General features: G+C 46.1%; 1 protein-coding gene across 1 annotated transcript; it reads left to right on the top strand.

Moving 5' to 3' along the window:
• Positions 1–29,521: 29,521 nt before the first annotated feature.
• Positions 29,522–101,370, top strand: LOC144484372 (NACHT, LRR and PYD domains-containing protein 12-like). The gene is made up of 8 exons (XM_078202894.1): positions 29,522–29,601; positions 31,402–31,496; positions 36,460–36,610; positions 51,116–51,202; positions 57,255–57,425; positions 61,064–61,234; positions 66,491–66,658; positions 101,082–101,370. The coding sequence occupies exons 1-8, from the start codon at positions 29,522–29,524 to the stop codon at positions 101,368–101,370; spliced, it is 1,212 nt and encodes a 403-aa protein (XP_078059020.1).
• Positions 101,371–120,894: the final 19,524 nt, after the last annotated feature.

Here is a 120,894-nt window from a genome sequence, read left to right as displayed (position 1 = left end):
GTTTTGTCAATTTACAAAATATGAATAACTTTGCAATTTGATGTTTCCAGCGATGCTGCTGACAATGCTGGATCATTGTTTGTGTCATTGGCCAGGATGTTTCGCATTCTGTCACATTAAATGGTTCAAAAAAATATGACAAAACTGCAGATATCTTTCTGTGGCTGGGTGGGGAGGGAGGGGGGGGTGACAGCATGCATCTGTATCAATATATTTAAATCTCAAATATGTGTAGGCCATTTAACCCATCGAGCCTGCTCCACCACTCACACACACACAGACATAAACACACAGAGACAGACACTCACACACACACACACACACTCAGACACACATTCACAGACACACACACTCAGACGCAAACACACGGAGACACACACACAACAGAGAGACACACACACATTCACATACACACAGACACACACTCACAGACACACATTCACAGACACACACACACACTCACAGACACACATTCACAGATGCACACTCACGGACACACACACACTCATTCACAGAGACACCCACAGTAATAAACACACACACACACACTCACAGTGATATACACTCACTCACAGTGACACACATTCACACACACGTGCACACAGAAATACACACACAGATACAGACACACACAGAAACACATTGAAATACACACACACGCTCACACACACACAAACACATGCACACAGTTGGAAACTCTCTCACACAGACACACAGAAATACAGAAACATAAGCGCACCGACACTCACACACATTCATTGCGTTTTTTTGACTCCTCAATGCTCCAACTAAAAAGTACTGGGATCTGAACTCGAGACGGGGGTGGCACGGTCGCACAGTGGTTATCGCTGCTGCCTCACAGCACCAGGAACATGGGTTTGATGGAGAGATCCAAACTCACACCACACCCTGATGTGGCAAAGGGGACACCAGGCCGAGCTACAGAGTTGGATGCAAAGAACAGCGGCGTGTGTTTGATTCTGGTGATGCTCACACTCCGAGCCGGTGTTGAATAATTCTGAGGCAGAGAGACATCAGATTGAGACCATATGACACATTGGGCCTTTACATCTCCCATAACAATCCCCCCGCTCTCTCTAATACGATCTCCCTGTGTGTGAGAATAGAGGGATCTTAGAGTGAGTGTCCAGTGATTCCTGAGGGTAACAGGACAGCTCGATAAGGTGGTTTCGACCGGCAGACGGAATACTTTCCTTTACTGGCTGATGTATAGACTACCAGAGCAGGGCAGGTTCTGCTTGAGCTATATCAAACACTATTTAGACCTGGACTGAGTGTCCAGAGAGAATTATCCCCGTGTCTGTGTGGGTTTCCTCCGGGTGCTCCAGTTTCCTCCCACAGTCCAAAGATGTGCAGTTTAGGTTGACTCGCCATGGTAAATTGCCCCTTAGTGTCAGGGGGATTAGCAGGGTAAATATGTGGGGTTACAGCAATAGGGCCTGGGTGGGATTGTTGTCGGTGCAGGCACAATGGGCCGAATGGCCTCCTTCAGCACTGTCGGGTTTCTAAATTTACAGAGGAAGTTATCAATTGTGGCACAGATTCCAAAAGCAGGGAAGTCATTTCAGGGAAGTTATTTCCATTTCTTCAGTTTTATCAACATTAACTTTGTAACCTGAGTAATCGCCAAACTTTATAATATTCTCTTTTCAGAAAGAATATGGATGTTGTAGGATCTGATAAATATAGCAGGATGTCATCAGAATATGTCAATTTGTGCTCTTCTTCTCCAGCTAGAACACCTTTTATGTCCTGACTGTCTCTCACCATTTGTGCTCAGGATTCTATGCAGATAGTGAACAGAAGGGGGGACAGAGGACAATCCTGTCTTGTCCTCCTCTTGAGTCCAAAGACTTCAGAAATTTGACCATTCGCTCTGACAGAGGCCTGTGGAATTGAATAAAGGATCTGGACCCATCTTACAAAGTTGGGCCCAAACCCCAGGCCGTCTGAAGTCTGAAATAGGAACACCCATGATTCCTGGTCAAAGGCCTTTCCAGCATCGAAAGATAAGACCATGGCCTCAACTCCACGACCTTGGGCATGAGTCATGATGTAAAGGAGCCTGTGGAGATTGTCCCCAGAGTAATGCCCTGTTCTACTAGTTTGGTCTGGGTTTATGATCTCAGTTTTTATCCTATGGATAATATAGATATGATTATCTATATCGATAACATAGTACAGATATTAGATATTGAAAATTGAGTACAGCGACACAAAAAGCAGCACTCAGCAGCTTTTGATGGACTCCCTCACTATAGAACATAGAACATAGAACATTACAGCGCAGAACAGGCCCTTCGGCCCACGATGTTGCACCGACCAGTTAAAAAAAAAAAAAAAACTGTGACCCTCCAACCTAAACCAATTTCTTTTCGTCCATGAACCTATCTACGGATCTCTTAAACGCCCCCAAACTAGGCGCATTTACTACTGATGCTGGCAGGGCATTCCAATCCCTCACCACCCTCTGGGTAAAGAACCTACCCCTGACATCGGTTCTATAACTACCCCCCCTCAATTTAAAGCCATGCCCCCTCGTGCTGGATTTCTCCATCAGAGGAAAAAGGCTATCACTATCCACCCTATCTAAACCTCTAATCATCTTATATGTTTCAATAAGATCCCCTCTTAGCCGCCGCCTTTCCAGCGAAAACAATCCCAAATCCCTCAGCCTCTCCTCATAGGATCTCCCCTCCATACCAGGCAACATCCTGGTAAACCTCCTCTGCACCCTCTCCAAAGCCTCCACATCCTTCCTGTAATGTGGGGACCAGAACTGCACACAGTACTCCAAGTGCGGCCGCACCAGAGTTGTGTACAGTTGCAACATAACGCTACGACTCCTAAATTCAATCCCCCTACCAATAAACGCCAAGACACCATATGCCTTCTTAACAACCTTATCTACTTGATTCCCAACTTTCAGGGATCTATGCACACATACACCTAGATCCCTCTGCTCCTCCACACTATTCAAAGTCCTCCCGTTAGCCCTATACTCAACACATCTGTTATTCCTACCAAAGTGAATTACCTCACACTTCTCCGCATTAAACTCCATCCGCCACCTCTCGGCCCAACTTTGCAACCTGTCTAAGTCTTCCTGCAAACTACGACACCCTTCCTCACTGTCTACCACACCACCGACTTTGGTGTCATCAGCAAATTTGCTAATCCACCCAACTATACCCTCATCCAGATCATTAATAAATATTACAAACAGCAGTGGCCCCAAAACAGATCCCTGAGGTACACCACTTGTAACCGCACTCCATGATGAATATTTACTATCAACCACCACCCTCTGTTTCCTATCCGCTAGCCAATTCCTGATCCAATTTCCTAGATCACCCCCAATCCCATACATCTGCATTTTCTGCAGAAGCCTACCATGGTGAACCTTATCAAACGCCTTACTAAAATCCATATATACCACGTCCACTGCCTTGCCCCCATCCACCTCCTTGGTCACTTTCTCAAAAAACTCAATAAGGTTAGTAAGGCACGACCTACCTGCCACAAAACCATGCTGACTATCACCTATCAATTCATTACTCTCCAAATAACTATAAATCCTATCCCTTATAATTTTTTCCAACATCTTGCCGACAACAGAAGTGAGACTCACCGGTCTATAATTCCCGGGGAAGTCTCTGTTCCCCTTCTTAAACAATGGGACAACATTCGCTAACCTCCAATCTTCTGGTACTATACCAGAGGCCAACGACGACCTGAAGATCAGAGCCAGAGGCTCTGCAATCACTTCTCTTGCCTCCCAGAGAATCCTTGGATAAATCCCATCCGGACCAGGGGATTTATCTATTTTCAGACCCTATGGCCTTTGAGTTGTTCTGAAAGCAAGCTATCAAGAGCTCTACGCGCCGTTGTGAGGGAGGCCATCAAAAGCTGACGAGTGCTGCTTTTTGTGTGGCTGTACTCAATTTTCAATTTAATTCAATCCATTTTAAGTTATTTTTCTTCCTTTTGGAACAGCGAATGAGATGATGCAACCTCTGAAACACACCATCACTCAGCCCCAGTAATGTCAGGGGTGAGGGACCTCTTGCTGCATTGAGTTGTTGATGGTGTTGAGATTGTTGAAGGGTCCAGTGCCTGGAGCTGGGAGCGGTCACAAACTCCCCGTCCATTCAAACTGGCCACTGCAGCCGCTTGGGGACATCATTGCAGGCCGCCGTGTGATTGGCTGCTGGCTGTTTTGTGATGTCACCTGGAGACAGGTCATCACCCCTGGTTACGGCCAATCAGTTTGGGGGTCACTCTGGGAGGTTGGGTTTCAGAGCTGGTCTGATGCCAGCTACAGAGGATGCTGCCATGTAAGGCATGGCACACATCAGTTAGAATATGGATCTTATTCAGTGTGGACATTGCACAGAGAGACTTTAAGGTGAGAGGGGAGAGATACAAAAGTATCCAGAGGGGCAATTTTTTCAGTGTCTGGAACAAGCTGCCAGAGGTAGTAGTAGAGGCGGGTACAATTTTATCTTTTAAAAAGTATTTAGATAGTTACATGGGTATCGAGGGAGATGGGCCAAATGCGGGCAATTGGGATTAGCTTAGGGGTTTTAAAAACAAAAGGGTGGCCTGGACAAGTTGGGCCAAAGGGCCTGTTTCCATGCTGTAAACCTCTGTCCTTCTGATATCCGTGTTAAACCTCCCCCCCTTCACCTTGAACCTATGACCCCTCGTGAACGTCACCACCGACCCGGGGAAAAGCTTCCCACCGTTCACCCTATCTATGCCTTTCATAATTTTATACACCTCTATTAAGTCTCCCCTCATCCTCCGTCTTTCCAAGGAGAACAACCCCAGTTTCCCCAATCTCTCCTCATAACCAAGCCCCTCCATACCAGGCAACATCCTGGTAAACCTCCTCTGTACTCTCTCCAAAGCCTCCACGTCCTTCTGGTAGTGTGGCGACCAGAACTGGACGCAGTATTCCAAATGCGGCCGAACCAACGTTCTATACAACCGCAACATCAGACCCGAACTTTTATACTCTATGCCCCGTCCTATAAAGGCAAGCATGCCATATGCCTTATTCACTACCTTCTCCACCTGTGACGTCACCTTCAAAGATCTGTGGACTTGCACACCCAGGTCCCTCTGCGTCTCTACACCCTTTATGGTTCTTCCATTTATCATGTAGCTCCTCCTTACATTATTCCCACCAAAATGCATCACTTCGCATTTATCAGGATTGAACTCCATCTGCCATTTCCTTGCCCAAATTTCCAGCCTATCTATATCCTTCTGTAGCCTCTGACAATGTTCCTCACTATCTGCAAGTCCTGCCAGTTTTGTGTCGTCCGCAAACTTACTGATCACCCCAGTTACACTTTCTTCCAGATCGTTTATATAAATCACAAACAGCAGAGGTCCCAATACAGAGCCCTGCGGTAAAGAAGGGATTGTGACTGTCGGTGACAGCAGCCCGAGCGAAGCAGCAGATTCTGGAGAAATCTGAGCACAACCACTGCTGGTTTGAGGTTAGTTATTGGTTTGAGTAATAACAATTAAACTCATTCTGACTACAGCCAGGGAAGAGATCCAGACACGACACATCAGGAAAAACATTAAACTGCTTTTCTGGCCACAGTCTCTGAAGCCTCAGGACACCACAAGAAGAATCCGTCCATTCTGGTGACAAACCAAGGAGCAGACGAATCTCTCCCTGAACCTCAACCCACACAGGAACTGACTGTTCATCAATTGGAGAAACGACCAGAAACCAACTTCATCCTTTCAAGAGGATCCCAACAAACATCTTCTACCCCGGCTGTCAAAACCCCTTCACTGATCCTTCACTAAAGGAGATCTCTCATCAGGACTGCAACTTCGATCATCAGATTACAGCAGAGAAGTGGTGTGGGAACATTTCCTTTTTTACTCCTGTAACCTTTCTAGAGTGAGTTAGTGAGTGAATGTGAGACTGTGAAGTAGCATCAGTTTCTTGGTTCTTTCGCTTCTTGTTTTATTTTTAAATTGTTTTTAATACAAAAATGGAAATAAATGAATATAATCTGAGCCATTTTATGCTGCAGGATGACATAGATTGGGACCGGAATATTGAAGGGTACAAAATGTTTGGGAAGGACAGGAAGTGAGGAAAAGGTGGAGGAGGACTAGCTCTATTAATTAATGATGGTGTTAACACAATAGAGAGAGATGGACTGAGCTCAGGAAACCTGGATGGAGAAATGGTTCAGGAAGAAATTTATGAGAAACGATAAAGGGAAGAAGTCTCTTGTGGGATTGACAGGCCCTGAAACAGTAACCACACAGGAGGAACAAGGTATAAAGGACTTTGTCAGAAAGAGATGGCGATTATCATTCCGGATTTTAATCTAGATAAAAACAAAAATCAGACGGACAAAGGTAGCCTCGGTGAGGAATTGATAAATATTTTCAGGATAGTCTATTAGAACAACATGTTTTGCCACCTACGAGAGAGCAGCCTATACTAGACCTGGGAAAGTACACAAATAAGGATTAATTAATGACCTGATAGTGGAGGCACCCTGAGATAACAGCCATCAGAATGTGATAGAATTTAGCATTCATTTTGAGGGAGGATCTGAGTCTAATATTCTCAACTGAAATAAGTTTAATATTTCACAGTCCACAGACTCGATATATTCAAACAAGAATGAAAAATTCCCGCCACCCGAGGGCCCACCCTCTGTGGTTAGTTAGAACAGATAAAGACAGTATCAAAGTTAAAGATAAAACATATTTGAGTGACAGATCAGAAGATTTGGCAGATTATCAAAAATAGTAAAGAATGACTGAAAGATGAACAAGGAGGGGAAGTTTAGAGTTCAGTAGAAAGCTCGTCACAAATCTGAAGACAGATGTTGAGAGTTTCCACAGATATTTTAAAAAGAAATGACTGAAAGTGAGTGTTTGTCCACAGAAAGTGAGCCTGTAGAATTAATAATGGGAAATAAGGATATGACGTGCGAATTGAACAGATACTTTGAATTGGTCTTTACAATCGAAGAAACAAGTAACACCCACCCTGCCCTATGATGCTGAGAGACCTTGTTTCAGTTATGTCAAAGTCCTCCAATGATTGGATCTGACGCTTAAGGTGGAGGGTGGTTGTTTTCCATGTGTTTCCATGTTTTCCTGTAAGCAGTTCTTACCATGTTTATATGTTTGCTCCAATGCCTGCATAATGTTTAAAATTGTGTACATATGTTGTTACTGAGAGTTTTTGAAATTAAAGGGGAGGAGTGTTATTTATGTAGTTTGGGGTGTTATGCCCCTTTAAGAGACCGGGATCGGTGACCCAGGGAACAAGCTGGGGAAGCAGTATTAGAATGACTATGCAACTATGAAGACGTTAAATAAACTGTTCCTTGTTTTAATTATACTGACCTAAATGGTTGTCTTTTTATTGTTTATAATTAGATGCAAACATAATAGTTGGGCCTGGGACACTACCCTGAGGAACTCCTGCAGTGATGTCTTGGAGCTGAGATGACTGAGCCCCACAACCACAACCATCTTCCCATGTGTCAGGTATGACTCCAACTAGTACAGAGTCCCTTTAAGAAGCACTGTCTGTGATCTTTCCCCATCATTCTGTAACTCTCATCAGAAATTAGTTTACAACAAGATTCTGAACTTTTACTTCAATCCTAAACCCCAAATCTATCCAATACAGCACGGTGATAGTGCCACACAGCACTCACTGTGAAGGTGGGACTTTATCTACACAAGGAGTGTGCAATGGTCACTCCGACCACTGCTGTCATGGAGAGATGTATTTGTGGCAGGCAGGTTGGTGAGGAAGGGGTCTTGTATGTTTTCCCTCTTGTTGTTCCCTTCACTTGCCACAGACACTCTGTGTCCTTTAGCGCTCGGCCAGCTCAATCTGTGCATGTGTGTGTGAGAGAGAAAGAGGAGGCTGTGTGTGTGTGAGAGAGAGAAAGAGGATGCTGTGTGTGTGTGTGTGAGAGAGAGAGGAGGCTGTGTGTGTGTGTGTGAGAAAGAGGAGGCTGTGTGTGTGTGTGAGAGAGAGAAAGAGGAGGCTGTGTGTGTGTGAGAGAGAAAGAGGAGGCTGTGTGTGTGTGAGAGAGAGAGAAAGAGGAGGCTGTGTGTGTGTGAGAGAGAAAGAGGAGGCTGTGTGTGTGTGAGAGAGAAAGAGGAGGCTGTGTGTGTGTGAGAGAGAGAAAGAGGAGGCTGTGTGTGTGTGTGTGAGAGAGAAAGAGGAGGCTGTGTGTGTGTGAGAGAGAGAAAGAGGAGGCTGTGTGTGTGTGTGAGAGAGAAAGAGGAGGCTGTGTGTGTGTGAGAGAGAAAGAGGAGGCTGTGTGTGTGTGAGAGAGAAAGAGGAGGCTGTGTGTGTGTGAGAGAGAAAGAGGAGGCTGTGTGTGTGTGAGACAGAAAGAGGAGGCTGTGTGTGTGTGAGAGAGAGAAAGAGGAGGCTGTGTGTGTGTGAGAGAGAGAAAGAGGAGGCTGTGTGTGTGTGAGAGAGAAAGAGGAGGCTGTGTGTGTGTGAGAGAGAGAAAGAGGAGGCTGTGTGTGTGTGAGAGAGAGAAAGAGGAGGCTGTGTGTGTGTGAGAGAGAGAAAGAGGAGGCTGTGTGTGTGAGAGAGAGAAAGAGGAGGCTGTGTGTGTGTGAGAGAGAGAAAGAGGAGGCTGTGTGTGTGTGTGTGTGAGAGAGAAAGAGGAGGCTGTGTGTGTGTGTGTGAGAGAAAGAGGAGGCTGTGTGTGTGTGAGAGAGAGAAAGAGGAGGCTGTGTGTGTGAGAGAGAGAAAGAGGAGGCTGTGTGTGTGTGTGTGAGAGAAAGAGGAGGCTGTGTGTGTGTGTGTGAGAGAGAAAGAGGAGGCTGTGTGTGTGTGAGAGAGAAAGAGGAGGCTGTGTGTGTGTGAGAGAGAGAAAGAGGAGGCTGTGTGTGTGTGTGTGTGTGAGAGAAAGAGGAGGCTGGGTGTGTGTGTGAGAGAGAAAGAGGAGGCTGTGTGTGTGTGTGAGAGAGAAAGAGGAGGCTGTGTGTGTGTGAGAGAGAGAAAGAGGAGGCTGTGTGTGTGTGAGAGAGAGAAAGAGGAGGCTGTGTGTGTGTGTGTGAGAGAGAAAGAGGAGGCTGTGTGTGTGTGAGAGAGAAAGAGGAGGCTGTGTGTGTGAGAGAGAGAAAGAGGAGGCTGTGTGTGTGTGTGTGTGAGAGAGAAAGAGGAGGCTGTGTGTGTGTGTGTGAGAGAGAGAAAGAGGAGGCTGTGTGTGTGTGTGAGAGAGAAAGAGGAGGCTGTGTGTGTGTGTGAGAGAGAAAGAGGAGGCTGTGTGTGTGTGTGAGAGAGAAAGAGGAGGCTGTGTGTGTGTGTGAGAGAGAAAGAGGAGGCTGTGTGTGTGTGAGAGAGAAAGAGGAGGCTGTGTGTGTGTGAGAGAGAGAAAGAGGAGGCTGTGTGTGTGTGTGAGAGAGAAAGAGGAGGCTGTGTGTGTGTGTGAGAGAGAGAAAGAGGAGGCTGTGTGTGTGTGTGAGAGAGAAAGAGGAGGCTGTGTGTGTGTGTGTGTGTGAGAGAGAAAGAGGAGGCTGTGTGTGTGTGAGAGAGAAAGAGGAGGCTGTGTGTGTGTGAGAGAGAGAAAGAGGAGGCTGTGTGTGTGTGAGAGAGAGAAAGAGGAGGCTGTGTGTGTGTGAGAGAGAGAAAGAGGAGGCTGTGTGTGTGTGTGTGTGCGAGAGAAAGAGGAGGCTGTGTGTGTGTGAGAGAGAGAAAGAGGAGGCTGTGTGTGTGTGTGTGTGAGAGAGAAAGAGGAGGCTGTGTGTGTGTGTGTGAGAGAAAGAGGAGGCTGTGTGTGTGTGTGTGTGAGAGAGAAAGAGGAGGCTGTGTGTGTGTGTGAGAGAGAAAGAGGAGGCTGTGTGTGTGTGAGAGAGAAAGAGGAGGCTGTGTGTGTGTGAGAGAGAGAAAGAGGAGGCTGTGTGTGTGTGAGAGAGAAAGAGGAGGCTGTGTGTGTGTGAGAGAGAGAAAGAGGAGGCTGTGTGTGTGTGAGAGAGAGAAAGAGGAGGCTGTGTGTGTGTGAGAGAGAAAGAGGAGGCTGTGTGTGTGTGTGAGAGAGAAAGAGGAGGCTGTGTGTGTGTGAGAGAGAGAAAGAGGAGGCTGTGTGTGTGAGAGAGAGAAAGAGGAGGCTGTGTGTGTGAGAGAGAGAAAGAGGAGGCTGTGTGTGTGAGAGAGAGAGAAAGAGGAGGCTGTGTGTGTGTGTGAGAGAGAAAGAGGAGGCTGTGTGTGTGTGTGAGAGAGAAAGAGGAGGCTGTGTGTGTGAGAGAGAGAGAAAGAGGAGGCTGTGTGTGTGTGAGAGAGAAAGAGGAGGCTGTGTGTGTGAGAGAGAGAAAGAGGAGGCTGTGTGTGTGTGAGAGAGAGAAAGAGGAGGCTGTGTGTGTGTGTGAGAGAGAGAAAGAGGAGGCTGTGTGTGTGTGAGAGAGAAAGAGGAGGCTGTGTGTGTGTGTGAGAGAAAGAGGAGGCTGTGTGTGTGTGAGAGAGAGAAAGAGGAGGCTGTGTGTGTGTGAGAGAGAAAGAGGAGGCTGTGTGTGTGTGTGAGAGAGAAAGAGGAGGCTGTGTGTGTGTGTGAGAGAGAGAAAGTGGAGGCTGTGTGTGTGTGAGAGAGAGAGAAAGAGGAGGCTGTGTGTGTGAGAGAGATAGAGGAGGCTGTGTGTGTGTGAGAGAGAAAGAGGAGGCTGTGTGTGTGAGAGAGAGAAAGAGGAGGCTGTGTGTGTGTGTGAGAGAAAGAGGAGGCTGTGTGTGTGAGAGAGAGAAAGAGGAGGCTGTGTGTGTGTGAGAGAGAGAAAGAGGAGGCTGTGTGTGTGAGAGAGAGAAAGAGGAGGCTGTGTGTGTGTGTGTGTGAGAGAGAAAGAGGAGGCTGTGTGTGTGTGAGAGAGAGAAAGAGGAGGCTGTGTGTGTGTGAGAGAGAGAGAGAAAGAGGAGGCTGTGTGTGTGTGTGAGAGAGAAAGAGGAGGCTGTGTGTGTGTGAGAGAGAAAGAGGAGGCTGTGTGTGTGTGTGTGAGAGAGAAAGAGGAGGCTGTGTGTGTGTGTGAGAGAGAGAAAGAGGAGGCTGTGTGTGTGTGAGAGAGAAAGAGGAGGCTGTGTGTGTGTGTGAGAGAGAAAGAGGAGGCTGTGTGTGTGTGAGAGAGAAAGAGGAGGCTGTGTGTGTGTGAGAGAGAAAGAGGAGGCTGTGTGTGTGTGAGAGAGAGAGAAAGAGGAGGCTGTGTGTGTGTGAGAGAGAAAGAGGAGGCTGTGTGTGTGTGAGAGAGAGAAAGAGGAGGCTGTGTGTGTGAGAGAGAGAAAGAGGAGGCTGTGTGTGTGTGAGAGAGAAAGAGGAGGCTGTGTGTGAGAGAGAGAGAAAGAGGAGGCTGTGTGTGTGTGAGAGAGAGAAAGAGGAGGCTGTGTGTGTGTGAGAGAGAGAAAGAGGAGGCTGTGTGTGTGAGAGAGAGAAAGAGGAGGCTGTGTGTGTGTGTGAGACAGAAAGAGGAGGCTGTGTGTGTGTGAGAGAGAGAGGAGGCTGTGTGTGTGTGTGAGAGAGAAAGAGGAGGCTGTGTGTGTGTGTGAGAGAGAAAGAGGAGGCTGTGTGTGTGTGAGAGAGAGAGGAGGCTGTGTGTGTGTGTGTGAGAGAGAAAGAGGAGGCTGTGTGTGTGTGAGAGAGAGAAAGAGGAGGCTGTGTGTGTGTGTGTGAGAGAGCTGGTATGTTTGCGTGTGTAAGAGAGGGAGGTGAGGGACTGGAGTCTGTGTGTGTGAAATAGAGAAATTGTCAGAGTGTGTGTGTCTGTGAGATAGAGTGGAGTCAGTGTGAATGTCTGTGTGTGAGAGAGAGACAAGAGTTGTAATGTGTGTGTGAGTGAGAGTGTGAATGTGTGTGAGATAGAGGAGAGCTGGTATCTTTATGTGTGTGTGTGTGTGTGTGTGTGTGTGAGAGAGGAGTGAGATTGGGATCAGTTTGTGAGCAGACATGTGTGAGAGAAACACTGTGTGTGTGTGTGATAGAGAGGTGAGCGCATGTATGTGTCAGAATGAGGGATGTGAGTGAGAGGGATTCAGTGTGTATGGCTGTGTGTGTGTGTGTGGAATAAAGAAAGAGGTGTGTCTGTGTGAGAGAGAGATGACAGAGTGAGTGTGGGGGGGCCAGTCCGTGCTGCGCGCCGGGTTGGGTAGGGACACTGGGGATCAGCTTGTTAGTGTGTGTCTGTTTGTGTGTGAGCAAGGAGGAGAGTCTTTCTTTATATCACACACACACCCCTATACACAGAATCTCTCCCCCTCTCTCACTCACACCCATCATTCTGACTCACACATGGAAGCACTCAACTCTCTATCGCACACCCACACACTTTGTTTCTCTCACACATGTACGCTCACACACTGATTCCAATCTCTCTCTCCTCTCTCACACACAGAGATATCAGCTCTACTCTGTCTCTCACACACACACTCTCCTTTCACACTCTCGATCACACACATTGCAACTCTTGTCTCTCTCACACACACATTCACAGTTTGTGTGTGTAAGAGGAGAGTGTGGTGTGTGAGAGACAGTATGGAGCGCTGTGTTTGTGTGTGTGAGAGAGGAGTCTGTGTGTGAGCCTGTATGTGTGAGCGAAACAAGATGTGTGTGTGAAAGAATGAAAGAGGAGTGTATGTGTGTGAGTGTGTGTGTGAGAGAGAGAGAGATAGTGTGGAGTGTGTGTATGTGAGAGAGAGAAAGAGGAGGCTGTGTGTGTGTGAGAGAGAAAGAGGAGGCTGTGTGTGTGTGAGAGAGAAAGAGGAGGCTGTGTGTGTGTGAGAGAGAGAAAGAGGAGGCTGTGTGTGTGTGAGAGAGAAAGAGGAGGCTGTGTGTGTGTGAGAGAGAGAAAGAGGAGGCTGTGTGTGTGTGAGAGAGAGAAAGAGGAGGCTGTGTGTGTGTGAGAGAGAAAGAGGAGGCTGTGTGTGTGTGAGAGAGAGAAAGAGGAGGCTGTGTGTGTGTGAGAGAGAGAAAGAGGAGGCTGTGTGTGTGAGAGAGAGAAAGAGGAGGCTGTGTGTGTGAGAGAGAGAAAGAGGAGGCTGTGTGTGTGAGAGAGAGAGAAAGAGGAGGCTGTGTGTGTGTGTGAGAGAGAAAGAGGAGGCTGTGTGTGTGTGTGAGAGAGAAAGAGGAGGCTGTGTGTGTGAGAGAGAGAGAAAGAGGAGGCTGTGTGTGTGTGAGAGAGAGAGAAAGAGGAGGCTGTGTGTGTGTGTGAGAGAAAGAGGAGGCTGTGTGTGTGAGAGAGAGAAAGAGGAGGCTGTGTGTGTGTGAGAGAGAGAAAGAGGAGGCTGTGTGTGTGTGAGAGAGAAAGAGGAGGCTGTGTGTGTGTGTGAGAGAGAAAGAGGAGGCTGTGTGTGTGTGTGAGAGAGAGAAAGAGGAGGCTGTGTGTGTGTGAGAGAGAGAGAAAGAGGAGGCTGTGTGTGTGTGTGTGAGAGAGAAAGAGGAGGCTGTGTGTGTGTGAGAGAGAAAGAGGAGGCTGTGTGTGTGAGAGAGAGAAAGAGGAGGCTGTGTGTGTGTGTGAGAGAAAGAGGAGGCTGTGTGTGTGAGAGAGAGAAAGAGGAGGCTGTGTGTGTGTGAGAGAGAAAGAGGAGGCTGTGTGTGTGTGAGAGAGAGAAAGAGGAGGCTGTGTGTGTGAGAGAGAGAAAGAGGAGGCTGTGTGTGTGTGTGTGTGAGAGAGAAAGAGGAGGCTGTGTGTGTGTGAGAGAGAGAAAGAGGAGGCTGTGTGTGTGTGAGAGAGAGAGAGAAAGAGGAGGCTGTGTGTGTGTGTGAGAGAGAAAGAGGAGGCTGTGTGTGTGTGAGAGAGAAAGAGCAGGCTGTGTGTGTGTGTGTGAGAGAGAAAGAGGAGGCTGTGTGTGTGTGTGTGAGAGAGAGAAAGAGGAGGCTGTGTGTGTGTGAGAGAGAAAGAGGAGGCTGTGTGTGTGTGTGAGAGAGAAAGAGGAGGCTGTGTGTGTGTGAGAGAGAAAGAGGAGGCTGTGTGTGTGTGAGAGAGAAAGAGGAGGCTGTGTGTGTGTGAGAGAGAGAGAAAGAGGAGGCTGTGTGTGTGTGAGAGAGAAAGAGGAGGCTGTGTGTGTGTGAGAGAGAGAAAGAGGAGGCTGTGTGTGTGAGAGAGAGAAAGAGGAGGCTGTGTGTGTGTGAGAGAGAAAGAGGAGGCTGTGTGTGAGAGAGAGAGAAAGAGGAGGCTGTGTGTGTGTGAGAGAGAGAAAGAGGAGGCTGTGTGTGTGTGAGAGAGAGAAAGAGGAGGCTGTGTGTGTGAGAGAGAGAAAGAGGAGGCTGTGTGTGTGTGTGAGACAGAAAGAGGAGGCTGTGTGTGTGTGAGAGAGAGAGGAGGCTGTGTGTGTGTGTGAGAGAGAAAGAGGAGGCTGTGTGTGTGTGAGAGAGAGAAAGAGGAGGCTGTGTGTGTGTGAGAGAGAGAGGAGGCTGTGTGTGTGTGTGTGAGAGAGAAAGAGGAGGCTGTGTGTGTGTGAGAGAGAGAAAGAGGAGGCTGTGTGTGTGTGTGTGAGAGAGCTGGTATGTTTGCGTGTGTAAGAGAGGGAGGTGAGGGACTGGAGTCTGTGTGTGTGAAATAGAGAAATTGTCAGAGTGTGTGTGTCTGTGAGATAGAGTGGAGTCAGTGTGAATGTCTGTGTGTGAGAGAGAGACAAGAGTTGTAATGTGTGTGTGAGTGAGAGTGTGAATGTGTGTGAGATAGAGGAGAGCTGGTATCTTTATGTGTGTGTGTGTGTGTGTGTGTGTGTGTGTGTGAGAGAGGAGTGAGATTGGGATCAGTTTGTGAGCAGACATGTGTGAGAGAAACACTGTGTGTGTGTGTGATAGAGAGGTGAGCGCATGTATGTGTCAGAATGAGGGATGTGAGTGAGAGGGATTCAGTGTGTATGGCTGTGTGTGTGTGTGTGGAATAAAGAAAGAGGTGTGTCTGTGTGAGAGAGAGATGACAGAGTGAGTGTGGGGGGGGCCAGTCCGTGCTGCGCGCCGGGTTGGGTAGGGACACTGGGGATCAGCTTGTTAGTGTGTGTCTGTTTGTGTGTGAGCAAGGAGGAGAGTCTTTCTTTATATCACACACACACCCCTATACACAGAATCTCTCCCCCCTCTCTCACTCACACCCATCATTCTGACTCACACATGGAAGCACTCAACTCTCTATCGCACACCCACACACTTTGTTTCTCTCACACATGTACGCTCACACACTGATTCCAATCTCTCTCTCCTCTCTCACACACAGAGATATCAGCTCTACTCTGTCTCTCACACACACACTCTCCTTTCACACTCTCGATCACACACATTGCAACTCTTGTCTCTCTCACACACACATTCACAGTTTGTGTGTGTAAGAGGAGAGTGTGGTGTGTGAGAGACAGTATGGAGCGCTGTGTTTGTGTGTGTGAGAGAGGAGTCTGTGTGTGAGCCTGTATGTGTGAGCGAAACAAGATGTGTGTGTGAAAGAATGAAAGAGGAGTGTATGTGTGTGAGTGTGTGTGTGAGAGAGAGAGAGATAGTGTGGAGTGTGTGTATGTGAGAGAGAGTACTGTGTCAATGTTTGGCATGTGTGTGTAAATGTAAGATAGGGAGGGAAGTGTGTGTGTCTGTGTCTGCGCATGCGTGCATATTTGTGTGAGAGAGAAAGAGGAGGGTGTGTGTGTGAGAGAGCTGGTATGTTTGCGTCTGGGAGAGAGAGTGTTGAGGGACTGGAGTCAGTGTGAGAGAGTGTGTGTGTGTGAGAGAGAGTGTGTCTGAGAAAGAGTGTGCGTGTGAGGTAGAGCGTGTGAGAGAGAGAGTATGTGTGTGTGCGTGTGACAGAGAGTGTGTGCATGTGAGCGAGAGAGTGTGCGCGAGAGAGAGTGTGCGTGAGAGAGAGTGCGCGTGAGAGTGTGTGTGTGTGTGCGTGTGAGTTTGTCTGAAAGAGTGTGTGGGAGAGAGTGTGTGTGTGTGACAGTGTGGGCGTAAGAGAGTGTGTGCCTGAGAGTGTGCTTGATTGTGTGTGTGTGAGTGTGCATGTGTGAGAGGGAGTGCGTGTGAGAGGGAGTGCGTGTGAGAGGGAGTGCGTGTGAGAGGGAGTGCGTGTGAGAGGGAGTGTGTGTGAGAGGGAGTGCGTGTGAGTGTGAGAGTGATGTGTGTGCATGTGACAGAGTGTCCACGTGTGAGTGTGTGTGTGTGCGAGAGAGTGTGTGAGAGTGTGAGAGAGAGTGTGTGAGTGTGAGAGTGTGAGAGAAAGTGTGTGCGACAGAGGGTGTGTGCAAGACTGTGCGAGAGAGAGTGTGTGCCAGAGAGCGTGTGTGTGAGAGAGTATGTGAGTGTGAGAGTGTGTGTGCATGAGAGAGCGTGTGTGTGTGCGAGAGAGTGTGTGTGTGTGCGAGAGAGTGTGTGAGAGTGCGAATGGTCATCATTATTTATTACTCATGTTTTAACATTATCAATTTATTGCTTCAAAATTGTGTTCATTGCTCAGCAAGATGTTTCTGTTTATATCTGAGCTTTATTTTTGAACTCATGTTTAATGTTGTGCCAATCTTTTTCTTTCCAATATCTGTTCATCGGCCCGTTGAGTGAGAAAATAACTGAACCTGGCTCTACACAAGAAGGTTGGAGCAGCCGGTAACCACTGGACCAGAGGAGGAGATTGCAGGTTTCTCACCTTCCTTTCTCAGACGGGCTGGAACAGAGATAATGAAGACACAGAAACATACGCTGACCATCCACCAGAGGAGCTTCTAGATCTTGGCTGGCTCTTTGCTGACAAAGTTTATGAGAAGGAAGTTGTTGCAGAAACAAGTGATCCGCTGGAAGAGGAGCTCCTGGTTCTTTGTCTCCACTGTCAACGCAGACGCAATCTCTCTGGTCTTGAGGAGTTTGCTCCAATTGCTGAAGGAGTCATGGGAAAGATCAGCGGCCGGATGGCAGCAGTGGCCAGAAGCTGCTGTCCCGCTCCACCAAGGTGTTTGTGCCCCAGGAAAAGGACAAGTGAAGGCAAATGTCCACAACTGGCGGCAAGAGAGCAAGAGCACTGTTGGAGATTGAAGACTCGGGGGACAGTGACCCCCGGGGGGTGGTGGAGGGGGTGGAGGGGAGAGGAGCTGGACACAAACTACAAAATACAGGAGGGAGGGGAGTTACATTCGTATTATCTGTGATTTTCATTTACAATTAGCTTGATTCTGTTGTCTGATCTGCGCTAGTTTTAAGTTAAATCTGTTCCACGTGACGTGTTTTATATGCGATTGAGTCTTGTAAATAAAAGGTTAATCCTGCTGCTCAGTAATTGGTGCGAATGTTCCTCATTTTACAATCTGTATAACTGTATTTATTCACAATTAAGTGCTGTTAAAGCCAGTTAATAATCGGATTCATGTGTGTTTTCTCGTGAAGTTTTATTAAATCAGTCTATATTTCAACAATTGCCGACCTAAATTCTCAATGGAATTTCACAATTCAATCCCTTTCATTTGAGTTGTTATATTCACTCAACCTGTGATGTGAGACATGCAACTCCGCCTGGGAGTTCACTCCCTCCCGCTGCAGCTTGACAGACATGTTCATCGATATGGTGGGGAATGCGGAATAGTCTGTATTTTGCCGAGTGTTAGCCGAGGTTCATGACACCAGACGACAATTTCATGGTCACCTTACACAACGTAGGTTCCGGAATAATGACCATGAAATCGCCGTCTCGTGATAAAAGCAAACTATTTGGTCCAATACAAACCTCACCCCCCAGCCTCTCTATCCCCCCTCCCCAGCAACTACCTGAAGCTAAATTAATGTCACAACATTACTGCCATCTTTTACCCAAAACTTAGCTTCAGACCGTGTCCCTCTATATTTAACCAGCCCGTCTCTGACATCTCCTCCAGTCACACAACCCTGTGAGATGTCTGCACCGCTCTAATTGTGGCATCATGAGCGTTCCACATGCAACATGACTTGCATCGATAAACTCTCATCTCCAACATTTCAATTGAAATTTCAAAGCTCAATGGCTTTGAAGCCGAATGGTCCAGATTGCCATGGCCTTCAATGTGAACAGGTTGTTTGTGATGTGACTACAGAGGTTGCCTAGGAAACAATGACTGAACACAGGGGGTGAATGTGAGAAGCTGAAGTTTCCACTTGAAGACATTCCCAGTGTCTCTGAGCAGCTGAACTGGGGAAGCCTTTGGGCAGAGACTGTGCTGCTGCTATTGCCCTTCCCGGCCACCAGGCGTCGCTGTAACGCTCCCGGGGGCTGCCTGTGCGCATGTGCGGGGCGGGAATGCTCCCAGAGGTCAGCGCGCGGTTGCCGCCGCATTGATGCCGTCTCCCCTGGCAACCGCAAGATGGTCGCCGCCGCCTCCCTTGGCAAGGGAATATGGCCGCTGGCCATCTCCCTTGGCAACGCAAAATGGCCGCCGGCGGTGGGGGGTGTCATTGCGGCGCGTGCGCAGTGAGGTCTGTCTGCAGCCATTGTCCAGGTTGCCCCCAGTGGATGGGGTTGGGATTGTGCAGCAGATGGAGCAACAATCCCAGTTTCAATAGGGGGACAGAAGCTGCAATGCTGCCCCCTGTTGGTCACTTCTCCCAGTCTCAGCATTGCAGAGTGTTTAAACAAGAGTGCATTGTCACAGCAGCACCTTGACCTTCAGTTTCAGTTTATTTATTAGTGTCAGAAGTAGGCTTACATTAACACTGCAATGAAGTTACTGTGAGAATCCCCTAGTCGCCCACACTCCGGCGCCTGTTCGGGTTACACTGAGGGAGAATTTAGCACGGCCAATGCACCCTAACCAGCACGTCTTTCAGACTGTGGGAGGAAACCGGAGCACCCGGAGGAAACCCACGCAGACACGGGGAGGGGACAGCCCGGGGGAAAGCTCCATTCCAACTGTCCCTGGAGTGTCAGATTAACCTGGGTCACTCACGTACCCCCGGCTAAGACTCACCTCCCTCAGACAGTGAGACCCTCCTGTATCACTCACCTTACTGTAGTCAGATACCCTCAGACTCAGCACTGGGCCCTGGGCGTGTTCTTTAAATGCTACGATCTATCATGGAGGAAAGAGTTGGGAGGATTTTGATTTGATTTGATTTATTATTGTCGCGTGTATTGGGATACAGTGAAAAGTATTGTTTCTTGTATGCTGTACAGACAAAACATACCGTTCATAGAGTACATCGGGGAGAAGTAAAAGAGAGGGTGCAGAATGTAGTGTTGCAGTCATAGGTAGGGTGTAGAGAAAGATAAATCTAATGTGTAGCAGGTCCATTCAAAAGCCTGAGGGCAGCAGGGAAGTTCTTGAGTCGGTCGGTACGTGATCTCAGACTTTGTATCTTTTTCCTGACGGAAGAAGGTGGAAGAGAGAATGTGTGCATGAGGTCCTTAATTATGCTGGCTGCTTTTCTAAGGCCGCGGGAAGTGTAGACAGAGTCAATGAATGGGAGGCTCGTCTGCGTGATGGACGGGGCTACATTCACGACCTTTTGTAATTTCTTGCAGTCTTGGACAGAGCAGAAACCAGACAAAGCCGTGACACAGAAAGAATGCTTTCTATGGTGCATCTGTAGAAGTTGGTGAGAGTCGTAGCTGACATGCCCAATTTCCTTAGCCTCCTGAAGAAGTAGACGTGTTGGTGGGCTTTCTCAATTATAGTGTCGGCATGGGGGGACCAGGACAGGTTGTTGGTGATCTGGACACCTAGAAACTTGAAGTTGAGACCCAAATGACAAGTTGTCATAGTGTCATAGATGTTTACAGCATGGAAACAGGCCCTTTGGCCCAATTTGTCATGCTGCCCTTTTTCTTTTAACCCCTAAGCTAGTCCCAATTCCCCACATTTGGCCCATATCCCTCTACATCTATCTTACCCATGTAACTGTCTAAATGCTTTTTTAAAGATAAAATTGTGTCCGTCTCTACTACTACCTCTGGCAGCTTGTTCCAGACGCTCATCACTCTCTGTGTGAAAAGATTGCCCCTCTGGACACTTTTGTATGTCCCCCCTCTCACCTTAAACCCATGCCCTCTAGTTTTAGATTCCCCTTTGGGAAAAGATATTGACTATCTATTGTGTGTCAACCATAGAATAGCCACAGAATGAAGGAGGCCATTCAGCCCATTCAGCTGGTGTCGACTCTCTGCTAGAGCAATCGAGCCAGTCCCACTGCTCCACCTTGTCCTTGGAGCCCTGCAAATCTTTTCCCATCAGCTTCCCATCCCATTTCCTCCGGAAAAACAGCGAGGAGCAGAGAGGAAAGAATGGAAGGTTTCATCTGATGTTCTTGTTGGCAGATGCTCTGTGGCGGATAAAGCTGGCAGCCTCCTCCAGAAAGCAGCACAGAGTGAATGGAAGGGGCAGAATGTGAGTGAGATGTGACACGAGTGAGAGAGAGAGAGAGAGAGGGGTGAAAGCTTTCTGTTTGTCAGCGAAAAGCACAATGGTGGCCCTGTGTCCTTCAGGGAGCGGCCCAGGCCTCGCTCAAAGCCTGCCCTGTCCTCACACTCACTGGGAGACGGCCATTTCTAACATGTTGTCCATGTTTCTGAGCTGACACTGAGACAAACACAACAACAGCAGCCACTATCCGGACAAGTCCTCATGGAGAATGAAATGTCCAAAGCCACTTCAAAGGAAGATTGCGCGGCAGGATTTGTCCCCAAGCTGCAGAGGGAGAGATTTGGATGGATGACCAGAAGCTGGGTCAGTGAGGTTGTGTTTTAGCAATGGAGGTCCAGAGAACAGAAAAGGCCCTTCGGCCCATTGCATCTGTGCTGGTCAAAGACAATGACAGGGAAGGTTGAAAATAAGTGTCGGCCTTACGATTGAAGCTCACACACAATTACAACAATTGGTCCAAAACTCAGGGAATGTTCTACTGGCGTCATGATGCAGGGTGAGTAATCCAAAGTGACCCGACCTCATCATCTCCATACTGACAGATACAAGAAGGTCACTCGCTGCTTCAGTGAGGTGAATATCAGTGTTTTACACTTAAAGTGCAAGCGGATGCTTTAAAAAATGCATTTTGGTGGGAATAATGTAGGGAGGAGCTACACGATAAATGGAAGAACCATAAAGGGTGTAGAGACGCAGAGGGACCTGGGTGTGCAAGTCCACAGATCTTTGAAGGTGACGTCACAGGTGGAGAAGGTGGTGAAGAAGGCATATGGCATGCTTGCCTTTATAGGACGGGGCATAGAGTATAAAAGTTGGGGTCTGATGTTGCAGATGTATAGAACGTTGGTTCGGCCGCATTTGGAATACTGCGTCCAGTTCTGGTCGCCACACTACCAGAAGGACGTGGAGGCTTTGGAGAGAGTACAGAGGAGGTTTACCAGGATGTTGCCTGGTATGGAGGGGCTTGGTTATGAGGAGAGATTGGGGAAACTGGGGTTGTTCTCCTTGGAAAGACGGAGGATGAGGGGAGACTTAATAGAGGTGTATAAAATTATGAAAGGCATAGATAGGGTGAATGGTGGGAAGCTTTTCCCCGGGTCGGTGGTGACGTTCACGAGGGGTCATAGGTTCAAGGTGAAGGGGGGGAGGTTTAACACAGATATCAGAAGGACATATTTCACACAGAGGGTCGTGGGGGCCTGGAATGTGTTGCCGGGCAAGGTGGTGGAGGCGGACACACTGGGAACGTTTAAGACTTATCTAGACAGCTATATGAACGGAGTGGGAATGGAGGGATACAAAAGAGTGATCTAGTTTGGACCAGGGAGCGGCGCGGGCTAATTGTTCCTGGTTTCTCGTTTCAAGGCTTCATTCTACGATCATCTTGCTGGTGCCAGTACAGAGTGAGACTGCGGATAGTTGGGAACCTGTCTCGGGGGCAGGGGATTCATATGGTGTTCGTGGAAGTGGAAATGACTAGGGTTGGGAAGCATTTTCCGATCGGGGCCATTGTGATCTCCTGGACTCGTTTGATCGCCTCAGGGGGTCGGAGAGGAATTTCCCAGATTTTTTTTTCCCCATATTGGCCCTGGGGTTTTTCACTCTGGGTTTTCGCCTCTCCCTGGAGATCACATGGTCTGGAATGGGGGGGTGGGGGTAAGTTAATAGGTTGTAATGAACAAAGCATCGTAGCTGTGATTGACAGCTCGGTGGATAGGATATTGGTATGTAGATAGGCTGGAAAATTGGGCGGGGATCCTGGATTCAGGATTCAATCCTGGACCGGGGAGCGGCGCGGGCTTGGAGGGCCGAAGGGCCTGTTCCTGTGCTGTATTGTTCTTTGTTCTTTGTTTGGAGAGGATAATTAATTGATTAAGGAAATGCTGGTTCAAACAGGATCAGGTAAATTCTTAATCATACACTCTTATATTTTTCCTCAAATGCATTGAAACCTTCACAGTGCGGGACAGTTTTGAATAAGACATCTCACTCCAGTTGCATTGCAGGATCTGGAGTTTTAAGTCTTCTATCTCAGAAAATTTCCTCCTCCCATTTCGAAAGGTTGTCCATATTTGAACAGTTCTTGCCACAAAGCTGTCAATAACATTTGATCAAACCTTTGCCGCTCTACAGCGGTACACATACGGTAAGCGAGGCCGTGCAGCTCTGATATTTAAGGATGACATCAGGGCGGCACTAAGAGATGATATAGGTTCTATGCAAAAGAAAGGTTGAATCCATTTGGGTGGAAATTAGAAATGGTAAGGAGAAAAAGTCACTGATAGGTGTAGTCCATAGGCCACCAAATAATGACATCATGGTGGGGCAAGAAATAAAAAATAAATAACTGATGAATGTAAAAATGGTACAGCAATTATCATGGGGGATTTTAATCTACACATCAATTGGTCAAACCAGGTCTGTCAGGACAGCCTTGAGGAGGAGTTCATAGAATGTCTCTGCGATAGCTTCCTTGAACAGTATGCAATGGAACCGACAAGGGGCAAGCTATCCGAGATCTGGCCCTGTGTAATGAGATGGAAATAATTAATGATCTTGCAGTTAGTGATCCTCTTGGAAGAAGCGATCACAGTATGGTCGAATTTAAACTATAGATGGAGCTTGAGAAGGTAAAATCCAATACCAGTGTCTTGTGCTAACACAAAGGAGACTACAAAGGGATGAGGGAGGAGTTGGCTCAGGCAGAATGGGAGCAAAAACTTTAGGTGGGACAATTGAGGAACAGTGGAGGACTTTCAAAGCGATCTTTCACGGTGCTCAGCAAAAGGTATATACCAGTGATAAGGAAGGACTGTAGAAAAAGAGAAAATCAGCCATGGATATCTAAGGAAATAAAGGAGGGTATCAAATAGAAAGAAAATGCCGACGAAGTGGCAAAGATTAGTGGGAACCTGGAAGATTGGGAAATCTTTAAAGGTCACCAGAAAGCCACGAAAAAAGCTATAAAGAAAAGTAAGATGGATTATGAGAGTAAATTAGCTCAGAATATAAAAGCAGATAGCAAACGTTTCTATGAATGTATAAAACGAAAAAGAGGAGCTAAAGTAAACATTGGTCCTTTACAGGATGAGAAGGGGGGATGTCATAACTGGAAATGAGAAAATGGCTGAGGCTTTGAACAGGTATTTTGTGTCGGTCTTCACAGTGGAAGACACAAATAACATGCCAAAAACTGATAATAGAATGGCTATGGCAGGTGAGAACCTAGAAACTATCATTATCACGAAAGAGGTAGTGTTGGGCAAGTTAATGGGGCTAAAGGTAGACAAGGATCCTGGCCCTGATGGAATGCATCCCAGGGAACTAAAAGAGATGGCGGGAGACATAGCAAATGCACTAGTGGTAATTTACCAAAATTCGCTGGTCTCTGGGGTGGTTCCCGCAGATTGGAAAACAGCAAATGTGATGCCACTGTTTCAAAAAGTAGGTGGACAAAAGGCAGGTCACGATAGGCCGCTTAGCTTAACTTCTGAAGTAGGGAAAATGCTTGAATCTATCATCAAGGAAGAAATAGCGAGACATCTGCATATAAGTTGTCCCATTGGTAAGTCACACCTTGGGTTCATGAAGGGAAGGACATGTTTGACTAATTTGGTGGAATTCGTTGAGAACATTACATGTACAGTGGACAATGGGGAACCTGTGGATGTGGTGTATCTGGATTTCCAGAAGGCATTTGACAAGGTGCCGCACCGAAGACTGCTACATAAGATAAAGGTGCACGGTGTTACGGGTAATGTATTAGCATGGATAGAGGATTGGTTAACTAACAGAAAGCAAGGAGTGGGGGTAAATTGATGTTTTTCTAGTTGGCGATCAGTGACTAGTGGTGTGCCTCAGGGATCATTGTTGGGACCGCAATTGTTTATGATTGACATAGGTGATTTGGAGTTGGGGACCACGTGTAGTGTGTCAAAATTTGCAGATGACATTAAGATAGGTGGCAGAGCAAAGTGTGCAGAGGACGCTGACAGTCTGCAAAGGGATAAGTGAGTGGGCGAGGATTTGGCAGATGGAGTACAATGTTGGGAAATGTGAGGTCAAAATGGACTATTATCTAAATGGTAAAAAATTGCAGCATGCTGCTGTGCAGAGGGACCTGGGTGTCCGTGTGCAGGAATCTCAAGGAGTTAGTTTACAGGTGCAGCAGGCGATTAAGAAGGCAAATGGAATTTTGTCCTCATTGCTGGAGGGATGGAATTTAAAAGCAGAAAGGTTATGTTGCAGCTGTAAAAGGTGCTGGTAACGCCACACCTGGAGTTCTGTGTTCAGTTTTGGTCTCCTTACTTGAGAAAGGATATACTGGCACTGGAAGTGGTGCAGAGGAAATTCACTAGGTTGATTCCAGAGTTGAGAGGGTTGGCTTATGAGGAGAGAGTGAGACTGGGGCTACACTCATTGGAATTCAGAAGAATGACGGGAGATCTTATATAAACATAAAATATTCTGAAGGGAATAGTTAAGATAGAAGCAGGGAAGTTGTTTCCACTGGCGGGTGAAACTAGAACTCGGGGGCATAGCCTCAAAATAAGGGGAAGCAGATTTAGGACTGAGTTGAGGAGGGGCCTCTTCACCCAAAGGGTTGTGAATCTGCGGAATTCCCTGCGCAGTGAAGCAGTTGGGGCTCCCTCATTGAACGTATTTAAGGCAAGGATAGATAAATTGTTGAACAGTGAAGGAATTAAGGGTTATGTTGAACGAGTGCGTGAGTGAAGCTGAGTCCACAAAACGATCAGCCATGATCTTATTGAATGACGGAGCAGGCTCGAGGGGCCAGATGGCCTACTCCTGCTCCTAGTTCTGATGTTCTTGTGTTCTTATATAGCGGAGCAGTCACCTCGATTTCAGCTGTGCCCATTCCTTTCTTTCATCTGCTTTCAATCCATCAGCGGCGCTCTGCACAAATTAATAACTGGCTTCGCAAACAATTGACACAAATACAGCACCTTTCAGGAATAATCAGGAAAATTCCAGAGTGGCAGGTAGCTGCTGGCGAGACCAAACATAATAGCTGGTATAAATGTCCTTGAAAAATGTGGCAGGACGGTCTCCGGTGTGTTGCTGATTACAGTGAAACTCGTCTGGGAAGAAAAGCAAAATTCCTAAAGGAGGGACTGTCCTTCATTGAGCAGTGACTGAGAGGATAAGTCCAATTGCTTTGGGACATTGATCAACTGGGCCAGTGGGCTGACGAATGGCAGATGGAGTTTAATTTAGACAAATGCAAGGCGATGCGTTTTGATAGATTGAACCAGGGCAGGACTTACTCAGTTAATGGTAGGGCGTTGGGGAGAGTTACAGAACAAAGCGATCTAGTGGTAAATGTTCATAGCTCCTTGAAAGTGGAGTCACAGGTGGTCAGAGTGGTGAAGAAGGCATTCGGCATGCTTGGTTTCATCGGTCAGAAAAGGAGTTGGAATGTCTTGTTGAAGTTGTACAAGACATTGGTAAGGCCACACTTGGAATACTGTGTGCAACTCTGGTCACCCTATTATAGAAAGGGTATTATTAAACTAGAAAGAGTGCAGAAAATATTTACTTGGATGCGACCGGGACTTGATGGATTGAGTTATAAGGAGAGGTTGGATAGACTGGGACTTTTTTCTCTGGAGTGTAGGAGGCTGAAGGGTGATCTTGTAGAGGTCTATAAAATAATGAGGGGCACAGATCAGCCAGATAGCCAATATCATTTCCCAAAGCTAGGGGAGTCTTAAACTAGAGGGCATTGTTTTAAGGTGAGAGGGGAGATATACAAAAGTGTCCAGAGGGGCAATTTGTTCACACAGAGGGTGGTGAGTGTCTGGAACAAGCTGCCTGAGGTAGTAGTACATGGGTACGATGGGTATAGAGGGGTATGGGCCAAATGCGGACAATTGGGATTTGCTTAGGGGTTTAAAAAAAGGGTGGCATGGACAAGTTGGGCCGAAGGGCCTGTTTCCATGCTGTGAACCTCTATGACTCTATGACTCTATGATGACCGTGGCTGCAAAGACAAGATTTTCTCCGAAAACTTTTGCTCATTCCAAAACATTGGGAGAATGTTGTCACATAATCTGCTTGCAGAGAGGAATCGCAAGGTAAATACAACTGAGTTCAGCCGAGTGTAACCCGAGGCCTGTGAAATGGGGCTCCTCTGTGACTGTTACAGAGGGAAATGCATCAATCACAAAGTGAGTTCGGCTGTCATTTTTTTCTCTTTCAATAATTTATGACTTGCTCTAACCGGTAAACAGATCTAGGTTGACGGCCATTCAGGAATATATTTCAGTTCACTGCAGTTCCAACTCCCAGAACCACAGCCCCACATTTAAAATTCAACAGGCTCCGGGTAATTCCGCGCTGAAACACCGGCCATGAGTTTGGAAAACTGAGCGCCTGACCTGCAAATGGTGAAAATGCTCCTCAAACTTCAACACATCAAAGCTGGGAAGGAGTGGCATTTCAAAATATTTTGACTGAAAGGTCTGAACAGATCTTGCTTTTTAAGCTGAAAAATAATTTCAAATGGAATTGGGGTGAGCATATCATGCAGGTGATGAGAAATGTACCCAAACGACATGACAGTAAATGTTTTTACATGGGATTGCATCAGATTTCCGATCATGAGGAAACTTGCAGTTTGAGATTTGCTTTGTGCAGAATATATTCATCATTGCGACAAAGAAAAACGCAGCTGTTGCTGAGCAGGTTTATGAAGGTGGAAACATTCAGAACGCTCTGGAGAAAAACAATCCTTACAGCAGGCTGAAAAGCTGAAGCTTTGAATTTACACATCCAGGAGGTCCGAAATTACCAAAATTGTGCGATTCGTCAGCAATAAAGCTATCCACTTCGTGCTGCGCTGAATATGAAAATCTGCTGCTCGTCTTAAGAACTGCAGTCGTCGGTGGCCAGTTACCTCAGGTGATTAGAGTGTGGTCATAATGAGAGTAGAGATCTCCCTGTGCACTGTCCCTACCAAACATCCCCAATACTGGTACAGCACGGGGTTAGATAGAGGGTAAAGCTCGCTCTGCAATGTCCCATTAATCACTCCCAGGACAGGTACAGAACGGCGTTGGATACGGAGTAAATCTCCATCGACACCGTCCTCATCAATCATTCCCAAGGCAGGTACAGCACGGGGTTATACAGAATAAAACTCTGGATCTTAGATGTGTAAGTCCTTTCTGGATATGGGATAAGAGGTGCCGGTGATGAGAAAATCAGCCGACACAGCATTCCATATGAGTTACATTTGCTTATCAGACGCGGTTGGACTTCCATCTTCAGTGTACCTGAAGAGTCCACCTGGAAATAATCGACCAGAGATCACAGACCCAACCCTAAAAGTATAAATGATTAAATCATTATTGGCCTTGCTTCCAATCTAAATTTACTCAAGGTGACACGAATCTATACTTACTACTTCAATATAACTGGAAATTGTTCCAAACAACATTACTGGTCATTCCTCCATGTTGACAATACAGGTGGTAAAGTGTTGCTGCCTTGTTCCCAGGGAAAGCACAACGGTAATGATCTCGATGATGCACATGAGTTTGGCCTCCGAGACTATGATCTCCCTGATTGAGGTAATATATTGAGGACTGTCAGGGCGACTGAGATGCTGTGAAAATTTATACCAAACCAGGAATCTATCTGTCACCTGTTAAAAAGGAGTCAAGCTTGGGAATGATCACCCCGTCAGGACCTGGCTTTTAAAAAAATAAAGCAACAGGTGTCATCGTCGAGTGTCATGCAACACTCCAATCCTAGAAAAGAGTTTGGGCTAACCTGTGAAGCATCCCTGTATGGCTTTGGGGTGGTAATAGCACATAGATAGCTCAGTGGAAAGGAACATCCAATTAAAAATGCCTCCAGGACCTTCGCCAGAGCAGAAAGAACGCACGCCCATATTGATAAAGAAGGGTTGGTGTTAATACTTGGAGCAAAATAAAATCCATCAATACATCTTTTGGTGGACATTTGTGATTGTCAACAATCACGAGCCGATATTGCGACTATTCTGAGAGGACAAAGCGGTGCTACCGGTAGCATCAGCCCGTGTTCAGCCGAGGGATATATTATTCTCCCACTACAACTATCAGTTGGAACACCGGCTGGGAGGCCACGTAGCAAACGCAGTGGTCATGAGTAGCCTGCTTTAGCAGACACACCACTGATGGTGCCACAAGTAGAAGATACAGGAATGACCATGAATTCTCTGGATGTCCGTCCTGTGGCTGCACGTAACAGAACTTTGGATGCAAAATCCTGGGTCCTCTCAAAAGTGAAACAGTTAGTGCTGATGGGAGAAATGGAAAGACCAGTACAACACCAATTCCATCCTGATCGGAGGAGAAGCGAGTAGCTCACTGTAGAAGATGGAATACTGCTCTGTGTGGCACGATGGGTTTCTCCGTGTCAGGACCGCTGTTCCATACTGGCTGAACTAAATCACAGGAGTGTCCAGAATGAAGATGCTGGCCAGGAGCTATGCTGAGTGGCTGGGAGTGGACACGGACATTGTGGCGCTTGTGTGTTGTTGCCAACAATGCCAGCTAGGGCAGTGCTGTCACCAGCAGCTCGCCTACACCCGTGCAAATGGTTTGGCCATGGACTCTGCTCTGCATGGATCATGCAGCCCATTCATCGGTTCGATGTCTCTATTAATATTGGCGACCGATCCCAAGTGGGTGGACATCCATAGCGTGCACCCGGCGACCACAGCGGTAACTGGAGAGAAACTTCACACCTCCTTTTCCAAGCAAAGGATCCCGGAAGTACTGATCTCTGACAACGGGACATCACTTTTCCAGCCAGGGCTTCACCAGGTTCATGAAAATGAATGAGATTCAACATATCAGAATGGCACCACACCATCCATTGTCGAACAGCCTAGTGGAGAGAGTGGTCCAGACTTTAAAAGTTGCTGTAAAGAAAGCATCCCGCAGCCTTAATAGACAACAAACTCTCCCAAATGTTACTTGATATCGGAGAAAACCCTCATACCATGATGGGAATAGTGCCTGCGGAGTTGCTCACGGGCAGACGACTCCACCTTTGATCTTCCTGAAACTGGTGATAGAAGAATGGAAACGCAGCAAGAAGCTCAAAGCGGAGGCCATGGCACCAGCAGCCATGGGAGACAATTGGAGGCAGGTGAAAAAGTACTGGCTGAAAAATTACGCCAAGGTTCCCGCAGGGTACAGTTGTGTCTGAGGGGGTCCGGCATCCAATAAAATATGCGTGGGTGAGGCCATCCAGTAAAAATCGTCTGGACCAGGTGTAGGCTTCCAAAGCCCAGTTCATGCCGAAGCCAGCTATGGCCAGCCGCCCACCACCCCGGACCGGGCTCTCCATCATTCGTATTTAGGATTTTGCAGCCGGAAATGAACAGGACACATGAAGCCACGGATACTCCTTTGCTTCCTGAGAATGGAGTGAACCAACACTCTGGCAGTCGCTTCATCAGAGAGGAGTGACTGTTCGATGTGCGCCACTCATGTCAGACACTGTCGGCGGAACCAGACCGGTGCCGAAACACGACAAGGGAGGCATGCGGGGCGTGAAGCACTGAGGTTCTTTGGACTTAACGTGGGAGGGGGTAACGACCTCATCGAAGCACATGAGGTTTGTCTCTTGGTGTCTCAGCTCCCTGATTGAGTTGATGATTGTCTGCTCAATCAGGGAGCCTTGCCTGTATATATGTTGAGGAGTGTCAGGGCTACTGACGATCTGGATTCTGACTTTGTACATGAAACACTTTTAAGAGTGGAACTAAGATTGTAAATAAAGGGAATCTGGTGAAGGGACAGCGGCCTCTGGGTAATTATTTCAACAATCAGACCTGACCCGTGATCCTGAGCAATGTGAGGTTGCAATTTTGCAAAGTGATACTCGGTGATTCACATGCGCAGGTAAAACATAAATCTGTTCCAGCAGAGAATCCGCCGAGGCCCTATCCCCTTTACACTCACGTACTTACCCCGATATCTCTGTAATACACACACCTTGGAACAGACACTAAGGGACAATATAGAATGGCCAGTTCACCGAACCTGCTCATATTTGGACTCTGGGGGAAAGCTGCAGGAAACCCACACTTACAAATTCCCCACAGCCACCCAACCCCATATTCGAAACTGGGACCCTGATGCTGTAAGACCGACAATATGAGGGATGAGGTCTCACCAATCACTGTATAATTAAGGCATAACATCCTTATTCGATGTTAAGTTCCTCTGATAATTAAACATATCTCTCCATCAGCCTTTTAACCCACTTTCTGAGCCTGTGTGCTAACGTCTTGCAACTTATGCACTGGAAGACCCAAATCCCTCTACAACTTGGGATTCTGCAGCTGTTCTTGGTCTAAGTAATATTCCCTTTTTGATTTTTCCTTCCAGAGAGAAGAACTTCACACTTTCCTACCTCACTCTCCACCTCCAGATTGTGCACACACACAACTCTTCTAGATCTATATTCAATCTCCTCATGCCCCCCTCACGATATGTTATCTTCCATACCTTTGTGTTAAGTGCGAATCTCGACCTCCGATCTTCACTGTCCTCAATTCAATCATCCATATAAGATGGAAAAATGTAACGTGCCAGCACAGACCTCGGACAGAATGCTGGAATCAATCATGCGATTGAAAAACTGAATATTTCCATTATAATATAAGGACGAACAAGATACTTACGGAAAAAGGTAACAGAGGCAGCATCACTTTGTGATGCGGAAAATAGGATTGAGAAATGTCTTGATGCTCACAGAGGCTGTAAGAATCAACGTGGACTAAAGGAGAATCACTCAACTATTGTACATAGCTCATAAACCCATGCCATTAAAAAACATGCCAGATAAAAGTTTGCTCACAAGACTGGTGGTAATACATTAGCAGCGAGAGAGGATAAAACATCTACCAGGAAACGGGAAATCCGGATAACTGCTCTCCAATTAGGACGATAAAACTATTGTTTTGCCGCTGTGATCAAATAAAGGTTCCTTAAGTATTCAGAAGGTCGATATATGACCAATGTTTTAGATGATGAGGCCGCGTGCATTGCACACAGTTGTGCTCACACTCACAAAGTGAGTAAGGGAAATGTGAGGAGGGCAGATGGGATATTAAAAGTGTCAGGGAATGTGCAGGAAATGTCATATTGAGTACAATCTGGGACAATTGTAGGTCATACACTGTCAGAAGAACAGAAACACGGGCTGTTGTTTAAATGCAGGGGGACTGCAGAAGATTGCAGTGGAGAAGAGCTTGTTTTTTTCATTCATGGATCAGGAAATGTCATCTTACATATACAGCAAAAAATGGAATGTTGGCCTTTACTCCAATAGGACTGCAGCTCACATCTCGGGAACTCCTGCTACAACAGGCCAGTGCATTGGTGAGGCCGCATCCAGAGTTGTTGCGGACAATTCCTCATATTTATCCAGTAATAAACTTGCATTGCAGGCAGTTCATAGAATTTACTCGGCTGTTTCCAGGCATGACGGAGTTGTCGTCTGAGAATAAACTGAATAATTTGCGCCCATACCAATGGGAGTTTAGAGGAAAGAGAGTGAATCTTACAGACACATGTCATATTCTGACCCTTTCAATGTCATCGGATATTGTCATTCATGGGACAACCAAGAATTACGGGAAACCGTTGCAAAATAACATGAGAAAACTTCAGATTCTGTGTGGATAAAAGTATAGAGTCCGAATGTCAATTTACCAATGATGACGAATAACAAATGTTCTTCGAGGAAAGATCAGTAAAGGTGATAAACACACTCTGATGTGGTGCAGGATGACCAGTGTCTGCTGAATTGGATATGGTGGCTGCGAGAATTCACCCCAAACAACGACAGATGTGCGTCATGTTGCTCATTGGAAAATGACCATCTTTGAGTGAATGCAGCTTCAAATTAGCACTCATGAGAAATGACGTGGAACTTTATTTCCAACTTAAAAACAGAGCTAAAAATAGGTCAGAACAACAGGGATTTAACACAGGTGGCGTCATCTGTTTGTTCAAAATTTCAAAAAACAATGAATAATGATGTAATTTCTACACCCCGTGGACATTCGCAGAGTATAAGTTAAAGACTTTCTGAAAACAACTCAAAGTTTATCAGAGGCAGATTTCCACAAGTATACAGAGAGATAGACCGCTACACGGAATACAATGCATCGTCCAATAGATTGGGTCGAGAAAGTATTCTATACGGTCATTGCTGTCGTTGGTGTTCCTGCACGGAAAATCAATCTGTGGCCACAATTCCGATGAATTATAAAGCGATTATTTCTTGAGTCCCACAGTGGGACTGTTGAACTAGATATCAGAACACGGAAAGTTTCTGAGGGAAAGTTATGATACAGGTATCTGTGATTGTGTGTTAGATTGGAACTAACTCGAGGGGACACTGACCATGCAAAATTTGGGCTCTGAGTCACAGGGAAATTGTGCTGATTGTGACTATCAGAACATGTGAGAATGGAACAGGAGTATTGCATTAGTACCTTCGCCACTATTCAATAAGATCACGAATGACATGACTTTTTCTCAATTCGAATCTCCTCCCGTCTGGCACTAACACTTTAGTCGTTTATTGATCAAATAAATCTACTAAAATCAGCATTGAATATATTGAGTGTCACAACAGCTACGGCTTTCTGAGGAACAGAGTCGACAGACAACTCACTTTCGGTGATTGATAGAAATAATCTCTAAACATCCCAAAACTAAGAGAGGACTCTTCTTTTGACTTGGGACCTCCATTTGTAGTCTCCCTTCCAAGAGGAGTCACCCACTTGGTACCCATCCTTTCAAGAGCCCTCAAGATCTCAAAAACATTAAAGTAAAATACCGCTGGTGCTGAAAAACAGGCATTGAAACAGCAAATGTGGAAACATCTCAACCAGTCTGGCAGCGATGGCACATTATCACATTGTTTGTGGGAGTGGAATGAGATGAGTTTGCTCAGCACAACAGGAGACCTACCGGGGAGAAGAGAAAAGCAGATTCAAGAATGAGGTTTTCCACGACTTGTGGAGAGTGGGGAATGGAAGCGGGAACAAGAGCCACGCGAGGATCTATCAGGGACAATATTGATCCAGACCCTGGTTCAGGGCCACTCGCTTACCAGGAAAGAGCAGGAAGAGGGATCCAGGGAAGTTTTGGGGAGTTTGAAATTAAAAGTGAGGAGGTGGGGAGGCTGCAGAAAGATTTAGACAGTTTAGGAGAGTGGTCCAAGAAGTGGCTGATGAAATTCAACGTGGGCAAGTGCGAGGTCGTACACTTTGGAAAAAAGAATAGAGGCATGGACTATTTTCTAAACGGTGACAAAATTCATAATGCTAAAGTGCAAAGGGACTTGGGAGTCCTAGTCCAGGATTCTCTAAAGGTAAACTTGCAGGTTGAGTCCGTAATTAAGAAAGCAAATGTAATGTTGTCATTTATCTCAAGAGGCTTGGAATACAAAAGCAGGGATGTACTTCTGAGGCTTTATAAAGCACTGGTTAGGCCCCATTTGGAGTACTGTGAGCAATTTTGGGCCCCACACCTCAGGAAGGACATACTGGCACTGGAGCGGGTCCAGCGGAGATTCACACGGATGATCCCAGGAATGGTAGGCCTGACATACGATGAACGTCTGAGGATCGTGGGATTATATTCATTGGAGTTTAGGAGGTTGAGGGGAGATCTGATAGAAACTTACAAGATAATGAACGGCTTAGATAGGATGGACGTAGGGAAGTTGTTTCCATTAACAGGGGAGACTAGGACGCGGGGGCACAGCCTTAGAATAAAAGGGAGTCACTTTAGAACAGAGATGAGGAGAACTTTCTTCAGCCAGAGAGTGGTGGGTCTGTGGAATTCATTGCCACAGAGGGCTGTGGAGGCCGAGACGTTGAGCGTCTTCAAGACAGAAATTGATAAATTCTTGATTTCTCGAGGAATTAAGGGCTATGGGGAGAGAGCGGGTAAATGGAGTTGAAATCAACCATGATTGAATGGTGGAGTGGACTCGATGGGCCGAATGGCCTTACTTCCGCTCCTATGTCTTATGGTCTTATGGTCTTAAAACAATTCCTGTCATCGCAGGAAAGTTCGAAGTTAAATGGTTGGTGATGGAGTTTACTTAGAGGTGGGGCCAGAACAGATGGTGAGACTTTCGTGTTATTTAAAGTTTTATTAATCCGACTGAAACTAATTAAAATAGGGAAGTAAATTCTTCATATTTCTAACATTATTAATGCAAGAAGTCAGGCTATTTATTTGGCAATATGTTTCAATGTTGATGAGGTTGATTAATATTTTTAGAATGTATCAATATTTGTAAGTGTTGTGGTTTATTAATGATGGTATGGTTTGTTGAAACTGTTGCTTTTATTAAAGTAGAAAGGAATAATGGCATTGAAAATTGTATATTGAGTCATTATGTTTACTCGCAGCAGTGTCCAAGTGATCAACTGCAATGAACAGTGAACAGCAGAAGCAGCACCTCTGGAATGGGCCATCATCATCTCAGGGATAATTCGGCCACAGTCAACGTTCATTCCCAGCAAAGGGAGAGGCAGAGAGAACAGTTGCAGAGCTCACTGTATCCCGAAAAAGACAGGGATTAAGCTCAATAAGAAAAAGTAAGAAAAAGTAAGGGGCCTGGAATGTGTTGCCGGGCAAGGTGGTGGAGGCGGACACACTGGGAACGTTTAAGACTTATCTAGACAGCTATATGAACGGAGTGGGAATGGAGGGATACAAAAGAGTGGTCTAGTTTGGACCGGGGAGCGGCGCGGGCTAATTGTTCTTTGTTTTTCGTTTCAAGGCTTCATTCTATGATCATCTTGCTGGTGCCAGTACAGAGCGAGACTGCGGATAGTTGGGAACCTGTCTCGGGGGCAGGGAATTCAGATGGTGTTCGAAAAGCAGAAGTGGAAATGAATAGGGTTGGGAAGCATTTTCTGATCAGGGCCAGTGTGATCTCCTGGACTCGTTTCGATCGCCTCAGGGGGTCGGAGAGGAATTTCCCAGATTTTTTTCCCCATATTGGCCCTGGGGTTTTCACTCTGGGTTTTTGCCTCTCCCTGGAGATCACATGGTCTGGAATGGGGGCGTGGGGGTGAGTAAATAGGTTGTGATGAACAAAGCATCGTAGCTGTGAGGGACAGCTCGGTGGATAGGATATTAGGATGTAGTTAGGCTGGAAAATTGGGCGGGAATCCTGGATTCAGGATTCAATCCTGGACCGGGGAGCGGCGCGGGCTTGGAGGGCCGAAGGGCCTGTTCCTGTGCTGTATTGTTCTTTGTTCTTTGTTCTAAATATGGAGGATGGGGTGTGGAATGGACTGCCTGCAGTGATAGTGGAGTCAGACACTTTAGGAACATTTAAGCGGTTATTGGATAGGCACATGGAGCACACCAGGATGATAGGGAGTGGGATAGCTTGATCTTGGTTTCAGATAAAGCTCGGCACAACATCGTGGGCCGAAGGGCCTGTTCTGTGCTGTACTGTTCTATGTTCTATGTTAACATGACGAAGGACCAGATTCACTGTCGAAAGAGAAGAGAACTTACAAACAAGTCAAATAAGAGAAGGAAAGAGAGAGCAGGATAAAATAATGGCTTCTTGCTGTAAGAGAATATCACAGTTTAGTTTGAATAACGGATAGTAAGAGGACGATTGGGACGAATGGTGGTGGTGGTGGTGGGGAGGTGGATGATTTATGATTGGCGATATAGGTCATAGTTACCATCAAATGAAGAGTCAACATTCACTTTTAAGAGGGGAGACTGCAAATCTCAAGTACCCAATACCAACCAAGCAATCCACCTATGGGACTCATGCATCCTCAGTTTGAATTCTTATCTGTAACTCTTCCCCTCCTCCATCACCCACCTCACTGTCAGTTCAAGAAGGCCGATCACCTTCTCAAAGGCAACATGGGCTTTCACACAAAGTGTTGGCCTTATCAGAGGCGTGCCTACGCCATGAAATAATATGTTAATCAGAGTTGCTGTGTCATTTCCATGTTCTGTTCCCTTCTCTGTCTACAGTTAATTTAATGGCGATTCTGGTCCTGCTCCGGGGGAAGTGTGACCTCTCCAGCTGCACCACTCGCTACCTGGTCGCCATGGCAGCCGGGGATCTGATGGTTATTATCTTTGAGATCATACTGCGGCGGTTCACCTTCTATTATTACCCACGGTGTTTCCTGGACTTGACACCCGTGTGCAGTGTAGTCAGTGTCCTTCGCCGTGCAGCAATAGACTGTTCTGTCTGGTTCACCGTCATGTTCACCTTTGATCGATTTATCGCCATTGGTTCCCAGAAGCTGAAAGCTAAATATTGCACCGAAAAAACTGCGGCTGTGGTTCTTGCAACAACAACCATTCTACTCTGTCTAAAAAATGTGCCTCGTTACTTTAGATATGAACCCAGTAAAGTAATCAACAATGTATCGTGGTACTGTAAAAATAAGAGAATCTATTTCACTGATCCTAGATGGCGGGGGTTCACTCACTTTTCAACAGCATTAACTCCAATGATCCCATTCGCAGTAATTCTGATCCTTAACGCTCTGATTTTCCGACGCATTTTAATGGCCAGCCGAGCTCGCAAGTCACTGAAGGGTCAGAGCAAGGGAGACAAACACAGTGACCCAGAGATGGAGAGTAGAAAGAAGTCTATTATTTTACTCTTTGCCATATCCAGCAACTTCATAATTCTGTGGTTATTCTATGTTTTATATATGCTCGGTGTGCTAGGACTCTTTTTAGATGGCAGTGGTTTTGGTATCTTTGAGTCAGTCGCCTATATGCTGCAGAGTTTAAGCTGCTGCACAAACACCTTTATTTATGTGGCCGCTCAGCCCAAATTCAGAACAGAGTTAAAGAAAATGCTGGAATATCCGTTTGTATCGATTGCTCAGTACATTGATTGAAACAACAGTTAAAATAAAATCCATAGAGACAGGAACATGGTGGCCTGTGAGCAGAGATATGACAGATATCCAGCTCAAGAAGAGCAAGATGTGACATGGGGGGAGGAGGTGAGGGGAATTGTCTGCAGGAATGAACTGCATTGGAGGGATGTGCGCGGCGCAGGGAGAGAGAGAGCAGAAGAACCAGAGCTCTACTTCTACAAGGAGGTCAGACAGGGTGAGGAGAAGCTGCGAAGGACAAGAGGTGAACTTGACCTAACCCAGAATAAAGAGATCAGAAACAACGTCTCTCCTGAATGTATTGATTTAAACAGTTCCTAAACTTGACAACTGCGGAAAGGGAGGTTGTTAATTTCTCATTTCAGGGTATCTCCTGGACCGAGGGGGGTTTTTAGCTGTCAGCATGTTCCCGTTTCTGCGATTCTGTTCTGTGAAGAGGACAAGTGTGTGGCTTTCTACATGACAGTAATGTTGCAGAAACAGAGAAAGGGAGAGAGGGAAAGACAGAGAAAAAGAATCAGGGAGAGAGATAGAAACGGCTGGATGTTGTGTGTTAGAGGCAGAGGGAGCGGTGAAAGCTTCGAGTGAGGTGTGGGGGGCCTAAATGGGGGAACAGGGTCTCCATTTAATTCTGAGGGTCCCGGGATTTCACTGTCCCAGCCTCACTCTGCCTCACTCTGTACCTCTGTATAAAAACTGACCACATTTAAAACGCACTCCACACTGTTGACTGCATCTTGTGGGATCTTGCTCACCACCAGGGGCTCCACTTTAAAAAAGCCATCATGCTTTTCATGAGGGACGTTTACCCTTTGAGGGACTGAAGGGATATATCCAGACTTGAGAAAATGCCCACTGATACAGAGGTGTGTGTGTGTGTGTGTGTGTGTGTGTGCTTGTCTGTTTGTCGGGCCGTGTGTCTTGGTGTGTTTTAATGTATGTGTGTGTGTCTGCGTGTGACAGTGTTTGTGTGTCTGTTTGTGTGCATGTGTCTATGTTTGTGCGTGCTGCACGTTGCTGTGTGTTTGTCTCAGTGTCAGTGTATGCATCACTGTGCGATTGTACTTGCGTGTGTTGGTGTGTGTGTGTGTGTGTGTGTGCGCACCTGTGTGTGCGTGTGAGCCCGCCTGTGTATGTGTCCCAGTATCTGTGTGTGTGCCTCAGTGTTGTGTCTCCATGTGTGTCTGTTTGTGTCTCAGTGCGTGTGTCTCAGTGTTTGTGTTTGTCTGTGTGCTTGTCTGTGTGCGTGTGTCTCTGTGAGTGCATCTCTATGCGTGTGACTGTGTGTGAGTGTGTGCGTTTTTCTAGGTGTGTTTTGTGTCTGTGTTCATGTGTTTGTGTGTGTGCATGCGTGTGTGTCTATGTCTCAGTTTATGTTTCTGTGTGTACAGCTTTATGTGTTCCGTGTGTTTGTGTGTATGTGTCTTGTTGTGTGTGCCTATATATATGTGTGTGTATGTGTGTGAGCGTGAGTGTATGTGTGTTAGTTTGTCTCAGTGCGTTTGTGTGTGCATGCATGTGTGCATGTGGGTGTGACGGGAGACAGAGTGAGGGAAGACAGTGAGGGGCGACTTTGAGGCATCGCACAGTGCGGGAATAATGCGAAGGGAAAAAGAGTGAGGGGGGAGAGAGTGAGATGGAGAGAGCAAGGCGGAATAGCGCAAGAGGAGGATAGAGCGACGGGTAAAGAGTGTAACTGGAAAAGAGTTGGGGAGAATGTGAGGGAAGAGAAAGTGAGGGGGAGAGTGAGTGAGTGGGAGAAGGGTTTTAGGGTGCGAAGGAATAGTGTGATAGGAGAGAGTAAGAGGGGGAAGGAATAAAGGAGTTGAGGGAGTGAGATACTGGGTAAGGGACGAGCAGATGGGAGAGAGATTGTTGAGGTGAGAGGGGAGTTAACAGAAAGCAGAATATACTGGCCAGTTTGAATTTAATCTCAATTCATGAATTCTAACTTTCTATCTGAAGGAATTCACATCTGAGGATTCCAGTTAAAAATCCCAGTGACTCTCCCACTGTGATGCTGCTGAAGATGCTGTATTTAGTAAGTGGAAGTATTATATCTCACAAAGTGCATATAAAAAATAAATCTCAGCCACGTGGAAAATAATATCAGCAAATAACATGCCACGTGGTGCAAGGTTCTTTCCAGCTGCTAACCCTCCAATCAGCTCGCACTGATGCCCAGATGTTGCAAGTGGACCTGATGGTTTCACCAAATGCCCAGATGTTGCAAGTGGACCTGATGGTTTCACCAAATGCACACCATATCTCCGTCCCTGTCGCTGTCTTCATCCAGCTCTATGTTCCCAAATGTGTAAAACAACCCACCATAGGCGACAGTAGCAAATTCAATAATTCAATTGATCACTGATTCCATCCAGCCCATGGTTCTTAAAACTGCACATCATACCATTTGAGCTGAGAATAGAGACGTCAATTTATCACTCTCTATGTCAGCCTCTCTCTCCTTCTGACACGTTGTGTCGTTAGACAGTTTTTGATTGCGTTCTATGTTTCACTTCACAGTTGCCTCGAATTTACTATATTTCTGCACTATCTCCCCAAATTCTTGTTAGCTGCATCCCGCTCTATCACAGCTCTCTATCTCATTATCGTCCTTCTCACAGTGTGTATGAAAGTGACTCACCCGTGACACTTGCACATCATTATATTGTTCAACTTCTAAGGCCACATGTCAGTTTCAAGTTTTGCTTCACTAAACTTCTGTTTTAACCTTGCATTTTCCAGCTGCTCCCTCTATGCTGCCTCACAGGCGAGGGACACGGGTTCTTTTCCTGGTTTGGGTTACTGTCTATGTGGAGTCTGCACGTTCTCCCTGCGCCTGCATGGTTTTCCTCCGGGTGCTCCGTTTCTCTCCCATAGCCCGAAAGACGTGCTGTTCGGTTCCTTGACTTCAAGAAGGCAGCTCATCGCCACAATCGCAAAGGCAATCGGCGACGGACAATATATGCTACCCGAGCCAGTGACATCTGGATCCCAGTAAATGATTTAAAAAAACCTCTCCAATGGACCCTCTCGCACAAACTCTCTTGCACAATTTCTGTCACAATACACTCTCTCTCACACACACACACGCTGTCCCACATACACAGTTATACAAATGTTCTCACATACACATTCTCATACTCACTCACTCGCGCACACACTCTATCCCTCACAGAGACTCACACAGACGCACTCATACACACATTCTCAGACTCATCGTCACTCAGTCACACACAGATTCTCTGTCACATAATCTCTCGCATGGTCTTCCTCTCACATATTTCTCACATACTCTCACAATCTCTTTCTTATGTACACCCACAACACCCTCATTCTTCCTCTCACACGCACTCTCTTCCATGCACGCTGTGTGTTTCTCAAACACACATCGATAACTCTGTGTTTTGCTCTCACATTTTCTCTCTTTATCTTATATCGACATTCTCACTCTCACCGACTCAGTCTCACAATATTATCCTCTCGCCTTTCCTCACGCACACTATCTCCCTCTTCATCGCTTCCTCTGTCATTCTCCCTAACACAGTCTCACAACCTTTATCCCTCAACCTTTCCTCTGTTATTATCGCATTCTGTTTAGCACCCACAGTCTCAGGGAATTTTTCACTCTCATGTTCCCTCCCACACGCTCTCTGTCAGTTGTTCTCCTTCTCTGTCACTCTCACATAATCTCACACACACTCTCTCACACACACTCTGCTTCTGTCTTTCTCCATCTCTCTCTCTCTGTGCACTCACTCACACATATATTTGCACACACAAACACCCCACTCACGTGCAATAATTGTTCCTCAGGATTAGAACATAGAACATAGAACATTACAGCGCAGAACAGGCCCTTCGGCCCACGATGTTGCACCGACCAGTTAAAAAAAAAACTGTGACCCTCCAACCTAAACCAATTTCTTTTCGTCCATGAACCTATCTACGGATCTCTTAAACGCCCCCAAACTAGGCGCATTTACTACTGATGCTGGCAGGGCATTCCAATCCCTCACCACCCTCTGGGTAAAGAACCTACCCCTGACATCGGTTCTATAACTACCCCCCCTCAATTTAAAGCCATGCCCCCTCGTGCTGGATTTCTCCATCAGAGGAAAAAGGCTATCACTATCCACCCTATCTAAACCTCTAATCATCTTATATGTTTCAATAAGATCCCCTCTTAGCCGCCGCCTTTCCAGCGAAAACAATCCCAAATCCCTCAGCCTCTCCTCATAGGATCTCCCCTCCATACCAGGCAACATCCTGGTAAACCTCCTCTGCACCCTCTCCAAAGCCTCCACATCCTTCCTGTAATGTGGGGACCAGAACTGCACACAGTACTCCAAGTGCGGCCGCACCAGAGTTGTGTACAGTTGCAACATAACGCTACGACTCCTAAATTCAATCCCCCTACCAATAAACGCCAAGACACCATATGCCTTCTTAACAACCTTATCTACTTGATTCCCAACTTTCAGGGATCTATGCACACATACACCTAGATCCCTCTGCTCCTCCACACTATTCAAAGTCCTCCCGTTAGCCCTATACTCAACACATCTGTTATTCCTACCAAAGTGAATTACCTCACACTTCTCCGCATTAAACTCCATCCGCCACCTCTCGGCCCAACTTTGCAACCTGTCTAAGTCTTCCTGCAAACTACGACACCCTTCCTCACTGTCTACCACACCACCGACTTTGGTGTCATCAGCAAATTTGCTAATCCACCCAACTATACCCTCATCCAGATCATTAATAAATATTACAAACAGCAGTGGCCTCAAAACAGATCCCTGAGGTACACCACTTGTAACCGCACTCCATGATGAATATTTACTATCAACCACCACCCTCTGTTTCCTATCCGCTAGCCAATTCCTGATCCAATTTCCTAGATTCTCGTCCTTTCTCTGCCCTGACCTGAACTCTGCTATTCGCTGTCGTGATACGAGCTCTGTAAGATTCAAATTGAAATAGAAAAGTGGGGTTTTCAACACTTTGCTGCTTGTCCAATCACAGCCTCCTTTCTCCACATATTTTCTTTATTTGTGGTCTAATTCTGTTGCAGGACAAATGACATAAAAAGAGAAAATTGCGGAGAAACTCTACAGATCTGCAGAGGCAGAAAGGGAGACCGGTGTTTGGATCAGATTTGACTTCTGCAGAGCTGAGCTGTCCAGCCATATTTATTAGGCTGAATACAAACAGTTCAGTGGCTAAATTTGGCCCATGGGCCATTAGTTGTCAAAGCCAGTTGTACAAAAATCTATGTTGGAACTGAACTAATGCCTCAATATTTAATGGATTGGTCAATTTTACCGGGATGTTTGTAAAATGCCAATAGAACTAACTTTCTCTCCATTCTTATTGAAGATCTCCAACAGAAACACAAGGAGACACTCCGGGTACAAACTGAAACACTGAGAGTGAACACTATCCTCATAAAGGAGAAGGTTAAGATTTTCGAGCTGGTTGGTCGATACGCTGAGCTCACTGTTATTTCTACTGTTCAAGATCGGACACTTGTCGAACATGAACTGCTGGCAAGAGGCCGAGTCCATGAAGAGTGGAGAGAGAAACATCTCCGGAAAGAACTGGAAAAAATCCGAACTGATCAATTGTTCCAGAGCAGCTTTTCCCAGAGAAAATTCAAATCTGGGAATTCAGCAGCAGTGAGCGGAGTGCCGGGAATTGGAAAAACAACAATGGTACAAAAGATTGTTTATGACTGGGCCACTGGGAAAATATACCCACACTTTCAATTTGTTTTCAATTTTAAATTCCGGGATTTGAACACTATTAACAGTAGAATAAATCTAAGGAATCTGATATTGGATCAGTATCCTTACTTTGGGAATATTCTGGGAGAGCTCTGGAAGAACCCAGAGGGATTGCTGTTTATATTCGATGGTTTGGATGAATTCAAGGACAGTATTGATTTTGCTGACAATCGGAGAAATACAGAACCTCAGTACATGTGCACAGATCCCGAATGCTGGTGTGAAGTGTCTGACATTGTGTACAGTTTAATACAGCACAAGCTGCTCCCAGGATGTTCAGTGTTAGTGACCAGCCGCCCCACTGCATTACATTTATTGGAAAAGGCTGACATCAGTATCTGGGCTGAAATCCTGGGATTTGTTGGTGATGAACGGAAGGAATATTTCAACAAGTTTTTTGAAGATCAGACGGTGGCAGCAGCTGTTTTCAAACACGTGGAGGAGAACGAGATCCTGTACACCATGTGTTACAACCCTTCCTACTGCTGGATCCTCGGTCTGTCACTGGGTCCCTTCTTTACACAAAGAGACAGGAAACGGCAGCAAGTTCCCAAGACCATCACCCAACTATATTCCTACTATATTTACAACATTCTGAAAAACCATGGCCGAGAGATTGAAAACCCCCGTGATGTGTTACTGAAGCTTGGTGAGATGGCCTTCACAGGAGTGTCCAAGAAGAAGATTGTGTTTAGAAATGAAGATTTGATTGAGTACAATCTACAATCTTCCCAGTTCCTGTCTGGGTTCCTGATGGAGCTTTTAGAGAGAGATGTTTCTGCCCAGAGTGTGGTTTACACATTCCCACACCTCACCATCCAAGAGTTTGTAGCTGCACTCACACAATTCCTGACTCCAGATCCCGGGGAGATCGGGAAACTCCTCAGTGAAGCCCACAGCAAGGAAGATGGGCGATTTGAGATATTTCTCCGTTTTGTTGCTGGTCTGTCCTCCCCACAGTCAGCTCGACCCCTGGTGGAGTTTCTGGGTCCATTTCTTCATCAAACAATCTGCCGAGTGATTGACTGGGTGAAGGAGAAGGTTGAAGGGCAGATTGGAGACTCACAGACTGAAACTGGGAAGAGGAAGCTCCTGAACACATTCCACTACCTGTTTGAGTCTCAGAATAAAGCACTGGCTCGGAACACAGTGGGATCTGTGGAAAAACTTTCATTTCGCGGATTGCGACTGACCCCGATTGACTGTGCGGTCCTGTCTCATGTCATTGGACTCTGTGATACAATAAAACACCTCGATCTAGAGGAATGCTACATTCAGTGTGAAGGGCTCCAGCGGCTGGGACCCGTTCTGCACAAACGTCAGGAGTTGAGGTAACTGTTTGGTCTCATAGCGGATATTTTCATTGCTGAGAAGCCATTTCCTTTGTTCCAAATAAAACAGAGACATGTTCAGTTGAGGAAGTCAAGAGGGAAACAATGTCCAATGGTCACAGAGAAAGCGCGGGAGAATGGCACAAAGTCATAAAGCTCATTTGAGAGCAGATGCAGACATGATGGGCCGATTGGCCTCCTTCTGAACCTGTAATAAATCTATGATTCTCTGATAAAACTACAGCGGTTCAAGAAGGCAGATTCTCGTGGGCAAATAGGCATCGGCAATAAATGTTGGCAAAACCAGCGATGATCACGTTCCTTGAGTGAATAAAAGCATTATTGGGATAAATTTTAAATAATTAGAGGTGTAAAGGCCTCGTTACAAATTTAAAAAAAGGATATTTCACTCTCCCAACAGAAACCATCTGATTATGTATGATGCTGGAAGGAAATTTGTTTCTCTTGTGTTCGGTACAGCTTACAGTTTGTGGCTAATTATTGTCAGGATTATTTTCCTGCACGCTGCCTCTGTTATGTATTATAGTTGGTGTGTGTTTTATCGGGACAGTGTCCTTTTATAAGTCATGTGATAACTGGTAACATCAGTCAGGGTCGCAGTGGAGGTTCAGTCTTGTATTAAACCTCACAGTGTGCAGTTGTGAAAAGAAACCTCCCTTAGGTTACAGCAGCCCACGCTGTTTCTGTTCCATGGTTCTGACTGCAGCCTCATAAAACCTGAATCACTCGCTGTGTTTAAAAAAAATAGCTTTATTCACACTGTATTTGCATCTTTTTCAAATCACTTTAAATCTTGTTGTTGATCCTTGTCCGAGCAGCAACATTTTGATTTGCTCCCTGTTCTCTCCAGCACCATCACTATTTTGAACATTTCTATCAAATGTCCTCTCAGCTTTCTTCCTTCCAAGGTGAGCAACCTCTCCTATCGATCCTCGTGTCTGAAGTTTCACATCCCTGTAGCCAATCTTTTAAACATGTTCAGTGCTCTCTCCAATGTGTTCTAAGCCTTCCTAAAGTATGACGCACTGAACTGAGATCTAACTGATGTCTTTTGCAGGTTCAGCACAGCCTCCTTGCTCTTGTACTCTATGCCCCTATTGACAATGTTATGATCCCAGCTGATTTCTGGACAGTCAGGTCGAAGAGTAGAAACCCGCTCAGTAAATCATAACTTTTATTTATTGTTTTATTATTTAGAAATGTAGATGAACAGAATAACAAGGTTGTCGATTAACTTTTAACAAAAGAATAAAACCTTTGTTAAAAAAATAACTGCAATGCACCACCCCATCTAACTTCACAGATGTCTGCAGATCTGTAAGGATGACACGAGTTACAAAATAGATCTTATGCTTTAATGTTCCCAGTAAGTACACAGTTAATGTAAACCAACAATCCACCTGTGGTTCAGATATACCACTCTCTGAAACTCAGTGACAGATGCCACCCAAAGTAACTTCAGTGGATTCTTCTTCAAATCCCCCCAAATGTTTGTAACAATGTGAGAAAACCCGTCTCACTGGGACTGATGCTTCCGCTCCAGAAGCTCCACTCGAGAAACAAAAAGCAGCTTTTGGAATCTTTTCAATGCTTTCTGTCAGGTGCCTTCACCAAGGATCCCTGTCCAATATTTCAATGTTTCCTTTCATTATTCCTCCATACTCAGCCGTGCCAACAGACACCAGCGCCTCATAGTCTGTATGAAGGTGTCACCAACTTTAGGAATATATCAGATATCTGGATTCTCGTGAGCAAACTTTACAATGTCTGCATCTCACAGCTCTGTCTTTAACTGGGAGCCTCTCTCTGCTCCTCTCTTTAACTTCAGGGAGCAGTCGCTTGTTCAGATTCAGGTTCTTTTGTCTCTTTGACTTCTGTCTTCCTGGAACTCCTCTTTTCCTCCTTGGTTTCTGACGGTGATTTATCTTGTGGGTCCTGCTTTCTGAGTCCCTGCATTGCCCTGCCTCTCCTGGCAGCCTCTGTGAACTCCATCTCGCTTCTTGGGTTAACTGGTTGCAACTGAAACTCAGTGTTTCTATCATTCATTGTGGACTTCTGAATAGAAACAACCATTTTTTTAACCTCTCTAACTCTGACAATGTCGTAAACCTTAAATTAAAATGCAGGGACACAAAAAACCCGCAGGCAGGCAGCTTTGTTTAACACGAAGTGAAATTAAAGTTTTGGCTTTTTCTTAACACACAAGCACAGAAACACAAATTAAACTTAAACTCATGAATTATTATCTGATCCCTACAAACATAAACTATTTCACAGCAGTAAAGCCCAAGATGCTGTATTCTTTATTAACTGCTACCTACACTTACTCTGCCAATGGCAATGATCAATGTGCATATACGTCCAGTCCCTCTGATCCTGCACTCTGTTAACTATTCTACCGATTATTTTATATTCCTTCCTCATGTGCATGTTTCCTGAAAGTATCACCTCAGCCGTCTCTGCATTGAACTTAATCTGCCACCTATCTGTACACTCCACTATTGTCTGTTTTTCAGTCCCAAGCTCTTCTCCTCACAGTTTACGACGCCTCAAAGGTTTCTGTGATCAACAAACTTTGAAATTTTCCTCTATACTGCAAATACCTAGATCATTCATATATATCAGGGAAAAGCAAGGATCCCAATACTGACCTCTCGGGTTCTCCACTACCGACATCCTCCAGCCTGAAAAATACCCATTATTCATTGTTCATCCAATTTTGTATCCATGTTGCTACTTTCCCAGTTATTTTATGAGCTTATGCCACAAGTCTGTTGTGTCACTGCATCAGATGATTTTTGAATCTCCATGTACACCACATCAACAGCAGAACCATCATTGAACCTTTCAGTTGCTTCCTCCAATTCACAGCAATATAAAGCCAGTCGAAAACGGCATTTCTTTTTACCAACCAATGAATTTAGTTTTCTGTGTGTCATTATTAGATTCACCATTTCCCTTTTGAACTCAGCGTGGGCCGGCTCAGAGTAGCTGAATGATCAACTGACCCTCGGACCCTCAGCTAAGTTTAACACTACTGCTCCAGGCTGGAGCCGCAGACTTGACTAAATTGGATTGACCCAGTCTTTTCGGTTGTGGTTACTACCTCCTGGCCCTCTCTTCATCCACTCCAACAAACTGAGATAGCTGGGAATTAAACCCGTATCAACTGCTTGGAAAGCAACTATGCTCATTATTATATCACTGTCATTGCATTTAGTGACTCCTGTGGTGTAGGTGCTCCCACAGAGCTGTGAGAAAGAGAGTTCCAGGATTTTGACCCAGTTACTGTGAAGGAACGGTGCTATATTTCCAAGTCAGGATGGTGTGTATCTTGGAAGGAAACTTCCAGGTGGTGATGTTTCCATTCATCTGCTGCCCTTGTCCTTAGGGATAGAAATCACAAGATTGGAAGGTGCTGTGTAACGAGCCATTGGGAGTTGTTGCACTGCATCTTGTAGATGGTACACACTGCTCGCTCTGTACCTCTGTGGTGGATGGAATGAATGTTGAACGTGGAGCACTAGTCAACAAGCAGAGTTATCCTGGATGGTGGCGAGCTTCCTGAATCTTGAGCTGCACTCATGCAGACAAGTGGATGGTATTTAATTAAATTCCTGACATGTGTCTTGTCGATGGTGGAAATGTATTTGGAAGTCAGGAGATGAGTTACTTTGTGCAGAGTTCCTGGCCTTTAATCTTCTCTAAAATCCAGAGTGTCGATATGTCAAGTCTGTTTCTGGCCAATGGTAGCATCGAAGGTGCTGATACTCAGGATTCAGGTGATGATTATCCCATTGAATGTAAAGGGAGTTGATTGTATTCATTCTTGGTGGAGATGGTCATCGCCTGGCACTTGTCAGCCTTCCTTGAATATTGTTCAAGCCTTGCTAAATATGGACAGGTCCTGCATCACTGTCTTGCGGAGTTGAGAATGGTGCTGAACGTTGTGCAGACATCAGCAAACATCTCCACTTCTGACTTTATGATGGATGAAATTTAATTGATGAAGTAGCTGAAGATGGTTGGGACGAGGGCACTCTCCTGAGAACTTCCTGCTGTCATTTCCTGGAGTTGAGATGACCCTCTCTTCACCCACTCCAACAAACTGAGATATCTGGGAATTAAACCTGTATCAACTGCTTGGAAAGCAACTATGCTCACAATTATATCACTGGAATTGCATTTAGGGACTCCTGTGGTGTAGGTGCACCCACAGTGCTGTGAGAAAGAGAGTTCCAGTATTTTGACCCGGTCACTGAAGGAACGATGATATATTTCCAAGTCAGGATGGTGTGTATCTTGGAAGGGAACTTCCAGGTGGTGATGTTTCCATTCATCTGCTGCCCTTGTCCTTCCAGGGATAGAAATCACAGACTGGGCAGTGCTGTGTAACGAGCCATGGTGAGTTGTTGCACTGCATCATGCAGATGGTCCAACAACCATAACTAACTTCCTTTGTGCTGGTGTTGCTCCAACCGGCAGATAGTTTTTTTTCTCTCATTTCCATTGACTTCAGTTTTTCTCTGGCTCCTTTTTGCTACATGTGGTCATATTCTGCCATGATGTCAAGGGCAGACACTCTCATCTCACATCCTGAGTTCAGCTCTGCTGTCCGTGTTTGCATCAAGGCTGTAATGAGGTAGGGGACTGAGTGACCCTGAGTAAGCACAAGCTCAGAGTCAGCGAGCAGGTCATTGCTAATTAAATGCTGCTTGATAGTCTCGATGACGCCTTCCTCTGTTGGTGATTGAGAGGAGACTGATGGGGTGGTAAATGGACAGATTGGATTTGTTCTTTCCTTTTTGTTTACGGTCATATCTGGGCAATTTCCCACTATTTTAGGTAAACATCAGTGTCGTAGCTCTACTGGAACAGCTTGGCGAGGAACAGAGCAACTTCTGGAGCAGTAATCTTCAGTACAGTTACTGGAATATTGTCAAGATCTGTGGTCTTTGCAGTATCCATTACCTTTAGCTATTTCTTGACATTATGTGGAGTGAATCGAATTAGCTGATAAATATCTGTGATGCTGGGGACCTCTGAACGGTTTAGCCACTGAAGTTAGTTACTAATATTTGAGCCATATCTTTTGCACTGATGTATTAGTCGTCTCCGTCATGAGGATGGGATATTTGTGGAGCCTCCTCCTTCTGTTATTTCATCATCCACTATCATTCACAACTAAATGTGGCAGGACTGCAGAGCTTACATCTGAGCCGAGGAAACCAGAATTTCCTGAATGAGGAAACCTGCTGCTGGAAAATCTCCAGTCAAACTGTCAGTGATATGAAACCGGGTTTGCGGATAACCCTTTCCCTGGGCGGCACAGTAGCACAGTGGTTAGCACTGCTGCTTCACAGCTCCAGGGTCCCGGGTTCGATTCCCGGCTCGGGTCACTGTCTGTGCGGAGTTTGCACATTCTCCTCGTGTCTGCGTGGGTTTCCTCCGGGTGCTCCGGTTTCCTCCCACGGTCCAAAGATGTGCGGGTTAGGTTGATTGGCCAGTTTAAAAATTGCTCCTTCGTGTCCTGAGATGCGTAGATTAGAGGGATTAGCAGGTAAATATGTGGGGGTAGGGCCTGGGTGGGATTGTGGTCGGTGCAGACTCGATGGGCCGAATGGCCTCCTTCTGCACTGTAGGGTTTCTATGATTCTATGATTCAATGTGAGGATCGACTGGAAGTAAGAACTCATGGTAATTCCCGGAGATAGAACACGAGCCAGACCTGCAGAAAATGTAGAGCCTGTTTACTGTGGAATGTAGCGGGAGACACCCCTCCCCTATAAACTAATCAAACAGAAACATTTCAACTTTCTAATGGGAGAATAATCTTTCCTTGTTGTATAAAATTTAGGGGATGGACCTTAAAGCAACAGTTAGCACAGTTTCACACTTTAACTCACCCTGAGATATTATACAGATGATACAATGTCAATAGTTAAGAAGCACAGGGAATCCCGAGGGATCCACTCTCACAGCTTTATCATTTAACCCTCAGTAAAATGTACAATTCTCATAAAATCCTGGATTTATGTAACAGCAGAAATGATTTGAATTTTTGGAATCTTGGCAGGGTCAGTGAGATTCAGGAGGGTAATTCTGATGATCAGGAAATGAGACCAGAATGTGGGACATGTTTAGACGTTACTTGCTTGTTCACAGGATGTGGGCATCACCACCTCTGGGGGCCATTAGCAGTGGGAAATAAATGCTTGTCTCGCCAGCGACACCCATATCCCATGGACAATTAAACAAAATATACATTTTGAGAGGTGTAAAAGTGGTTTCCCCCAGGAGGCAAACCAGTGGGAGTTAATTGTTCAATTGTTTCAATGCTGACTATTGCCTTTTCCATTCAACAGAAAGGGTTTGATATTATCTAATTTAATATTGTCACATTTTATTAGTGCCAAAGCATACCGTACATAGGGAAGGAAAGGAAAGAGTCCAGAATGCAGTGTTACAGTCACAGCTGGGGTGCAGAGAAAGATCAACTTGGATGAGATATAATATCGTAACTTGAATCAGGTCACCACTCGTTTCTGACACAAAAATAGATCCAGCTATTTTTTCTGCTGAACATTAATCTGAATTTAATGTGTTTCTCACTTTCTCCATTTAGTCTGTTTCGCAATGAAGTGGGAGATTCAGGAGTGAAACTACTGTCTGCGGCTCTGAGGAATCCAGAATGTAAAATACAGAAACTGGAGTAAGTATCAGACTGTGTGAGATTCTGTTAATAATCAGTGGATGGTCTGACACTGTAAATTATTATCAGTGTCAGTAATAGTGTCATTAATAACCATTCCACATCATTCCTGTCAGTATTCGTGTTAAACACCACGGATTCGCTCTGATTCCTGAAATCTTTCTCTCTCTGATCTCCAGTTTGGAGAGTAACAGCCTCAGATATTCTCACCTCTGCTCTCAGTACAAACCAGTCAGTGATGTGTCTGAACCTGAGTTACAATAAACTGCGAGATTCAGGAGTGAAAGAATTAACTAATCATTTATAATTATTCTCAAATCCATTCATGAGAATAAAAAAGATGGACAAAACAATTAAATGTTTATAGAATTCCCAGATATGGCTGGTCGCATGTTCAGTTTAGTTTAATTTGTCATTCAGATTATAGATGTTTATGTCTGTCGGCTTCTCAGTTTGATTAAATGTAGAAAACTGCAGTATATCGGTGAGGCAGATTACAAACTACATGGAATTCTGATGAGTTTTATCCCGAGGGATCCACTCTCAAATTTACGTTAAACGGAGCTTAAGGAGCATCTGAAAAGAGAATGCAGAGATGGAGGTGGGGAGGGTTATGAAGAGAATTCCAGAGCTCACAGCCCAGCAGTTCAAGGCACAGCTCAGCTGGCAATGGCAATAATCACTGTGCAGAATAGTCTGAATGACGTCCCTATTAATAATGGACATTGTTTTTAAGAACACAAATAATGATACTAAATATACCATTGCTGTCAGTATTTGTGTTATTAAAAACACTATCCGCTATTAGTAGACACAAAATAAGCTTGGGAGCAAAGTTGGAGACCATGAAATAAAAGAGACAAAGGCAGCCTGGATATGAAGTTATCTGAGTGACAGGAAACAGGCAGGAGAGGTGAACTGTACCTTTTCATTTATCGGAAGCTGACAGTGGCTTTCCCCAGCAACCAGTACTGTGTTACTCCGACTAATTTTCTTTACATGTACTACCAAATGAGACTTGGGTTTATCTAAAGATGAGATGTGAAGCTCCAGCACACGGCCACCAGACCACAGAGCGGACGCAGCATATGAGACCGAGCTCAATCACACCAAAACCAATGGATCAGATCAGAGATCTGCTGTCTTGCCATATCCAGTCATAAATAGTGTTAGACATGCCACAAAATGTTGGACATGCCGGTTACATTAGGCAACAAGGTGGCACAGTGGTCAGCACTGCTGCCTCACAGCGCCTGGGACCAGGGTTCAATTCCGGCCTTGGGTGACTTGATGTGTAGAGTTTGCACATTCTCCCAGTGTCTGTGTGGGTTTCCTCTGGGTGCTCCAATTTTCTCCCACAGTCCAAAGATGTGCAGGTTCGGTTGATTGGCTATGCTAAGTTGTCCCTTGGTATCTCAGGGTGTGTAGGTTCCGGGGATTAGTGGGCCATATATGTGGAGTTACAGAGATAGGGCCTGGATATGATATTCTTTCAAAGAATTGGTGAAGACTCGATGGGCCAAAGGGCCTCCTTCTACACTGTGGGAATTCTATGATTCTATAAACATGCCACAAGAATTCCATCATTACTGATGAGGGAACCCAGAGCATCAGTGCCATCTTCAGCCAGAAGTGCTGAGTAGAATGATTAATCTCGGCCTCCTCCTGAGGTCCCCAACATTACAGATGACCATTTGATTCACTGCATGTGAGGTAAAGAAATGACTGAAGGCACTGCATACTGCAAACTCTGTCAGCCTGGCTGTACCCCAGCAATGGTACTGAAGAATTGTGCTCCATAACTAGCCATTCCCCTGGCCAAGCTGTTCCAGTACAGCTACAACACTGGATCTACCGGACAATGTGGAAAAAAACAGGGCAAATCCAATCTGATGAATTGCTGCTCCATCAGTCTGCTCTTGATCATCAGAAAAGTGTCATCCTTCCAGTGCCTCATGAACATCACTGCAGGAGTTCCTGAGGGTGATGTCCAAATCCCAACCACCTTCAATTGCTTTATCAATGTCCTGCCTTCCATGATAATGTCAGAAGTGAGGATGCTCACTAATGATTGCACAATGCTCAGTACTGTTCACAATTCCTCAGAGACTGAAGCAGTCCATGCCCATAAACAGCAAGACCTGAACAAAACAGAAAATGCTGGAAAGGCTCAGCATGTCTGACAGCTTCTGTGGAGAGAGAACAGCTAACCCTTCGAATCTGGATGACTCTTCGACAGAGCGAGCGTCTTAAGCTCTGAAGAACTTTCAGGCTTAACCTGATAAATGGCAAGTAATGTTTCACTGCACAAATGCCAGGCAAGGACCATCTCCAACAGACGGGAATCTAACCATAATTCCCTTTACATTGAATGGCAGCACCATCGCTGAATCCTCGACCATCAACATCCTGAGTGGTGGGGGCGCACTGGGACCATTGAACAGACACTGAACTGTAAACACTATGGCTCCAAGGGTAGATCACAGTCTGGGAATTCGGAGATGAGGAACTCGCCTCCTGTCTCCCAAATTTTTCCCACCATCTCCAAGGCACAAGTCAGCAGTGTGATGGAATCTGCTCATCTTGCTGGATTGACTGCAGCTTCAAAAACACTGAAGAAGCTCATCCATGGAAAAGAAGCCCACTGGATCAGCTGGCCATTCACCAAACTAAACATTGACTGTCTCTACCACTGACGCACAGTGGCAGCATTTTACCACATACAAGGTGGAATGTAGCAGCTCACCAAGGTTCCTGAGCCAGTATGTCAAAATACAGACATAACAAAGTGACCAGTTACAACAAAGTATAATCCTGTGAAACCCAAGGAAGCAACCCCACCATGACAACCACCGCCATCCCCGCACTTTCCGCTGAGCTGCAGGCAGCATCTTACCTCTCTCCTCTCCTCTGGGGATTTCGATGACCGTGGCCTTTGTCCTCAGATTTCCTGAGTCCTGGAAGGATCCGGCCAACTGCGGGTCCTCTGCACAGATGCTGGAGTTGTCTCTGTCATCATAGCTTCGTGAGGTGCTTGTGTCACAGTCGGAGCAGAAGGGGACCCACTGCCCACACCAGAGGCATCCTGAGAGGAGCTCCCGAATACTGCAGGCAGCCGCTCCTCTATCCATTCAGGGCAAACTGGACCCTCCCTGCTCAGCTGGGGAGGTCCTGACAGTTACTCCAGGCACATTTTCCCACCCCTCCCGCAGCCCGTGTTCCACAGAGCTCATGGAGGTGGTGAGAACATGCAGGTTCATGTGTATTTCCTGTGGGTGATAGGCTGGATGTGACTCTCCATGAAGGTCACCAATGTCTCTGTCGAAGATGCTATTTGTGCTCAGACCTGAGACATGGTAACGCTGCTGGCCTGGATTGACTCCTCCATCCTTTGTGTATGGATACACACAGCCTTTGGAAACTCCTCCAAATGTTAAAGTATCCTACGCTCCAGCTCCAGTATCTGCTGCATAGTCACATTTCATCTACCTGAAGCTGACAATGACCTGTCCTCTCGAGAGTGTGAGTGAACTCAGCTATTCCTGCCTCCATCAGCTGCTCGGGTTTGTGTGTGCTGCTCTGTGCTGCCAGATTGTAACCCCTTTGCTAATCGTGAGAGACATTATCTGCTCTGGCGGACGTTATAGAGTATAATGTGACAATCCATCCTCTGACCCCTCCCCATCTTCAGAGCTACACGCCTGTCTCCCGCTCACCGCAGCTGTTGATTTGTGAGAGAGTGAAGAATGTTAGAGGGTAATACACATTCCAACATGTCCTGGAGACTGTTCCTAACCCAGAGCTCCATGTGACCAATAGAAGAGACACAAGCACCAGGTTTTGGACTCAGCAGCAGATCCTCTCCTGTGCCCATCCACTCACTCACTCACTCCCTCTGGATCCACAACCCATCTCACCATCAGCGATTGCCCACCCAGCCTCCAGGTCTCCCAGCTCCAGCACTGCATCTTCCATTGGCATAAGGCTGACACAATCCAGACACTGTCACTCTTGGCTCCTTCTCTGACGCTCTGTGCCCTCTTCTACAAGAACATAAATTTCCCTTGTTACTCACCCATCAAAGACACACACAAACCTGACGCTAATTTAGACTGCCCATCATGGGACCACCAGGATGGTCACTCAGTGTCGGCAGTGCAGCAGCCATCTCTGACTGACTCTTTACTCAGAGAGCGGTTGGGGTGTGGAATGGACTGCCTGCTGTCATAGTGAAGTCGGACACTTTAGGAACTTTCAAGCAGTTATTGGATAGGCAGATGGAGCACACTAGAATGATAGGGAGTTGGATATTGGACAAAGCTCGGCACAACATCGTGGGCCGAAGGGTCTGTACTGTGCTGTACTGTTCTATGTCCTATGTTCCATGTAACCCTTCACAGAGAGGCTGACATGTTCCTGAAGATTGATGCTGCTGTCTGGACATTGCCAGTGTCTGGGTGGAGATGGTCTTTCCACAATTTCTCTTTCATCCTTATTCACATATCAGCCTGTAGGCTTAACGCTCACCTTGTCAGAACATATCAGATTATTCATCTTTTGCCTCATTGCAGCCACTGCTCAGACCCTTGGCAGTGTCTATCCAGACTTGCTTGGGTTGATGTGACAGGTCTCCTTCTCCAGTCCTGAGGGAACAGAACCTTCCTCCAAACCGAAATAGCCTTGAGAATTTCCGGGGAAGTGTCAGCGAATTGGGTTTAATCTGCCTTCTGCCATTTCAGCTCTTTGTTCATTAACCAGGGCTCCCTCACTGCTCCCTTCAGAGCCTTTAAAAGTGCTGCTGGCTGCCTTTAAATCTGGTGCCAGCTTTGCCAGAATTGTGCTGTCCCCTGCAGCCAGTGGTTAAGCTCTGGAATGCGCAGGGATTTGGGGGAAGGTGGGAGAATGCCACTTAGTGAATTGCTCATTCGGTGAGTCAGTGCAGACACGATGGGCCGAGTGGCCTCCTTCTGCTCTCTAACAATACTGTGATTCTGCCTGTGCTGCCTGAGTGGATGGATTTCCCGAACCTGTCAGACATTTACTGTGCCCGTTCTGGCTCTGTGTGGAGTTGGTTAGTTCAGTTGGTTCGGTGTCTCCAGCGTGATGTAGAATGACGCTGTTGTTGAGGGTTTGGTCCTCGTACTGGCTGTGGGGTTAATGGAATCCCAACTCTTCCCATATCCCCACGTTTACTAAGTTGTATCCCTGAAGCGACATGTACCAAATTGTGTCTCTTTCTATTGGAGAGATTTCATTGGGGACTGTGGCTACTAACACTGTCCACACGGCAACATCACCAACTTCCAGTTGAAATATCGATAACATTTTCAACCACTGTCTCCACAGAATTCTTACGGAGCACAATGAGGCCATTTGGCCCATCGTGTCTGCACTAGCTCACCAAATTGACATTCGAAATTCGTGTCATTCTCCAGCCTTTTTGTCGTATCCATTTTCGTAGCTCATTGCCTATCTTCAAAAAATCATCTAATTCCTTTTTGACTGCTTCGATGCAGCCGACCTCCACCACACTTCCCGGCTGTGAATTCCAGACCCGAACCACTGGCAGTGTGAGAAAGGTTTCTGTCGCATCATCTTCAACCCCACCACACACTCCATTCCTGAGCCCCAGTTAGAATACTCACTGTCTCCATCTCCTGGTGTCCCTGTCTAACTGCACTCAGTTACCCCCTCACTGTCTCCATCTCCTGGTGTCCCTGTCTAACTGCACTCAGTTAGAATACTCACTGTCTCCATCTCCTGGTGTCCCTGTCTAACTGCACTCAGTTACCCCCTCACTGTCTCCATCTCCTGGTGTCTCTGTCTAACTGCACTCAGTTAGAATACTCACAGTCTCCATCTCCTGGTGTCTCTGTCTAACTGCACTCAGTTAGAATACTCACTGTCTCCATCTCCTGGTGTCCCTGTCTAACTGCACTCAGAAGACTCATTGAATGTCCCGCGCTGTACATTATTATTGTTAATGATCTTATTCTTAAAAGCACTGTGGATTTACCCTGATTCCTGTTATTTTTCTCTCTCTGATCTCCAGTCTCTGTATTAACGATCTCACCGATTCTTGTGCCGAGGACCTGGCCTCTGCTCTCAGTACAAACCGCTCACTGATAGATCTGAATCTGGGTGTCAATAAACTGGGAGATTCCGGAGTGAAACTGCTGTCTGTGGCTCTGAGGAATCCGGACTGTAAAATACAGGAACTGCAGTAAGTAGCAGACTGTGTGAGATTGTGTTTATAATAACTGAATATTCAACAATATAATTTCACCGCTGGTATTTGTATAAAAAACACTGCCCATTACTATTGGCGTCAGTTATGAATCAGGAAAACTGCTTTTCCTCTGACTCCTGTTGCTTCTCTCTCTGATCCCTGAGCAATGGGATGTCAGTCCCACAGATCCTTATGTTGAGGGAGTGGGGGAATAATGTTATGGTTCACCCTCTGAGGTCCAGTCATTGGCAACTGCAAACTGTATTGAATTTCTACCTTCGGGTGTGCTGACTCTCAGAATCCCCAACCTGATCCAATCACATGACTTCATATTATAAGAGCCGACAGCTTTGACAAATCAACAGAAAAGGCAATGAGGGACAATTCGCCTGGGAGCAAAGGTCGCCAGTCACAAATCTGATAGGTTTGTGGTCACAGCACAGCTGAAGTAACGTATATAGTTTTGGTCACCTTATGAACGTATTTTATAAACAATTGAGAAAATGTTGGCTTGAGTCTTTCATAGCATGCCAGGCTTATCTTATGAAAAAATATAGAAATTATTCGTCCTATACTCACTGCAATTGGGACGAACCACAGCTGATCATGGTCGGCAGGGTGGTAGAGCTGTTAGCACTGCTGACTCAGAGCGCCAGAGACCCGTGTCAATTCCGGCCTTGGGTGACAGATTGTGTGGAGTTTGCATGTACTCTCCGTGTCTGCGCAGGTTTCCTTCAGTTACTCCAGTTTCCTCCCACATGCCAAAGATGTGCACGCTAGTTTGAGCGGCGATGGTAAATTGACACTTCATGTCAGGGGGATTTGCAGAGTTAATATGTAGGGTTACTGTTATAGGGCCTGGGCGGGATTGTTGTTAGTGAAGGATTGATGGGCCGAATGGCCCACAGCTTGTCTGGACTTGCAGAATCTCACTGGCTGTCCTGTCTGGAGACAATACACATCTCTTTAACCTGTGCTTAATGCTTCCTCCATTCACACTGTTTGTACCTTTAAGACTTGATTATCTGAAAAGACTGCACTCCAGTTATTATTCTGTAAATTGAGTTTGTGTCTCTGTATGCCCTGTTTGTGAGCATTTCTACACTCCACCTGACGAAGGGGCAGCACTCCGAAAGCGAGTGGCATTTGCTACCAAATAAACCTGTTGGACTTTAACCTGGTGCTGTTAAACTTCTGACTGTTCCTAACCCAGAGCTCCATGTGACCAATGATGAACACACAAGCTCCAAGTTATGGACTCAGCAGCAGAGTCTCTCCTGTGCCCATCTATTCACTCACTCACTCTCTCTGGATCCACAGCCCATCTCACCATCAGCGATTGCCCACCCAGCCTCCAGGTCTCCCAGATCCAGCACTGCATCTTCCATTGGCATAAGGATGACACAATCCAGACACTGTCACTCTTGGCTCCTTCTCTGACGCTGAGTGCCCTCTTCTACAAGCACATAAATTTCCATTGTTACTCACCCATCAAAGACACACACAAGCCTATGGTGCTGCCAGACTGCCCATCATGGGACCACCAGGATGGTCACTCAGTGTCGGCAGTGCAGCAGTCATCTCTGACTGACCGGAATCCTTCACAGAGAGGCTGACATGTTCCTGAAGATTGATGCTGCTGCCTGGACATTGCCAGTGTCTGGGTGGAGATGTTCTTTCCACCATTCCTCTTTCATCCTTATTCACATATCAGCCTGTAAGTTTAACGCTCACCTTGTCAGAACATATCAGGTTATTGATCCTTTTGCCTCACTGCAGCCACGTGCTGCCTGCTCTGGCCCTCGGCAGTTTCTATCCAGACTTGCTTGGGTTGATGTGACAGGTCTCGTCCTCCACTCCTGAGGGAACAGAGCCTCCCTCCAAACCGATATATCCTTGAGAATTTCCAGGGAAGTGTCAGTGAATTGGGTTGAATCTGCCTTCTGCCATTTCAGCTCTTTGTTCATTAACCAGGGCTCCCTCACTGCTCCCTTCAGAGCCTTTAAAAGTGCCGCTGGCTGCCTTTTAATCTGGGGCCAGCATTGCCTGAATGGGGCCTTCCCCTGCAGCCAGTGGTTAAGCTCTGGAATGCACAGGGTTTTGGGGGAAGGTGGGGGGATGACACTTAGTGAGTTGCTCATTCGGAGAGTCAGTGCAGACACAATGGGCCGAATGGCCTCGTCCTGCTCAGTCACAATTCTGTGATTCTGCCTGTGCTGCCTGAGTGCACGGATTTCCCGAACCTGTCAGATATTAATGTGCCTGTTTGGTTATATGTGGAGTTGGTTAGTTCATTTGGTTTGGTGTTTAGAGTGTGATGTAGAATGATGCTAAATCTGAGGGTTTGGTCCTCTTACCGGCTGTGGGGTTCATGGAATCCCATCTCCTCCCATTGCCGCACGTTTATTAAATTGTATCCCTGAAGCTACATGTAACAAATTGTCTCTCTCTCTATTGGAGAGAAACACAAAGAACAAAGAAAATTACAGCACAGGAACAGGCCCTTCGGCCCTCCAAGACTGCACCCACCATGCTGCCTGACTTAACTAATACCCCCTACCCTTCCGGGGACCATATCCCTCTATTCCCATCCTATTCATGTACTTGTCAAGACGCCCCTTAAACGTCACCACCATATCTGCTTCTACTACCTCCCCCAGCAACGAGTTCCAGGCGCCCACTACTCTGTGTAAACAATCTGCCTCGTACATCTCCTTTAAACCTTGCCCCTCGCACCTTAAACCTGTGCCCCCCTAGCAATTGACTCTTCTACCCTGTGAAAAAGCTTCCGACTATCCACTCTGTCCATGCCTCTCATAATCTTGTCGACCTATATCAGGTCTCCCCTCAACCTCCGTCGCTCCAGTGAGAACAAACCAAGTTTCTCCAACCTCTCCTCATAGCTAATGCCCTCCAGACCAGGCAACATCCTGGTCAATCTTTTCTGTACCCTCTCCAAAGCCTCCACATCCTTCTGGTAGAGTGGCGACCAGAATTGAACACTATATTCTAAGTGCGGCCGAACGAAGGTTCTATAAAGCTGCAACATGACTTGCCAATTTTTAAACTCAATGCCCCGGCCGATGAAGGGAAGCACACTCCACCACACTTCCCGGCTGTAATTCCAGACCCGAACCACTGGCAGTGTGAAAAAGGTTTCTGTCGCATCATCTTCAACCCCACCTCACACTCCATTCCTGAGCCACTGACCATCCCATGTCCCTCCCTGTGACTCAGGGTAAGGACATGGGAATCCTGTGCTCTTCCCTTTCACCATCATCCTTTTTGTCGTTTAATCAGTCTGGCACTTCCATTTTGTTCTTTCCTTGTCACCCGCCCATCCCCAGCTCCCTGTCACTTAAAACAATTTAATTCATTGCTAAGTTTCGCGAATTGAACTGAAACTAAATCTGTTTCTATCTTCACAGAGGTTGCCTGTCCTGCTGAGAGTTTCCAACATGTTTTATTCATATTTCAGATTTACAGCATCAATCGAATTTTGCCTTCTGTATCAACTGAAGTTGTGTTTCTTGAATGTCCCGCGCTGTACCTTATTATTGTTAATCATCATATTCTTAAAAACACTGTGGATTTACCCTGATTCCTGTTATTTTTCTCTCTCTGATCTCCAGTCTCCGTGGTAACGATCTCACCGATTCTTGTGCCGAGGACCTGGCCTCTGCTCTCAGTACAAACCGCTCACTGATAGATCTGGATCTGAGTGAGAATTACCTGGGAGATTCCGGAGTGAAACTGCTGTCTGTGGCTCTGAGGAATCCGGACTGTAAAATACAGAAACTGCGGTAATTAGCAGACTGTGTGAGATTGTGTTTATAATAACTGAATATTCAACAATATAATTTCACCACTGGTATTTGTATAAAAAAACACTGCCCGTTACTATTGGCGTCAGTTATGAATAAGGAAAACTGCTTTTCCTCTGACTCCTGTTGCTTCTCTCTCTGATCCCTGAGCAATGGGATGTCAGTCCCACAAATCCTTATGTTGAGGGAGTGGGGGAATAATGTTACGGTTCACCCTCTGAGGTCCTCTCCTCCTCCTCAGATGTGCACAGCTCTCCCCGGACACAACATCCATTGATTAGTGAAAAGGGGGAGAGTGAGTGGATGACAGTAAATGGAGGACAGGACATGGCGGTGGAGTCACTCTGTTAGTAACAGATGTCAGTACAGTCGCGAGAGGTGAACTTAGTTCCAATGATCCAGATGCGGAATCAGATTGGATAGAGATAAGTATGAGCAAAGTTAAAAGTTCTCTTGTGGGAATCATTTATAGGCTCCTAACAACAGTCACAATCTCCGACACAATGCACAGGAAAAATAATGGGGCCTTGTAAAAACATTGCAATAATCCCGGGTGATTTTAATCTTCATATACAAAGAAGAACAAAGAACCGCATAGCACAGTAACAGGCCCTTCAGCCCACAAAGCCTGTGGCGCCTCCTAACCCTTATTCAGACCCAGAACTTACTGCCAATTTGCGGTTTCTATTCCTGTTTGTCTCTTGTTCATGTATCTACCAAGATGCACCTTGGACATTGGAAACGTGCCTGCTTCTGCCACCTCCATTGGCAGTGCCTTCCAGGCACCCACCACCCTCTGGGTGAAAACTTACCCCACACACCTCCCTCCAAACTTTGCTCCTCTAACCTTCATCCTGTGCCCTCTTGTAGTTGACCATTCCACCCTGGAGAAAAGTCTCCGACTATCCACCATATTGATGCTTCTCATAATTGTGGATACCTCCATCAGGTCACCCCTCAGCCTCCCTTTTTTGTAGTGAAACAATCTGTGTTTATACAATGTCCCCTCATAACCTAACCGTCCTTGACCAGGCAACATTCTGGTAAACCTTCCTTGCACCCTCTCCAAAGCATCCACATCATTCTGGGAGTGTCACGAACGGAACTGCAAGCAATATTCCAATGTGGCCAACTGAAGTTTCATGCAGCTGTAACATAACTTGACAACTTTTACACTCGATGCCCCGGTCGATGAAGACAAGCATGTTGTCTGCCTTATTGACCACCTCATCCACCTGTGTTGCCAGGTACTTGTACACACAGATCCCTCTGTAGGTCAATGCTCCTGTGGCTGCTTCCATTTACTGTATAAATCGCTCAGATTGTCAAAAGTTGAAAAGAAGATTCGTTCACAGAATCTATTCAAGCAATTTCTTGGAGAAGCACGTTCCAGTGCCAATCACACAACAAGCTGTTTAAGACATGGTGATGTGCAAATGTGTGGCGTTTCCAACAAAAATAGATTCCTTTCAGTTGGAGAAGAGCAGCAGAAGTGTTCCAGCCGTTGCTAATTCAAGGAGTGTATTAGATTAATTGAAGATGTGGCACCGGGGTTGGCACTGCTGCCTCACAGCGTCAGGATCCCGGATTCATTCCAGCCTTGGACGACTGTCTGTGGAGTTTTCACGTTCTCCCCGTGTCTGTGTGGGTTTCCTCCGGCTGCTCCTGTTTCCTCCCATAGTCCAAATAAACTGTGTAGGTTAGGTGGATTGGCCGTGCTAAATTGCCCGTTAGTGTCCAAGATGTGTAGGTTAGGTGGATTAGTGGCGTAAATATGTGGGGTTACGGGAAACCGGGCAACTGCAGATCTATTAGTCTGACATTGATGGTATGGAAATCCTATAATAATCTATAATAAAGGAAGAGAGAACAGAACACTTTGAAATTAATGGCAGGATTAGACAGGGCCAACATGGATTTATGAAATGCTGGCACGGTGACACAGTGGTTAACATTGTTGCATCACAGCCAGGGGCCCGGGTTCAATTCCAGCCTTGGGTGACTGTGTGGGGTTTCCACATTCTCCCTGTGTCTGCGTGTGTTTCCTCTGGGTGCTCCGGTTTCCTCCCACACTCCAAAGATATGTATGGTAGATGGATTGGCCATGGTAAAATTGCCCTTCGTGTCCCAAGATATGTAGGTTAGGTGGATTAGCCCCAGTAAATTTGTGAGTTTATGGGGAGCGGACCGTGGTAAGTTACTCTGTCAGTGTGTCTCGATGGGCCGAATGACGATTCCTACACTGGGGATTCTATAGTTGCATGATTCACACACAAGAGGTTATTAAATAAAATTGGAGCACGTGGGATTGGGAGGAATATACCAGCATGGATTGAGAACTGATCAATGGACAGAAACAAGGAGTTGGAATAAATGGGTTTCTTTTGGGTTGACAGCCTCTAACTAGTGGAGTACGGCAGGGATCAGTGTTTGGGTCTCAGCTATTCAGAATCTATATCAATGATATGGATGTGGGGATCAAATATAATATTTCCAAATTTGCGAATAATGGAAAACGAGGTGAAAATCTGAATTGTGAGGAGGATGCAAAGATGTTTCAAGGGGATGTGGAGAGGCTCAGGGAGGCTCCACAACTGGAGTAATGTGTACAGTGTTGAGCTCTTTACTTACAAAAGGATAGAATTGTATTGGAACCAGTTCAGAGTAAGTTCACTCGGCTGATTCCTGGGATGGAGAGGTTTATTGTACGAGGACAATTTGAGCAGATTGGAGCAATATCTATGAAAGTTCAGAAGATTAAAAGGTGATCGCATTGAGGGGATGAGACAGGGTGGTTGCTGAGAGGCTGTTTCTTCTTGTCAGAGAGACCAGAACAAGGGGAAAGATTTTAAAATGTAATTGTCAGTCCCTTAAGACTGAGTTGAGGAGAAATTTATTTTCTTAGATGGTGGCTGGTCAGTGGAATTCTCTTCCCTGGAGACTCGTGGCGGCAGAGTCATTGAATATATTCAAGGCTGAGTTAAGAATGATTTTGGATTGAGAAGCGAATCAAGGGTTACGGGGAAAAGAGTTGAGACTACAATTAGATCAGCCGTGATGGAGTGTGCTCGAGGGGCTGAATGACCTTCTCCTGTTCCTAGGTATTTTGTTCTTATCCCAATACGTCCTTCAGACTGCTCTCTGTGACCAGTGATGGATAAACAAGCTCTATGTTTTGTCCTCACCAGACGCTCTCCTGTGCCCATTCATTAGGCCACCCACTCAACCCATCCCACCAGCAGTAATTACCCACTCTGCCCCCAGGCCTTCCTGATCCAGCACTTCATCTTCCATTGGTGTAAGGATGGCAAGACCTGGACGTCTCCACTCTTCCTCACTCATTCCCTGATGATGTTTGCTCTCTTTCCAAACACATAAATTGTTACTCACCCATCAAACACATGCAGTAGCCCAGGGTTGTCCAACGTGTGGACCAAGGGGTGAATGTGTCCCTCGAAGCCCCTCAATGCGGCCCCCGGAGCGAGTTTCCAGAATCTCAGTCACACAGTTCAGTTTGAATGGAAGAATCTGCATGGAGCTGCTCCTCCAATCACATCCCGTTTCTTTCCCATGTTTGCTGCTGATAGGTTTTTGAGCCGATCTGCAGCAAATGTGGGAGAGAAACAATTTGTGATTGATGAGGATTAAACTCTAATAATCATCTTTATTTATTACTCATTATTGTGCTCAGCAAGTTGTTTCTTTTCATATCTCAGTTTAGTTTTTAATTGAAATTTCTGCTGTGCCAAACTTTATCATTCTGAAATTTACTCACCGGCACCTTGAGTGAGAAAAACATTGACGTGTGTTTGCCCGGTGAATATGTTGGTCAGCCCTGCTCGAGCCTATGCTGGTGGCAGCCTAACGGACATGTCTCTGACAGTCAATGCTGCTGCCTTTGCATTGTAAGAGTTTTAACAACACCAGGTTAAAGTCCAACAGGTTTATTTGGTAGCAAAAGCATTAGCTTTCGGAGCGCTGCTCCTTCGTCAGATGGAGTGGAAATCTGCTCTCAAACAGGGCACAGAGACACAAAATCAAGTTCCAGAATACTGATTAGAATGCGAATCCCGACAGCCAACCAGGTCTTAAAGAGACAGATAATGTGAGAGAAGGCAGCATTAAGCACAGGTTACAGAGATGTGTATTGTCTCCAGACAGGACAGCCAGTGACATTCTGCAAGTCCTTTGCATTGCCAGTGTCTGGGTGGAGATGTTCTTTCCACAGTTTCCCCCTCATCCTTATTCACATATCAGGCTGTGCTGCACTCACCGTGGCAGAACACATCAGGACATTGATCCTTTTCCACTCTGTAACCACGTGTCTGAAACCTGCTCACCTCCCAGCAATCTCCATCCAGACTGGCTTATACCGATGGGATAATCTCCTCCCATCCTGAGGGAACAGGACCTCCCTCTGAGCCTGAGCAGCTGGGAGGAGCCCCTCCAGGGAGGGGGGGGGGGGCAAGCCTTGCTCTGCTTTCTGACATTTCAGTCCTTCATTCAATAAGCAGAGCTCCCTCGCTGCTCCCTCCAGAGCTGCTGTGTTTGAAAGTCCTGCTGCCTTTGGAGATGGTGCCAGCATTGCCTGAACCGGGACTGCCCCGTGCCCGGGCTGCCTCAGTGGGCAGCTCCCCCTGCCTGCCAGCCGTTAATTGTCCCCCTCTGACAATATCACCTTCATAACTCTGCCTATCCTGCCCACACGGACACACCACCCATTCCCAATCCCCATGCTGGGACTTCAGAGCTTCTGGTAAAATCACAGCCATTATCTTCAACCTCACCACAAACTGCATTCCCAAACCACTGACCATCCCATGTCCCTCCCGAGCCACTCCGAGTAAGGACATGGTGATCCTGTGATTATGGTCCTGTCCCATCATCACTTTTATCATTTAATCACTCCTGTAATTCCAGTTTGTCCTTTCTTTGTTTCTTCCCCAGCCACCCACCGCTGTCACTTCAAACCTGTCAATTCACTGCCCGTTCCCAGTTCCAATGGAAGCTCAAACTTTACCCCTGTTTCTCTCTTCACACGTATTTAGCGAACCTGCTGAGCATTTCCAGTTTATTTATATTTCATTTTCAGCATTGAGTATTTCCTCATTCTACAGAAATGCAGGTTGTGTTTTTGGAATGTCTGATACAATACATTATTATTGTTATTAACAGTATTGTTTAAAACACTGGGGATTGAGCCTGATTCCTGTTATTCCTCTCTCTGGTCTCCAGTCTCGATAATAACGCTCTCTCAGATTCTTGTGCTGAGGATCTCGCCTCCGCTCTCTGTACAAAACAGCCACTGAGGTTTCTGTCCCTGGGAACAAACTCCTTCACAGATCAATCTGTCCCTGCTCTCCGCCGCCTCATACTGACCTGCAGCAGTCTGGAGGAGATCTGGTGAGTGTTTGTGTTAATTTTGAGAGTAACAATTAAAATGTAAATGGATTTAAAATATAAATGTGCCTGAATCTTCCAAGCAGCAGCAATGGTAAGCAGATTGTCGGTATGTTTAAAAATTCTCCCAACCTGAAACTGCTGCATATTTCTCCCAGGATCTTCAGCACTGCGACCCTGGGAGCTCCATCAGAGCAGACAAGAGTCGGGGAAGAGACAGCACACACCCTATTTACAGCACAGTGACCCCGGGGAGCTCCGTCAGAGCAGACAAGAGTTGGGGAAGAGAGAGCACACACCCTATTTACAGCACAGTGACCCCGGGGAGCTCCATCACAGCAGAGTAGAGTCGGGGAAGAGAGAGCGCACACCCTATTTACAGCACAGTGACCCCGGGGAGCTCCATCACAGCAGAGTAGAGTCGGGGAAGAGAGAGCACACACCCTATTTACAGCACAGTGACCCCGGGGAGCTCCATCAGAGCAGAGTGGATTCGAGGTAGAGCGAGCACACCTTATTTACAGCACAGTGACCCCGGGGAGCTCCAGAAGTGTTAGTTGATTGTGGGAGTGAATGGGTTGGTGTGTCGTTGGATGAATGGTTAGTCAGGGAGCTGAGGAGAGGTTCAAGGATTAGTTCTGGGTGTCGGAAGAGTGGTCGAGTTGTATTGTGTTGGGTTGGAGGGTTAATCAGCAGTTTGGATGGTGGCTGGGAGTTGGTAATGTTGTTGGGTGTCTAGTTAGATTTGGTTACGTGGTCAGGGGTTGGGATTGGTTAATAGCTTTGGAGAGTAGTGGGTTGGGGTTGGTTCTTGAGTAATCAGTTTAAGTCAGAGATATAGTCAAGAATGTATTCAAGAGGCGGCTGCATATAGCACTTGGGGCGAACAGGATCAAAGGTTATGGGGAGAAAGCAGGATTAGGCTTTTGAGTCGGACGATCAGCCATGATTGTGATGGATGGTGGAGTCGGCTTAAAGGGCCAAATGGCCGCCTCCTGCTCCTATCTTCCATGTTTCTGTGTCAGGTCAGGGGAGGGTGGGACGGATGAGGCCAAGTTGGGAGGTTTAGTCAGATTTGTTCAAGGGCTAGTGGGAGGTAGTCGAGCTGGAGGGGAGGGAGAGATGATTTACGGGAGTGACAGCCTGTCAGGGGGAGATACCAGCAGTAGCCAGGCCTGTGACACCACAGCGGGTTCTGCTGTGGGACAGGGTCGGGCAAAGAGCAAGCGAGCAGTAGTAATCGGGGACTCGCTAGTTAGAGGCACAGACAGGCGTTTCTGTGGCTGCAATCGAGACTCCAGGATGGTGTGTTGCCTCCCTGGTGCCAGGGTCAAGGACGTCTCTGAGCGATTGCAGGACATTCTTAAGGGGGAGGGTGAGCAGCCAGAGGTCGTTGTACATATTGGTACCAACGGGATAGGTAGGAAAAGGGATGAGGTCCTGAAATGTGAATGCAGAGAGTTAGGCAGAAGCCTAACGTGTAGGACCTCGAAGGTAGTAATTTCAGGACAACTATCGGTACCACGTGCTAGTGAGAGTAGGAATAGGAGGATTAGGCAGATGAATGACTGGCTTGAGAGCTGGTGCAGGGGGCAGGGATTTAGATTTTTGGATCATTGGGATCTTTTCTGGGGAAGGGCTGATCTGTTCAAGAGGGATGGGTTACATTTGAACTGGAGGGGGACTAACATCCTGGCGGGGAGATTTGCTAGAGCAGCTCGGGAGCTTTTAAACGAGGTTGGCAGGGGGGTGGGATCCAAAGCAGTAGGGAGACAAAAGAGAAGTTTGAGGACAGCACGGAAGTTAAAGAGAGCACATTAATTCGTAAAGGCAGTGTCAGTAATCCTAGTACCAGACAGATCAGACAGAAGCAAGACAGAGAACAGGGGAAGTCCAGATTAAACTGCATTTATTCCAATGCAAGAGGCCTGACGGGCAAGGCAGATGAACTCAGGGCATTGATGGGTACATGGGACTGGGATATTATAGCAATTACTGAAACATGGCTAAGGGAGGGACAGGACTGGCAGCTCAATGTTCCAGGGTACAGATGCTACAGGAAAGATCGAACAGGAGGTAAGAGAGGAGGGGGTGTTGCACTTTTGATTAGGGAAAGCATCACGGCCGTACTGAGAGGGGATATATCCGAGGGTTCGGCCACTGAGTCTATATGGGTGGAACTGTAGTTTCGGGGTTTTTTTTTAAAAGGGTGGCATGGACAAGTTGGGCCTGTTTCCATGCTGTAAACCTCTGTGACTCTATGAGTGGGTCTAGTCAGATTGTGGGAGGTGGAGTATGGGGATCAGTGGGAAGTGATTGGGGGACTCGGTTGTGCTATTCAGGTATTAGCCCAGGTGGTGAGCTGTCTAACATTACCTGAGTAACTATCCAGGTAAACTTTGTGGATCTGTCCCAAGTATCTGACTCTAACTGCAGCAGGGGAGTTCCCCAATAGTAGTTAATACCTCTGGGACAATTCCCAGGTAGATCAGTGCGTCAGGACATCCACAGGGTCCCGATGCTCATCTTCGGATGTGTGTCTGGCCTCTGGCGATCCAGAGACCAGAAGATTTGTCCCATTAACTCCAGTCTCCTGTTATTTACTCTGTTGTTCAATCTGTTTATTTCCTGTTTCATCTTTAATCTGTTTCAGGCTGGAGGGGAATCAGTTCAGTCCAAATGGAAAGCGACAGCTGGAGCCGCTGCAGGGATCCAGACGGGGACTGACAGTGACAGTGGGAACATTTCAATCTATAAAAATTGCTGCTCCACCGGTTACAGTGAAATCCTGAATTGTGAAGATCTTCGACAGCTCCTTCCAAACCCTTCATTCCTGCCCCTCTCCCTCCCTATTCCATCAGCCCCTCCAGCCTGGCACTGATTTCCCTGCTTACCTGGTTTCCCAGCTGGAAAACTGTTGTAGTTTTAGTCTCCACATTGAAGGAAAGATTGCTGCAAACCATTGTTTAAGCAGCAATGTGTTGTCAGTGTTCTCAGCAACAGAGTCTTCAACCTCCTTTCAAAATGGAGCAGCAGAGATCATTCTCCAGAGAGAGAACAGTGTGTGTGTGATTCTGACAGTACCCAGCAGGGGGCAGATTGGTCAATCTTGTCAGAGTTTCCTCTCTGTCTCTGTGAATGAATTAAAGGCTCCACGAGCCTCTCCTCAAAACCTCTTTCACTATCTGGTGATTAAAGTGACACAATGCCACCATCTGCTGGTGGCTCACAGCTACTGCAGGCGCTGCTCTCTGTGAGCCTCAGACAAGTTCAGTGAGTCCCATGTCTGCATCTGGGAACCGGTTTCTGCAGCGTGAATATTGAACAATATTGACAGGGATTGGAGTTTGCAGCAGGAACCCCGGCTGGTGAATTAACCCTTTTATCACCAGACACTGTACATGAACTCTGTTCCCTCATTCCCTCTGGGAGATATTGTCTGGAGATTGTAGTTGGGGATGATCTCAGACTGTAATGTGTACATTTGGTGCAGTTATCAGACACTGATCCCATTCAGAATGGGAGTGGGTAAACTCTGCTGCACTCTGTAATTCCTGTTTCCAAGATAACACACCTGCACCTATTTCCAGACACACAGGCACAAACTGACACCCACACACTCACAAACACACACATACTCACAGGCACAGAGAAACACACTCTCACAAACACACACTTGCACACTCTTACCCATGTACTGATGGACAGAGAGACTTACAGAGAGAGAAACACAGAATCTCTCTTAAATACACACAACACGCAGCCATCCACCCACAGAAACACACATCACAAACTACAAGCAATAAACTCATGCACGACAGCGGTTCATGACTTCTCAGCACCCCATAACCAAATTAAATTTAAGTTGGACAAAAGTGATAGCATTTCCTCTGAAACCGACATCCCGAGAAGGAAAGCAACACAGGAACACTGGAGCAGCATTGCACAGGATCAGAGCCTCGGAAATGCAGTTTCCTCTTTCCTTGTTCCTTATATTTCACTGAGCAGATACAGAGCGAGAGCATAGAAAGGTAGAATTCACAATTTCACTCTGTTCCTGCACACCCACCTCAGCTTTATATAATTTCTGAATGTATGATTTATTTTGGATTATCCCAGAGATCTCAGGACAGATGCATGATGTCAGATATTCCCATTATTTATCAAACTGTTTATTTTACCATGACAGATATTACCTGGTGTTTGTCGGATTGTTGCTTTTCATCCATCTACAGTTGCAGATGCCGGCGCTGAAAAGTGGGTAGATATTCTACACCATTAAAAGCTTCACATTGAATCGGGGAAATTCTTCAAAGACTATGAATTAATCACTTTCAAATTAGTATCATTTCTTCAGAACAAACTATTCATATCATCTATTATTTCAATTTAAACTAACTTTATTGTGTTGTCTGGTCTGGGCTAGTTTTAACTGAATACTGCTCAGTATGTGACATGATCTGTGTTATCGAGTCTTGGAAGAGAAAGGGTTAATGCTGCTGCTCTGTAATTGTAATGAATATTCCTAATTTTATCATCTGTATAACTGTAGTTATTTACAATTAAATGCTTATTGGTTAATTAAATGCTAATTGTGAATCATTGGAATGCTGAAACTAATACATACACAAGCTAATAAAGAGCGGGGGCCTGGTGTAAATAATTGTGTAATAATAATAGTGTAAATAGTGTAAACGCTAACAGTGAGCGTGAAACTGAAAAGACCGTAAGATACAGGAGCAGAATTCAGCTATTCTGCTCATCGAGTCTCCTCCACCATTTAATCACGGCTGATAAGTTTCCAAACCCATTCTCCCACCTTTCCCCCATAACATTTGATCCCCTGACCAATCAAGAACGTGACTATCTCTATCCTAAATACACTCAATGGGAGAAAGAGTGAGGGGGAGAGTAGGTGAAGAGGGAGTGAGGTTGAGGGGAGATGGTGTGAGGGGAGAGCGCCATGGGAGATAGAATGAGGGAGAGAATAGGTGAAAAGTGAGGGAGAGAATGGGGGAGGGAGATTGTGAGGAGGGGAGGGAGAGTGACGGGAAGATAGCGCATGAGGGATAAGAATGAGGGGAGTGTGGGGGAGGAGAATGAGGGGAAGGGTGAAGGGGGAGATAGAGGGGCTGGAGTGAGGGGGAAGAGTGGAGGATGAAAGTGAGGAGGAGAGAGGGTGAAGAGAGTGAGGGGGAGAGAGTGTGAGGGGGAGAAAGGCACGGAGTGAGGGGGAGAGCAGGTGAAGAATGAGGGAGAGAGGAGGGAGAGGGACAGGGAGAGAGCGAGGGGGAGAGTAAGTGAAGGGCGAGTGAGGGGAGAGCATGAGTGGGAGAGAGGCTGATGGGATGGAGAGTAAAGGGGAGTGTTCGAGGTGGGATAGTGTGATGGGAAAGACTGAGGGGGAAGAGAGTGGAGGGACTGAGGTGAGATAGTGTGATGAGGAAGACAGTGAGGGGGAAGGGAGAGAGTGAGAAGGGAGGGCGAGAGGGGAAGTGTGAGGGGAGAGAGACTAAGGAAGGGATAGTAAAGGGGAGAGTGTGAGGCGGGAGACTGAGGGGGAAGAAATTGAGGGAGGGAGTGAGGGGAAGGGAGAAATTAAGTGAGGAGGAACGTGACTGGGAGGGCATGTGGGGGAGGGAGTGAGGAGGAGAGAGTGTGAGGGGAAGAGAATCAGTGGGAGAGAGAGTGGAAAAGTGGGGGGTGGAGGGTGAGGGAGAGTGAGGGGGGGAGAGATCGAAGGTTCGAGAATGTGGGGAGCGAGAGAGAGGGCAAGAGTCGGGGGAGAAAATGAGGTGGAGGAGGAGGGAGAGGGAGGAGAAGAGAGAGGGAGAGAGAGTGCAGGAGAGGGGAGTGTGTGGGAGAGTGGACGAGGGAGAACGGTGTGGGTCTCATTATTCACTCACTTTCCTGCAGTCCTTCCCCGCTGCTCCCTCTATTTGCTTTTGTGTTGAATCTTGTAATAATGTCGAGGGAAATTCCAATATGATTTGTTGTTTTAATGGTGGGGGGAGGGTGGAAGGGGCAGGGTCTGGGGATCACTGGTTCCCTTTTCCCCCTCACTCCTTCCAGGGGGGAACTGTTCTCTGTCCCCGAGGTTTAATGCAGCCTCTGGGACTAGGCCTCAATTCAAGGCCTAATCTCAGAGGGCCCTCAGAATGTCCTTTTGTATTTGCTTCATCCCCGAACAGTGTCAGTGCTGAAGTGGGAGAACTCGATGGTTAAAAACAAAATAATGCATTTAATTCAGGATGTGACTGTGGGTTTTCCTGCTCTCTCTCTCTCTGTCTCCCATCGTTCTCCTCTGATTGTGAGTTATTATGAGAGAGAGACAGAGAAATGGCAAATGGAGGGTAACAGTGAGAGAGAGGGGGAAACAGGAGGGTAACAGAGCAGTTTGCTTGTGGGATCTTGCTGTGTGTATTTTCCCTGCAGCCTATCTTGCTGGGAGACCGTGGCTCCACTCCCCAAGTTCAGTGCACTGACAACTGACTGTGATTGCTTCCATCTCCCACCACTGCCCCCAGCCTCATTTCTCAATGTGAATCAGTGATCAACACAAACAGTGGTCACAGGGTGACATGATTTAAAATGGTCAGACAGAAAATTTGCAGCAGCCACTTCAGGGTGGGATTGTGGATTTTCCTGCTCCCCCTCCCACTGTTCTCTTCTCATTCTGAGCTTTAAAACATGATGCACAGCGTACATCATTATTTTAAATGGTCAGACAGCAACTTATCAGAGAGAGCACTTCATTCCAGATTCACGCTGAGATAGAGAAACAGAGCAGAGATCAGGACAGATTATCCAGAGCAGGAGAGGGAGGGGTGCAGAGATTGTGTATTGGATAGGTCTCGATCTGGGGGGAGAGTGAAAGAGACAGAGAGGGGGGCGGGGGTGATAGAAGCTTCATTGCTGAGATTGAATGTATTGATATCGAATGAGGGAGATTCTCAGTGTTGGTGCGGTTTGTAAAATGAGTCAGAAGGACAGCTGGAGGTGGGGGTTAAACGCAGAGGGAGAGACACAGATCAGGGAAGGGATGGGGGAGTGGGGAGCCTCCCCTGTTTCTTTACTGCCCAGCCTCTGGAGTAAACCCACCCCCACCCATTCCCCCCACCAAAAATGAACAAGAACAAAGAACAATACAGCACAGGAACAGGCCCTTCGGCCCTCCAAGCCCGTGCCGCTCCCTGGTCCAAACTAGACCATTCTTTTGTATCCCTCCATTCCCACTCCGTTCATATGGCTGTCTAGATAAGTCTTAAACGTTCCCAGTGTGTCCGCCTCCACCACCTTGCCTGGCAGCGCATTCCAGGCCCCCACCACCCTCTGTGTAAAATATGTCCGTCTGATATCTGTGTTAAATCTCCCCCCCTTCACCTTGAACCTATGACCCCTCGTGAACGTCACCACCGACCTGGGGAAAAGCTTCCCACCGTTCACCCTATCTATGCCTTTCATAATTTTATACACCTCTAATAAGTCTCCCCTCATCCTCCGTCTTTCCAGGGAGAACAACTCCAGTTTACCCAATCTCGCCTCATAACTAAGCCCCTCCATACCAGGCAACATCCTGGTAAACCTCCTCTGTACTCTCTCCAAAGCCTCCACGTCCTTCTGGTAGTGTGGCGACCAGAACTGGACGCAGTATTCCAAATGCGGCCGAACCAACGTTCTATACATCTGCAACATCAGACCCCAACTTTTATACTCTATGCCCCGTCCTATAAAGGCAAGCATGCCATATGCCTTCTTCACCACCACCTTCCCCTGTGACGTCACCTTCAAGGATCTGTGGACTTACACACCCAGGTCCCTCTGCGTATCTACACCCTTTATGGTTCTGCCATTTATCGTATAGCTCCTCCCTACATTGGTTCTACCAAAATGCATCACTTCGCATTCATCAGGATTGAACTCCATCTGCCATTTCTTTGCCCAAATTTCCAGCCTATCTATATCCTTCTGTAGCTTCTGACAATGCTCCTCACTATCCTGCCAATTTTGTGTCGTCCGCAAACTTACTGATCACCCCAGTTACACCTTCTTCCAGATCGTTTATATAAATCACAAACAGCAGAGGTCCCAATACAGAGCCTTGCGGAACACCACTAGTCACAGGCCTCCAGCCGGAAAAAGACCCTTCCACTACCACCCTCTGTCTTCTGTGACCAAGCCAGTTCTCCACCCATCTAGCCACCTCCCCCTTTATCCCATGAGATCCAACCTTTTTCACCAGCCTACCATGAGGGACTTTGTCAAACGCTTTACTAAAGTCCATATAGACGACATCCACGGCCCTTCCCTCGTCAACCATTCTGGTCACTTCTTCAAAAAGCTCCACCAGGTTAGTGAGGCATAACCTCCCTCTCACAAAACCATGCTGACTATCGTTAATGAGTTTATTCCTTTCTAAATGCGCATACATCCTATCTCTAAGAATCTTCTCCAACAACTTCCCCACCACGGACGTCAAGCTCACCGGCCTATAATTACCCGGGTTATCCTTCCTACCCTTCTTAAATACCGGGACCACTTTAGCTATCCTCCAGTCCTCTGGGACCTCACCTGTGTCCAGTGACGAGACAAAGATTTGCGTCAGAGGCCCAGCGATTTCATCTCTCGTCTCCCTGAGCAGCCTTGGATGTGTTTGATGTGCTTTGAAAATGCTTTGATGTGTTTAATTAATTTAATACTGGGACAGTCACCAGGCATTTGCACCTTCATTTCATTTTGAAACCTGTTCCCCTTTGGTCAGAGTTTAATAATGGGAAGGATGTGGAAATGAATGTTTTCTCCCCGCACCCCAGAGAAAACAAGGCTGAGAGGAGACTTGATAGAGAGATTCAAGATCCTCAGAGGTATGGACTGGTTAAAGAGTGAGAAACTCTTCCCTCTCAAGAGATGGTCAGGAACTAGAGGGCACAGATTCTTAATGATGGGGAAATGGATCAGAAGTGAAGTGAGTAAAATCACTTCACCGAGAGGCTGTTTGAAATCTGGAATAATCTTCCTGAAATCCTGTTCCAGTATTCAATAAGATGATGGCTGATTCTTACATTTGCAGCAATTCCAGAGTTTCAGAGACATTGCTCTGTGTATTGTGTAAATCCAGCTGTGAAATATCGGAACATTTCGAGCTTCCACTTTTCATCATTTATTAAAGTACATTGTTCCAGCCCTTTTCAATATAAGTTGTGTCAGTTTACATTTCCGTGCACTCAAACCTCTCCACCAGTTTTGTCTACATTGGGGAAACCATGCAGACCCTACGACAACGGATGAATGAACACCGCTCGACAATCACCAGGCAAGAGTGTTCTCTTCCAGTCGGGGAGCACTTCAGCGGTCACGGGCATTCGGCCTCTGATATTCGGGTAAGCGTTCTCCAAGGCGGCCTTCACGACACACGACAGCGCAGAGTCGCTAAGCAGAGACTGATAGCCAAGTTCCGCACACATGTGGACGGCTGGGATCTTGGGTTCATGTAACATTATCTGTAACCCCCACGACTTGCCTGGGCTTGCAAAATCTCACTAACTGTCCTATCTGGAGACAATACACATCTCTTTAACCTGTGCTTAACGCTCTCTCCACTCACATTGTCTGTACCTTTGAGACTTGATTACCTGTAAAGACTCGCATTCCAACCATTATTTTGTAAATTGAGTTTGTGTCTCTATATGCCCTGTTTGTGAACAGAACTCCCACTCACCTGACGAAGGAGCAGTGCTCCGAAATGCAGCAGGAATAGTCTAGAAGTTTGCAGACGACAGAAAAATTAGTCCTGTGGTAGGTAGAATGGAAGATTGTTACAGACTTCCAGAGGTAGCAGTGGACTTATTCACTGAGCAGAACAATTGCCCATGTAACTAAACACACGCACAGAACTCTAAGCAGATGCATGTTGGGGAGGTGAAAGGAGGCAACATGATACACAATAATTGGAAGAACAGGAGAGCAGTGGGAGCAGCGAGCGAGATTCGAAGTAACGATGTGAAGGTCTCTAAATAAAACAGGACAAAACAAAATCAAAATTGAAGGGGTGATGAAGAACTATTTCCGAATCCTTTAATTTATTACCCAAGTCAGAGAATATAAGAAAATGGAGATGAAATAAAACTTCATGAAACATTGTCGGGCAATACAGCAGGATATAGATCGGCTGGAAAATTGGGCGGAGAGGTGGCAGATGGAGTTTAATCCGGATAAATGCGAAGTGATGCATTTTGGAAGAAATAATGTAGGGAGGAGTTATACAATAAATGGCAGAGTCATCAGGAGTATAGAAACACAGAGGGACCTAGGTGTGCAAGTCCACAAATCCTTGAAGGTGGCAACACAGGTGGAGAAGGTGGTGAAGAAGGCATATGGTATGCTTGCCTTTATAGGACGGGGTATAGAGTATAAAAGCTGGAGTCTGATGATGCAGCTGTATAGAACGCTGGTTAGGCCACATTTGGAGTACTGCATCCAGTTCTGGTCGCCGCACTACCAGAAGGACGTGGAGGCGTTAGAGAGAGTGCAGAGAAGGTTTACCAGGATGTTGCCTGGTATGGAGGGTCTTAGCTATGAGGAGAGATTGGGTAAACTGGGGTTGTTCTCCCTGGAAAGACGGAGAATGAGGGGAGATCTAATAGAGGTGTACAAGATTATGAAGGGTATAGATAGGGTGAACGGTGGGAAGCTTTTTCCCAGATCAGAAGTGACGTTCACGAGGGATCACGGGCTCAAGCTGAGAGGGGCGAAGTATAACTCAGATATCAGAGGGATGTTTTTTACACAGAGGGTGGTGGGGGCCTGGAATGCGCTGCCAAGTAGGGTGGTGGAGGCAGGCACGCTGACATCGTTTAAGACTTACCTGGATAGCCACATGAGCAGCCTGGGAATGGAGGGATACAAACGATTGGTCTAGTTGGACCAAGGAGCGGCACAGGCTTGGAGGGCCGAAGGGCCTGTTTCCTGTGCTGTACTGTTCTTTGTTCTTATTAATTAGACAAAACTTTCAGCACTGTTTGTAGTTACTGTAATCGAATCCACAATGACTGACATTTCATTGGAAAGGGTGTCGAGGATGCATAAAAGGGTGTTGCCAGGTCTGGAAAATTGCAGCTATGAGGAACAATTGGATTCGCTGGTCCTGTCCTCGCCGGGTCATTGAAGGCAAGGGGACTTTAGATGGCAAGGGATGAGGTTGTGAGGGACCTCGATAACGTAAATTGCAAACGCCATTTTTATTAGGATGGTGATCAGTGACTGGTGGCAAACACTTAATGCGATTGGTCGGAATTTTAGAAGAGATACACAAATGTCTCTGTTTTTTTCACCAGAGGGTTGTATTGCGTGGAACTCAGTGTCTGAAATTTCAGCAGAGGCAGAAACGCACAAGTCGTTTAGGAGTTTGACGGACGTTTATTTAGAGCTTCTTGGCAGCAGGCTTGCAGAGGAAATTGGGATTGGGCATGTTGGTTAGTCTTTTCAGTCGGTGTAGACACAGTGAACCAAATGGCCTCTGAGATGTCAGCATTCTGTGAGGAACCACTGGTCTGCAAATCTTTGGGAGGCCAATTTGGAGAGCAGTTTACTGTATTTTTAATCTCTGCTGCAGATGCCGTCAGGGTGCTTGATTCGCATAGTGTAGAAACAGCTTTAAACTATATCTAGCCCGGTGCTATATCGTCCTTAGTGTGTTTTCTGGGGAGAGTACTGAATAAGCATTATTTTCTATCTCACCCCCGTTCTGTACCTCAACTGAAAATACTTTGTGGATGCAGCTTATGGCGACCAGTGTGAAAAAAAAAATATTTGATAGCAAACTTTCAAAGATTCCACAGGTGATTGCAATGTTGAATTGGGAATTTAATTTTCCAGTGTTTGTCCCAATGAGTTAGTCTTATTTAATAATTCGCTTTCAGAGTGTCGGTAGAAGATTTATTTTTGAACTAGAATGAAGTTCCGGGGTATAGATGTTTCACTCAGTGTAGGGAAGCTGGTAAAAGAGGTGGAGGAGTGGCATTGTTAATCAAGGATAGTTGAACGGCTGCGGAAAGGCACTTCGAGGGGGATCTGCACACTGAGGTAATATGGGCTGAGGTTAGAAATAGGAAAGGAACGGTCACGTTGTTAGGAAGAGGGGCGGAGAGAGGGAGAGGTGTGGTCCCTCATTCCCACTGACTTCACCTCAATCCTCACTTAAATATCACATTGTATCTGGCCATGTTCAGACTGTGTGGGATCTTGCTGTGCACTCATACTCTGTGCCTCCTCCCCGCCCCATATTCCTCACACTGTATCAGTGTCCACAGTTGAAACATAAAAGATTGAGGGAAAGGAGGGTGGGATATGGAGAGGAACAGGGTAAGGCAGAGCTGCAGAGAGGGCGTTTCGATCGAGTTCTCACAGGGGCTTGGAATGAAAAAGGCTGCAATTGGGACCCGGTTTAATTGGCCAATTGGACAGTGCCTGTGTTTTACTCTCAGTAATGTCACGGTGCTGTGTGAGAGCCCAGGGCAGCGCTTCAATCTACTTTTACTGAGTTTCTCTTTGTAACATTCTCCGTCTCCCTCTCTCACTGTGAAGCACTCGGGAGGGAGAGGGAGCTGAAATTCACATTCCTGAGCCTGAGGAAAGGCTTGTTCTCCATCCTAGAGTCCTCCTTGTGTTTTTAGACAGGGCACTGGGATTTGTGGATGGAAAGGATTGTTCTGTTTCACTGGGCCTCAATTCAAGGCCTGTGTGACTCGGCCTCAATTCAAGGCCTGTGTGACTAGGCCTCAATTCATGGCCTGTGTGACTAGGCCTCAATTCAAGGCCTGTGTGAGTAGGCCTCAATTCATGGCCTGTGTGACTAGGCCTCAATTCAAGGCCTGTGTGACTAGGCCTCAATTCAAGGCCTGTGTGACTAGGCCTCAATTCAAGGCCTGTGTGAGTAGGCCTCAATTCAAGACCTGTGTGACTAGGCCTCAATTCAAGGGCTGTGTGACTAGGCCTCAATTCAAGGCCTGTGTGACTGGGCCTCAATTCAAGGCCTGTGTGGCTAGGCCTCAATTCAAGGCCTATTCTCAGGGGCACCTTTGCATTCCCTTAATTCCCGAACAGGGTTGAAGTGGCTGAATTCAATGGTTCAATAAAATGTGCAGCAGCCACTTCAGGGTGGGATTGTGGATTTTCCTGCTCCCCCTCCCACTGTTCTCTTCTCATCCTGAGCTTTAAAACATGATGCACAGCGTACATCATTATTTTAAATGGTCAGACAGCAACTTATCAGAGAGAGCACTTCATTCCAGATTCACGCTGAGATAGAGAAACAGAGCAGAGATCAGGACAGATTATCCAGAGCAAGAGAGGGAGGGGTGCAGAGATTGTGTATTGGATAGGTCTCGATCTGGGGGGAGAGTGAAAGAGACAGAGAGGGGGGCGGGGGTGATAGAAGCTTCATTGCTGAGATTGAATGTATTGATATCGAATGAGGGAGATTCTCAGTGTTGGTGTGGTTTGTAAAATGAGTCAGAAACACAGCTGGAGGTGGGGGTTAAACGCAGAGGGAGAGACACAGATCAGGGAAGGGATGGGGGAGTGGGGAGCCTCCCTTGTTTCTTTACTGCCCAGGCTCTGGAGTAAAGCCCCCACCCACTCCCCCCACCAAAAATGTTTTGATGTGTTTAATTAATTTAATACTGGGACAGTCACCAGGCATTTGCACCTTCATTTCATTTTGAAATCTGTTCCCCTTTGGTCAGAGTTTAATAATGGGAAGGATGTGGAAATGAATGTTTTCTCCCCGCACCCCAGAGAAAACAAGGCTGAGAGGAGACTTGATAGAGAGATTCAAGATCCTCAGAGGTATGGACTGGTTAAAGAGTGAGAAAATCTTCCCTCTCAAGAGATGGTCAGGAATTAGAGGGTACAGATTATTAATGATGGGGAAATGGATCAGAAGTGAAGTGAGTAAAATCACTTCACCGAGAGGCTGCTTGGAACCTGGAATAATCTTCCTGAAAGCCTGTTCCAGTATTCAATAAGATGATGGCTGATCTGTGATCTAACTCTCTACCTCTTTACCCCTTGGACTAAGGGAAATCTATCAACCCCAGATTAAAAATAATAACAAGTGACTGAGCATCAATAGCCATTTGCAGAAGATTGTTTCAAACTAACTCCACACCACATCTGGCAATGATTTCATTCCCACATTTCTAAAATCCTAAACTGAGGCTACATCCAAATGTCCCCAAATCCTGGAGTTCCCAGCCAGCAGAAAAACTTGTTCTTTATCAGCCTCTCCCTTTACCTCATTATTTTAAATGTTTGATTAAATCAGGCCCTAATTTAAATTCCAGCGGTTAAGAATAATGTTTAATCTGCACTGTTCATCAAATGTTCCCAACACAAATACTGTAATGGGTTAAATACAGAGTAAAATTCCCTGCTCTGTCCAAGGAATGTTTCATCACAGGTTTTTATTAGTTTAGGAAAAACAGGATTCAAATTGCTCAGCATCCCAGTGTGGCCTCCTGTTTATTTCAATCAGCCCTTCACATTCAAACATGAAGTTGAAGCTTCGAATACTGTCTGTGGCAGTGTTTGTGGATTCAGTCCTTCTCTCGCTTTTTCACTTGTCTGAAGGATTTGAATTATAGACATTGTTTAATCATTCCTTTCTCTCAGCACATGGAACTGGTGAATCTTCAAGGGAGACAATCTCATGAAACTAACAAACTGTATCTTTATTCATCCGTCATTTCCAATCTCTGAATGGATCACACACATTTCCAGAATGCAGGAAGCTCTCAATGGAAACTGAATCCAATTATTTCCCAATACAATTGTTCACACTTTACTGTGAAGTACATTCCACTGACACTCCCAAAGCAGCCACAGAAAAGTGACTGGTTATTTTAAACATTGAAACTGAACTATATTAACTTACGAATCCCTCACATTGTACAGAAATGTTGACCCTGTTTTGATGAGAGTGATCAGATTAACATTGAACCATGAAAGCAGCCTCCGTACTGAGATTAACCACATTTGCAGCAATTCCAGAGTATCAGAGACATTGCTCTGTGTATTGTGTGAATCCAGCTGTGAAATATCGGAACATTTTGAGCTTCCACTTTTCATCATTTATTAAAGTACATTGTTCCAGCCCTTTTCAATCTAAGTTGTGTCGGTTTACATTTCCCTGAACTCAAACCTCTCCATCAGTTTTGTCAATTTACAAAATATGAATAACTTTGCAATTTGATGTTTCCAGCGATGCTGCTGACAATGCTGGATCATTGTTTGTGTCATTGGCCAGGATGTTTCGTATTCTGTCACATTAAATGGTTCAGAAAATATGACAAAACTGCAGATATCTTTCTGTGGCTGGGTGGGGAGGGAGGGGGGGTGACAGCATGCATCTGTATCAATATATTTAAATCTCAAATATGTGTAGGCCATTTAACCCATCGAGCCTGCTCCACCACTCACACACAGACATAAACACACAGAGACAGACACTCACACACACACACACACTCAGACACACATTCACAGACACACATACACACAGACACACACTCACAGACACACATTCACAGATGCACACTCACGGACACACACACATCATTCACAGAGACACCCACAGTAATAAACACACACACACACTCACAGTGATATACATTCACTCACGCGCAGACACACATTCACACACACGTGCACACAGAAATACACACACAGATACAGACACACACAGAAACACATTGAAATACACACACACGCTCACACACACACAAACACATGCACACAGTTGGAAACTCTCTCACACAGACACACAGAAATACAGAAACATAAGCGCACCGACGCTCACACACATTCATTCCGTTTTTTTGACTCCTCAATGCTCCAACTAAAAAGTACTGGGATCTGAACTCGAGACGGGGGCGGCACGGTCGCACAGTGGTTATCACTGCTGCCTCACAGCACCAGGAACATGGGTTTGATGGAGAGATCCAAACTCACACCACACCCTGATGTGGCAAAGGGGACACCAGGCCGAGCTACAGAGTTGGATGCAAAGAACAGCGGCGTGTGTTTGATTCTGGTGATGCTCACACTCCGAGCCGGTGTTGAATAATTCTGAGGCAGAGAGACATCAGATTGAGACCATATGACACATTGGGCCTTTACATCTCCCATAACAATCCCCCCCTCTCTCTCTAATATGATCTCCCTGTGTGTGTGAATAGAGGGATCTTAGAGTGAGTGTCCAGTGATTCCTGAGGGTAACAGGACAGCTCGATAAGGTGGTTTCGACTGGCAGACGGAATACTTTCCTTTACTGGCTGATGTATAGACTACCAGAGCAGGGCAGGTTCTGCTTGAGCTATATCAAACACTATTTAGACCTGGACTGAGTGTCCAGAGAGAATTATCCCCGTGTCTGTGTGGGTTTCCTCCGGGTGCTCCAGTTTCCTCCCACAGTCCAAAGATGTGCAGTTTAGGTTGACTCGCCATGGTAAATTGCCCCTTAGTGTCAAGGGGATTAGCAGGGTAAATATGTGGGGTTACAGCAATAGGGCCTGGGTGGGATTGTTGTCGGTGCAGGCACAATGGGCCGAATGGCCTCCTTCAGCACTGTCGGGTTTCTAAATTTACAGAGGAAGTTATCAATTGTGGCACAGATTCCAAAAGCAGGGAACTCATTTCAGGGAAGTTATTTCCATTTCTTCAGTTTTATCAACATTAACTTTGTAACCTGAGTAATCGCCAAACTTTATAATATTCTCTTTTCAGAAAGAATATGGATGTTGTAGGATCTGATAAATATAGCAGGATGTCATCAGAATATGTCAATTTGTGCTCTTCTTCTCCAGCGAGAACACCTTTTATGTCCTGACTGTCTCTCACCATTTGTGCGCAGGATTCTATGCAGATAGTGAACAGAAGGGGGGACAGAGGACAATCCTGTCTTATCCTCCTCTTGAGTCCAAAGACTTCAGAAATTTGACCATTCGCTCTGACAGAGGCCTGTGGAATTGAATAAAGGATCTGGACCCATCTTACAAAGTTGGGCCCAAACCCCAAGCCGTCTGAAGTCTGAAATAGGAACACCCATGATTCCTGGTCAAAGGCCTTTCCAGCATCGAAAGATAAGACCATGGCCTCAACTCCACGACCTTGGGCATGAGTCATGATGTAAAGGAGCCTGTGGAGATTGTCCCCAGAGTAATGCCCTGTTCTACTAGTTTGGTCTGGGTTTATGATCTCAGTTTTTATCCTATGGATAATATAGATATTATTATCTATATCGATAACATAGTACAGATATTAGATATTGAAATTTGAGTACAGCGACACAAAAAGCAGCACTCAGCAGCTTTTGATGGACTCCCTCACTATGGCCTTTGAGTTGTTCTGAAAGCAAACTATCAAGAGCTCTCCGCGCCGTTGTGAGGGAGGCCATCAAAAGCTGACGAGTGCTGCTTTTTGTGTGGCTGTACTCAATTTTCAATTTAATTCAATCCATTTTAATTTATTTTTCTTCCTTTTGGAACAGCGAATGAGATGATGCAACCTCTGAAACACACCATCACTCAGCCCCAGTAATGTCAGGGGTGAGGGACCTCTTGCTGCATTGAGTTGTTGATGGTGTTGAGATTGTTGAAGGGTCCAGTGCCTGGAGCTGGGAGCGGTCACAAACTCCCCGTCCATTCAAACTGGCCACTGCAGCCGCTTGGGGACATCATTGCAGGCCGCCGTGTGATTGGCTGCTGGCTGCTTTGTGATGTCACCTGGAGACAGGTCATCACCCCTGGTTACGGCCAATCAGTTTGGGGGTCACTCTGGGAGGTTGGGTTTCAGAGCTGGTCTGATGCCAGCTACAGAGGATGCTGCCATGTAAGGCATGGCACACATCAGTTAGAATATGGATCTTATTCAGTGTGGACATTGCACAGAGAAACTGTCAAAATGTTAGGTTAGAAAGGAGGTCACTGCATTCACAAAGCTGCCTCTGACCATCAGGTGACACTGCTGTGTGGATCCCAGGACCCAGTCAGGGAACTGAGTCACTGCCTCACAAAGAGAAGGGATTGTGACTGTCGGTGACAGCAGCCCGAGCGAAGCAGCAGATTCTGGAGAAATCTGAGCACAGCCACTGCTGGTTTGAGGTTAGTTATTGGTTTGAGTAAAAACAATTAAACTCATCCTGACTACAGCCAGGGAAGAGATCCAGACACGACACATCAGGAAAAACATTAAACTGCTTTTCTGGCCACAGTCTCTGAAGCCTCAGGACACCACAAGAAGAATCCGTCCATTCTGGTGACAAACCAAGGAGCAGACGATTCTCTCCCTGAACCTCAACCCACACAGGAACTGACTTTTCATCGATTGGAGAAACGACCAGAAACCAACTTCATCCCTTCAAGAGGATCCCAACAAACATCTTCTACCCCGGCTGTCAAAACCCCTTCACTGATCCTTCACTAAAGGAGATCTCTCATCAGGACTGCAACTTCGATCATCAGATTACAGCAGAGAAGTGGTGTGGGAACATTTCCTTTTTTACTCCTGTAACCTTTCTAGAGTGAGTTAGTGAGTGAATGTGAGACTGTGAAGTAGCATCAGTTTCTTGGTTAGTTAGCTTCTTGTTTTTATTAAATTGTTTTTAATACAAAAATGGAAATAAATGAATATAATCTGAGCCGTTTTGTGTTGGATAACATAGATTGGGACCGGAATATTGAAGGGTACAAGATGTTTGGGAAGGACAGGAAGTGAGGAAAAGGTGGAGGAGGACTAGCTCTATTAATTAATGATGGTGTTAACACAATAGAGAGGGATGGACTAAGCTCAGGAAACCTGGATGGAGAAACGGTTCAGGAAGAAATTTATGAGAAACGATAAAGGGAAGAAGTCTCTTGTGGGATTGACAGGCCCCTAAACAGTAACCACACAGGAGGAACAAGGTATAAAGGAGTTTGTCAGAAAGAGATGGTGATTATCATTCCGGATTTTTAATCTAGATAAAGACAAAAATCAGATGGACAAAGGTAGCCTCGGTGAGGAATTGATAACTATTTTCAGGATAGTCTATTAGAACAACATGTTTTGCCACCTACGAGAGAGCAGGCTATACTAGACCTGGGAAAGTACACAAATAAGGATTAATTAATGACCTGATAGTGGAGGCACCCTGAGATAACAGCCATCAGAATGTGATGGAATTTAGCATTCATTTTGAGGGAGGATCTGAGTCTAATATTCTAAACTGAAATACGTTTAATATTTCACAATCCACAGACTAGATCTATTCAAACAAGAATGATAAATTCCCGGGGGGGGGGGGGGGGGTTAGTTAGAACAGATAAAGACAGTATCAAAGTTAAAGATGAAACATATTTGAGTGACAGATCGGAAGATTTTGCAGATTATCAAAAATAGTAAAGAATGACTGAAAGATGAACAAGGAGGGGAAGTTTAGAGTTCAGTAGAAAGCTCGTCACAAATCTGAAGACAGATGTTGAGAGTTTCCACAGATATTTTAAACAGAAATGACTTAAAGTGAGTGTTTGTCCACAGAAAGTGAGCCTGTAGAATTAATAATGGGAAATAAGGATATGACGTGCGAATTGAACAGATACTTTGAATTGGTCTTTACAATCGAAGAAACAAGTAACACCCACCCTGCCCTATGATGCTGAGAGACCTTGTTTCAGTTATGTCAAAGTCCTCCAATGATTGGATCTGACGCTTGAGGTGGAGGGTGGTTGTTTTCCATGTGTTTCCATGTTTTCCTGTAAGCAGTTCTTACCATGTTTATATGTTTGTTCCAATGCCTGCATAATGTTTAAAATTGTGTACATATGTTGTTACTGAGAGTTTTTGAAATTAAAGGGGAGGAGTGTTATATATGTAGTTTGGGGTGTTATGCCCCTTTAAGAGACCGGGATAGGTGACCCAGGGAACAAGCTGGGGAAGCAGTATTAGAATGACTATGCAACTATGAAGACGTTAAGTAAACTGTTCCTTGTTTTAATTATACTGACCTAAATGGTTGTCTTTTTATTGTTTATAATTAGATGGAAACATAATAGTTGGGCCTGGGACACTACCCTGAGGAACTCCTGCAGTGATGTCTTGGAGCTGAGATGACTGAGACCCACAACCACAACCATCTTCCCATGTGTCAGGTTTGACTCCAACCAGTACAGAGTCCCTTTAAGAAGCACTGTCTGTGATCTTTCCCCATCATTCTGTAACTCTCATCAGAAATTAGTTTACAACAAGATTCTGAACTTTTATTTCAATCCTAAACCCCAAATCTATCCAATACAGCACGGTGATAGTGCCACACAGCACTCACTGTGAAGATGGGACTTTATCTACACAAGGAGTGTGCAATGGTCACTCTGACCACTGCTGTCATGGAGAGATGTATTTGTGGCAGGCAGGTTGGTGAGGAAGGGGTCTTGTATGTTTTCCCTCTTGTTGTTTCCTTCACTTGCCACAGACACTCTGTGTCCTTTAGCGCTCGGCCAGCTCAATCTGTGTGTGTGTGTGTGAGAGAGAAAGAGGAGGCTGTGTGTGTGTGAGAGAGAGACAAGAGTTGCAATGTGTGTGAGAGTGAGAGTGTGAATGTGTGTGAGATAGAGGAGAGCTGCTATCTTTATGTGTGTGTGTGTGTGTGAGAGAGGAGTGAGATTGGGATCAGTTTGTGAGCAGACATGTGTGAGAGAAACACTGTGTGTGTGTGTGTGATAGAGAGGTGAGCGCATGTATGTGTCAGAATGAGGGATGTGAGTGAGAGGGATTCAGTGTGTATGGCTGTGTGTGTGTGTGTGGAATAAAGAAAGAGGTGTGTCTGTGTGAGAGAGAGATGACAGAGTGAGTGTGGGGGGGCCAGTCCGTGCTGCGCGCCGGGTTGGGTAGGGACACTGGGGATCAGCTTGTTAGTGTGTGTCTGTTTGTGTGTGAGCAAGGAGGAGAGTCTTTCTTTATATCACACACACACCCCTATACACAGAATCTCTCCCCCTCTCTCACTCACACCCATCATTCTGACTCACACATGGAAGCACTCAACTCTCTATCACACACCCACACACACTGTTTCTCTCACACATGTACGCTCACACACTGATTCCAATCTCTCTCTCCTCTCTCACACACAGAGATATCAGCTCTACTCTGTCTCTCACACACACACTCTCCTTTCACACTCTCCCTCACACACATTGCAACTCTTGTCTCTCTCACACACACATTCACAGTTTGTGTGTGTAAGAGGAGAGTGTGGTGTGTGAGAGACAGTATGGAGCGGTGTGTTTGTGTGTGTGAGAGAGGAGTCTGTGTGTGAGCCTGTATGTGTGAGCGAAACAAGATGTGTGTGTGTGTGTGAAAGAATGAAAGAGGAGTGTGTGTGTGTGAGAGAGAGAGAGATAGTGTGGAGTGTGTGTGTGTGTGTGAGAGAGAGTACTGTGTCAATTTTTGGCATGTGTGTGTAAATGTAAGATAGGGAGGGAAGTGTGTGTGTCTGTGTCTGCGCATGCGTGCATATTTGTGTGAGAGAGAAAGAGGAGGGTGTGTGTGTGAGAGAGAGCTGGTATGTTTGTGTCTGAGAGAGAGAGAGTTGAGGGACTGGAGTCAGTGTGAGAGAGAGTGTGTCTGAGAAAGAGTGTGCGTGTGAGGTAGAGCGTGTGAGAGAGTGTATGTGTGTGTGAGAGAGTGTGTGTGCGTATGACAGAGAGTGTGTGCGTGTGCGCGAGAGAGTGTGTGCGCGAGAGAGTGTGTGCACGAGAGAGTGTGCGAGAGTGTGTCTGAGAGAGTGTGTGTGCGTGTGAGAGAGTGTGTGTGCGTGTGAGAGTGAGTGTGAGATTGTCTGAAAGAGTGTGTGGGAGAGAGTGTGTGTGTGTGACAGTGTGGGCGTAAGAGAGTGTGTGCCTGAGAGTGTGCTTGATTGTGTGTGTGTGAGTGTGCATGTGTGAGTGTGAGAGGGAGTGCGTGTGAGAGGGAGTGCGTGTGAGAGGGAGTGCGTGTGAGAGGGCGTGCGTGTGAGAGGGAGTGCGTGTGAGAGGGAGTGCGTGTGAGAGGGAGTGCGTGTGAGAGGGCATGCGTGTGAGAGGGCGTGCGTGTGAGAGGGCGTGCGTGTGAGAGGGCGTGCGTGTGAGAGGGAGTGCGTGTGAGAGGGAGTGCGTGTGAGAGGGAGTGCGTGTGAGAGGGAGTGCGTGTGAGAGGGAGTGCGTGTGAGAGGGAGTGCGTGTGTGAGGGAGAGCGTGTGTGAGGGCGAGCGTGTGTGACGATGAGCGTATGTGAGGGTGAGCATGTGTGTGTGAGAGTGATGTGTGTGCATGTGACAGAGTGTGTGCATGTCTGACAGTGTGTCTGTGTGTGCGAGAGTGTGTGCGAGAGAGAGTGTGTGCGAGAGAGAGAGTGTGTGAGAGAGAGTGTGTGTGAGAGAGTGTGTGTGAGAGAGAGTGAGTGTGTGTGCGAGAGAGGGTGTGTGTGAGAGTGTGTGTGTGAGAGAGAGTGTGTGTGTGCGAGAGAGAGTGTGCGAGAGAGAGTGTGTGCGAGAGAGAGTGTGTGAGTGAGAGTGTGTGCGAGAGTGTGAGAGAGAGAGTGTGTGCGAGAGTGTGAGAGAGAGAGTGTGTGCGACAGAGGGTGTGTGCAAGACTGTGTGAGAGAGAGTGTGTGCGAGAGTGTGTGAGTGAGAGTGTGTGTGAGAGTGTGAGAGAGAGAGTGTGTGCGACAGAGGGTGTGTGCAAGACTGTGCGAGAGAGAGTGTGTGTGTGTGAGAGTGTGAGAGAGAGTGTGTGCGACAGAGGGTGTGAGAGAGAGTGTGTGCGACAGAGGGTGTGTGCAAGACTATGCGAGAGAGTGTGCCAGAGATCGTGTGTGTGAGAGAGTATGTGAGTGTGAGAGTGTGTGTGTGCGAGAGAGCGTGTGTAGGAGAGATGTGTGCGTGAGAGAGAGTGTGAGAGAGAGAGTGTGAGAGAGTGTCAGAGAGAATGTGTGTGAAAGAGTGTGTGTGTCTGTGTGTGTGTGTGTGAGAGAGTGTGTAAGGGAGAGCGTGTGTGTGCAAGAAATAGGAGTGTGTGTGTAAGAGAGAGAAGTATGTTTGCGTGTGTATCTCTTTGTATGTGCAATGTAAGAGTGTGTTTGTGTGTGTTTACATGTGAGGAAGTTGGAGGTGTTTGTGAGTGAGTGATAATGTTTTGGATAACTCTCACTCTGAGGGTTCACATCCACCCTCATTGCCACACACCAACACACACTCACACCCGCTGATATTGGGAGTGAGACGGACAGATACACACTCTCCCCCGAATGGTGATCATTATTTATTACTCATGTTTTAACATTATCAGTTTATTGCTTCAAAATTGTGTTCATTGCTCAGCAAGATGTTTCTTTTTATATCTGAGCTTTATTTTTGAACACATGTTTAATGTTGTGCCAATCTTTTTCTTTCCAATATCTGTTCATGGCCCGTTGAGTGAGAAAATAACTGAACCTGGCTCTACACAAGAAGGTTGGAGCAGCCGGTAACCACTGGACCAGAGGAGGAGATTGCAGGTCTCTCACCTTCCTTTCTCAGACGGGCTGGAACAGAGATAATGAAGACACAGAAACATACGCTGACCATCCACCAGAGGAGCTGCTAGATCTTGGCTGGCTCTTTGCTGACAGAGTTTATGAGAAGGAAGTTGTTGCAGAAACAAGTGATCCGCTGGAAGAGGAGCTCCTGGTTCTTTGTCTCCACTCTCAACGCAGACGCAATCTCTCTGGTCTTGAGGAGTTTGCTCCAATTGCTGAAGGAGTCATGGGAAAGATCAGCGGCCAGATGGCAGCAGTGGCCAGAAGCTGCTGTCCCGCTCCACCAAGGTGTTTGTGCCCCAGGAAAAGGACAAGTGAAGGCAAATGTCCACAACTGGCGGCAAGAGAGCCAGAGCACTGTTGGAGATTGAAGACTCGGGGGACAGTGACCCCCCGGGGGGTGGTGGAGGGGGTGGAGGGGAGAGGAGCTGGACACAAACTACAAAATACAGGAGGGAGGGGAGTTACATTCGTATTATCTGTGATTTTCATTTACAATTAGCTTGATTATGTTGTCTGATCTGCGCTAGTTTTAAGTTAAATCTGTTCCACATGTGACGTGTTTTATATGCGATTGAGTCTTGTAAATAAAAGGTTAATCCTGCTGCTCAGTAATTGGTGAGAATATTCCTCTTTTTACAACCTGTATAACTGTATTTATTCACAATTAAGTGCTGTTAAAGTCAGTTAATAATCGGATTCATGTGTGTTTTCTCGTGAAGTTTTATTAAATCAGTCTATATTTCAACAATTGCCGACCTAAATTCTCAATGGAATTTCACAATTCACTCCCTTTCATTTGAGTTGTTAGATTCACTCAACCTGTGATGTGAGACATGCAACTCCGCCTGGGAGTTCACTCCCTCCCGCTGCAGCTTGACAGACATGTTCATCGATATGGTGGGGAATGCGGAATAGTCTGTATTTTGCCGAGTGTTAGCCGAGGTTCATGACACCAGACGACAGTTTCATGGTCACCTTACACAACGTAGGTTCCGGAATAATGACCATGAAATCGCCGTCTCGTGATAAAAGCAAACTATTTGGTCCAATACAAACCTCACCCCCCAGCCTCTCTATCCCCCCTCCCCAGCAACTACCTGAAGCTAAATTAATGTCACAACATTACTGCCATCTTTTACCCAAAACTTAGCTTCAGACCGTGTCCCTCTATATTTAACCAGCCCGTCTCTGACATCTCCTCCAGTCACACAACCCTGTGAGATGTCTGCACCGCTCTAATTGTGGCATCATGAGCGTTCCACATGCAACATGACTTGCATCGATAAACTCTCATCTCCAACATTTCAATTGAACTTTCAAAGCTCAATGTCTTTGAAGCCGAATGGTCCAGATTGCCATGGCCTTCAATGTGAACAGGTTGTTTGTGATGTGACTACAGAGGTTGCCTAGGAAACAATGACTGAACACAGGGGGTGAATGTGAGAAGCTGAAGTTTCCACTTGAAGACATTCCCAGTGTCTCTGAGCAGCTGAACTGGGGAAGCCTTTGGGCAGAGACTGTGCTGCTGCTATTGCCCTTCCCGGCCACCAGGCGTCGCTGTAACGCTCCCGGGGGCTGCCTGTGCGCATGTGCGGGACGGGAATGCTCCCAGAGGTCAGCGCGCGGGACGCCGCCGCATTGATGCCGTCTCCCCTGGCAACCGCAAGATGGTCGCCGCCGCCTCCCTTGGCAAGGGAATATGGCCGCTGGCCGTCTCCCTTGGCAACGCAAAATGGCCGCCGGCGGTGGGGGTGTCATTGCGGCGCGTGCGCAGTGAGGTCTGTCTGCAGCCATTGTCCAGGTTGCCCCCAGTGGATGGGGTTGGGATTGTGCAGCAGATGGAGCAACAATCCCAGTTTCAATAGGGGGACAGAAGCTGCAATGCTGCCCCCTGTTGGTCACTTCTCCCAGTCTCAGCATTGCAGAGTGTTTAAACAAGAGTGCATTGTCACAGCAGCACCTTGACCTTCAGTTTCAGTTTATTTATTAGTGTCAGAAGTAGGCTTACATTAACACTGCAATGAAGTTACTGTGAGAATCCCCTAGTTGTCACACTCCGGCGCCTGTTCGGGTTACACTGAGGGAGAATTTAGCACGGCCAATGCACCCTAACCAGCACGTCTTTCAGACTGTGGGAGGAAACCGGAGCACCCGGAGGAAACCCACGCAGACACGGGGAGGGGACAGCCCGGGGGAAAGCTCCATTCCAACTGTCCCTGGAGTGTCAGATTAACCTGGGTCACTCACGCCCCCCCGGCTAAGACTCACCTCCCTCAGACAGTGAGACCCTCCTGTATCACTCACCTTACTGTAGTCAGATACCCTCAGACTCAGCACTGGGCCCTGGGCGTGTTCTTTAAATGCTGCGATCTATCATGGAGGAAAGAGTTGGGAGGATTTTGATTTGATTTGATTTATTATTGTCGCGTGTATTGGGATACAGTGAAAAGTATTGTTTCTTGTATGCTGTACAGACAAAACATACCGTTCATAGAGTACATCGGGGAAAAGTAAAAGAGAGGGTGCAGAATGTAGTGTTGCAGTCATAGGTAGGGTGTAGAGAAAGATAAATCTAATATGTAGCAGGTCCATTCAAAAGTCTGAGGGCAGCAGGGAAGTTCTTGAGTCGGTTGGTACGTGATCTCAGACTTTGTATCTTTTTCCTGACGGAAGAAGGTGGAAGAGAGAATGTGTGCATGAGGTCCTTAATTATGCTGGCTGCTTTTCTAAGGCCGCGGGAAGTGTAGACAGAGTCAATGAATGGGAGGCTCGTCTGCGTGATGGACGGGGCTACATTCACGACCTTTTGTAATTTCTTGCAGTCTTGGACAGAGCAGAAACCAGACCAAGCCGTGACACAGAAAGGATGCTTTCTATGGTGCATCTGTAGAAGTTGGTGAGAGTCGTAGCTGACATGCCCAATTTCCTCAGCCTCCTGAAGAAGTAGACGTGTTGGTGGGCTTTCTCAATTATAGTGTCGGCATGGGGGGACCAGGACAGGTTGTTGGTGATCTGGACACCTAGAAACTTGAAGTTGAGACCCAAATGACAAGTTGTCATAGTGTCATAGATGTTTACAGCATGGAAACAGGCCCTTTGGCCCAACTTGTCATGCTGCCCTTTTTCTTTTAACCCCTAAGCTAGTCCCAATTCCCCACATTTGGCCCATATCCCTCTACATCTATCTTACCCATGTAACTGTCTAAATGCTTTTTTAAAGATAAAATTGTGTCCGTCTCTACTACTACCTCTGGCAGCTTGTTCGAGACGCTCATCACTCTCTGTGTGAAAAGATTGCCCCTCTGGACACTTTTGTATATCCCCCCTCTCACCTTAAACCCATGCCCTCTCGTTTTAGACTCCCCTACCTTTGGGAAAAGATATTGGCTATCTATTGCGTGTCAACCATAGAATAGCCACAGAATGAAGGAGGCCATTCAGCCGACTTCAGCTGGTGTCGACTCTCTGCTAGAGCAATCGAGCCAGTCCCACTGCTCCACCTTGTCCTTGGAGCCCTGCAAATCTTTTCCCATCAGCTTCCCATCCCATTTCCTCCGGAAAGACAGCGAGGAGCAGAGAGGAAAGAGGGACTTGGGGAATGGAAGGTTTCATCTGATGTTCTTGTTGGCAGATGCTCTGTGGCGGAAAAAGCTGGCAGCCTCCTCCAGAAAGCAGCACAGAGTGAATGGAAGGGGCAGAATGTGAGTGAGATGAGACACGAGAGAGAGAGAGAGAGAGAGGGGTGAAAGCTTTCTGTTTGTCAGCAAAAAGCACAATGGTGGCCCTGTGTCCTTCAGGGAGCGGCCCAGGCCTCGCTCAAAGCCTGCCCTGTCCTCACACTCACTGGGAGACGGCCATTTCTAACATGTTGCCCATGTTTCTGAGCTGACACTGAGACAAACACAACAACAGCAGCCACTATCCGGACAAGTCCTCATGGAGAATGAAATGTCCAAAGCCACTTCAAAGGAAGATTGCGCGGCAGGATTTGTCCCCAAGCTGCAGAGGGAGAGATTTGGATGGATGACCAGAAGCTGGGTCAGTGAGGTTGTGTTTTAGCAATGGAGGTCGAGAGAACAGAAAAGGCCCTTCGGCCCATTGCATCTGTGCCGGTCAAAGACAATGACAGGGAAGGTTGAAAATAAGTGTCGGCCTTACGATTGAAGCTCACACACAATTACAAAAATTGGTCCAAAACTCAGGGAATGTTCGACTGGCGTCATGATGCAGGGTGAGTAATCCAAAGTGACCCGACCTCATCATCTCCATACTGGCAGATACAAGAAGGTCACTCGCTGCTTCAGTGAGGTGAATATCAGTGTTTTACACTTAAAGTGCAAGCGGAGAGGATAATTAATTGATTAAGGAAATGCTGGTTCAAACAGGATCAGGTAAATTCTTAATCATACACTCTTATATTTTTACTCAAATGCATGGAAACCTTCACAGTGCGGGACAGTTTTGAATAAGACATCTCACTCCAGTTGCATTGCAGGATCTGGAGTTTTAAGTCTTCTATCTCGGAATGTTTCAGCCTCCCATTTCGAAAGGTTGTCCATATTTGAACAGTTCTTGCCACAAAGCTGTCAATAACATTTGATCAAACCTTTGCCGCTCTACAGCGGTACACATACGGTAAGCGAGGCCGTGCAGCTCTGATATTTAAGGATGACATCAGGGCGGTACTAAGAGATGATATAGGTTCTATGCAAAAGAAAGGTTGAATCCATTTGGGTGGAAATTAGAAATGGTAAGGAGAAAAAGTCACTGATAGGCGTAGTCCATAGGCCACCAAGTAATGACATCATGGTGGGGTAAGAAATAAAAAAATAAATAACTGATGAATGTAAAAATGGTACAGCAATTATCATGGGGGATTTTAATCTACACATCAATTGGTCAAACCAGGTCTGTCAGGACAGCCTTGAGGAGGAGTTCATAGAATGTCTCTGCGATAGCTTCCTTGAACAGTATGCAATGGAACCGACAAGGGGCAAGCTATCCTATATCTGGCCCTGTGTAATGAGATGGAAATAATTAATGATCTTGCAGTTAGTGATCCTCTTGGAAGAAGCGATCACACTATGGTCGAATTTAAACTATAGATGGAGCTTGAGAAGGTAAAATCCAATACCAGTGTCTTGTGCTTAAACAAAGGAGACTACAAAGGGATGAGGGAGGAGTTGGCTAAGGTAGAATGGGAGCAAAAACTTCATGGTTGGACAATTGAGGAATAGTGGAGGACTTTCAAAGCGATCTTTCACAGTGCTCAGCAAAAGTATATACCAGTGATAAGGGAGGGGCTGTAGAAAAAGAGATAATCAGCCGTGGATACCTAAGAAAATAAAGGAGGGTATCAAATTGAAAGAAAATGCATACAAAGTGGCAAAGATTAGTGGGAACCTGGAGGATTGGGGAATCTTTAAAGGTGACCAGAAAGCCACGACAAAAGCTGTAAAGAAAAGTAAGATGGATTATGAGAGTAAATTAGCTCAGAATATGAAAGCAGATAGCAAACGTTTCTACAAATGTATAAAATGAAAAAGAGTGGCGAAAGTCAACATTGGTCCTTTACAGGATGAGAAGGCGGACGTCATAACTGGAAATGAGAAAATGGCTGAGGCATTGAACAGGTATTTTGTGTCGGTCTTCACAGTGGAAGACACAAATAACATGCCAAAAATTGATGACAGGAAGGCTATGGCAGCTGAGAACCGAGAAACCATCATCACGAAAGAGGTAGTGTTGGGCAAGTTAATGGGGCTAAAGGCAGACAAGTCTCCTGGTCCTGATGGAATGCATCCTCGGGTACTAAAAGAGATGGCGGGAGAAATAGCAAATGCACTAGTGGTAATTTACCAAAATTCACTGGTCTCTGGGGTGGTTCCCGCAGATTGGAAAACAGCAAATGTGATGCCACTGTTGAAAAAAGTATGTAGACAAAAGGCAGGTAACTATAGGCCGGTGAGCTTAACTTCTGTAGCAGAGAAAATGCTTGAATCTTTCATCAAGGAAGAAATAGCGAGACATCTGGGTATAAATTGTCCCATTGGTAAGTCACACCTTGGGTTCATGAAGGGAAGGACATGTTTGCCTAATTTTGTGGAATTCTTTGAGAACATTACATGTGCAGTGGACAATGGGGAACCTGTGCATGTGGTGTATCTGGATTTCCAGAAGGCATTTGACAAGGTGCCACACCAAAGACTGCTACATAAGATAAAGGTGCACGGTGTTACGGGTAATGTATTAGCATGGATAGAGGATTGGTTAAATAACAGAAAGCAAAGAGTGGGGGTAAATTGATGTTTTTCTAGTTGGCGATCAGTGACGAGTGATGTGCCTCAGAGATCATTGTTGGGACTGCAATTGTTTACGATTTACAGAGATGATTTGGAGTTGGGACCACGTGTAGTGTGTCAAAATTCGCAGATGCCACTTGGATGGGTGGCAGAGTAAAGTGTGCAGAGGACGCTGAAAGTCTGCAAAGGGATAAGTGATTGGGTGAGGGTCTGGCAGATGGAGTACAATGTTGGTAAATGTGAGGTCATCTATTTTGGTAGGAATGACGGCAAAATGGACTATTATTTAAATGGTAAAAAATTGCAGCATGCTGCTGTGCAGAGGGACCTGGGTGTCCTTGTGCAGGAAACTCAAGGAGTTGGTTTACAGGTGCGGCAGGTAATTAAGAAGGCAAATGGAATTTTGTCCTCATTGCTGGAGGGACGGAGTTTAAAAAGAGCGAGGTTATGTTGCAGCTGTATAAGGTGCTGGTGAGGCCACACCTGGAGTACTGTGTACAGTTTTGATCTCCTTACTTGAGAAAGGATATACTGGCACTGGAGAGGGTGCAGAGGAGATTCACTCGGTTGATTCCAGAGTTGAGATGGTTGGCTTATGAGGAGAGAGTGAGTAGACTAGGGCTACACTCATTGGAATTCAGAAGAATGAGGGGAAATCTTGTAGAAACATATACGATTCTGAAGGGAAGAGTTAGGATAGAAGCAGGGAAGTTGTTTCCACTGGGTTATGTTGAGTGGGCGGGTAAGTGAAGCTGAGTCCACAAAACGATCAGCCATGATCTTATTGAATGGTGGAGCAGGCTCGAGGGGCCAGATGGCCTACTCCTGCTCCTAGTTCTGATGTTCTTGTGTTCTTACATAGCGGAGCAGTCACCTCTATTTCAGCTGTGCCCATTCCTCTCTTTCATCTGCTTTCAATCCATCAACGGCGCTCTGCACAAATTAATAACTGGCTTCGCAAACAATTGACGCAAACACTGCACCTTTCAGGAATCATCAGGAAAATTCCAGAGTGGCAGGTAGCTGCTGGCGGGACCAAACATAGTCGCTGCTCTAAATGTCCTTTCAAAATGTGGCAGGACGGTCTCCGGTGTGTTCCTGATTACAGTGAAACTCGTCTGGGAAGAAAAACAAAATTCCTAAAGGAGGGACTGTCCTTCATTGAGCAGCTACTGAGAGGATAACTCTAATTGCAACGGGATCTTGATCAATTGGGCCAGTGGGCTGACGAATAGCAGAAGGAGGTTAATTTGGACAAATGCGAGGTGATGCATTTTGGTAGATTGATCCAGGGCAGGACTTACTCAGTTAATGGTAGGGCGTTGGGGAGAGTTACAGAACAAAGAGATATAGGGATACATGTTCATAGCTCCTTGAAAGTGAAGTCACAGTTGGACAGAGTGGTGATGAAGACATTCGGTATGCTTGGTTTCATCGGTCAGAACATTGAATACAGGAGTTGGAATGTCTTGTTGAAGTTGTACAAGACATTGGTGAGGCCACACTTGGAATACTGTGTGCAACTCTGGTCACCCTGTTATAGAAAGGATATTATTAAACTCGAAAGAGTGCAGAAAATATTTACTTGAATGCTTCCATGACTTGATGGATTGAGTTATAAGGAGAGGTTGGATAGACTGGGACTTTTTTCTCTGGGGCGTAGGAGGCTGAGGGGTGATCTTGTCGAGGTCTATAAAATAATGAGGGGCACAGATCAGCTAGATAGTCAATATCTTTTCCCAAGGGTAGGGGAGTCTAAAACTAGAGGGCATAGGTTGAAGGTGAGAGGGGAGAGATGCAAAAGTGTCCAGAGGGGCATTTTTTTCACACAGAGGGTGGTGAGTGTCTGGAACAAGCTGCCAGAGGTAGTAGTAGAGGCGGGTACAATTTTGTCTTTTAAAAAGCATTTAGATAGTTACATGGGTACGATGGGTAGAGAGGGATATGGGCCAAATGCGGACAATTGGGATTTGCTTAGAGGTTTAAAAAAAAGGGCGGCATGGACAAGTTGGGCCGAAGGGCCTGTTTCCGTGCTGTGAACCTCTATGACTCTATAATGACCGTGGCTGCAAAGTCAAAATTTTCTCCGACAACTTTTGCTCATTCCAAAACATTGGGAGAATGTTGTCACATAATCTGCTTGCAGAGAGGAATCGCAAGGTAAATACAACTGAGTTCATCCGAGTGTAACCCGAGGCCTGTGAAATGGGGCTCCTCTATGACTGTTACAGAGGGAAATGCATCAATCACAAAGTGAGTTCGACTGTCATTCTTTTCTTTCTTTCAATAATTTATGACTTGCTCTAACCGGTTAAACAGATCTAGGTTGACGGCCATTCAGGAATATATTTCAGTTCACTGCAGTTCCAACTCCCAGAACCATAGCCCCACATTTAAAATTCAACAGGCTCCGGGTAATTCCGCGCTGAAACACCGGCCATGAGTTTGGAATACTGAGCGCCTGACCTGCAAATGGTGAAAATGCTCCTCAAACTTCAACACATCAAAGCTGGGAAAGAGTGACATTTAAAAATATTTTGACTGAAAGGTCTGAACAGATCTTGCTTTTTAAGCTGAAAAATAATTTCAAATGGAATTGGGGTGAGCATATCATGCAGGTGATGTGAAATGTACCCAAACGACATGACAGTAAAAAATTTCTATTTCTATTTCTATGACAGTAAATGTTTTTACATGGGATTGCATCAGATTTCCGATGATGAGGAAACTTGGAGTTTGAGATTTGCTTTGTGCAGAATATATTCATCGTTGCGACAAAGAAAAACGCAGCTGTTGCTGAGCAGGTTTATGAAGGTGGAAACATTCAGAACGCTCTGGAGAAAAACAATCCTTACAGCAGGCTGAAAAGCTGAAGCTTTGAAGTTGCAAATCCAGGAGGTCCAAAATTGTGTGATCCGTCAGCAATAAAGTAGAATTATCCACTTAGTGCTGCGCTGAATATGAAAATCTGCTGCTTGTCTTAAGAACTGCAGTCGCGGGTCGCAAGTTACCTCAGTCCCTAACAAACATCCCCAATACTGGTACAGCACGGGGTAAGATAGAGGGTATGGCTCGCTCTACAATGTCCCATTAATCACTCCCAGACAGGTACAGCACGGGGTTATACAGAATAAAGCTCTGGATCTTAGATGTGTAAGTCCTTTCTGGATATAGGATAAGAGGTGCCATGATGAGAAAATCAGCCTCCACAGCATTCCATATGAGTTACATTTGCTTATCAGACGCGGTTGGACTTTCATCTTCAGTGTACCTGAAGAGTCCACCTGGAAATAATCGACCAGAGATCACAGACCCAACCCTAAAAGTATAAATGATGAAATCATTATTGGCCTTGCTTCCAATCTAAATTTACTCATGGTGACACTAATCGATACTTACTACTTCAATATAACCGGCAATTGTTCCAAACAACATTACTGGTCATTCCTCCATGTTGACAATACAGGTGGTAAAGTGTTGCTGCCTTGTTCCCAGGGAAAGCACAACGGTAATGATCTCGATGATGCACATGAGTTTGGCCTCCGAGACTATGATCTCCCTGATTGAGGTAATATATTGAGGACTGTCAGGGCTACTGAGATGCTGTGAAAATTTATACCAAACCAGGAATCTGTCACCTGTTAAAAAGGAGTCAAGCTTGGGAATGATCACCCCGTCAGGACCTGGCTTTTTAAAAAATAAAGCAACAGGTGTCATCGTCGAGTGTCATGCAAGACTCCAATCCTAGAAAAGAGTTTGGGCTAACCTGTGAAGCATCTCTGTATGGCTTTGGGGTGGTAATCGCACATAGATAGCTCAGTGGAAAGGAACATCCAATTAAAAATGCCTCCAGGACCTTCGCCAGAGCAGAAAGAACGCACGCCCATATTGATAAAGAAGGGTTGGCGGTGATATTTGGAGCAAAATAAAATCCATCAATACATCTTTTGGTGGACATTTGTGCTTGTCACCGATCACGAGCCGATATTGCGACTATTCTGAGAGGACAAAGCGGTGCTACCGGTAGCATCAGCCCGTGTTCAGCCGAGGGATATATTATTCTCCCACTACAACTATCAGTTGGAACACCGGCTGGGAGGCCACGTAGCAAACGCAGTGGTCATGAGTAGCCTGCTTTAGCAGACACACCACTGATGGTGCCACAAGTAGAAGATACAGGAATGACCATGAATTCTCTGGATATCCGTCCTGTGGCTGCACACGACATAGAACTTTGGATGCAAAAGCCTGGGTCCTCTCAAAAGTGAAACAGTTAGTGCTGATGGGAGAAATGGAAAGACCAGTGCAACACCAATTCCACCCTGATCGGAGCAGAAGCGAGTAGCTCACTGTAGAGGATGGAATACTGCTCTGTGTGGCACGATGGGTTTCTCCGTGTCAGGACCGCTGTTCCAGACTGGCTGAAATAAATCACAGGAGTGTCCAGAATGAAGATGCTGGCCAGGAGCTATGCTGAGTGGCTGGGAGTGGACACGGACATTGTGGCGCTTGTGTGTTGTTTCCAACAATGCCAGCTGGGGCAAGTGTTGCCACCAGCAGCTCGCCTGCACCCGTGCAAATGGTTTGGCTTTGGACTCTGCTCTGCATGGATCATGCAGCCCATTCATCGGTTCGATGTCTCTATTAATATTGGCGACTGATCCCAAGTGGGTGGACATCCATAGCGTGCACCCGGCGACCACAGCGGTAACTGGAGAGAAACTTCACACCTTTTCCAAGCATAGGATCCCGGAAGTGCTGATCTCTGACAACGGGACATCACTTTTCCAGCCAGGGCTTCACCAGGTTCATGAAGTTGAATGAGATTCAACATATCAGAATGGCACCACACCATCCATTGTCGAACAGCCGAGTGGAGAGAGCGGTCCAGGCTTTAAAAGTTGCTGTAAAGAAAGCATCCCGCAGCCTTAATAGACAACAAGCTCTCCCAAATGTTACTTGATATCGGAGAAAACCCTCATACCATGATGGGAATAGTGCCTGCGGAATTGCTCACGGGCAGACGACTCCACCTTTGATCTTCCTGAAACTGGTGGTAGAAGAATGGAAACGCAGCAAGAAGCTCAAAGCGGAGGCCATGGCACCAGCAGCCATGGGGGACAATTGGAGGCAGGTGAAAAAGTACTGGCTGAAAAATTACGCCAAGGTTCCCGCAGGGTACAGTTGTGTCTGAGGGGGTCCGGCATCCAATAAAATATGCGTGGGTGAGGCCATCCAGTAAAAATCGTCTGGACCAGGTGTAGGCTTCCAAAGCCCAGTTCATGCCGAAGCCAGCTATGGCCAGCCGCCCACCACCCCGGACCGGGCTCTCCATCATTCGTATTTAGGATTTTGCAGCCGGAAATGAACAGGACACATGAAGCCACGGATACTCCTTTGCTTCCTGAGAATGGAGTGAACCAACACTCTGGCAGTCGCTTCATCAGAGAGGAGTGACTGTTCGATGTGCGCCACTCATGTCAGACACTCTGTCGGCGGAACCAGACCGGTGCCGAAACACGACAAGGGAGGCATGCGGGGCGCGAAGCACTGAGGTTCTTTGGACTTAACGTGGGAGGGGGTAACGACCTCATCGAAGCACATGAGGTTTGTCTCTTGGTGTCTCAGCTCCCTGATTGAGTTGATGATTGTCTGCTCAATCAGGGAGCCTTGCCTGTATATATGTTGAGGAGTGTCAGGGCTACTGACGATCTGGATTCTGACTTTGTACATGAAACACTTTTAAGAGTGGAACTAAGATTGTAAATAAAGGGAATCTGGTGAAGGGACAGCGGCCTCTGGGTAATTATTTCAACAATCAGACCTGACCCGTGATCCTGAGCAATGTGAGGTTGCAATTTTGCAAAGTGATACTCGGTGATTCACATGCGCAGGTAAAACATAAATCTGTTCCAGCAGAGAATCCGCCGAGGCCCTATCCCCTTTACACTCACGTACTTACCCCGATATCTCTGTAATACACACACCTTGGAACAGACACTAAGGGACAATATAGAATGGCCAGTTCACCGAACCTGCTCATATTTGGACTCTGGGGGAAAGCTGCAGGAAACCCACACTTACAAATTCCCCACAGCCACCCAACCCCATATTCGAAACTGGGACCCTGATGCTGTAAGACCGACAATATTAGGGTGAGGTCTCACCAATCACTGTATAATTAAGGCATAACATCCTTATTCGATGTTACGTTCCTCTGATAATTAAACATATCTCTCCATCAGCCTTTTAACCCACTTTCTGAGCCTGTGTGCTAACGTCTTACAACTTATGCACTGGAAGACCCAAATCCCTCTACAACTTGGGATTCTGCAGCTGTTCTTCCTCTAAGTAATATTCCCTTTTTGATTTTTCCTTCCAGAGAGAAGAACTTCACACTTTCCTACCTCACTCTCCACCTCCAGATTGTGCACACACACAACTCTTCTAGATCCATATTCAATCTCCTCATGCCCCCCTCACGATATGTTATCTTCCATACCTTTGTGTTAAGTGCGAATCTCGACCTCCTATCTTCACTGTCCTTAATTCAATCATCCATATAAGATGGAAAAATGTAACGTGCCAGCACAGACCTCGGACAGAATGCTGGAATCAATCATGCGATTGAAACACTGAATATTTCCATTATAATATAAGGACGAACAAGATACTTACGAAAAAAGGTAACAGAGGCAGCATCACTTTGTGATGCGGAAATTAGGATTGAGAAATGTCTTGATGCTCACAGAGGCTGTAAGAATCAACGTGGACTAAAGGAGAATCACTCAACTATTGTACATAGTTCATAAACCCATGCCATTAAAACACATGCCAGCTGTTTGCTCACAAGACTGGTGGTGATACATTAGCAGCGAGAGAGGATAAAACATCTACCAGGAAACGGGAAATCCGGATAACTGCTCTCCAATTAGGACGATAAAACTATTATTTTGCCGCTGGGATCAAATAAAGGTTCCCTAAGTATTCAGAAGGTCGATATATGACCAATGTTTTAGATGATGAGGCTGTGTGCATTGCACACAGTTGTGCTCACACTCACAAAGTGAGTAAGGGAAATGTGAGGAGGGCAGATGGGATGTTAAAAGTGTCAGGGAATGTGCAGGAAATGTCATATTGAGTACAAACTGGGACAATTGTAGGACATACACTTTGTCAGCAGAACAGAAACACGGGCTGTTGTTTAAATGCAGAGGGACTACAGAAAATTGCAGTGGAGAAGAGCTTGTTTTTTTCATTCATGGATCAGGAAATGTCATCTTACATATACAGCAAAAAATGGAATGTTGGCCTTTACTCCAATAGGACTGCAGCTCACATCTCGGGAACTCCTGCTACAACAGGCCAGTGCATTGGTGAGGCCGCATCCAGAGTTGTTGCGGACAATTCCTCATATTTACATCGTAATAAACTTGCATTGCAGGCAGTTCATAGAATTTACTCGGCTGTTTCCAGGAATGACGGAGTTGTCGTCTGAGAATAAACTGAATAATTTGCGCCCATACCAATGGGAGTTTAGAGGAAAGAGAGCGAATCTTACAGACACATGTCATATTCTGACCCTTTCAATGTCATCGGATATTGTCATTCATGGGACAACCAAGAATGACGGGAAACCGTTCCAAAATAACATGAGAAAACTTCAGATTCTGTGTGGATAAAAGTATAGAGTCCGAATGTCAATTTGGCAATGATGACGAATAACAAATGTTAATCGAGGAAAGATCAGTAAGGGGGATAAACACACTCTGATGTGGTGCAGGATGACCAGTGTGTGCTGAATTGGATATGGTGGCTGCGAGAATTCACCCCAAACAACGACAGATGTGCCTCATGTTGCTCATTGGAAAATGACCATCTTTGAGTGAATGCAGCTTCAACTTAGCACTCATGAGAAATGACGTGGAACTTTCTTTCCAACTTAAAAACAGAGCTAAAAATAGGTCAGAACAACAGGGACTTAACACAGGTGCCGTCATCTGTTTGTTCAAAATTTCAAAAAACACTGAATAATTATGTAATTTCTAAACCCTGTGGACATTCCGCAGAGTATAAGTTAAAGACTTTCTGAAAACTACTCAAAGTTTATCTGAGGCAGATTTCCACCAGTATACAGAGAGATAGACCTCGACACGGAATACAATGCATCGTCCAATAGAGTGGGTCAAGAAAATATTCTATACGGTCATTGCTGTCGTTGGTGTTCCTGGTAAATCACAAATGCTTTAAAATTGTGTGAATCTATGTGTGAGTCTGTGCCTGCTTTTAATCTGTTCAATGTGCCATATGCTGTTTAATGCGTTATAAGCTGATCTGATGCTGACCATTGTGCAGATATCTGTGATAGTTTCCCAATTGCTTGCATGATTTAATTCTGGTTCCTGCACGGAAAATCAATCTGTGGCCACAATTCCGACCAACTGTAAAGCGATTATTTCTTGAGCCCCACAGTAGGTACTGTTGAATTAGATATCAGACCACGGAAAGTTTCTGAGGGAAAGTTATAATACAGGTATCTGTGATTGTGTGTTAGATTGGCACTAACTCGAGGGGACACTGACCATGCAAAATTTGGACTCTGAGTCACAGGGAAATTGTGCTGATTGTGACTATCAGAGCATGTGAGAATGGAACAGGAGTATTGCATTAGTACCTTCCCCACTATTCAATAAGATCACGAATGACATGACTTTTTCTCAATTCGAATTTCCTCCCGTCTGGCACTAACACTTTAGTCGTTCATTTATCAAATAAATCTACTAAAATCAGCATTGAATATATTGAATGTCACAACAGCGGCGGCTTTCTGAGGAACAGAGTCGACAGACAACTCACTTTCTGTGATTGAGAGAAATAATCTCTAAACATCCCAAAACTAAGAGAGGACTCTTCTTTTGACTTGGGACCTCCATTTGTAATCTCACTTCCACGAGGAGACTCCCACTTGGTACCCATCCTTTCAAGAGCCCTCAAGATCTCAAAAACATTAAAGTAAAATACCGCTGGTGCTGAAAAACAGGCATTGAAACAGCAAATGTGGAAACATCTCAACCAGTCTGGCAGCGCTGGCACATTATCACATTGTTTGTGGGAGTGGAATGAGATGAGTTTGCTCAGCACAACAGGAGACCTACCGGGGAGAAGAGAAAAGCAGATTCAAGAATGAGGTTTTCCACGACTTGTGGAGAGTGGGGAATGGAAGCGGGAACAAGAGCCACGCGAGGATCTATCAGGGACAATATAGATCCAGACCCTTGTTCAGGGCCACTCGCTGACCTGGAAAGAGCAGGAAGAGGGATCCAGGGAAGTTTTGGGGAGTTTGAAATTAAAACAATTCCTGTCATCGCAGGAAAGTTCGAAGTTAAATGGTTGGTGATGGAGTTTACTTAGAGGTGGGGCCAGAACAGATGGTGAGACTTTCGTGTTATTTAAAGTTTTATTAATCCGACTGAAACTAATTAAAATAGGGAAGTAAATTCTTCATATTTCTAACATTATTAATGCAAGAAGTCAGGCTATTTATTTGGCAATATGTTTCAATGTTGATGAGGTTGATTAATATTTTTAGAATGTATCAATATTTGTAAGTGTTGTGGTTTATTAATGATGGTATGGTTTGTTGAAACTGTTGCTTTTATTAAAGTAGAAAGGAATAATGGCATTGAAAATTGTATATTGAGTCATTATGTTTACTCGCAGCAGTGTCCAAGTGATCAACTGCAATGAACAGTGAACAGCAGAAGCAGCACCTCTGGAATGGGCCATCATCATCTCAGGGATAATTCGGCCACAGTCAACGTTCATTCCCAGCAAAGGGAGAGGCAGAGAGAACAGTTACAGAGCTCACTGTATCCCGAAAAAGACAGGGATTAAGCTCAATAAGAAAAAGTAAGAAAAAGTAAGGGGCCTGGAATGTGTTGCCGGGCAAGGTGGTGGAGGCGGACACACTGGGAACGTTTAAGACTTATCTAGACAGCTATATGAACGGAGTGGGAATGGAGGGATACAAAAGAGTGGTCTAGTTTGGACCGGGGAGCGGCACGGGCTAATTGTTCTTTGTTTCTCATTTCAAGGCTTCATTCTATGATCATCTTGCTGGTGCCAGTACAGAGCGAGACTGCGGATAGTTAGGAACCTGTCTCGGGGGCAGGGAATTCAGATGGCGTTCGAAAAGCAGAAGTGGAAATGAATAGGGTTGGGAAGCATTTTCTGATCAGGGCCAGTGTGATCTCCTGGACTCGTTTTGATCGCCTCAGGGGGTCGGAGAGGAATTTCCCAGATTTTTTTCCCCATATTGGCCCTGGGGTTTTCACTCTGGGTTTTTGCCTCTCCCTGGAGATCACATGGTCTGGAATGGGGGCGTGGGGGTGAGTAAATGGGTTGTGATGAACAAAGCATCGTAGCTGTGAGGGACAGCTCGGTGGAAAGGATATTAGGATGTAGATAGGCTGGAAAATTGGGCGGGGATCCTGGATTCAGGATTCAATCCTGGACCGGGGAGCGGCGCGGGCTTGGAGGGCCGAAGGGCCTGTTCCTGTGCTGTATTGTTCTTTGTTCTAAATATGGAGGATGGGGTGTGGAATGGACTGCCTGCAGTGATAGTGGAGTCAGACACTTTAGGAACATTTAAGGGGTTATTGGATAGGCACATGGAGCACACCAGGATGATAGGGAGTGGGATGGCTTGATCTTGGTTTCAGATAAAGCTCGGCACAACATCGTGGGCCGAAGGGCCTGTTCTGTGCTGTACTGTTCTATGTTCTATGTTAACATGACGAAGGACCAGATTCACTGTCGAAAGAGAAGAGAACTTACAAACAAATCAAATAAGAGAAGCAAAGAGAGAGCAGGATAAAATAATGGCTTCTTGCTGTAAGAGAATATCACAGTTTTAGTTTGAATTACAGATAGTACGAGGACGATTGGGACGAATGGTGGGGTGGGGGGGGGGGCGGTGGATGATTTATGATTGGCGATATAGGTCATATTTACCATCAAATGAAGAGTCAACATTCAGTTTTAAGAGGGGAGACTGCAAATCTCAAGTACCCAATACCAACCAATACTTTTTCTTTTTGGTTAAAAAGAAAAAGGAGGCTTATGTTCGGATGAGACGTGAGCACTCGGGTAGTGCACTAGAAAGCTTTAGATTGGCTAAGAGGGAGTTGAAGAGCGAGCTTAGAAGGGCTAAAAGGGGACATGAGAAGACTTTGGCGGATAGGGTTAAAGAGAATCCTAAGGCGTTCTATAGGTATGTCAAGAACAGAAGGTTGGTTAGGGCAAGTTTAGGGCCAGTTATAGATGGCAGAGGGAAGTTATGTGTGGAACCGGAGGAGATTGGTGAAGCATTGAACCAATATTTCTCTTCGGTGTTCACGCAAGGGGACATGAATATAGCTGAGGAGGACACTGGGTTGCAAGGGAGTAGAATAGACAGTATTACAGTTGATAAGGAGGATGTGCAGGATATTCTGGAGGGTCTGAAAATAGATAAATCCCCTGGTCCGGATGGGATTTATCCAAGGATTCTCTGGGAGGCAAGAGAAGTGATTGCAGAGCCTCTGGCTCTGATCTTCAGGTCGTCGTTGGCCTCTGGTATAGTACCAGAAGATTGGAGGTTAGCGAATGTTGTCCCATTGTTTAAGAAGGGGAACAGAGACTTCCCCGGGAATTATAGACCGGTGAGTCTCACTTCTGTTGTCGGCAAGATGTTGGAAAAAATTATAAGGGATAGGATTTATAATTATTTGGAGAGTAATGAATTGATAGGTGATAGTCAGCATGGTTTTGTGGCAGGTAGGTCGTGCCTTACTAACCTTATTGAGTTTTTTGAGAAAGTGACCAAGGAGGTGGATGGGGGCAAGGCAGTGGACGTGGTATATATGGATTTTAGTAAGGCGTTTGATAAGGTTCACCATGGTAGGCTTCTGCAGAAAATGCAGATGTATGGGATTGGGGGTGATCTAGGAAATTGGATCAGGAATTGGCTAGCGGATAGGAAACAGAGGGTGGTGGTTGATAGTAAATATTCATCATGGAGTGCGGTTACAAGTGGTGTACCTCAGGGATCTGTTTTGGGGCCACTGCTGTTTGTAATATTTATTAATGATCTGGATGAGGGTATAGTTGGGTGGATTAGCAAATTTGCTGATGACACCAAAGTCGGTGGTGTGGTAGACAGTGAGGAAGGGTGTCGTAGTCTGCAGGAAGACTTAGACAGGTTGCAAAGTTGGGCCGAGAGGTGGCGGATGGAGTTTAATGCGGAGAAGTGTGAGGTAATTCACTTTGGTAGGAATAACAGATGTGTTGAGTATAGGGCTAACGGGAGGACTTTGAATAGTGTGGAGGAGCAGAGGGATCTAGGTGTATGTGTGCATAGATCCCTGAAAGTTGGGAATCAAGTAGATAAGGTTGTTAAGAAGGCATATGGTGTCTTGGCGTTTATTGGTAGGGGGATTGAATTTAGGAGTCGTAGCGTTATGTTGCAACTGTACACAACTCTGGTGCGGCCGCACTTGGAGTACTGTGTGCAGTTCTGGTCCCCACATTACAGGAAGGATGTGGAGGCTTTGGAGAGGGTGCAGAGGAGGTTTACCAGGATGTTGCCTGGTATGGAGGGGAGATCCTATGAGGAGAGGCTGAGGGATTTGGGATTGTTTTCGCTGGAAAGGCGGCGGCTAAGAGGGGATCTTATTGAAACATATAAGATGATTAGAGGTTTAGATAGGGTGGATAGTGATAGCCTTTTTCCTCTGATGGAGAAATCCAGCACGAGGGGGCATGGCTTTAAATTGAGGGGGGGTAGTTATAGAACCGATGTCAGGGGTAGGTTCTTTACCCAGAGGGTGGTGAGGGATTGGAATGCCCTGCCAGCATCAGTAGTAAATGCGCCTAGTTTGGGGGCGTTTAAGAGATCCGTAGATAGGTTCATGGACGAAAAGAAATTGGTTTAGGTTGGAGGGTCACAGTTTTTTTTTTAACTGGTCGGTGCAACATCGTGGGCCGAAGGGCCTGTTCTGCGCTGTAATGTTCTATGTTCTATGTTCTAACCAAGCAATCCACCTATGGGACTCATGCATCCTCAGTTTGAATTCTTATCTGTAACTCTTCCCCTCCTCCATCACCCACCTCACTGTCAGTTCAAGAAGGCCGATCACCTTCTCAAAGGCAACATGGGCTTTCACACAAAGTGTTGGCCTTATCAGAGGCGTGCCTACGCCATGAAATAATATGTTAATCAGAGTTGCTGTGTCATTTCCATGTTCTGTTCCCTTCTCTGTCTACAGTTAATTTAATGGCGATTCTGGTCCTGCTCCGGGGGAAGTGTGACCTCTCCAGCTGCACCACTCGCTACCTGCTGGCCATGGCAGCCGGGGACCTGATGGTTATTATCGTTGAGATCATACTGCGGCGGTTCTCTTTGTATTATTACCCACGGTGTTTCCTGGACTTGACACCCGTGTGCAGTGTAGTCAATGTCCTTCGCCGTGCAGCCATAGACTGTTCTGTCTGGTTCACCGTCATGTTCACCTTTGATCGATTTATCGCCATTGGTTCCCAGAAGCTGAAAGCTAAATATTGCACCGAAAAAACTGCGGCTGTGGTTCTTGCAACAACAACCATTCTACTCTGTCTAAAAAATGTGCCTCATTACTTAAGATATGAACCCAGTAAAGTAATCAACAATGTATCGTGGTACTGTAAAAGTAAGAGAATCTATTCCACTGATCCTCGATGGCGGGGGTTCATTAACTTTTCAACAGCATTAACTCCAATGATCCCATTCGCAGTAATTCTGATCCTTAACGCTCTGATTTTCCGACGCATTTTAATGGCCAGCCGAGCTCGCAAGTCACTGAAGGGTCAGAGCAAGGGAGACAAACAGAGTGACCCAGAGATGGAGAGTAGAAAGAAGTCTATTATTTTACTCTTTGCCATATCCAGCAACTTCATAATTCTGTGGTTATTCTATGTTTTATATATGCTTGGTGTGCCAGAACTCTTTTTAGATGGCAGTGGTTATGGTATCTTTGGGACAGTCGCCTATATGCTGCAGAGTTTAAGCTGCTGCACAAACACCTTTATTTATGTGGCCGCTCAGCCCAAATTCAGAACAGAGTTAAAGAAAATGCTGGAATATCCGTTTGTATCGATTGCTCAGTACATTGATTGAAACAACCGTTTAAAAAAAATCCAGTGTGTAAGGGACAGGAACATGGTGCCCCTGTGAGCAGAGATATGACAGATATCCAGCTCAAGAAGAGCAAGATGAAACTGGGGAGGAGGTGACGTAAAGTGTCTGCAGGAATGAACTGCATTAGAGGGATGTGCGCGGCGCAGGGAGAGAGAGAGCGGAAGAACCAGAGCTCTACTTCTACAAGGAGGTCAGACAAGGCGAGGAGAATTCGCGAAGGGCAAGAGGTGAACTTGACATAACCCAGAATAAAGATATCAGGTACAAAGTCTCTCCTGAATGTATTGATTTAAACAGTTCCTAAACTTGACAACTGCGGAAAGGGAGGTTGTTAATTTCTCATTTCAGGGTATCTCCTGGACCGAGGGGGGTTTTTAGCTGTCAGCATGTTCCCGTTTCTGCGATTCTGTTCTGTGAAGAGGACAAGTGTGTGGCTTTCTACCTGACAGTAATGTTGCAGAAACAGAGAAAGGGAGAGAGGGAAAGACAAAGAAAAAGAATCAGGGAGAGAGATAGAAACGGCTGGATGTTGTGTGTTAGAGGCAGAGGGAGCGGTGAAAGCTTCGAGTGAGGTGTGGGGGGCCTAAATGGGGGAACAGGGTCTCCATTTAATTCTGAGGGTCCCGGGATTTCACTGTCCCAGCCTCACTCTGCCTCACTCTGTACCTCTGTATAAAAACTGACCACATTTAAAACGCACTCCACACTGTTGACTGCATCTTGTGGGATCTTGCTCACCACCAGGGGCTTCACTTTAAAAAAGCCATCATGCTTTTCATGAGGGACGTTTACCCTTTGAGGGACTGAAGGGATATATCCAGACTTGAGAAAATGCCCACTGATACAGAGGTGTGTGTGTGTGTGTGTTTGTGTGTTTTTCGGGCCGTGTGTCTTGGTGTGTTTTAATGTATGTGCGTGTGTCTGCGTGTGACATTGTTTGTGTGTCTGTTTGTGTGCATGTGTCTATGTTTGTGCGTGCTGCACGTTGCTGTGTGTTTGTCTCAGTGTCAGTGTATGCATCACTGTGCGATTGTACTTGCGTGTGTTGGTGTGTGTGTGTGTGTGTGCGCACCTGTGTGTGCGTGTGAGCCCGCCTGTGTATGTGTCCCAGTATCTGTGTGTGTGCCTCAGTGTTGTGTCTCCATGTGTGTCTGTTTGTGTCTCAGTGCGTGTGTCTCAGTGTTTGTGTTTGTCTGTGTGCTTGTCTGTGTGCGTGTGTCTCTGTGAGTGCATCTCTATGCGTGTGACTGTGTGTGAGTGTGTGCGTTTTTCTAGGTGTGTTTTGTGTCTGTGTTCATGTGTTTGTGTGTGTGCATGCGTGTGTGTCTATGTCTCAGTTTATGTTTCTGTGTGTACAGCTTTATGTGTTCCGTGTGTTTGTGTGTATGTGTCTTGTTGTGTGTGCCTATATATATGTGTGTGTATGTGTGCGAGCGTGAGTGTATGTGTGTTAGTTTGTCTCAGTGTGTTTGTGTGTGCATGCATGTGTGCATGTGGGTGTGACGGGAGACAGAGTGAGGGAAGACAGTGAGGGGCGACTTTGAGGCATCGCATAGTGCGGGAATAATGCGAAGGGAAAAAGAGTGAGGGGAGAGAGTGAGATGGAGAGAACAAGGCGGAATAGCGCAAGAGGAGGATAGAGCGACGGGTAAAGAGTGTAACTGGAAAAGAGTTGGGGAGAATGTGAGGGAAGAGAAAGTGAGGGGGAGAGTGAGTGAGTGGGAGAAGGGTTTTAGGGTGCGAAGGAATAGTGTGATAGGAGAGAGTAAGAGGGGGAAGGAATAACGGAGTTGAGGGAGTGAGATACTGGGTAAGGGACGAGCAGATGGGAGAGAGATTGTTGAGGTGAGAGGGGAGTTAACAGAAAGCAGAATATACGGGCCAGTTTGAATTTAATCTCAATTAATGAATTCTAACTTTCTATCTGAAGGAATTCACATCTGAGGATTCCAGTTAAAAATCCCAGTGACTCTCTCACTGTGATGCTGCTGAAGATGCTGTATTTAGTAAGTGGAAGTATTATATCTCACAATGAGAAAATTAAATTTAATGCAGATTTCTAGAGCAAGCAAATCCTAATTGAGTTAAGAAGAATAAAACTGTACACAATGCTCCAGGTCTGGTCTGGCCAAGGTTCTGTGCAATTGCAGCAAGACATCTTTACTGCTTTACACAAATCCCCTTGCGATGAAGGCCAACGGACCATTAACCTTGCTAAATGATTGCAGTCCCTGTATGCTGGCTTTTAGAGTCCCATGAACAAGGACACCCAGAACTTTCTGGACATCATCTATTTCCAATTTTGCACCATTGCATAATTACCTTGTTTCTCTGTATTTTCTACCAAAATTGGAGAACTACACACTTATTCCCGTTATATTCCATCTGCCCTGTCCTTGCCCATTTACACAGCCTGTCCAAATCCCGCTGAAGAACCATCACAAGTGTGTGTGTGGGTGGGTGGGTGTGTGGGTGTGTGTTTGTGTGTGTGGGTGGATGGGTGGGTGTGTGTTTGTGTGTGTGGGTGGGTGGGTGGGTGTGTGTTTGTGTGTGTGGGTGGGTGGGTGGGTGTGTGTTTGTGTGTGTGGGTGGGTGGGTGGGTGGGTGTGTGTTTGTGTGTGTGGGTGGGTGGGTGGGTGTGTGTTTGTGTGGCTTCAAGGTGATTTAAACAAGTTGATTAAGTGGGCAAATACATAGGGAATGCAATGTAACGTAGATAAAAATAGTATACTGCAAGTAAATGTGAATTTATCCATTTTGGATGGAGAAACAGAATGGTATAGTATTCTTTAAATGGTGACATAATAAATCAGAAATCAAATTCACAACAAAGTGTTGGATTGGACATGTTCAATTATAAACCCAGGATTAAAGTTCAAACATACAATATGTTCACACTCTTCATTAGTGTCCTCACAGTTTCTTCCCTGCCTACCTTAATATCATTAGCAAATTTATAATTGATAGATATCGTTCCTTCATCCAACTTACAGATATAGGAACAGCAGCACAGATCATCGTTACGTATTGCATTAAAAAGTGGATGGAGAAAATCACAAGGAGCACCAATCAGAGCGAGAACAGGATAATAAAAGTACTGAATAACATAAAGTGCGTATTCGATCCGTGTATCCATCCATCTGGCTGTAGCGGCAAGGTGAAGCCACACTGATAAAGCCCTTTCCAATGTTGTAACATTCGCATCTATTGTTCTGAGATCCTGATCCATTGCTGTTTCATCCCAAACTATTGTTCTCAGATTCTCATCCATAGCTGAACCGTCCCAAATTATTGCTGTCAGAATTGGATCAATTGTTGTCATCTTTCAAACTACAGTTCCAATCCCTCCCATAACTCTCACTTGAGCCACCGTTTCCTGTTGCTGCTGTTACCAGTTCATAACTTATCGAGGTGACCCCCTTATTAATGAAACAATGACGCCCTCCCGTGAGGCATAATTGTCACGAATCCATGGAGAATGAAATTAATTTCTGTCACTAAACAAACAGGTTACGTTAACCCGTTTTGATTTTTGGATTCCGGGGCTTCCAAAACAACAATGGTCAGTTGACTGTCCGTGACTAGTTTAACATTATTTAATATAGTTATTGATAACAAACAGTTTGGCTGCAGCAAATTATCTGCATTGCCGAGACAAATCGACAGTTGACAGCTGATCACTGATCCGAGAGGAGCACCGAGAGAGTGGCAAGGAATGCACACTTTGTTTTCCCGCGTTCTCCAGGCACATCATGTGTCACCACTTTGATATTTGACATCAAAACGGTATATTCCCTGAGACAGATTGGACAGCCAACCGCATTCGAGATCAGCATATTTGAATCATCGACTCTACCCACCATCATGTGCCCCCCACCCCCCCCCCAACGTCCCCTCCCACTCCCCCCCCACCCCCGCCACCCACCCCCTCCCCCCCCCCCCCCCCAAGAAAAATTACCATTCACTTTCCCCTTGCCCTATCGTATGTCGCCACTCAGGCTGAATCTCTAAGCCTGGTTTGTCGCAAACCTCAATCCAGACATCCATTCACAAAGGTCACCTAAAAATGGGGTGTGGGGTTTCTTTTGGAGGGGGGTCCGAATGTAAGTGAGTTGATAGAGTGGAAGTAAGATGACAGAGACTGAAAGTGCATGGGCATTAACACAAACTAGCGGGAATGTTCAACGTAGAGGAATATGAGAGGGGCGATTAATTCTGGGGTTGAATGGCAAAACGTTGGAGTGTCAATTTGAGGTGAATTGAGACCAATTGAGACCAGGATCCTTCAGCAAGATAACTGATGAGAGTTCAAATAATTAACAAAAAAAGCAGAGTCAATTGCTTCGAGATACATTGAAGTGAAATTCAATGATATTCAATCCCACCAAGGCCCTCTCCCTGACCCCATATGTTTACCCTGCGAGTCCCTCTGATATTCAGTGGCAATTGAGCATGGCCAATCATCCTAACTCACACATCTTTGGCACGTGGGAGGAAACCGGAACACCCGGAGGTAACCCACGCAGACATGGGGAGAATGTATAGACTCCATACAGACAGTCACCCGAAGCCGATATTGAACACGGGTCCCTGGCGCTGTGAGGCAGCAGTGTTATCCACTGTGCCACCGTGCCGCCCCTGTGAGACTGCAAATCCCAAACTTAACCGGGTGAATGGCTTCCCAAAAGGAAAACCAAATGTGAAACTTCGATTCTGCAAGGACAGAAATAATTTTTTGCAATGTATGATCTGGTACATGTAAGGAACTTAGGGGATGGTTCCGATGAGTCCATGGCATTGTTATGAAAGAAAAAACATGACCAGATTCTTACAAGGCAAGTTTCAGGCAAAAGTGCTAAACAGAGAAATATCGAAACCAAAAGTAGGAGTTCGCCATTCGGCCCCTTGAGCCTGCTCCGCCATTCATTTCGATCGTGGCTGATCATCAAATTCAATATCATGATCCCACCCCTCCTCCCCCCTCCCCACCTCCGCCCCCCCCCCCCCCCCATCAATATACCTTGTCCCCTTCCACCGCAAGAGCTGCATCTCATTTCTTCTTGAAATCAGACAAAGTTTTGGTCTCAATTACAATCGGTTGTACTGAACTCCACACGCTCACCACCTTCTGGGTGAAGAAAATCCTCCTCACCTTAGCTCTGAAAGGTTTAAGCCGTATCCACAAACTATGACCCTAGTTCTGGACTCCCCCCGCCATTACAGAGATTCTTACGGAATCAACCCTGTCTAACGCTATTTGAATTTTATAAATTTCTCTGAGATCCCCTCTCACTCTTTTAAATTCAAGGGAATCGAATCCTAACCGGCTTAATCTCTCGTCATATGGCACACCTGTCATAGAGCCATAGAGGTTTACAGAATCGAGACAGGCCCTTGGGCCCAAATTGTCCATGCCTCCATTTCTTAAACCCCTAAGTGAGTCCCAATTGCCCACATTTGGCCCATATCCCTCTGTACCCATCTTAGCCATGTAACTTCCCAAACGCTTTTTAAAAGACGACGTTGTACCTGCCTCTACTACTAACTCGGGCAGCTTATTCCAGACACTCACCACCCTCTGTGTCAAAAAAATGTCCATCTGGGCCCTTTTGCATCTCTCCCCTCTCACCTTCAACCTATGCCCTCTAGTTTTAGACCCCCCTACCTTTGGGGAAAGATATTGACTATCCAGCTGATCGATGCCCCTCATTATGTTATAGACTTCTATTAGATCTCCTCTAAGCCTCCTACGCTCCAGAGAGACAAGTCCCAGTCTATCCAACCTTTTCTTATAACTGGAAACATCAAGTCTCGTCGCATCCTAGTGAGGCTTTTCTGCACTCTTTCCAGTTTAATAATATACTTTCTAGATTTGGGTGACCAGAAACTGTACACAGTGGTCCAAGTGTGGCCTCACCAATGTCTTGTCCAACTTCAACAATTCGCCCCAACTCCTGTATTCAATGTTCTGACTAATGCATACCCTGTGACTCCGCTGCCACACACACACTCACTCCCTCATTCCCTCACACTGTAACACTCACACTACAGTATAAACTTACACTCTCCAACCGCCCCCTCCCCACCAAATACAAACTTACCCGTTCACGCACTCTCTCCCTCACTCCCACACACAGCAGCACTCACACCCTCACTACAGTATAAATTTACACTCTCCAACTCCCCCATCAAATTCACACTCACCCGCTCACAAACTCAGTCGCTCTCTTACCCCACACGTTATCACTCACTGTCTGACTCAGACAGATGCACATGAACAATCTAGAGTCTCACTCTCTCTTCCAGTTAGTCACACTCAAGCTTTCTCTGCAACACACTCACTTCCTCAATGCAACACAACCACAAACCGAATCTCTCCACACACAAATATAGACTAACCACCTCACTCACTTGCATAGATACACTCAAACAAGCACAGACAAAACACCAAGTCTATATCCCTCTCACATTCATGCATGCACTCCCAATTTCACATGCAAGCCAACATTCACAAACACACACAAACACTCTCTTTGTCTTTTCCCACGCTCACAGACACACACACACACATTTCTCTCTTGCACACCTTTCTCTCACACGTACAATCACACTCATTTTCACATTCCCACAATCTCTCACCCACACTCGCACATGTCCTGTCTCTGGTCTTTCTGACACAACACACAGACACACACACACATGCACGCACACAGGCAGAGTTTATTTTCTTTTGTTCAGGTGCAATATTCCCAGGCGACAGTGAATGGAGCAGTAACGCTGAACATTAAAATAACTTTTTAATTCAAGTGTTTACTTTGTTCTATGTCCAGTGTCTATGTGACTGTGTATTTCACTTTGTTGCAACTAACCTATTTACTGGTTTGATACTAACACGTGGAACATGTGGTCTCTCCAAATGTGTCACCTGCTAGTTAGTGGCCATGGCAACAGCAGAACTATTTGTCATTATTTTCGACGTGATAATGAAGCAGATTCCGCATATTTACCTTTTACATTTTTTATTATTTGCTGCACTCTCTCAAAGTGTGCAATATCCACAGTACAATTCTTCACACAGCCACGGACTGTTCTGTCTGGTTCACCGTGACTGTCACCTTTGATAGATTTGTGGCCAGATGTTGCGGAAAGCTAAGAAGTAAACACTGCACCGTGAAATCCGCAGCGGTGGCTCTGGGAACAGTAACTGGGTTGAGCTGTTTAAAAAAAACATGTTCTGGTGTTTTACGTTCATAGGTTCATATGCGTTTATAAAAAGACTATGGCTTTGTAGACTGACAGGCGGCTTTATAAGCTCCCCTATGCGGGCATCAATCGAATTGCTGCAATATATTTTAACACCTTGTATTCCACTTGTCCTGATTATAATGCTCAATACCTTCACCGTCAGAAACATTTTTGTGACCAGCAGAGCCCGCAGGAGACTCTGTGCTCAGAGCATTGAGAAGACTCACCTCGACCCAAAAATGGAGAATAGGAGGAAATCCATCATTTTACTGTTTGCTATATCAGCGAATTGTATTCTGTTATGGGCATTGTTGGTGTTTTCTTCTATACAGACACGCATGACATTTCTCCCGATTACGGATATTGCTGTGGGCTATTTTATCACACAATTGGGCACCATGCTTCAACTTCTTAGTTGCTGCACAAACACTTGCATCTATGCAATAACACAGACAAAGTTCAGGCAGCAGGTGAAAACAATGCTAAAATGCTTCAGTAGAATTGTGAAATGTATCCAATGATTCGAATAGATGATTAATTGAAATTTCCCATGAAGTCAATATCTAATTTTACTTGTAAATGGACCAATTCTTTTAAGTTGTAGACAGCGTGTGGTTGGTTTATGTTGCTGTCCATGTGCAGCAACTGTCCCTGAACTAATAGAACATGTGGTGCATCTTAATCTATAATAGGAAAGGTTGGGGGGGGGGGGATGGTAGGGGAATGACAGAGCGGGGGTGGGGGGTGGGGTGCAGAGCCTGTCATTATGGCAACAGAACTGGCTGAACAATATCTCTATTGCAATAGAGATGGAATGCAGGCAAAATGATGGTAGCAGAGCAGGGTGGAGGATTGCCGCTAATCAAACAAAGCATGGAAGGTGCCAGGACTGTGCTGGCAGAGCATGGGTCAGAGCGCGATGTGTTTTCACAGAGTAGGGATGGGACCTGTCACTATGGTAACATGTTGATGAGTATCTGTATTGGGGCACGTTTGGAATGATGTTAATCTCTGAGTAACACAATACAAATTGTGCTCCCATTGTGGTGAAACGTGCAGCCGTGGGATATCTCTTTAGTTGCAGCGATGTGGTGTGGCAGTTTGCAGCTGGAATTGGAGGATCTGTTTATGTTAGTCTGCGTTAACAATATTTCAGTGTCTATGTTGGATTTTCTGCCTATTAGATTCAGAGCCCCCATTAGTTTCAGGGTCTTTGTCAGTATAAAGGTCTCTTTCAGTTGCAGCAACCTTAATTGCAGTCTCACTGAAGCGCCCCCATTCCAGACCCCTCCCCCTTCAATCACTGCAAATCACAAACACTTTTTGAACAGTACAATTGCACCTAATGGGAACTCTCTGTTTGGACATTGTCATGTGATTGTACATTAAAGCAATGTAAATGCCACACAGCTTACAGCTTCAGCTATGTCAGTGGGGGGCTGCAGCTACGCTGTGGCAGTCGGGTGATAGGGTTTGTTTCCTTTAGGCTTTCAGCTACGTTTTTGGAAGCAGTTTACCTGCAAGTTAAGAAGCAGACTGATTTTCTCCCTGTTTTTTTTCTCTTTGTTTGGTTCTGCCTTAAAGGATCTGTGTTCTGGGAAAATAGATTCGACTACAACCTCTTCTGACTTTCTTCACAAGGAAAACGTGGCAAATAGGAACAGGAGGAGACCATTCAGCCCATCGAGCCTGCGCCGACAACAGTCCCACCTTATCCCGTAACACCTCACACTTACCCTGCTAATCCCCCCGAAACTAGGGTCAATTTGTCATGGCCAATTCACCTAACCCTCACATCTTTTGACTGTGGGAGGGAACCGGAGCACCCAGAGGAAAGCATGATCAGCCATGATCACAATGGATGGCACAATGGATCACAAGATTTGAAATGAGGCCGAGTCACATAGGCCTTCAATTGAGGTCTAGTAACACACAACTTGAATTGAAGCCGAGTCATACAGGCCTTAAACTGAGCCTTGTCTGCAGGTTTTGTATTGAGATCGAGTCACACTGGCCTTGAATTGATGGCTTGTCACACAGGCTTCGAATTGAGGCCTACCTCAGGTACAAAGAACAAGTCCCTCTCCCACCGCATCCCCTCCCCCACCCCTAGTGAAACTGAACAACCCTTTCCATCCACAAATCCCACCACCCTGTCTAAAAACACAAGGAGGACTCTGGGATGGAGAACAAGCCTTTCCTCGGGCTCAGGAATGTGAATTTCAGCTCCCTCTCCCTCCCGAGTGCTTCACAGTGAGAGAGGCAGACTGAGAATGTTACAAAGAGAAACTCAGTAAAAGTAGATTGAAGCGCTGCCCTGGGCTCTCACACAGCACCGTGACATTACTGAGAGTAAAACACAGGCACTGTCCAATTGGCCAATTAAACCGGGTCCCAATCGCAGCCTTTTTCATTCCAAGCCCCTGTGAGAACTCGATCGAAACGCCCTCTCTGCAGCTCTGCCTTACCCTGTTCCTCTCCATATCCCACCCTCCTTTCCCTCAATCTTTTATGTTTAAAATGTGGACACTGATATAGTGTTAGGAATATGGGGCAGGGAGGAGGCACACACGCACACACGCACACACACACAGTCAGTGGGAATGAGGGACCACACCTCTCCCTCTCTCCGCCCGTCTTCCTTCCACCCCTCCCCAGTTAAAATAAGGGGACATCACTCCAGATTTGGTGCTGTTTGTACATTTGATATGAACAGGGAACCTTCCACTTCTAGCACAGTCACTCCTCTCTGTTTCTCTCTCTCTCTGATTCCCTCTCTCTCTTACCTCCACCATCTCTGTCCCTATCCACACCCTCCTCTCTCTCTCTCCTGTACTTGATGATCTATCTCTGTTCTCTCTCTCTCTGCCTGTTTATCTCCCCCTATC

This window comes from Mustelus asterias, unplaced genomic scaffold (genome assembly GCF_964213995.1).
Source record: "Mustelus asterias unplaced genomic scaffold, sMusAst1.hap1.1 HAP1_SCAFFOLD_102, whole genome shotgun sequence".
NCBI lineage: Eukaryota > Metazoa > Chordata > Chondrichthyes > Carcharhiniformes > Triakidae > Mustelus > Mustelus asterias.
Note: the sequence above shows the minus strand (reverse complement) of the source record. Positions and strands in the feature narration are given on the sequence as shown.

Coding starts and splice junctions, on each gene's coding strand:
- LOC144484372 (XM_078202894.1), top strand. CDS start 29,522: ATGGCACCAGCAGCCATGGGAGACAATTGGAGGCAGGTGAAAAAGTAC. Junction 51,203..57,254: donor TGTAAAATACAGAAACTGGA/GTAAGTATCAGA, acceptor TCTGATCTCCAG/TCTCTGTATTAACGATCTCA. Junction 66,659..101,081: donor AGCAGTCTGGAGGAGATCTG/GTGAGTGTTTGT, acceptor CAACAATGCCAG/CTGGGGCAAGTGTTGCCACC.